The sequence below is a fragment of the Amborella trichopoda genome, chromosome 13, assembly GCF_054954075.1.
Source record: "Amborella trichopoda isolate Santa Cruz 75 chromosome 13, AtrichopodaSantaCruz75HAP2 v2.0, whole genome shotgun sequence".
Lineage (NCBI taxonomy): Eukaryota > Viridiplantae > Streptophyta > Magnoliopsida > Amborellales > Amborellaceae > Amborella > Amborella trichopoda.
The window spans coordinates 26,114,697-26,258,875 of NC_142348.1; the positions used below are offsets into that span (position 1 = coordinate 26,114,697).

General features: G+C 38.6%; 3 protein-coding genes, 1 long non-coding RNA gene and 1 other non-coding gene across 37 annotated transcripts; 4 read left to right on the forward strand and 1 right to left on the reverse strand.

Annotated features, from left to right (window-relative positions):
• The first annotated feature begins 19,154 nt into the window (after positions 1–19,154).
• Positions 19,155–19,631, forward strand: LOC105421508 (uncharacterized). The gene has a single exon (XM_011629039.2). It carries the CDS (start codon positions 19,155–19,157, stop codon positions 19,629–19,631), a length of 477 nt encoding a protein of 158 aa, XP_011627341.2.
• A 1,097-nt stretch (positions 19,632–20,728) lies between these two features.
• Positions 20,729–44,541, forward strand: LOC18445019 (RNA-binding (RRM/RBD/RNP motifs) family protein). 29 transcript variants are annotated; one of them, XR_002282788.2, is made up of 11 exons: positions 20,729–21,269; positions 22,313–22,375; positions 26,275–26,359; positions 26,659–26,733; positions 27,061–27,154; positions 27,376–27,430; positions 41,203–41,312; positions 41,405–41,474; positions 42,277–42,347; positions 44,020–44,102; positions 44,208–44,541. XR_002282788.2 is itself a non-coding variant. In XM_020673992.2 (10 exons), the coding sequence occupies exons 1-10, from the start codon at positions 20,928–20,930 to the stop codon at positions 44,251–44,253; spliced, it is 1,023 nt and encodes a 340-aa protein (XP_020529651.1). In that variant the 5' UTR covers positions 20,729–20,927; the 3' UTR covers positions 44,254–44,541. The 29 variants fall into 29 exon arrangements, 8 of the variants coding, with proteins under 8 accessions (XP_020529651.1, XP_020529652.1, XP_020529653.1 ...); XR_016048603.1 differs by having other exon boundaries at positions 42,293–42,347; XR_016048594.1 differs by having other exon boundaries at positions 27,061–27,136.
• LOC148779135 (U4 spliceosomal RNA) lies at positions 23,125–23,260 on the forward strand. Its single transcript, XR_016048707.1, has one exon. It is a non-coding gene; the product is annotated as a U4 spliceosomal RNA (small nuclear RNA).
• A 14,677-nt stretch (positions 44,542–59,218) lies between the features above and the next one.
• Positions 59,219–78,032, reverse strand: LOC18445018 (protein RER1A). Of its 2 annotated transcripts, none has more exons than XM_006855164.4 (4): positions 77,368–78,032; positions 59,888–60,068; positions 59,760–59,795; positions 59,219–59,638 (listed from the first exon to the last, which is right to left on the reverse strand). In XM_006855164.4, exons 1-4 carry the CDS (start codon positions 77,712–77,714, stop codon positions 59,594–59,596), a joined length of 609 nt encoding a protein of 202 aa, XP_006855226.1. In that variant the 5' UTR covers positions 77,715–78,032; the 3' UTR covers positions 59,219–59,593. The 2 variants fall into 2 exon arrangements, with proteins under 2 accessions (XP_006855226.1, XP_011627328.1); XM_011629026.3 differs by having other exon boundaries at positions 59,719–59,795.
• A 2,615-nt stretch (positions 78,033–80,647) lies between these two features.
• Positions 80,648–88,293, forward strand: LOC110008181 (uncharacterized). Of its 4 annotated transcripts, none has more exons than XR_016048617.1 (4): positions 80,664–81,250; positions 85,614–85,740; positions 86,703–86,823; positions 87,879–88,293. It is a non-coding gene; the product is annotated as an uncharacterized LOC110008181 (long non-coding RNA). The 4 variants fall into 4 exon arrangements; XR_016048620.1 differs by having other exon boundaries at positions 85,651–85,740; XR_016048619.1 differs by lacking the exon at positions 85,614–85,740 and having other exon boundaries at positions 80,704–81,250.
• The last annotated feature ends 55,886 nt before the right edge of the window (positions 88,294–144,179 follow it).

The window sequence follows — 144,179 nt, forward strand, 5'->3', positions numbered from 1 at the left end:
ATTGTTTTTTTTATACATAAAGAAGTTTCACTATTTTTATATTATTTTTTATTTCATTGGTGTATGCAACATAGTATTTTTGATGGACTACTATTTTATATAAGTGGGTCTTTGTGCTTCTTTTAGGGAAATTATCGCAAATATACCCTGATTTAAGCTTAATTTGAAAAAAAAAACTCAAACTTTCATTTATCTCGACGACACCCATTTTCCTCATTTTCGATTTTTTTTTATCAAAATGACCTTCACAGTAGTCGTATTATCGTAATCGTAAGTGCATGTTATACGGTACTTTAAGCACCGTAATATTTAGAGAATTTTATACGATACTCGAACTACTATAATTCTGAGGGCATTTTATACAGTACTTTGAGTACCGTAAACTTACACTAACCCTTATACGGCATTTTAAGTACCGTAAACACTAATCATGTTATGCGACACTTAAAATGTCGTAAACCCTTTTTTCATTTACGTTTATATATTCTTTCTTTCTCTAATTCTTTTTAATATTTATCTCTTCTTTCTCTCTCTAATTCCTTTTTATCTCTTTTTTCTCTCTCTACAATCTCTACAATGTCGAGAAATGTGGTTTCAATGCTTGAAATCTTAAAGCACCATCTCTCTCTCTCAAATCACCTTCTCTCTCTCAACACTCCATCTCTCTCTCTCTCTCTATTACCCAAAGTTATAGAGAAGTTCCCCTCTTTACATCGTCTCTCTCCTCTCTCTCTAAAAATTATCTAACCCATTTTGCGGCCCTCATAAACCGCGAACTCTCTAAAAAGACCCAAAGCATCATATCTCTCTCTCAAACCTCCATCTCTCTCTCTGTATTACCCAAAATTGTAGAGAAGTTCCTCTCTCTCTAAAAATTATCTAACCCATTTTGCAGCCATAATAAACCGCGAACTCTCTAAAATACCCAAAGCATCATCTCTCTCTCTCTCTCAAACCTCCATCTCTCTCTCTAGTACCCAAAATTGCAAAAACCCTCTCTACATTGTCTCTCTCTCCTCTCTTTCTGTCTCAAAAAATTTTCTAGCCCTTTTTGCAGCTTCAATATACCACAAACTCTTTAAAAAAAACCCATAGATCTAAAGCCCTATTCACAACAAAACCATAAAAAAGGATGCCTAAATTTTCCACTATACTAAATAGCAGAAACGGGATGACTGAAAAACCATGAGCAGTAAGAGTTTGACTTCATTAGTATTGAAGGTTGCAGCGTCATCTTCTTTAGCATCACTTAAAGAGCCCTCTAAATGTTTTGAACAAGCAATGCAAGTCAACATTTTCAACAGATTTCTTATCAGATCTAAGCTGTAAAATATCAAAAAGAAAAGAAAAGAAGAGGATATGAAAATAGTTAATTACAACACCATGAAATGAAAGACATTGCAACCAGAGCAAACTGTGAGCATATGCAAACCCGATATATAGAAATTCAAATGTTTCCTCTTATTTTTTTCTAAGATCCAGAGACTCACTGTGGAAAATGGAAGAAAAACTGAAGATTTCGACTGAAAGCCAAAAAAAAACATCCAAAGTATTCATGATCTTTAACAATTCGAAGAATTACAAAGCAGAAGCAGAGTGTAAAAGTGTTGAAATATTTAGGGAAGACATGGACCCACCAAATTCCTAGGAGTTGAAGCCAATGTCGTGAAACTGCGGATCGCAAAGATCAGGTTTTTCAAAACAATGAGAACTCAAAAATTAATTCTCTGTATGTGCCTCTCCATGGCTATGAAATGCCTAGTTATAAATGGATGGGAGGAGGTTGTTCTCCAACGTTCGGCTTCCTCTTGGAATCTCTAAGAAACGTGGCCCACAATTCCTAGTAGGTTAGTAGTTATCATCCACCGGTTAGATAACGACCTCTTCTCTCTCTAAAAAACCTTTTTTTTTATGATAAATATTAAATCATTAAGATAAATAATAAGAGGGAGAAATATGAGACATGTTAGGCTCCATGGTCACTCATACATACCAACATCTCTCGCTTGGCCATGAGGACCAGATACATTAAGATATCATAATGTTTATACCACTTAGTTGATTTAATATTTATAAGTGTATCCTTGTCATGAGGCTTTTCACGCTTGTGAGGTTATGTATCTCATAACAAAAACAAAAAGTCCAAAGTCATGTCGTGGGGATTTTTATGCTAATACGGCTTTTCCTCTCATGATCAAGACATCAAAGAAAATTATCCTATTTGAGAGTTTCTAACTTAAATATTCCTAAGTTCCATCAAAGCTACATGCTTTGATAATATTTTTGTACTTAATCCCTTTGTTAAAAGGTCTGTAATCATATATGATCTAATTGATGAGATGACAGCCTGATTATCACAAAAAAATTAACAGGTCCATCAGCTATATCCAGTTTCATATCATTTATGAAGCGTTTAATCAAGATGGCATAAGTTGTAGCAATGCTACAATCAATATACTTGGTTTCCATAGTATACGGTGCTACACAACCATGTTTCTTGCTAGACTAAGAAGCACGTCCACATCTAAAGAGGAATACAAATCCTGAGGTTGATTTTCTATCATCTAGGTCTCCTGCAAAGTCTTCATCAGAATACCCAATAACTTCTAAGTTATCAGCTTGGAAGCACAACTTTTAAGTTTTCGTTTTCTGAATATATATGAGTATCCTTTTTATAGCTTGCCAATGAGACATCCCAGGATTACTCTGAAATCTACTTACAAGATCATATGCATGGCTCAAATCAAGTCTTGTACACAACATGACATAATTTATACATTCTACAGCTTGAGCATATGAAATTATTTCCATTTCAGCTTTATCATGATCATTTAATAGACACATTTTCTTTGACAATTTCAAGCTTTTACAAACCGGTGTATCTATGGGCTTACAATTTTTCATCTTAAATCTCTTTAAAATAAATTTTAAATAATTTTCTTGAGATAAACATAGAAGTATCAAATTTCTATCTCTTATTATTTTAATGCCCAATACATATGAGGCTTCTCCCATATCTTTCATCTCAAAATGGGAACTTAGCCATGATTTCGTATGGCTAATCATGCCAATATCATTTACATACAGTGATAATATAACAAAATTGCTCCTACTATTCCAGACATGTACACAATGTTCTAACCTATTGGTTACATAATCAATTTCAGTGATTGAATTATGAAAAATAATGTATCAGTGCCTAGAATATTGTTTTAGACCATATAAAGATTTCTTAAGTTGATGTACTTTGTTTTCTTGGCTTTTAATTACACATATATTTTATTAATTCTCCATTTAAGAAAGTTATTTTGACATCCATTTGAAATAATTCTATATCATAATATGATGATCCTAATAGATGAAAATTTTGCTACTGGAGAACAAGCCTCTACATAATCTATGCCCTTCCTTTGGGTGAATCTTTTTGCTACCAACCTAACTTTATATTTATCAATGAATCCATTTACATTAAGATTTTTCTTTAAGATACATTTGCAACCAATGACTTTTCTATCTTTAGGAAGATCAACCAACTCCCAAACTTGATTTCTTTCAATAGAATCAAATTCATCATCTATGGCTTAAGTTCACTCAGTTGAGTTATGTGAGCTACTAGCTTTACTGTAGCTTCGAGGTTCATCTATTGAATCCTCATTCATTAAAGAATAATTATCTTCATTTATAAATACATAAAATTCTTCTAAAGATTGTAGGTGGTGCTCTAGTTCTTTTAGGCCTATCTGGTATACTTGATTCAATTGAATCATTCTCACAAAATATAGAGGGAGACTGAGAAATAGGGTCTTAGATACCCTTATCTTTATCAATTTTGTATAAGTCTATAGGCTTACTTAAAATATTTTCATCATCTATATTTTTTAAGAAATGAGCATCACGACTCTCTACTAAGGATCTAGTCTTATAGTTATAGAATCTATAGCCCTTAGAAATTTTTGAATAACTTATAAATGATCATTTTATAGTTTTACTTTGTAATTTATCTCTATTTTGTGGTGGTATATGTACATGTGCCCAAGAAACCTTTCAATATAGTAAGGTCGTGTTTTCTATCTGTCCATAATTCATATGGGGTTAAGTCTATAGATTTAGTTGGAAGATGATTAATAATATATATTGCAGTATTGAGAGTCTCACCCCAAAAATGAGGTGATAAATTTGAATGGCTCATCATAGACCTAACCATGTCCATTAGAGTTCTATTTCTTCTTTCAGCTACATCATTTTGTTGTGGTGTATATGACATGGTTGTTTGGTGAATTATACCATGCTCTTTACAGAATTTGGTAAATAAGGTGGAGCAATATTCACCTCCCCTATCTATTCGAAGAATTTTAATATATCTGCCTAACTCATTTTCTACCTCAGCTTTATATTCTTTAAATGTTTCTAAAGCGTCTGATTTTTTACTAATTATGTATATATATCCATAACCTAAATAATCATCTATAAATGTTATGAAATATTTCATATCTCTATGTGCTTTTACATTTAATGGGCCACATATATTAGAGTGAACAATACTAAGTAGTTCACTAGACCGTTTCCCTTTAGGGAAAGGATTCTTAGTTAATTTACCAAAAATACATGGCTCGCATGTTTTGAACATAATTTCTCCTAAATTGGGGAGCAAACTTCTTTTAACCATGTGTGACTCATTTTATCATTATTTATATGTCATAATCTTAAGTGCTATAAATATGAATCATCCACACACACAAAAGCATCAAAAGAGGCATCAAAGTAGCCAGAAAAATATGAACGTTCATTAATATTCAATCGGTACAAATTGTCAATTTTAGTACCATACACCAATACTCTAAAATGCTTCCCAATGGTGACCCGACCAGACCTGAACTTTATTTCATAATCCTTGTCTCCTAGCTTAAGGACAGAAATCAAATTGTGCTTTATATTGAGCGCATACAATGTATCAGTCAATAAGCGATTTGTTCCTCCAAGTAAACACAACTTGAAAGTATCGACACCTAGTACATCGCAATAGGTGTCGTTTCCCATATAAATCCGTTGGTTACCGAATGCAATCTCCTTCAACTCTGTGAATCTATCATTGATCCTCGAGACATGTCGAGTGGAGGCTGAGTCAACCCACTAATTTCTTAGGTCATGTTCGGCAACTATTGGTTCTAGGACTATGCATATCAAGTCATTTCTTTTATTTTGATTATTTCAATAGGGTTGTTATTCTGGTTTCTATTTTTGTTTTTCAGCTTAAGACAATTAAACTTGATGTGCCCAATTTCCTTACAATAAAAACATATTTTATCAATCTTATTATTTTGATTTTTAAAATTTCTCCCGTTTCCCTTATACCTATTATTTTTTTGATTATTGTAAGGTTTATTGGGGATCAGAGAAAATGAACTCTGAGCAAAGTGGAGCTCATTAGATTTCTTGTTAATTCTTCTATCAGCTTCAATACTGAGGTACATGAGAAGATTAAACATAGTTATCTATCGTGCAGAGTGGTTCAATGCAATTATAACATGCTCTCAAGATGGAGGATGATTATTAAGAACAATGGATACTTGCATACGGTCGGGGACTGGATTCCCAGCTGTAACAAGGTCCTTTGCAAGCATTGTCATTTTATTGACATGCCTGGTCACTAAGTTTAATTCTTTGATTCTGCAAGAATTGTATTTTTCGAATGACAATTGTACAAAGGTCTCAAAAGTAGTCTCATACTTTTTAAATAGGTCACCCATCATACTTTGAGCTGTGGTATAATCCTCAAAGACTCTCTTTAAATCATCTTTCATAAAACTCAACATAGTAGTCCTAGCTACTTTGTCATTTTCTAACCATTTTTTAAATCTCTTTCTGGTTAGACTACTGGCATTAGGCTCTAAAATTGGTGGTTCTGTATCTAGAATATAATCCACTATATATTGGACGAGAATATATCCAATTTTTCTTTTCCTTGGTTCCATTGAGTTTTTTAAGTTTTGATAGTTCTGACATGACTAGCCTAGATGTCATTTTAAATTTTAGGTAATACCTAAAGGTTCAAAAAATCTAATTATATTTAAGAATAGGGTCGTCTGCTAGTCAAATCAATAAGTTGCCAACTCTCAGTGAGCTGCAACCTCAAAGAAAAATTTCTTGAACAATTTATATTCTCACTACTATGATGAAACAAAAAACTAATAAAGTAATGTAACAAACTACTTTATGTCAATTCTTACATGAGAATAATTTTCATAAATATATGAATATGTTTTAGCACAGGAGAGAGAGTCCATAATGATATTTAATATTTTGCAACTAAAATATAGCATAACATAATCACAAAAAATTGAGTTCACTAAATCAAGATTATGAAATTTTCTCATTTAAAGAGACCAAAGCGTATGATAATTATGTAAGGCAGTGGCAATTATGATGCAAATAAAATATGTAGAAAATTCATAAATTATAAGCCACAAATAATACATGCAATTGATATGTCGACCTTTACTTAAATAGTTGTTGGGTGCATAACAATTTTCAATAATTCAAGAAAAATATGCACTAATTTTCAGCAACAAAAAAAAAATGGAAGAAGGAAGATGCAAGCCAACTGATTTTCAGCAGTTATATGTCTCCTTCTTCTTCTTCTTCTTCTTCTTTTTTTGTCTCTCCCTAAAATTTAAGCAACATCTTTATTTCTCTCTTTAAAAATTACAGCAACATATTTTAATTTTATTATTATTATTATTAAGTTCACTGAAATTTCAGTGAATTTCACTGATATTCATTGAATTAGAGAGAAAGAGTAAATAATAAGAACTTAGAGTTATGGATTGGTTCAAAGTTTTCTTTCTCTGTTCAATACTGATGATTTCTTAAAAGCGATAATCAGAGAATATCTGAAAGACAGAAAGGATAAGCAGTGAATATCTTAAAAGGGATAAGTAGAGAATATCTTAAAAAAGGGATAAGCAATCTTGAAAAGGGATAAGCAATCTTGAAAAGGGATAAGTAGAGAATATCTTAAAAAAGGGATAAGCAGAAAATATCTCAGAGAGCAAATAATATCTTAAAAGGGATAAGCAGAGAATATCTTATAAAGAGAATAGGGTTTATTTGATAAACGTGTTCACCTATTGGGTTCAAAAAAAAAAAGGTCAACAGAAGAAAGGATATGAACGAGAAAAGGTGAATGGAGTTAAAAAAAAAATTCAGACTATTAAATTTAAAGTTAGAAAAAATTTACAGCAACATATATGTGAATGCCTAAGCACAATATCAAAGTAACTGTAAATTAAATTTAGGAAAAAAAAAGATATAAAACACCAATAAAAACGAAAGATAGAACCTAAGACATGTAAGTTATGAGCCCACTACGCTTCCACAACCTCGTTCTGATACCAATGGTGCAATCTTTAGGGAAGAGATGGACCCATCAAATTCCCAGGAGTCGAAGCCAATGTTGTGAGACAGTGGATCGCAGAGGTCAGGTTTTTCAAAACAATGAGAACTCACAAATTAATTCTCTCTGTGTACCTCTCCATGGCCATGAAAAGCCTAGTTATAGACGGATGAGAGTAGGTTATTCTCCAACTTTCGACTTCCTCTTGGAATCTCTGAGAAACATGGCCCACAATTTCTGGGAGGTAGGTAGTTATCACGTTAGATGATGACATCTTCTCTCTCTAATATGCCCTTATTTTTAGTGATAACTATTAAATCATTAAGATAAATAATAAAATAGAGAAATATGGTACATGTTACGCCCCATGACCACTCATACATGTCAATATAAAGCACAAAGTGAAGTGATTACCATAAATTAAATCATTTTCTTTCAATTTTTTCTTTGTTTTGGAGCCTTGAGATCTTTAGACTCACAAAGAATAGGTAAAAACAATAAATTGAAGTCCTTTTTTAATCAAAGTTCCATTTTTGAGATCACTGGACTCTAAAAAAGAGTTAGCAAAAACAAGAAAATGAAGTTCTTTCAATAAAAAATAATGAACTTTTAAAGGTGCTAGATAATATTTAGAGACAGATAGGAGAGAGAGATAGGAGAGAGAGATGATGTAGAAAGGGTATTTGCAACTTTGGGTACTAGAGAGAAAGAGAGATGGAAGTTTGAGAGAGAGAGAGATAGAGAGATGGTGCTTTGGGGTTTTTTTTAGATAGTTTGTGGTTTATTGGGGCTGCAAAAGGGGCTAGATAATTTTTAGAGAGATAGAGAGAGGAGAGAGAGAGATGATTTATAGAGGGAAACTTTTCTACAACTTTGGGTGTTAGAGAGAGAGATGAAGTGTTGAGAGAGAGACGATGATTTGAGACAGAAAGAGAGAGATGGTGCTTTGAGAGATATATGTCATTTTAGTATTTCTTTGGGTAAAAAATTAATGGTCAAAGAAGTTCAGAGGGTTGTAAGATAGAAAAGATAGAGAATCTTTAAGTCTCATGAGAAATAGAAGTTAAAAATAGGGGATAAAGAGATATTTTCCCTATACACACACAATAACTGCAAATCATAGTCTATATTGTGTCATCTTTACATATTCAATTTTTTCATTACGTTTTTTTTAACCAAATCTGAAATATTCACGATTATTTAACTTACCTTATATTTTAGTGATCTGTATTTTTTACCTGATTTTTTCTTTCGAATTTTTGAAATAAAACCGATTTATTACTGATATTTTGGTATGCTAATATTTTACTATTCCTCGACTTGCTAACTATGTTTCAAATACAAAATAACAAAACAATGGTTATACCATGTCTCTTGCTGATACCCTGGCTAAAGGCGGGGTTTCTTTATCTTCCCTCTTATTCTCTTCTGATGTAATCTCTTTTGATTAATGCTCTAATAAAATTTTGGAACCTTTGTCAAAAAAAAAAAATGGTCATACCATGTTTATCTCTATCACATGCCAAATATGAGTATGAATTGTGAATGGGCCGAGTCCAGGTCAAGCTGGGTTAGGTGCCAGGTCAAGTAGATTTGGACACGACCTATGGGCCCAGTCCAGGTCACATGAGTGAAGGTTCATATTCAAACTGATGTACGTGTATGTGCTTAGAAATTTTTCAATTACTCTTATGTAAAATTTCGAGTTAAACAAATCCTGATAGATGGGCGTTTTTCTGAGGGAATAGGTACGATATTTGCACGAAGGGATTCACGCTTGAGGTAAAGGTGGACAATAAAGAGCCGGATGAGGACCTTGCAGGACTGAGGGCATTTGAACAAAATGGGTTTTTCACCATTAAGGTAAAAAACTATCCCTTGGGGAGAGAGAGAAAAGGGCAAGGGATTTTCTTTAAAGTTGTGCAACTCCTAACCACCCCGACTCTAGGAGCTAGGTGCCCCTCACAACTTTAATATCGATTTTGGGGATTTTAAAAAAATTGGAATGGTTTTACAAATAAAAGCAGTCTGTGTGTTCAAGAGGCTTGGGGAAAAAGCATTTTGTGAATGGGTACAAATTTGTGGCAAGCACACAATAATCAAGCAAATATCATGCCAGAATAAGATTTTACAAGTGGAGAACTTCAAGCTACTCAGAACCTAAGAAGTGGAAGGAGCACGGGGACCTGAACTGAGCCAGTGATGTGCTACGTGGAGTGGTTTGCCCTAGCGACATAGTGTGTGTCGCTGGAAGCAACTAGGCTCATGCAGAGCCAGGTCCTCCTAGTAAGTTCTAGGGTCTCTGATCGCCTACTTGGGCACCTTTGAGTTAGGTGTTAGAGCTATTCTAAAGAGGAATGGTGAAGGTCTAAGCTTTCACACAAACTTAGAAGCAACAATAAAGGGCAGTCTAGTGGTGAAAGCTTTCGGCTTGACCCTATCATGAGGTACCGGTGATTGAAAATGAAAACACTAAGTGGCAACAGAGGCCTAACTAGATAAAGAAGATATCCAAAAATAGTAAAGAAAAGCTCTCTGAACATAAGATTTAATCTAGATATGACTCTATACTAGAGAACAAGGGAATCTAGAATGGGAAAACTGTTAAAAATTGGTGCGTGAAATGGGGGCAAAAAATGGTATGATTTTGAAAAATTATAATCTAGAACTCTTCACACGTAGGAGAGCTATCTCACAACAATATTTGCCCCCTTTCGATACTGAATTTGATGTGCATAAGAAGGGCAATTCATCCTTGAGATACAGGACAACATAAAGGTATCTTTGATGTTCCTAAGTTCTATACTTCCGAGCTTGGCATACACACACTAGAAACTAGAGTCTCGATAGTTTAGATAGAGAAAGAGACAAAAGCGAGTAGAGAGAGGTTATCCCACTGGTTTTTCTGCCTCGAATTGTAGAGAATGGTGTTTTGAAAGAGATGCAAATGGCTTGTAAAAACTTATCTTGTATGGAAAAAAACCATCTTATAGAGCCACAAGGAGGCTACGCATTTACTGTAGTGGTGGTTACATGCACTACCAATAGCTACAAGTTATATAAACCTCTGTGACTCCCTTGATAGAGGTTGTTATAGCCTCATTTTACCTCCATTTCATCAATGGCTAGATGACTGATGCAAAGTACACCATCAAACGCCCTCGCCCTGACATATGCATGTGCACGTATGCGTCGCACGCTTCACGTGCTCTGTACATGCATCATCTCTCCCACTTTTGTACTAAGAGTATAATGCATGGGAATATGTGCTTTTAAAACAGCTCAATAAACTCTCTCCTCTTCAATGTGGGACTCAAACCCACAACTTTTTCTCTCTGCAAAAACAATTTAGTGAAGACCTATTAAAACATGTTGTTGTTTTGAAATACACACAAGTATTTTACAAAACAAAACCCTCTAGCAATGCGTTACACATCATGAGGATTTATAGATCCAGTGGTGCACAAAGCGTTATGTACTCTCCTGTATATTGCTTTTCATGTTACATAACTATAAAAAACAACCCCTTGGAGTGCAGTCTACGAGTTGTTTTTTTATCAGATTTTCCACTAATCTAAGCTCGACGGGCCCCATGGTGGGCACCAAATTATTTACACCTAGTTCCGCAATAGATTAGACAATCAAAGTCTGATTTGTTTGATATTGTATCCGAACTTAATATTTTAAAAGTCAATAGATGTTAGTACTGTCAAATTCAGATCTACAAAGAAACCAGTTTGAAAAGGCGTATTCCTCACAAATCTACGACCAAACTGGCCTAGAATTGTATAATTTCGAAAAGGTCATAGAAAAATAAAAGGAAAACAAGAACTAAAAGAGTTACCATGAAAATAAAAATAAATAATATGATGATAAAGATAAATAACAACAAAAATAAAAAAAAGGAAATAAAAAATGAAATAATTTGGAAGCCTAGCCCTCATGCCTAGCATTGGGAGTTGGGCCTGATCAGACAACAGAGATTGAGTCCTTACTTCTTGATCTTTAAGATTGATGATCCTGAATAACCGATTGCAGTTTGGGGAAGAGAGATGACTAGGAATTTGCTTCTAGGGCTTTAGTTTGAATGTAAAGGATTGTCTTGATCATTGAAATATGGCTGAATTGGGGTTTCTAGATCTATGGTATTAATGGCCGAAGTTTGAGATTAGTTTTTTATGAATTAGGATTAGCATTAGGGTTTTGAGTAGGCTTTTTCTAACTGTGGATTGTTGAAAAGGGTCAAAAAAATGTCTGTTTATAGGCAGAATACACCCCAAAACAGGAAGTTGATCTTTGGAGCCAATCTAATGTTGACACATGTTAGTGACACGTTGTGTATCGGGGAGGATTTTAGTTTCAACGACGCGCCCCTAGTCAACAACCTATTAGTTCTAACTGAAAAATTTATTGAGAATTTTTGTTATGAAATATTTTCTTGACTATTCTATAGTGTTTGACAGATATTGAAATAGTTTCCCTTTAATTTACATTGGGACCTGCTTATTTTAGGTGACTTAGGATCTGTGGCATATTTAGGGAATATTCTAGATTGACTATGATCTGGATATGACTATGGCTCAATATGTCAAGTGGTATATTTGGATAGTGTGCTCTAGGGAGTTTAGAATTTATGAATAAACTTAAAATTCATAGGACTCCCAAACCTCATGCTTTGCCTATCCATACGTTCTCTCATCCTCCATTCTCATCATCGTCATCATCATTGTCGTTGTCGGTGGCATCATTATCATCCTCACGCATACGCATAGGGGATCCTAGTTCTAAAAACTCATCCCACGTTATATAAAAAACCTGAAATTCTTATAAAATTTTAAGACCAAAATACCCCAAACCCTATACCCTTCTATCTAGTCTTTGATAAAGAGTCCTTGAACCCTTAGATTTCAATCTTAGGGCCTTGGTTTTTCAGCCATAGAGCCAATTATATATTTCTCAGCTTCCCTGGCTAGACCCAATGAAATCTATTTGTTTGAAGTCTGATCAAGTCAGATTTGAATTTTAGACCCCTAGATCAGCCGCCTAGATCCACTTTACATCAACCCAAAAAGCCCGATTTCGATTTTATAGTAGTTGATTTATCTTCCTTATGCTATCCAATGTGTAAACTTTGATCTTGGGGATCCACCACTACATTGCATTTGATCTTGGGGATCCACCACTACATTGCAATTGAATCTCTTTGAAGATATATCCACATATGATTCATTGATCAATATTCTAGGTAGTATCTTTGTCTAGGTGGTGCGTCAAATGCCATTGAATAAACACGCTTCGATTTCTTTTACTTCATTCACTTCCCAAGGTTCCCCTAATCTAGGGTGGGTGGGGTGGATAAACATAATCTAAAGGGTCAATTCAATATTATCTTTCTTAAAACTCTAATCAACAACTTGTGTGATGCACATGTGAACCAATCAAATTACAAAGTATTTTATGAATAGCATATTTTACTTTGGAAGAAGTTTCTATAGAGAATTATAAAAAAATTACAAAGTATCATATTCCTTACTTTGCTAGAAAATAAGAAAGTTAAAGGACCTTGGAATTTAATAATCTAAATTCATTATATAGAATTTAAATTTATTTATTCAGACCGTGTTGCATAATTATAGCTTGTTTTTTGAATCTCTACTTTCAATATTTGTTAAACAAAAAAATTTATGAGTAGAAAAACTAAACCAAACCATTTCTTATTCACTTAAAAATAAACATTATCTAACTAATAGAACATTATTGCAATTCCCTGCATGTAAGGAAGCCATATTTCATAGTGAGATTCCTATTTGGGATATGCAATAAAACCTTATTCATTAGGGCTTTAACAATGTTATTAGGTTCATTTTGGAACTTTTTTCGGTTTGGTCAGAAAAATGAAGCAATTCGGTGCTTCGGCTAATTTGGGGAAAAACTTCATACTTTTTTTTAAAAAAAACTTAATTCAAATACAAGATATATATATTTGCATATAAAATATATTAAAATAATCAAAAAAATAAAGAAAAAAATCACTCAATTTATTTTCTTACGTGAGGAAATGAAGATATATTTATTTTATCACGTGAGGATATTTTCCTTTGAGGAAGGGATGACTTGAAAATCAATTAAGTATTTTAATAAAAATAAAGGCCACCACTCAACATATGAAACAAAAGTGCGGTTTGTATAGAGCCTAGGCTCTAAATACTCAAATTAGAGCCTACCTTCAACCAGTGTTGAGAAATGAGGTTTCAATATTGGAAGTCTTTGTGATAGCCTTAAAATATATTTTTATATTTATTTATAACGTTTAAAGCTTTAAAAATAGTGTGATTGACATATTTATGAAAAATTGAAAATCTTAAAAATTGATGGTTCAAAAAATGCATTACAAAATACACTACGTTCAAAACTTACAAATCCATTTTTTGCTCATGTCAGTGCTTCTTGATGTCGAGACGATCAATTTGAAGCTATTTGAACATCAAAACAACCTCTTATAGTGAAATTTTTGAGGTAGACTCAAATTTGATTGTTTAGATTCTTGGCTCTACATAAACTTTTCTCTTAATAAAAAAAAAAAAAGTGAAGGACACGACAAAAAAAATGGATATTCGTTGGTACTTGTTTAACCCAATAATGCGGATGGGCCACGTGGGAGTTGTGAAGTCTTGGTAAACGTTATTTGAATTTGGGGTTTCCCTCTCTCTCTACTTGAAGAGGTCATTTTGGACAACCGTTGTATAGTAATACGATGTAATAAACTTGAAAATCATTTTATGGCAATTTGTTTAATCTAAATTTTGAAGGGCAAGCTTTCTATGCTCTCTCTATAGCATAGAAGTTCTATCCTACCCTTTTCATCCAACCATCTAATTTTGATCAAGAGAGTTACTCATCGTTTGATCTCAGACCCGAGGTCTCAAAGTATTTTATTTTTAGTTTTTTTTATACAAATTGTATGAATATGAAATTTGGTACGTGTCATCTTCTCATTGGGGCACACCTATAAAAAATATTAAAAATAATTTTTCGATAAAATATAATGATCAAAATATCCCTTGAAAATTTCAGGTTATTTTATTTTATTAAAAATAGTTTTTTATATTTTTCGCTAGTGCGAGTTTAATAGAGGAATGGATGTCCAAAATTTGGTGTCAAAACAATTTATAGAAAACAAATTAGAAGAAAATAGTATAGAGACGTGACATTGTGATTAGGGCAATCTTAGCCCTCCATTCAAAATGGACGGTTGGATAAGGGAGAGGATAGAGCTTCTATGCTATAGGGGAAGCATATAAGCCTTTCTCAATGTTGGAAATATACACTCTTTTCATTTTAATAAACAATTACAAAAAAAAAAAAATGGAAAACACAAACCTAGAAAGTATTTTTTTAGCCCAATTAACATATGCCATTCATTTTGGTGAGGTGCTTAGATCTAGGCCTTAGAAGGATTTTTTTTTTATTTCCAATTTTTTTGATGGCTTATTCTCAATAGATGAACAATGTTAAAAAAGAAAAAGAAAAAGATTTTGAGTTTATAAATGCTAAGATATTGAAATTCACAAAATGAATGTAGATTCATTTTTGGAGGAACTCATTTTGACCATACCTAGGGTTCAAATTGAACTTTTTTTTTTTTGGGATTGATTATTGAGATGAAGAGAGTGTGTGTGTAAAATTTGGGGTCATACAAATACCACAAACATGGTTTTCTAAAAGTATCGTTGCATTATACTATAATACATCCGTTACATTGGATCATTGCTCATTAATAATACCGAGCTTTACTATGCAACAAGAGTTTTGGACAGTATCAGGAGAGAGAAAATATTTATGGACTTTGGGTCAATCGAACAAAATAAGGGCTTTATTGCATGGCAATTACATCCTAAGAAATACATCACATTAAAAAAACTAAAAAAACGAAAATATCAATAAAATGCTAAGAGAACCTCAAAAAAACCAATGACGTAGCTAAATCAACTAATTTCATAACAAGGGGGTTGCTTTTAAGATTCATTTCAGTTGAGTATCTCTTAGATCATCTTGGCTCTTTTAGATTTGAAACCTTGAACATAATTTTAAGACCAATTTAGATGTATCCAAAATTGTAATATTTTCAAATGACAAAAAAAAAATAAGATTGAGATAGCAATTGAAAACGGATAACCACATTATATTACAATATTCTCAAATGACAAAAAAAAAAAATTTGAGATAGCAATCGAGAACGGATAACCCCATTAGATTTTATTCTCCATCGAAACAAATTATGACGCGAGACCAAATTTGACGCGTAAAAAAGCGTTCAAAATTTCTGAGAGACACTTACAAATGCCTCAAAACACAGGAAGGTTTTGTAAAGGATGTCTTACCTCACCTCTTTGCCAAGGGTACTCTCTCTCATCGTAATATTGAACTTCTCAATCCTTCCTCTTGTTTCATAGCTGCCAACTCAAAACAGAAATAATTCCCTCTGAAAACCCAAATTAGGGTTTTTGAACCCAAAAGGGAATAAACCGTGTAGAACCCATTTCCTCAATGGTTGCACCTAATTTTCGTAACCAATTTATGTCTGTTTTATGGCCACATATCCAGTTTTCTCACTCTAGATTGTAATTTCTCTCTCTAGGATTTTTTTTTGGACCTGTTTCTTTTTTACAAGGTTCCATGGTTTTCTCTTCCTTTTAACTCGTGCTATATAATATAGACCTAATATTTGTTTTTAATGATGAGATTATGACTTGATTTGTCTCTTTAGAGCTTTCATCCCTGCTCCTGTTTTTTAGGTTCTTTTCATTCTCTTGTACATGGCCATTAAAGGCCTTACGAGTGATTGTAATAAAAACATTTGATATAGTGGAATATAAACTCAGTGAGAGTGTAGTCCCTCGTGAACTATATTATGCAAACAATGTTCACAGATACCGATATGTGTTTGACGGTCTAGGTTAGTCGGTTGAAAAAAACCCATGTTACCTGGGCATTGAGTATAAACTGATAAGGGTTCTAATGGGTCATTCCTTGATGAGGTCGGAGTATACCCGGATGAATGTGCCGAGGGACTGTGTGACCTTTGTGTGTGATGGTGGCCTACAGAGACGAGGGTCAAGGCCTCATCCATGTACCATCACACGACATGCATATTGATAGACCGTTTCAGGAAAGTAAGCCACCTTCGGGGTGAAGCGTATGCCTGTGCAAGAGATACCCCTATGCATCATAAGAGCTGTAGTCGCATCAGGTCTAGATGACCTTGACTCGTCTTTAGGGAAGAACCTGTAATCTACATACCGAGATTGCGACCCCTTGGTTTATCAGTCAGATTTTGGTGATCCGCTAATGAGCCCCTACGTGAACTGTGGGTCATGGGAAACACTAAGTCGGTTTGATAAAGCAAATATAATCTGTAGTCGGCAATTGAAGGTAGAGTGCCCAATGATCATTGATTCAATTTCTAAACCATATAGATCATTTTCCCATCAAATTACTTTAATTAAGTTTGTTTTATGATAGAAACTTTTGGATTTATAAAATTAAAGACATTGATTTTACAATATTTTAAATATTCAAATAATATTCTTAAATTTATTTTATTAATTTTAAATATATAAAATTTCATGGGGGCCCATTCTGCATATGAGCCCACCATGTTCTAAAAAGTGGGGCCCATGAGTGCCTCCTCATGGGTGGCACGTCCCACCCTCTTAGGATGCTCTTTTATTTTTGGTAATGTCAATTACAACATGTGGTCAAATAGAATCTTGAGGTTGGAAAATATATGGACCATATATTCCCTTGATATATCTTTGAAATATTTTGTGGAAAGATTGACTAGACTTGTGCTAAATTTATAGTATGCATAATATTTGATTAGATTTAATTTATTTAATTTTTATTGATGGAAAAGTAGTTTAGGAAAGGGGGATAAGGGTTCATGCACCTTCCATAACGTTGATGGCTCATTTATGAAATAGATGGCTCAGATCTCTCAACTCACAAGTCACCCTTGATCGACGGTCTATGTTCAATCTCACTTAAGAGGCAAACTATGAGAAACCTTAAAAAACCCTAAATCTAATTTTTCACTATAAATAGATGTGTACCCAACTATTCTCTACACATCTCTCTTCTCTCTTGTCTCTCTCTCTAAGGGGTACGAACGACTCTCTCTCCTCCCTCTTTAGCCCCTCTCTCTCTCTTAGTCCTTCTCTATCCTAGCCCATAGAAGGGACCATGCCCCAACCCTAAGGTTTACCCTACTCTCTCTCTCATCTCAAGAATCCTAAGGGTTGAGTGGTATGGGATATGTCAAAATAAGTCTTGGGGTTAGGATTTAGATATGATGAGTTCTAAGAGGGTTCTATAATACATTTTGGCCTCAAAATTCCTTTCCCGGTTTGAGATTGAAGCTAGATGATCGATCCCATGCCATCGGATGGTGGTGATTCGGTGTAGGGTGTAATAAGCCCGATTGAAGTAATTTTCGATACGCTTCACTTTTATTTCTTACAATCTTATCTTCTCAAGCATAATGCATAGTTATTTCAATGACATCAAGTTTCAAGAACTTGATTTTATTGTTTTATTGATTTTACTTTGAAGTATATGTTATTGTAATAAGACCACTTGTAAGTGAACTTTTGCCAAAACAAAAAGGGGTAAAAAAAAAAATATTCTCCTGTAAAAGATCACATAGGACTTACTTTCAAGAATTGGCCAAACGACATGAGAAGCAACAACGTAAGCAGCGGTTAATTCGTGCACTTGCTCTTTGCGGTTAATGATATTTATGTAAACAAGATTCCTCTTCTTAATTCATCTCTATTTGGCTATGCATAAGTGGAAGAAATATTTAAAGATCATAGGAAACGATGCCTTCAAGTTTGTCGTATGGAGTTAAATGTATTTCAAAACTTTTGTGAGAATCTTCAGTAGACATCTTCTGAATGATGCTCGAGGTATAAAGGTTGAAGAGCAGTTGTCAATGTTATTATACATCCTGAGGAAAGAGCTCAAGGAATCGCACAATCCAAGACCGGTTCCAACACTCTGGTGAAGCCGTCAATCGCCATTTTGAGAGAGTTCTCACTGCAATATATAAACTATTATTCGATTATGTTCATGTACCTTCAAGTAACACACCTTCAAAAATTTACAAAAAAAAGCATGTATTATCCTTTTTTCTAGGTATTTATTTTAAATTTACAAGTAACACACCTTCAAAAATTTACAAAAAAAAGCATGTATTATCCTTTTTTCTAGGTATTTATTTTAAATTTATGTATCTTTCGATAATTTTGGGAAACTGATGATTGATTTTAATTGAAGTTTTTTTGCTTTGCTTTTTAAATAATTGCATTGGGGCAATAGATGGTACCCATATTCATGTGAGTATTGGTATTGGAGACCAAGCTCCATATCAGAATAAGAAAGGCTTTTTATCACAAAATGTAATGGCAGCTTGTTCTTTTGACCTTCGCTTTATATATGTACTAGCTGGGTGGGAGGGATCATCATCAAATTCTTCTATGTTAAAAGCTGCACTAAAAGCTGGTTCCAAGGTTCCCAGAGGTTATGGTTATTTTTCTTACGTTCAAAATTTTTATATTTGGTGGAATATTTAAATTTCATTTCAAGGTTGCTAATAATTGTTATAATCCTCATCCACTTCCTACAAAAGTATTGTTATCTTTAATATATATATATATATATATATATATATATATATATATATAAAACTTGTGTCATTCATATGCATTCAGATATATATTATCTCGTTGATGCGGATTATGCGAACACACGAAACTTCATAGCTCCATTTAGGGGTGTGAGGTATCATTTGAAGGCTTATGGTTGGGGAATTTTAGCCCCACAAAATGCGAAGGAGCTCTTCAATCTTCGGCATTCATCTCTTTGGAATGTTATTGAACGTGTATTTAGTGTGTTGAAGAAAAGATTCCCTCTCTTGAAAGTGGCAACACCATATCCTTATGAAACACAAGTTAAGATAGTCGTTGCTGCTTGTACTGTACATAATCATATCCAAACTATAACAGGTGGTGATGATTGGCTCTATGAGGAGTACGATAGGGATCTTGCATGTGGATCAGTTGAAAGAACAAATATTGAATATAATGATGTAAACCCTCAGGCTGATAAAAATGATGACAATGAATTGCGAGATCGTATTGCTAAAGTACTTTGGGATGGATATTGTGCTCACTGTTGAGCATAATATGGCACACCGATATAATTGGTTGTAAACATGCTTTCCATTATTCTCTTTCGTGGCAAAATTTTCAATACTTTGGATTATAATATTAAGAAGCATGGGATCTAGATCAAATGGTCAGTGGCTTACTTGATTTAAATTGAATGATTGGATGAGAGGAAGTATATATTTTCTATGTAGTAGGGGAAGTAAAGAAACTTTTCCCATATAGGGAAGTATATCCAACATTCAAGAAATTTTATTTTAAGACTTTGTTCTTAAGTAACCATCCATCCTCAATTACCTAATTTTAAAATCCAACCATCAATATTGCTTGTTACCTCCTTATTGTAACTCCGTTGTATAAAAAATATATGGTATGAGGAAAAGAGCTCGGGCCTAACTGGTTAGCACTTGACGGTTCACAATGCTAGGCTCAATTCCTACAAAGGGTAGGGACCCTCTCCCCCATTGACTCAACAAAAAATAAATAAAAATAAAAATAAAGTAAGCGATTATATATAATGAGACCACTTACCTTTGGTACAGGGAGGTCACAATTACTTATAACCATCCAATGTGAAATTTGATAGCTTGGGTGTGTCACGAAGCTTGAGAATTTTTTTTTAAACTTTAAGCTTGGTCAACGAAATAAATACAACTACCCAATTTCACATCCAATGGTCAAGATTAATTGTGACCATCTTGTACCCATAAAGTAAAAGGTACAGTTGGCATACGGATGCATTCGTAGCCATAGAGGTAAGGTGCAGCTTCCAATTTTATCATGATATAATTTTGATATAAAATGTTCTTATGATTATTTCAAAAATCTATTTTGATATCTAATTATAAAATTTTAAATTTAAAAAATAATTAAAATCAAATAGATCTATAAATATATGAAAATATTAAAAATAGATAGTGTAAATAATATGTTGGAAGATGTTAAAACTTAAAATCTTTTTATTTTTCATGGTCAAACATCTCGAGATGTCGAGATGATTTTCAACATTAAAACTACCATTTCCGTTTTTTTGAGGGGCATCCGTAGTTCTACGTTATAAGGTTGCATCCTTCTATAAACTTTTTCCTAAAGTAAATGGTCTCGTTCTATCGCTGTGTGACTCGCAAGTCATTGTTTTTCGTTTTGATTCGGAGTGGTTGATGAGGGCGGTGCAGAGAAGCTGTAGCGGGAGCATCCTGGTCCGAAGGTAAAAAAACCTCTGTTACTAGCAAAAAGGCTCCGCTCCACCTGTGGCCAACTCTCTAGCCGAGGGTTTTGAGAAGAGGAGAGAAGAGAGAGTGTCGACAATGGCCGCATACCCTCCTCCTCAGCCCCTCCACAACTCCACCCATCCCCTCTATCCGTACCCTCCCCTTCCCACTCCCCCTCCTCCTCCCCTTCCCCCTCAACCTCACTTTCAACACCCTCAGCCTCAACCTCCTCTTCTTCCCTCTCATCATCATCTCGTGGCGATGCAACAACATCAGCCTCTCCCTTTCCATCTGCAATCTTCTTCAGTTGATGAGGTTCGCACCCTATTCATTGCCGGCCTTCCTGGTGATGTCAAGCTCCGTGAGATTCACAACCTCTTCCGCGATTTCCCTGGCTTCCAGTCATGCCAGTTGAAGAGCTCTGGTAACTCCAACCAGGTAATTCTAATGCCTCCCTCTCTTGCAATATTTCTTCTCTTTTTTTTTTTTTTGGCGTGGTTTTATGTAGTTTCCATCTATGATACCTAGTTTCATGCTGAGTTTCCATCTATAATGTCTATATTTCGTGCTGAATTCAATTTGAGACTTGTGTGGAAATTTCCTGAATTTTATTCAAGGTTGGATTTCATTGGTATTTGGCACTCTCGCTATTGTCAATGCTAATGATAGATATGGTTGCTTTAGTATTGTGCAGCTGTGAAAAAAAATATGAAGTTTTTAGTTGGTAGGCTCTGAAATCTATGTTGGAGTTGTTCATTCTTGATGCCTTTCCTATCCTTTTGTCTTCATGGACATTGGAGGATTGAAATTCTGCTTTCCTTACCTGCAAGCACAGACCATGGCTGTGGTGGTGCTGCTACCTTTCCCATTACTTTAAATTTGGATATTAAGTAGGTCCCTCGGAAAGTTGCATAAATGAGAATTGGCTTTTGCTTTATTCTATCAACATGTTCCCCTCATTATCCTACTCATATTGACCATCAAAGTACGGTATTTTGACTTGACTTGACCATCACATTGAATGTACATTATTGTTTCCACTTGCTATGAAGATTCAGCAGAATCACTTGAATGGAAATTTCTTTTCATATCTATATATGTAACATCTTACAGAAAGAACAATCCTATGATAGATTTTGTCTTGTAAGTTTTGGTAAATGCACGTATATGTGTGTTGCAATATAACTATGTATGTGTATATATGCATTTTTTTGTAATGAAATTAAAGCTCATATTCCTAAAGCCCAACACCTGTTGGACTCCTCAATTTGCCCATTACTAGAGGTCCCTGATAATCAACTTCTAATGCATATTTGCATATACGCAACCAACTTGTAGAGATAGTTCTTGATGCTTGTCTTGCTTACATGGTTGAGCTCTAGATCTTCTATCTCAATTGCACCACTCCAGGTTCTAAAATACAATAAAAAGGAAAAAAAAAATTGCAAGATTCTTACTTCATCTTATTCTTCATTATGCAGGCATTTGCATTTGCTGTCTTCTCAGATCAACAGTCTGCCGTCTCTGCCATGCATACTTTGAATGTAAGAATGTTACTCAAATACATGTCATATCCCAGTATTGGATGATAGTGGCTCGTAAGTTTTAACGAATCATAATCTTGGTTATTGTTTCTATGAATGTTTCAAAACCCCAATCAGGTGGCTGATTCGGTCACTGGTTGAACTAATTTGGATTGCCATTCCAGGAAGTATCGGATTGATTTCCCAGTGTGGGAAAAGGTCAAAAGAACAGAAATTGAGGAAAAAATGATTTTAAAACTGGTTTAGTCATTTTAAAATGATGTTAAATCTAATCAATGTTTTGAAACTCGGCTCGGGCCTTGGACTCAACCCTAGCTCAAGCGTAGTTACTCAGGCGAGTCCACTTGGACTTACCGAGTCGTTTACATTCTTAAAAAAAAGGCTATAAATTTGAAAAAGAAAACCAAACAAATTATTAAAACAAAAAACAGAAAAAACACTAAAGGTCCAAAAATGATGAGACAAAGTTTAAGGTGGAATTATGTATAGCTGGAAATAATTTAGAAATTTCCACAAAGGGGAAATATGAAAACAGAGCAAATGACAAAAAAAGTCCATAAAGCATTATTAAAAATCATCAAAACAATATAGGATCATGTTTATATGTTGATTTACTAAAGAAATATAACTTTCATTGTTGGAAATGGGAGGGTGAAAGGGGCAAAATAAAAAAGAAAAGATATTGCAATCTTTCTGACCCTAGGCACAATGTAGCGCTTTCTCAGGACAACATCTACCCCCTTACTGATATCTTTGCGCTTGGGGCAATGACGCAACTAGTGAGGTAAAACCGAGGCACGTCAATTGTTGGTCGAAAACTATTTCCAAACATTTACCCCTTACTGATAAGTAGTGTTCGAAAATTCGGCTGCCCAACTGTCTTGGCGGCCAATTGCCTAAAAGGCCTAGGAGGAACCTAGGCGGGGCACCTAGGAGCTGCCTCGATGCAGGTTGCTGAGGGTGGAAAAATGCCTTCGGCTATGGTCCAAATAGTAATCCCCCCCCTCCCCAAAAAGCGGGAAAATGGGTTTTGGGGGACATTCTAAACCCCCAAAACCTAATCCGTGCCGGCTAGAGTTTTTGTGACTCCCCAAAAACATCTATTTTGTGATTTGTCGAAAGATCAATAAATTTTCAATTTTTCGATTTCTTTCACAATCAAAGGCCACTCTTTGTGGTAGTTTTTGGAGCTTTTAGTGGTCAATAGTGAGGACTTTTGGGGATCGAATAGACGAGGTTTGGGCCAACATCGTTTCCATTTTGATATTTTTAGAGCATTATGCCATTATGATATTTGAATAAGGATTTTGATTTTTTTTTGCTATAACGTATTATGTTTTGAGCCATTTATTTTTATTTTTTAACTTTTTTTTAATGGTATATTTACATGTTTGTAGTTGAAAGTTTGATTTTTTTATTTTTTTATTTTTTTGTGATTAATTGATTATTAACTCATTTAGACGATGAAATTGTTCCTATATCAAATTCTTTTATGAATAATTGGTTCTTATTTTGTACAATGTGTGATGTTTTGATACCTATTAGTTTTGTTTTGCTTTTTTGATATTTACATATCTGTAGATGAAACATTTACCTATTTGGACTTATATTTTGTGAATAGTCATAAACTTTGGATGAAATTGATGTTTTGTGAATATTTGATATCCAAAACCAAATCTTATGTATATTAATTAGTAAATAATAATTACATGATAACTTATATCTTAACTCTTATGTGAATAGTCCCTACTTGTCCCTGTTCTTGGGCCCCCGCCTAGGCGACCAGGCCCCCAAAACGCCTAGCGCCAGCTCGTGTTTTCTTGAACACTGCTGATAAGAATCAGTGTGCATATAAGTTTCTACTAGGAAAATTTGTTCTCGGGATACATGGGAGCAGAGGAAATTGAAAACTCTCTCGCCATTACAAATGCACATGTACTGCGAGATCAAGAGCACTAGAGTTGCCTCTTTTTAGAGAGAAAATTATGACAAAAACACTTTGGAAAGAACAAAACTTCATATGTTAAATTTATGCACAAACCAGAGGAGACATGTCTCTATTCGTAGAGAGATAAAGTGCTTTTTCACTACTCCACATTACTAAATAAGTCAAGAATTGTGCCTCTTGAAGTCTCAATTGTTAGTGTGGTGCATATATTGTGACTTGACATCCAACAGTCACGCGGTAATTTTTTAGGTTTCGTGAAAGCAGCTGTCCCTCTTTTTACTTGTGATTCAAAAGTCACGTGATGTCTCTTCAGGTTCTGGAAAACTAATCGACACGCTTTTCTACCGGCGGGGCACAAATCACTAGAACACACCAAACCACCGGAGTGCACACTTCATATGCGCGCATAGGGCATATTTCAACGGAGTGCACCTAACCACTGGAGCCAAATTACCGGAATGCCCTTGATCACCAATCCACTAGACAGCTCAATCTAGTGCAAAGTGCGCCAACTAGTGCCCTTGCACCCATGCCCTCACGCACATGCTCCATTTGGTTATTAGAACATAAGTGAAGAGGATATCCATATATTTAAGGAATGTTTTTCTCATCCACATCTTCAACATGGGATAAATAACCCATTATTTTTTTCTCTACCAATTAGGCAAAACACCCTTAACAATAGATTATACTTTCCAAAACACTATGAAACAAAAGAGGTATTATTTTGAAATAACACTGAGTATTTTCTAAAGAAAAATATAAAATTTATGAATATGTTTTTATTTTTGGTTTTTTTTACTTTATCGAGTTTGTATACTACTACTCAGCTCGGCAAGGCGTTGAGTCCTAGTTACTCGGCCGAGTCCCTTAACACTGAATCTGATTTAATCATTTTGAAATGATGTTAAATTTGTTCAATATGGTTTAAACGATTTAAAATATTTTGTTTTAAGTCATTTAAACCAGATTTACGTGGTTTTAATATATATTTAAAATCATTTATTTTAAATATCGTTTAGAAGTTTCAAAAAATAAATCTATTGTAAACATGGTTAAAAACTTAAATGATAGAAAACTAAGAAGAGGTTTTAAAATTCAAAATACGATTTAAACTAGATTTAGATCACTTGTTCAAAATAAATCTAGAGAAACAAATCAATTGTTTAAACTCTAAAATAGATTTTGGAAAACAATTTAAACTTGTTCAAAATAGATTGCAGAAAACAAACAATTTAAATCAGATTAGGCGGATTTAAATCTGATTTGACATTATTTAAATGTGAATTTAAACAAATGATTTAGAAGATTTTAAATTACACTTAAGCATATCAGGGCTGAAAAAAATGGAGAAAACCCTAAATTCAGCTTCTCTAATAAACCCTCAAATATTGGGCACTTGATTTCTAAGAAAAGTGGGTTCGATTCGAAAAAAATTATGTAGATCTTGTGGAGGGCTCAAATACGATGATTGTGGGACAAATATCAGGAAAAAAAGGTGAAGAAATGATTAAAAACACCAAACAATAACAGAAAAAGGGAAAAACTATTGCTAGAAAGAGGTTTTAGGGTTGGATCATGCCGATATCTGATTCTGTAAGGGAATCAGCACGGTTAGTGACCATATCTGATCTGGATTGGCGATTCCTGATCCTGATCAATGAGTTTTAAAACACAGGTTTGGACTAATTTTTTTTTTTTTTTTCTTACTTCCTTATTCTTTTAGTTTTTTTAGTAAAGGTAACAAGAATTTCCGTTTTAGCAAGTCTACGAATTATTCATAACAAGTAAAAACAAACATAGATACAAAGATGCAAGTGCTTATGAGTACATGCCTTAAGCTTGGTGTAGGTATGATGGTGCTATAGTTGTTCAGATCATTGAAATGAACTTATATCAATCTTGATTGTTTGTTGCCTTATGCTCCATAAATGTTATTGATCATGCACAGGGACTAGAGTTTGACCTTGAGTTTGAATCAACTCTTCACATTGATCTTGCGAAGTCCAACTCTAGGACAAAGAGATCACGAACAGGTATGCATGGACGGCTTGGATTCCTAGTTTGCACCATATTGTTGATTATTTTTTTCTTCTTTTTTTGGCAGTGAATTTCCCTCTACTTTCCTTTCATTTGATTAGCTTATTTGGGTTTTTGCAATACTGTATACGCATCAGACTGTTTTGGTTCTATGGTTGTTCTTGTTTATTTCCTACTTTGAAAAAAGAAATGCTCGACTTTGGTAATCTGCCAAAGTTTCATTGCTCATAGTTTAGGCCAAAGTAGATACTGTCCATGACTCTTGGAATGTAGCTAAAGCTCTCAGTTTTATCAGATAATGATGGGTCTGGTTCTTTCGATAAAAAAGTACGAGGATTTGCCACAGGATTGAGAGGCCCTCTGGATTCTGGTAAGTAATGTACTCCTAATTATGACTAATATTTGTTTTAATGTCTGGCTTAAACTTAACATCCAGACCAATGCTACAGCACTCTCTGTTTTGCAAAAGTTTCAGCAGTAAGTGAAATAGTATGCCTTACCATGTACATTTTCCTATTCATTTCTTGCTCTGGCCTTTGGAGCGAACTTCACCACTGCAGAGTTTGTGCATGTGGTTTGTTATTTTCTTCTTATTTTCAGTGGTTTTTAGCTACCTCATGATCATCGATGGAAATTCTTTCAATTTGATAATTAGTGAAGACATAAAGGACCACATCAACATCACATTCCTTAACAGCTCATTTTGCACATGTTTGTCCCAATCGCACACTAACAGGGCTTGGCAGCAATACGCTCTACAACGGCATGAATGGGTACTCTTCCACTCAGAGGTCAAAGCATGCTTCTTAAAATGCAATCCCTAAATTTTCCTGACACTTCAAGCTTACATTTCACAATTTTCTTTCTTGTCTTCGAATTATTCTGCAGAGAGGGATTTGGCTTGTTAGATACAACTCATATTTGATGATTTCTAGACTTCAGTAGATAAATGTTGCATATTTTCTACTTTGGATGTTTCAGTCTATTGATTGGTCATGCCTGATGTTTTCAGCCACGGGAACTTGGATGGCCTTGGTATCCATGACTTGAACTCTGGAATATCATTGGTGAGTTTTATGTGAATATTTTGGCTAGACTTGATGGTTATTTTTCATTATTGTTGATGCTATATGTCTTTGGTTATGCTCAATACTGAGTGATCATCGATTTGAAAGATTTTTTCACACAAAGCCTTGATGAAGCTATATGCATCTGTTCCCAATTAATGTTCTGCATTGAACATACATTCTCCTGCGATAATTGTTTCTTCCTGAGGGAAAATCAATCTAAGTAGTTGTTTTATCTGTGGAAGTTTGTTCATGCATTTTGTGGTGCCAACACTCGTAATATCTTGAATCCCAAATGCTGAGAAGGCTTCCAAGATGCACTAGTGTCACATCCAGGCAGTTAAGATGGACTGAACTGACTGTTATGTTCTTCCTTGTGATCCTTTTTTGCACCATTTCTTTCTACTGTAATAGGTTTCTACTTTGAACACACTTTGGTTTTCTTCAAATCTTTTCTGCTTATGTATTTCTCATAAAATAAGTAGACTTGCTTTCTCCCTGGGATAAGCCTTGACTGAAAGCTGCTAGTCAGTAACCCTCCCAACTAGACCACCAACTGCAACCTTATCCCTATAGGTATAGTTGCTGCTCTTACGATGGATCACACCCCCCCCGACCCAGCTTTGATTTCGAACCTGCTCGCTCCCCACCTCTCTTTTACCCCTCACCTTGTACACATTCGCAGTGTTCGCATTCTGCATGTTGCCTGGCCCCCCTCTTCCCCATTCCTGTACTCCACCTACTCCTCGATTCAGACGCACCACGTTCTCACTTTCATCCCCTCCCTGTCTTTTGCTTACCCACCCCCCCCCCCCCCCCCCAACCTCCCTTCCTCCCTCTTGAAACCCCTCTTAGCTACTTTCCCTATGACCCAACCCCTACTTTTGACCCGAACCCCAACATCTTAACCTTTTGCCCCCTGCGTCTTCCCCCCCTACACTGGATACTCCTCCAGATACTGCCCCTCCCCTTCCTTTCCTCCCCCTTGACCTCTACCCCACCAACAACCCCCCCCCCCCTCCCCCCCCCTACTTGGCAGATTATGTTACAGAGTGACCCAAGACTCCAACCTTGGCTAAACCCTTGTCTGAGCCCCCAGAGATAGCTTCGGAACCCATCTCTCCCTCCTAGGTTGGCGACGATACAACGGAGGTCGACAGGGATGGGACTAATAGGCAAGAAGATAGAATGAGAGAGATGTACAGATTGATGGGATTCGAATATGACAGACCTGAATGATTGGCTCACAAATTCTTTACGGCGGACGCACAAAGCAGGATGCAGGTGAGATTCAGAGGTCAGAAAGAGCTATGCAACCTCTTTTCCTCCCTAAACTTTGTAGGTAATTCTGTAGAGAGTCGACCCTCTCCTCTCACCACGGACTGCCCAAGGAGGTCTCCCAGATTGGCTTCTTCCTTCTCACTCATTCCCAAAAAATGAAGCTGCTTGTTTGGAATGTTAGAGGACTAGGACAGTCCTCAAAAAAGGATGTTGTCAAGGACCTTACCTCCAGACTCTCCCCTACGATTCTAGCCCTCCTTGAAACCAAACTACCAGAGCTTAACCTCCGTCTCATTTGCCGGGTTTGGTGTAGAAGACCTTGCTAATGGGTATCTTTACCTGCAAATGGGGCATCAGAAGGTATTTGGGTGATATGGACCCTTCTAACCATACTCTGAACTCCACCTTTATAGGCGAGTTTTTAGTTACTCTACTCCTTTCTAGCACATCAGATGGGATCCCATGGAAATTTTCGGCTGTTTTTGGTCCAAAATTCCTCCACCCTCAAAATTGGATAACGTTGCGTCCCTACCACACCCCATCTGGTGTCTAGGAGGTGACTTTAACGTCATCCGCTGGTCTTACAAGAGAAATTCCTCTACTACTATCTCTTGGGATATGAGGGAAATCTCTGATTTTATCAGTCGAAATGAACAACTTGATTTCCCCCTCCAAGGCTGTAGATTTGGTCCAACCATGCTTCTCAACCCATCTGCTCAAAATTAGACAGATTCCTCCTCTCTTTGAACTGGGAGGAACACTATCTTGGATCCTCTTCTTTGGCCCTTCCTAAGCCCACGTCAGACCACCGTCCCATTTTGCTTGATTCTAATGCAGTTAAGAGGGGCCCCAAACCCTTCAGATTTGAACTACACTGGCTTCAAGAGGAGTCTTTACATACCCTCGTCCAAACCTGGTGGAACTCCTTTTCCCCAAAGGTCACTGGCAGAGCAGGATACATTCTTCAGACTAAAATCCAACTCCTCAAATCCTCTCTCAAAACCTGGAGTCGGTCCATGCATAGGAACTTCTCTCAGATCAAGTCTTCACTTTTAGAGAACATCAATAAGATTGATCTTCTTGAGGAATTCAGAGCTCTCGATGCCTCAGAGCTGGACTTCAGGTCCAAGTCAAAACAAGACTACCTGTCCTGCCTTAAAAAAGAAGAGATCTATTGGTTCTAGAGGTCCAGAATTACCTGGTTGAAAGCAGGAGACCAAACCACCGCCTTTTTTCATCGGATAGCTAATTGTCGTAGGAGAGACAATACAATCTTGATAATCAAAGTAAACAACGACTACCTCTCTCAACCAGAAGACATTGAGCAGGCTATTATAGAGTTCTTCCAGACTCTATACACTGCTCAACCCCGGCCCAGACCAAGGATGTCATCACTTGACTTCTTGACCCTCACAGAAGATCAAGTTGTTTGGCTAGAGAGACCCTTTCAGAAGAAGAAATTAAACAAGCTATCAATACTCTAGCCAAAGATAAGGCCCCTAGCCTCGACGGCTTCCCAATTGCTCCTTTTAAGGCCTACTGGGATACCTTCCATCCGGATTTCGTCAAATTCTTTGAGGAATTCTTCTTACGGGGTACACTTCACAAAGCCTTGAACGCCACCTTCCTTGCACTCGTCCCCAAAGTAGAAGGGGCTGAGGAAATCAAAGACTTCCGGCCTATCAGTCTTCTCAATTCCTCTTACAAGATTTTGGCAAAAGTTCTCGCTTCTAGGCTACAATCTGTCCTCCCTTCCATCATTTCATCGTCACAATCCCCCTTCATCAAAGATAGGCAGATTCTTGACGGGGCTCTGGTGGCCCACGAGTGCATCCACTCGAGGCACCTAGAGAAAAAACCAGGGCTTATCTTCAAAATAGATTGGGAAAAAGCCTATGACCATGTCGACTGGTTAATCCTGGAAGAGTCAATGGCCAGAATGGGGTTTCGGGGACACATGGAGGAAGTGGATGAGAGGCTGTCACTCTCACCTACATTTCTCCATTCTTATAAACGGAGCCCCAAAAGGACTTTCCGTCCTCTAGGGGAATTCGCCAAGGTGACCCCCTCTCCCCCTTCCTGTTTGCTATAGCGGCGGAAGTCTTTAGTCACTCTATTTCCCGGTTATATCAGGCAAGAATCTTTTTGGATTCAGGAGCAACAGACAAGGCCCAACGGTGTCTTATTTGTAATATGTAGATGGCACTTTGGTGTTCTTAAACACGTCCAATGAAGTGGACACCCTAAAACTTTTCCTGAGTTGCTTCCAAACAGTAACTAGGTTCAAAGTCAATATGGACAAATAAAAAATGCTGAGTGTAGCAATTACAAAAGCAGAAGTTAGATCATTGATTCCGAATTGGGAGTGTAAAGTGGAGGATCTCCCAACTACCTATCTAGGCCTTCCCTTGGGTATGGGGAAACCCAAAAAGAGGCAATGGTTTCATGTCTTAGATAAGGTAGACAGACATCTGGCAGGGTGGAAAGGCAGATACCTCTCAATGGCCAGTAGATCGACTTTGATTAAAGCTACTTTAGCAAACTCCCCGGTGTTCCTCATGTCCCTCTTCCATTTGCCAGCCCAAGTGGCTAACCGCCTGGACCAACTCATGGGGAACTTCCTTTGGTCGGGACAGGCTGACAAGAAGAAGTTTCATCTTATAGCATGGGACAATATCTGCCTACCCAAACATTAGGGAGGTCTAGGAATCAGAGTTCTTCAGAAGCATAACTTGGCACTTCTAGGAAAATGGTGGTGGCGTCTAGCCACCCAGCCCAATACTCTGTGGGCTCAGGTACTTAGGAAAAAGTATAAAATCCCAGAAGGACCTGACTGCTAGATAAAAGCCAGTCGCGTAACGCCTCCGGAGCTTGGAAATCCTTTTCCTTGGTCTTTACTCTGTTCAAAAGGTCTGTAAGGTTCCATCCTAGGGAAGGTTCTAGGGTGAGATTCTGGTCAGACCTATGGTTGGGAAACTCCACTCTGCGTGAGGTATTCCCTACTCTCTATTCGCTTGCACTAAACAAAGAATCTACAGTTGCCGAGGAAATGATCTTGTCTGGAGGCCGTAGAGTTTGGAATCCATCACTCTGAAGGGACCTGACAGAAGCGGAAACCAGTCAATTCATGTTGCTCTCCTCAACCCTGTACTCTCTTTTCATCTCTCCTTGTGGCAATGATGCAATAGTTTGAACCAATGGTTTAAAAACCGGATCGGTGACCCGGATCGGGCTTTTCAAAAACCGATCCGGATCGGCGAATCGGCGATCCGGATCGGAATCGGGTGAATCGGTCAGAATAATGCTTCAAAAAAATCCGAAAAAATTATTAAAATTCATTATAAATATTGGTTTTTAGGAATTCAATAAAAAATGAGGGTACTCCATTAAGAATTTTCATGTTTTTGAATGAATATGCGAATATTGATATGTTCTTTCCCTGCATGAACCGCCATTCAGCATTTAATTGACAGTATTTCGTGCTCATCCCTACACTGTTGCTGTTGGGACTCGATATGTGAATAATATGGCTGGGATAGGGTGGCCTCAGAATCATCATCTCTCTCATTTTCTCTTTGAATAATATGGATTAAAAAAAAAAAAAAACAAATTTTCAAAAAAATCTATCATGGATTAAAAAAAAAATCACAAATTTTCAAAAAATTCTATCATGGATTACAAAAAAAAATTCGATCATGGATTAAACAAAAAAAATCACAAGTTTTCAAAAAATTCAATCATGGATTACTTAAAATTCGATCATGGATTACATAAAATTCGATCATGGATTACATAAAATTCGATCATGGATTACATAAAATTCGATCATGGATTACAAAAAAAAACAAACAAAAAAAACAAACAAAAAAAACAAAAAATTCAATCGTGGATTACAAAAAAAGAAAAAAATAGTTCGATCATGGATTACAAAAAATTCAATCATGGATTACAAAAAACTCTATCATGGGTTACAAAAAAAGCAAAAAACAAAAAATTCAATCATGGATTAAAAAAAAACAAACAAACATTTCAATCATGGATTACAAAAAAAAAACAAACATTTCGATCATATATTACAAAACATTCGATCATGGATTACAAAAAATTCTATCATGGGTTACAAAAAAAAAAAAAAAACAAAAAAATCGATCATGGATTACAAGAAAAGAAAACAAACATTTCGATCATGGATTACAAAAAATTCTATTATGGGTTACAAAAAACCAAAAAATTCGATCATGGATTACAAAAAAAATCTATCATGGATTACCAAAAAAAAAAAAAAAAAAAAAAAAAAAAAAAAAAAAAAAAAAAAAAAAAAAAAAAAAAAAAAAAAAAAATTCTGTACAATGAATCGCCGATTCACTGTTCGGACTCGCCGATTCCGTACAGTGAATCGGCGATTCACTGTACAGAATCGTCCGGTTCTCTCTAGAACCGGACGATTTCCGATTTTTGGGCGATCCGGTTCCTTTTTCACTATTTCCGAGTCGAACCGGGCGAGTCCGGTTCGACTCGGCGTTTTTTAAAACGCTGGTTTGAACCCTTGCAGCCTCTGGCAAGTTCTCGGTAGGATCCTTTTACAAGAGCTTAACTTTACCCCCTACTTTCTCGGGGAATCGTACCTCGGTTCTGTCAAAAGTTTGGTCCACCCTAGCTCCACCCAAGGTTCAAATCTTCATCTGGCTTGCCGGCTCTCATAGAGCCTGCACGGTGGACGATCTCCAAAAGAGAGGGGTTCCAATCCCTAATAGGTGTGCTTTATGTCAATATGAGGAGGAATCCAATCCCCATCGATTCATTCTATGCGACTTTACCTATGATCTTTGGGGTCAAGTCCTGCAACTATTTGACATCAAATGGGTCACCCCTCCCTCGGTCAAGGCTTTGATATCGTGCAATCTTGGCTTATGTTGGCCAAAGGCCGGAAGAATCCTTTGGAAGGCAACAATAGCTGCAACCATTGGACAGTCTTGGTGGAAAGAAATAAAAGAATCTTTCAAGGGACAAAACCCACACAGCGGCTCTCCTTGTCGAGGTGACCTCCTTCGTAACCTTCTGGGCCTCTAATCATAAGGTTTTTTCAAGCATTCCTCGAAGCCTGTTCCTCTCTCAATGGAAAAATGTCCTCAATCATCAATCGAGGTTGGAAACTAGATCCAACAACTGGCAACCACTGCCAATAGGTTGTATCAAGTTAAATTTTGATGGTTGTTCCCTAGGGAACCCAAGCCCGACAGGGGCAGGGGGGGTCTTTAGAGACCACCAAAGCAACGTGCTTCTAACTTTTTCGGTGCACCTTGGCCATCCTCCTAGGCTTGAAAACCTTTATCAGTTCTTAGGGCCCGCACCTCATAGTGGAAGGAGACTTACAAAACGTCATCTCATGGGCCAGCAAAGCGTCTTCTCCACCATGTCACCTTATCTCTATCTTTGATGAAATTTATTACATTTGCGGGGATATGGATGTCTCCTGGAAGCATATATGGAGGATGTCCAACGACTCTGCAGATCAACTGGCGAAGGAAGGAGCTAGAAGCTAAGGACAAGCTCAAGTCGGATCGAACTCCTTTTTTGCTCTGGACTAGCATATAACTTAATACCTTTGTATACTGCCATTTATTTGGACCACTGCATTTTTTGGAAGCGTTTTTTTGGAAGCTCCATGTACATCGATGTAACCAGGCAGTTCTATAAGCCCATTTTGTACTTGATAGACTAAACGCATTTTTTGCCGAGACCCCTTGATTGGGTGTCCTCGGACTTCCTCATCCATGTAATCTTTTTCCCCAGTAATACAATGTTAACCTTTCTCAAAAAAAAAAAGTTCAAGCTTTTAACTTTGATAATAGGTATCTTCATTCAATTGCAGTTCCCATTTGGGATCTTCCTCATCGTGCGTTTGGAGAAACAGATTTTATGTTGTTCTGCTATTACTCCTTGATTGGGGTGCTTTTTTGAGTCTTGATCCTGCACCATGAGTCTGAGCAATACTCCGGCATCCTGGGTCCTTATCAAACCAACCAGAGATTGTCATCATTAAATACATGATCTTCTACTTTTTCTTATTGTTTGTTCGTTGGGCAGTTTATCTTTATCACACATCTATGAGTGGTCAGTTATGCTAAAGAAGACTCTGGTGGACTGCTGTACATTAGTAGTAGTGATGTGCAGTGTAATACCCAACGCAGTGCAATGGTGTCATTGTGGACAAGTGCCAAAAGGTTATGGGAGGCAGGGTGATGCTTCTAGCATTGCATAATCTATGTCTGCGAAGAGTTTTAATGCAAGTTCGCTTGTTGTTTGATTGGCTTCTTGGAATATCTGGTCAACATGATGTCCGACATCCTAATGTGTGTCTGCTTTTGCTTTTGGTTGTGTGTGAAACACCACTAAATAATGTAGCTTTTTTCTGGTTATTGATGATGGTAACAACATCTGTATGCTCGTGATTAGCACATAGCATTTTGTCCCTGTTCTGAGCTACATTTTGTAATTCACAAGAAGGTTTCTACATGCAGATCTGGTCCACTTCCACACCTCTCATCTCTGGAAGTGAAAAACCTCCTTCTGCTTCCAACCATTGTAGAAATAGCCTCCCTAAATCCCTTACCTGGACGGTGATGCTTTTCGACACAATAAAGGAGATATGATGTGTTCTTATGAATTTGTTCCACTTCCTAATCTCCTCGTCTGTTTGCTTTCAATGCCGTCGAAAGAGCAACTCAACTGTGAGCTATATTTTCTTTCTCCTCTGGTGTACACAATGCCATCCCAAATTAATTGAAGGCACCTCTTCCTGATCTGTTGTGCTGTTCTCTTTCTCTCATTCACACCCGCTGCCATTCTTCCCTTCTCTTCCAAATTGAGTTTCATCTTCTCAAGCTTTAACCACTTTCAGAGGTATCTTGTGCGACAACCTATCATATTGAGGCAAATCTACAGGGCTTCATAGAATCTCTCTCTCTCTCTCTCTTTCTGATTGATAGGATGCTTAATAGGATAATAACAGTAATAACTTCTCCCCCTCTCTCTCTTTCCTTATTGATAGTGGGCTTGATAGGATAATAGCAGTAATAACTCCACCCCCCCCCCCGCCCCCCCGCCCCCCCCACCAAAACAAACTCTCCTCCCCACAAAGCAAATTCATGCAGAGAGGGTGCTACCATCTCAAAAGGTTCATGTTCTGGGTTTAAACATGCATTTTTATCTGAAGTACCTCAGCCATGGGATCATAACAGTTTTTCTTTATGAGTCTTTACAATAATCCAAAACACACATTTAATGGGTCAAGTACTCAATTTATCTACATGTCAAGAGATATGAATCGAAGCACATCACCTGGGATCTTGAGACTTGAGATTTATCTGTCTGCAACTTTTTCAATTTGAGGAGTATGCTGCTTGATGTGTTCTTTAATACTTCTGGCAGTTTCTTAATTTCGTTGATGTACTATTTCTTTGCTTTCCTAATCGGCACTTAGCATGACTTTGTTTCTTTTCTTCCTTGTCACCATGTCACCCCCACTCACTTCCCTATTGCCCTCGCAGTTGGTAGACAAGTCCCTGCCTACTTCTAGTTGAACCCTCTAGCGCCCAAGCAGATCTACGAATACCTTCTGCCTTCCTTTCTAAACCTCCACTCAGCTTCCATCTATTTGCTAATACTTCCCCCCCTTAAGTTTTTTCTCTCATACTCCCTCGTGACATGGACGGTGGTGCAGGGCACTTAATCATTTCCAGTGCTCAGTTTCCACCAGATTCTGGCCACTCAAAGAAGGTTCAGACCAGCTTCAACAGATCTCTCTGTCTCGCTCCCTCTCTCTCTTTCTAAATACACAAACACACACCCATATATCTGCAATCTACCATCTGGAGGATCGCCTTCGAAGTTCTGACTATTCTTTTCTTCATTCCTCTGTGAATCCTCTATGCCAAGTCATCCACCAGGCAAAATTCCTTTCCAACTAGCACCCTGGCCCTTTACGGAGGTCCATTCCTTCTTCCACCAACCATCTGCTATTCAACGCTTGTTTTGCATTGAATCCCAATTTTTTGTGCTTGTCTTCATGGCCCTCAAGATCCTTCAACCTTAAAAACCTGGATTAGGAGATGCACTTCATTATAATGCTATGTGTGATTGGCCCATGCATCTTGCTGTTTGAGAGGGTTTTGACTCTGCAAAGGGTGATAACACTGACATCGTTTTGATGAAGGGTGAAGTTAGGGGGCTATATCAACCTGAGCGATATCCCCATGCCAGAGTTCCTCTTGAGTAGGTTGCTGTCTAGTCATCAGAGTATTTCTTACTGAAAGGCAGTTTAGTTTCACTTAATAAGAAAATATGCTTCTATTTTTATGTTCTTTTGTTTAGGTTAGTATATATGACGGAAATTCCTGCTTCTTTGTATGATGCATAGAAGTTTGCTGTACTTGTTATGCAAATGAAGATAGTTAAGAAAACAGATAAGGGGTAGTGGTCCATGCCAATACTCAATGCTGTTTCTATCTCCAAACAAACCCAACGAACAACCCCAAATGACTGTTTCTATGGAGCTAGAGCCCCTCCTCATCGAAGCTGTACATACCTTGCTTGCACCCTCCCATGCACTGAGTAGCTTCAACTGATACAATGCTCAAGTTGTAAATTTTACCTACAGTTAACACAAAATCACTCCATAAATAAAAAAGAAAAAAGTTATGAGTTTTGCTTCAATTAACTGATGCAGGAACATTGTGGAAATTAGGAAGCTATAGTGTTCATAATAATTACGGGCTCAAAGCACCGGAATTTTCTTATATATGCAATGGTGTCCTCCTAGTCAATGGACTTGAAGAGTCCTCTTTTGGTTTTCTCCTTTATATGAGGGATAGTTAGATTAGCTTGGTTTGTAATTCAAGCATCATATATGATCCCTTAGATTGATTGAAAAAATGTGTCAACATTCTGCGAATTGTGGCTTTGTATATTCCTTTTTCTTTCTGGGTACCAAAGAATCTCTGTATGCAATTATGTTTATGGCATGGAGCATTACAGGCCTCAGAGACCCTGATAAAAAGGCACACAGTGTATTGCCTTGTGCATTGGAAGCAGACTGAAATTTTGATCCTCATTGAAACAAAGATCGTGGAGCCTGGGCTAGCAGAGATAAGGTTGCTATGGGGAAGAAAGCTTGCCTCATATAGGGCATCAGGGGGCATATTGGTCATATGAGATCTGGAAATTCGTTTGGGGCGATTTATTTAGAAGGAGAACTGATTAATCATCGGGGATGGGTGGAGGAGGTGGGTCTGGGCTGTCTATCTTCAGCTAATTCCTCAGTGCTCGTTAATGTGTTCCTGAAAGTGTGGTTTCCAAAAAGGATTAGGGGAGAGCCTCTCTGTCACTTTCTCATTCACCTTGGTATTTGCTGAGGCCTTTATGGAAGAGGGCTGCTGACACCTCTCAAAGCCTTGGTCCATAAACCCATTGAAGAGAATGTTGACAACCTCTGGTTATATTTCGAGTGCTTTGAGGTGTTCACGACAATGAAGGTGAAATTGCAAATACAAAGATTTTGGGGCTGCAATACTGGTAAGAGCAACTGATACATGAGATGCCCACACCCACACCTCATGGGTTTTATATAACATGTCATATTGTCAATATATAAATTGTCACATATTTTAAAAAAAGAAGAAGAAGGGATTTTGGGGTTGCAGATTAAGAAAACAATCACTATGCTTTAGCCTGGACAATGGGATGAGGGATTGATGGCCTTACCAGTACATATTTGCGTTTATCTCTATGCTAAGGTAAACCCCAAAATCCTCTTATGTAAGGTTGATAGTTAGAGTGGGTAGGAAACCTCGTGGAAAGTCCGTTATCGGAGGGAATTACCTTGATAAAGTCATGTATGGTTTCCTATATAGGCTAATATCCTTGTTCCCAATTCCCATATCAGTAGTAAAGACCATAGAAAAATAAATGAATCACTGTCTACGGAATGGGGTAGGAGAGAATAAAAAACTCCGTTTTGTGAGGTGGGAGTCAGTATGTCACATGTGTAGATTCAATATGCCACACGTGCAAAGTCCTTACCACATGTGTGGCCTGGGGATAAGAAAAATCAAGGAAACAAATCAAGCTCTACTTGTTAAGTGGTGGTGGAGGCTTTGGGAACCTTCACTCAGGCTATGGAAGAAAGTGTTGAGGATTGATGTCTTGTATTATGATGAAATAGATCTGCTAAGGTGGAGTAAAAAAGATGACTCCGTACATGGGATTTGATATATCTTGGACTTAATATATATATGTATAAGGGTATTTCGGTAATTTGGACCATCTATCTGAGACTCGATAGATATTGTTGCGATTGGGGGTTTATCTAGGGTTATGGGAAAAACGCAGATTGATTTGTAATCAGAGAGGCGTGAGGAAGAGAGCTTTTGTAACCCTATTGTCCATTGCCAGTAAAGTAGTTCTCATCTCCCGTGGACATAGGCACGTTGCCGAACCACGTATATTATTGTGTTGTGGTTGGTTGTCTCTTTCTTTTGTGTTCGTTTCTTCTTTCTAGTTTTCATGGATTGTCTTTCGTTTCTACAGAAAGTGGTAGAAGTGAAGTACGATTTGATGTTAATGGGTGGTTTATCAAACATCACCTGAACACTAAGCTACTTTCTAGGATTAGAAAGGAGTTAATAGCATCAATCCACATTTATATGACAAACCGGAATCTAGTTTGGAAATTGGAAGATAAGGTTTAAGGGGCGTCTGACTGAATGATAGGGCTGTTAAGGAGGACACTTGAGCCTATTCACAGTAGCAGCTACACCACTGGAGATGGTGCAAGAAGTCAACTAGGGTGAAGGAGGGCTGTTTGGACCCCGAAACTGAGAAGAAGTCTCAAGGATGAGGAAATGAGGCTTTAAGGGGATTACTTGGTGTCTTCATCAGGAAAAAAAATTTAAAATTATTTTTGTAACTTCATCAAAGAAAAAGGGATTACTTGGTGCATTTTAGGAGTTCTTTTTCGTTCCTTGCAGAGAGAATACTATAGTCAAGTGAGGAGAATGAAGGTATGTACTCAGTTAAAATGTTGTAATCGGAAACTTAGTGACCATCTCCAAGAACCTCCAGTTACATCCCAGGTGTAGGGGATACCTGCTCCACCAAAAATGCAAGTTTCTAGATGGTTGGTGATGTTTTCTAAAGTTCTAGCAATCAGTCATTTGGTGAGCCGAGGGCTGATAATGCCTAATAGGTGCATTGTGTGCAAAAAGGAGGTTGAGGACGTAAAGCACATGTATATTATTCATGCACTGTGAAACCACAGCCTAGATATGGGAATACTTCCTTTGACTATTCATTTTCAGTGGCCAATCCTACAATCAATCCATGCCTTATTGAACCAATGGTTTACTTCAGCTATTTACAAAAGAGGGCTGCTTCTATGAATAATGTGCATTCTAGCAATCCTAAGGTTAAATCAGACCAAAAGAAACTCTCACACATTCGACTCAAGATATTACAGGTTTACTTGGTTAATGGACAAGATCAACATCAGGGTTATACCTTGGCCGCGGGCACAAAAGGCGTTCCAGGGAATCTCAATAGATGTCTTCGAGAATCAATGGTATACAATACCAATATCAGCCCTCTATCTGAAAAGGAGTTAAGGGTTATGGATGCTACTTAATGAAGGAACCGTAAATTTTTTATGGCAGCTCCCAAAGAAACTCGGAGCAATTGGGGTGGGGAAGTGCTTAGGGATCATTGCGGAAGTGTTATAATGGCCTTTGCAGGCTCACTGCTCAGATGTGATGCTAATGGGGTCGTGAGGTGGAAGCAGGAGCACTGCTAACAGGGCTTCGAAATTTAAAACCAGAATGGAAGGATCTTGTAAGAGAAGGGGGCTCTAAAAATGCTATTTCAAGGGCTAAGAAGGAAAGAAACCATCCATGGAGAGTAGGAATTGTCAATGAGATTTTTACAGAATTTGTCAACCACTTTGTTGCACTTCATCTCTTTTGGAGCTGAACAAATGACATAGTTGACCAATTGGCCAGGGATGGAGGTAGGAGGTCCTCCTTATGTGTATCCTTTTTGTAGTCTTCTAGTGCCATTGTAATCACGACAAATTTTGTGAATACATACTTGTAAAGCTTAACCATACTGATGAAAACTTCGGTCAACTATAAGAAAAAGAAAACAATACATTATAATAGGAGGCGTAACACACATGCTTGCCTGTGCATGTAAGCCCCTGTGGCTAGCCTATTACGTTCCAAATTTGTGCTCAAGTTTCTCACTTATAATCCTGGTATTTAACATAATCTTAAGTCGTGCCTTTTTGAGTTGTATTATTTCCCCACAATTTCGAGCACACGCATTGTCAAATATTTACCTTAACAAAGGGAACATATTTGTTTGAAATTTGGCATGCATATGTTTCAAGTCCTGCTTTCTGTTGCCCCAAATTTGAGCCTGGGTTCTATATGTTTGTTCAGGGGCAGCCTGCAATCCCACCATCTGCAAACAATAATGCTTGCCCAACTCTTTTTGTTGCAAATCTTGGCCCAAACTGCACTGAAGACGAGCTGCTTCAAGTCTTTTCGAGGTTTTCGCTGGATTCAATTGCTATTTTGCTTGCAGGGAAATGCATAATTCCCTACAGCTATAATTCTTCTCTGGCCTTTTTTGTGTAATTAGATTTCCGGGATTTTTGAAGCTGAAGATGCAAATGAAACATGGAGCACCTGTTGCATTTGTTGACTTTCAGGTATTTGGTTTGTTTTTTGTTTTTTTATATATCAGGTTCGAGCAATGTGAAAGCTGAACTTAGTTAATAATCAACAAGTAATGTACCATTCAAACTACCTAGTTATAACTGATTGAAAACTACAAGCTAGTGCGAGAGATGTATGTCTTTGCAGACCATGACACCACAAAATATTTAATATTACTTTTCTTTTTCTCTGGTATGAGCAGTAGTTAAAGTTGTCTTTGGTAAATACTGCAATTAATAATCTCAAGTAATGGACATTTTTAGACATACTGCTTAGAAAGACTGCCAAGGAGAAGCCGTGTAATTGTCACATGAGAGACAAATGTCCTGAAAAAGGGTTAAGCTAGACCAAAATCAAGGATCAGAAATAACATCATTGCTATGGATGCAGGAGTTCTGGAAACTGTGATTGTCTTCAAAGATTTCATGTGACGTCTTGTTTTTCCATTTCATCTTCTTCTGCTTAAATACATAGAAAGTGAGAATATTGGTATTTTACTGTATGCTACATCTCTGATTTCCTTTCTGTATTACACAATGCTAATTATAAATGTGATATTTGTCTTAGCACGTCCTATTTTACAGACTTCGTGATTTTTTCTTGAAGGCAGTTGTGTCTAGCCAATAAATGGGATCTTAATTTGACTGTTGTTCATCAGGTTTTTCCTTTTTTATTTAATTATTTGTATTGTTTTTTAGGATCGTGTTTGTTTCCATTGTAGTGAATTTGTAAACATGCTCTCTTTTTTGCAATTATAGTTAGATATTGAATGATGTTGTCATAAGTTTGGGTTAGCTTTTTGCCATCGTAGGGAAACTGCTGCTGGTGATAGTGTGGATATGTTTTTTGTCTACTGCTTTTTTAAGGTTCATGGCTCAAGCCTCAAATCTTTTAAATGATAAAGATGTTGTTCTTCCTTTATGCTTTGAATAATTCTTACTTCTTACAAACTAGTGTGTGGATACAGCATTGCATGGGTACCTTCCTTTCGGAGATAGCTTGTTTCATCATAATATCTAGCTTTCCTATGCATTGGTACTATATAGTTGTTTTACAAATAATATGTAACCAAAAGGTGTAATAAATTGCAGCTGTGGCAACATTGTCAATGTTATTGATATTGAGATGCTTCTAGGGATGGCCATGTACTTGTGTGGTCTTTCAAAATTCGTTTGCATATGGAAGTCTAGCTTTGTTATACTGTTTCTTCTTTTCCAATTTATTTTATGTAGGCACGCTGATGTTATTTAGTCATTTAACATGTAACTCACTTGTGTACTACTTGAGATGCTGTTGCGTATTGTTGTGAAGAGTTTCCCTTTCTATGCATTTATGTCCCAGATTATGGCTCATGCACATGTTATGAGAAAATATTTTAAGCTATGCCTTTTGGTAATTCATTGTTGATCACGACGAAAGGAGGCTAGGAGTTTTAGAGAATATGTGGTTTTAGAAGAAAGGGGGCAATTATGAAAAACATTGATAAAGAAATTGTGGATACTACAGACTCTAGGGATTCGGGATCGCTTGGAAATTTCTTTGATTTCTTATTTTGCTTCATCACCTATTCTTTCACTTTTCTTATTTTTCCACACCAATTTAAAAGTGAGTGAAGCCATTTCTTGTTTTGTGTTTTATTCTAAGCTAATTAACATCCATCTGTGATCTATTCTTTTTAATGTTTCCACCTCCCTTTCCACTTGAGTGCCTGTGATTCCTCTCTAGCTTATATCATACTACCAATCAGAGATTGTTACCGGTGAGGACAATGTCGTCAACATGGACAAGAAGAACAGCGAGACCATGAGAGCTGCGATGAACAAATAAGGAGTTATCAGCCGGGCACTGGTGAAAACCAAGATTGAGAAGAGCATGAGTGAATTTGGTGGCGTTCCTCTCTAGCTTATAATCCCTGCGAATGATGCTGCTTTGTTCTCTAGCTTGCTTGAATTTGCTATATGCACTTATTACTTTTGGTGGTTTAGTCCTCGTTCATGTACTATCCAACATGTATGTGGGTTCTTGCCATCCTCAAGTTAAGAGGTTGCATTTTTATTTATTTATTTTTTATTTTTGACAAGTGTACATAGGAATGGATCTTGAGACGTAGCGCTATGAAAACCCAGCTGGATATATGATAAATTTGATCTCGTCTAAGGTCGTATTTCAAATCTCTAATAAACAAATCCATCAATTTTCTGATCATTCTCCAATCTACAGCATAATCCTCATATTTGAGTGCTTCATGTCTTAGTGTGCAATAGTTGTGCTCCAAGAACATTTTCTTTGGTGCTAATATGTTCATTATTCATGAATCATGCTCTAGCAAGAATGTATTGTCTTGTGTATCCAAAGAAAACGATACTAGCTAGCCCTGATGCGAACACCGTTTGAGTTTGATAACTTCCCAACAGAAAAGGACTCAACTCTGCAAAGTGCTACTGTGTAGGAATTTGTGCAAATGTTGGAGAACTCTTGTTTTTGATGAGCTTTGGTGCATATGCATGAATTCTACCCTACTGATATTGAGCAATGCAGGACTCCACATGCTCGACCCAAGCCCTAAATCTCCTACAAGGTAGCATCCTCTACTCATCTGGTCATAAGGGGATGCGCTTGGAGTATCCTTTTTGAAGATCTGTCGATTTTAATGTTGCATTTCCACTAGTTTTCTTCACATGTTTCTATGTATGGAGCAATCAGGATTCCTTTACCAATATGCTCAGGTACGCGAAGACAAGAATGGGACTTCCGAAGCGAGAGAGAGGGTAGCCACAACAGTCCAATTTGGATATTGTTTTTTAAGTGTTAACTAGTTATTACTGTTGATCCGAAGGGAACTGTTCTGTGAATGCCTTAGGTTTTCCTTTGGACTGACATGCTACCCACTTTTGATGAAGACAACCTGAAAATGCTAGTGGGCATCGAGGTTATGCGCGTTTCTTGATGCTACAGTCTATTTTGACTTGCTTATTGTAGCGAATGTGAATACAAGAATTTACTGCTGCGCCTGTCCTGCTACCACTTGTAATAATAGAAAATCATCATCTTGGTCATCCACATCTATTAGTATTATGCACTTCTCGAAAGAAATTAAGTCATTACTTACCATTTTGGGGTTGGTTTGTTTAAAAGTTGATGTAATTTACAAGTTTTTTCTAGGTAGTTTTATTCAGATGCTTGGCCAATACAGACTGTTCAAGCCCATTTCCCTCTTGACCAATTTGAAGGCCAATTGATGTCTGATAATGCTTCATTGTATTTATAATGTTAGTATGTCCATACAAACCCCACACCTCTAATTTTAGAGACTCCATACAAACCCCACGCCTCTAGGATATTTATTTCCCCCCAACATTCCCTCCAGATTGTTTTAAGATTTGAAAACTCTGCTCCGCAACTCGGCCAGGTTGCTCGCATAATGCATGGAGCCAAAAAAAGCGGAAAATTTTCGAGTTCTAGTGAAAGCAAACTAAAACTAAAAACGAACTTGAAAGGTCCAAATAAGATGGAAAAAGAAAATCTATAATATAGATTTAGAAAAGGGAATTTGTTTTTGTGTATGGGTTTTTTTATCTTTTGTATGTGGAGATCACAGTCATTCTTGTTCTTTAAATTTTAAAATGGGTGGTTGTGAAAGTGTCATTGAATAGATGCAAAGTTTCAAACAAAAATTTTGGATTTCGAGATTCACTCCAAGCCATTCAATTTGACATTTAATTTAATGAGTGAGAATAAATGTGATCATTATGAACAAAAGATAAATAGTCTTCTTGTAAACAATTTTTTTAGAAAAATGATTTATGATTGGAGGTATTTTAGAAAAATATAAAAATAAGGAAAATGTAAAAGACGAATTTATAAAAGAGCATGAAATATCAAAAATTATATGTAAGAATTTTATACATTGGCTTTTACAAATTAATATAACTTTTATATTGTCAAATTTTTAGTTTCCTCTAGTTTAACCTGAGTATCTGACTCGACAAGGGCCAAGTCTCAATAACTTGCCCCAATCCGATTGGAGTGGGCGAAGTTTTCCAGCCGTGGTTTTTAATTTCTCTAGGTCAGGACTTTGTTGAAACTTTTTCTCCTCGTCAAAGCTAAGGGCACGGTTGGTTCGCATAAAAATGATTTTTTGGAAATCATATTTTTAGAAAATTACTAATTTTTCACGTTTGGTTTTCTTTGAAATTATTTTCTTAGAAAAGTACCACTTTTTCACGTTTGGCTCTTAAAATGATTAAGAAATTATTTTACCTCTGAAATTAAATTTCATAAAAAGTGTTCAAAATTTAAGAAACTAGAATCATAACCACAGGTATGATTCCAATTTCTTTCAAAATAATCAGGTTGGGGGTGTAAGTAGGGTTGCCACCGGGCTGCCCCGGGCCTAGCAAAGCTTGAAAATACTTTGGCCCGGCGAGGTAAGGCCCAGCCTGAAAACCGTACAAAAACCCGTCTTACCTCGAACGTGCAATACTAAAGCCTGGCCCGCAAAGAATCTATTGGGCCTTGGCCTACTTAGCCCAATAAGACACCCTTCTTTCTCTCTCTGTTTGCTTTTCTATTTATTTCTCTTCAAACTTTCTTTGTTTGTAATAAGCCTATATATATATATATATATATATATATATATATATATATATATATATATATATATATATATATATATATATATATATATATATAATTTGTTTCATGTGGGCTGGACTGCATGATTTCACATACAGTCCAAAAATCTTAAAGATGGATGCAAGTAGGTGTTTCATATAAAAACAATAGCAACTAACAGTCCAAATATTTTCTTACTGAAATTATTATTTCTAGTTTTTAACACTTACTTCTTTTTCATATTCATGATATCCATGTTAGAGATTACATGTTCTTAAAAATTAAGTCCAAAAATCCATCTCAAAAATAGATTTATTAATAGGTCCGTATTTCTACGTAAGCGGGGGCTTGGCTGCAGAGAAATTGGGTTATATATATATATATATATATATATATATATATAAATAATTTTTAAAAAAGTTAAAAATAATATTGAATTTCTAGAGAGAAAGAGATTGGGTTTTTAGAGTGAGAAAGAGAGATTGGATCTCTAAAGAGATAGAATGGGTTTTTAGAAAGAGGGAGAGATTTTCTAGAGAGAATTAGTTTTTAGAGAGAGAAAGAGAGATTGGTTCTTAGAGAGAGAATGGATTTTTAAAGAGATAAAATGGTTTTTAGAGAGAGAAAGAGAGATTGGGTTTTTAGAGAGAGAGTTTGGATTTCTAGAGAGAGAATAGATTTTTAGATAGAGATTGGATTTCTAGAGAGAGAGAGAATGGGTTCCTAGAGAGAGAGATTGGATCTCTAGAGGGTGATTGGATTTTTAGAAAAAAAGAAAGATTGGGTTTTTAGAGAGAGAATACGTTAGAGAATGAATTTTGGAATTCTAGAGAGAGAGATTAGGCTTCTAAAACGAGAGAATGGGTTTTTAGAGAAAGAGAGATTGAGTTTATAGAAAGAGGTAATGGTTTTTAGAGAGCGAGAAAGAGAGATTGGGTTTTTAGATATAGATTGGGTTTTTAAAGAGAAAGAGAAAGAGAAAGAAAAAGAGTGGGTGTATAGAAAGAGAAAAAGAGATTGGGTTTCTAGAGAGTGATAATGGTTTTAGAGAGAGAAAGAGGATATGTTTCTAGAGAGATGGATTGAGTTTTTAGAGAGAGATTGGATTTTTAGAGAGAGATAGGGTGTTTAGAGAGAGAAAGAGAGGTTGGGTTTTGAGAGAGAGAAATTGAGTTTTTAGAGAGAAAAAGAGAACGGATTTTTAAAAAGAGAAAGATATTGAGTTCTTAAGGAGAGAATAGGTTCTTAGAGAGAGAAAGAGATAGTAGGTTTTTATAAAGAGAAATGGGTTTTGAGAAAGAAAAGGGGAGATTGAGTTTCTAAAAAGAGAGAGAGATTGGATTTTTGGAGAGAGAGTGGGTTTTAGAGAGAGATTGAGATGTTAGAGAAAGAAAGATTGAGTTTCTAGAGAAAGAATAAGTTTTTAGAGAAATTTTTTATACACTATTTTACTCCTTTAAGCCAAATTTACACTAAGAAAATATTTTTATGTATCCCAAATTTTGGGGATGTGATCTCGAGAGCCCGGCAACCAACCTCAACGGAGAAAGAGAAAATTAACTCACCCTTTATGATTGCATTGTACCATTCAATTTTTGGAGGGAACGACGAAGATGTTCAAGAGTTCAAAATACAAGTTTTTTTTTTGAAAAAATTACGTACGTATCCGTTATAGTTTCCGTTATTATAAAACTACCTAATAGTTTTCGTTATCCCCATATGTAACCGTTCTTTTTACGTCAAAACGAAATATTTTAAAATTTTTTTTTACCCTTTTTCCGTTATTAAACCATTAAATTTATAAAATTTTCAATTGCTCAACAACACAATAAGCCAATTTGGATTCTCCAATAAGTTCAAATTTTACTTTTTGTGGTCATGCCTGGACAACACTTTGTCTCTTTCTCTCTACATGCCCTCTAGCACTCTCTCTCTAACAGCCCCCTCTCTCTCTCGTCCTCTAACAGCCCCCTCTCTCTCCTCTTGCCATCTCTCGCTAATCGCCCTCTCTCCTCCACCCGCCGTCTCTGTTTCTCTCAATCTACCGTCATCCCTCCTCTCTTCCTGCAGAGAAAAATAATTAGATTTGAGGAGAGAGAGATAGAGGTTTCTCAATTTCAATCCAGCAACCTTTAATCTCTCGTGAGAGAGAGAACGATCGATCTCAATCTTGGAAAAAAATCCAGCAACCTTAAATATTTGTACAAATAGAGAAGACCCCCATCGCCCATCATGCTCGAATTTAATTTCCCGGCCCTACCATCCTTGGCCTTCTTTCTCCTTGCTTATCTCTCTGCCTACTTTGTTGCTTTCCCCTGCCATCGCCTGAATTTTGAAAGGAAGCAGAAAGCAGCCTCATCTCTCTAGCCCATGGCACCGCAGTTGCTGTAATGACCATTCTCTCTCTATCGTCCAAGCCACCAATTCACAAAAGCTGCTCTCTCTCTATACAAACCCCAAGACCCTCCCCGAGAGTTTCCCCGTTGCATATGCGATCATTGTTGCAGGTGACCCCTTCAAGGTAATAGGTGACGCCATTACAGGGAGAGGCTAAATCCTTCTTGGTCCAACGAGCGAGCGTTCCTTTTGGGTCTTGAAAGCGTTGTTTCAGGCTTGATAAGCAGGCTTCGTGGTCTGGGTCTGAAATGGCGGACCCACCAGGAGGAGGACAAACAAGAAGGCGAAGGTCGCCATTAATAGGGGGTTTTCTGGAGAATTATTGGGGTTCCCGACGATATCAAACATAATTTTTTGATAAAATATAATGATTAGAATATTCTTTGAAAATTTTAAAAATATTTTGGTCATTTTATTTGATTGAAAATATTTTTTTTATATTTTCACTAATACAAGTTTAATAAAAAATTTGTCGTCCAAAATTTGGTGTCGGAATTATTTATAACATTATGATGGAGACAATGTTAGCTCTCAATTCAAAATGGTGGGGAAGTACATAAGTTTTATACCTTGTGGGGGTGTTATGGTAAATAAAGGTTATTTTATTCCTTAAGAAGACGGCGTGTTTGAATGTTTGGTATGATCATGGAATAATGATTTTGGGGGCTACATAGGAAGAGACGTGTTGCATATTTGGTATGATCATGAAATATTATTTTGGGGGCCCACATCACATCGGAAGAGACGTGTCTTAATGAAATATGCATTAGGAAGTGGCATTTGGTGTGAAGATGCCCGCTTACTGAAATCTTGGTAAAGCCTCTTTCATTTCACAGATTGTGATTTCCTTTGCTGTTTGCAGTAATGGTACAAGGTTGTTACCAACTGTTTCCAATGGCCGTGAAAAGGTCAAAAATTGGTGGAAATATTGTTAGGGATATGCTTGGAATTATTATTATCGGTGATGATCGCTCCACCATTATTCTGAGTACTCCCATTAGCAAACCTTCGAGCATTGATCCGGGCCAAAGACCGAATAGGCTTAGAAGCGACTGTAGCTTTCCCTTTTCCCTTGGGATTTTTTCCAACTTCAATGTCCATATTCACCTGCATATTCTTTTTGACCTTCTCCTCCACCTTTCATTTCTGGATGTTCTTTTTAATGTCTTGGTACTAAACAACCAACGGGGTAAAAAAAGAAACCACCATTTCATTCAGCATTTTGCTAATTGATTCCTGGCTGCATTCCTTCAAGATCGTTGTCCGGTAGTGTTCTTTGATGCTATTATGGAGTATCTACGGCAAACAAAGCTGAGTTGAGTGCTTTTCTTATGTGTCATTGACGGAGATTTCCTCAATGTCGTTAATGGGTGAAACAAGAGTTGGAAACCCGAATGATCTTTATGGCTATAGATGATGGTTGAAGTTGGTTTTTTGCCATGTCTAAAGCGAATGAGATTATATTGATACTCCGGTAAAGAAATGTGTAAATGCTAATGAGTTTGTAATTGGCTATATATTGCCTATATAATCGTGATGCATTGTCGAATCATCAATAAAAGTTTACAACCTTATCCAAAATAAGAAAAGTATGTGGTGCTCTCTCTCTCTCTCATCGTCGAGGTACTCTCTCTTTTCCACTTTCAAGTTTTTGGTGTCAGTTGACTTGAAAGTGTAAAATACAGCCATTACTCTCTTAATTGTCAAGGTATCGGTTTCTTTAGACGTTGTGAAAAATGCAAACATGGCTCTCTTTAATCATCAATGTACTCTCTATTTTCCACTTTCATGTGCTCTATATCAAATTTGGTTCACGGTCTTAATTATTAAATACTTTTGAAGTACCTGATTTGTGATCTTATGGTTGCTAATAATTTTCATGTTCCACATATATTTATGGTTCTCTCCCTGCATTTTTTGGTGAATTTCTTGCTGCAAGTATTATTTTCTCTCTCTCCCTAAACTAAGTATAGCCCATGAAGTGTTATACAATTTCGTTCTCTTTCTCTGCTAAATCTGGTCTTCCCTCTCTTTGCATTTCTTTGTGAATTTCTTCCTGCTAGCGGCACTTCCTCACTCTCTCTCTAAGATGTCTGGCTTTGGGTTCCTTTTCTGGTTTTGGCCTCTTCTTCCAAAGCATTTTACCCTATATCCCATCGTTTTGTCATCTTCTTCAAAGGCATTTTACATATCCTATTGCTTGGTCCTCTTCTTCAAAAGCTTTACTTTGTCCTCATCTCTTTGGTGTTTTCTTCACTCTTAAAAGTTTTTCTCAAAGATCCCATCGTTTAGATCTTTATCTGTTGGTATTTTAACCCCAAAGTTATAACCTCGGCAAATGTTGCACTGAACTATTTTACTTGAGTTCGACAAACTGTGTCCAACCACTTTCTGTTAAGTCGAACCAAAGTTCAGAAGTATTCGTCTTCTAGTGATTCTAGTGAGTACATTATTTCCAAAATTTGAAGTAGTCTTTTTTTTTTTTAAACTATGGCCTCGTTATGTTTTCCATCATTCATTTTTGTTAAACTTAGTAGAAACAACTACTTCAAATAGAAAGCCCAAGTTTTAAATTGTATTGAAGACTTGAATATTGAAAGTCACCTTGATGGTTCTAGTCGGGCACAACATGAATATGTCTTTGAAAAACCAAAAGAAAATCAATGCATCATTTCAGAACTATCAAAAAACCCTAAATTTTTGGAATGGCGAATGAAGAGTAAAACACTATGAAGTTGATTACTTTTTACTCTCACTGATTATTTGTTTACCGAAGTGATGCACCTAAAGACAACTCAAGAAGTGTCGGAGACACTTTACAGTTTATATAAAAAAGAAACATTTGCCAATGTTCTCCAACTTAAAACATAATTGATCAATTTACAAATGAGCTCTCAATCAGTTACACTCTCAAAGGTCTTGGTCCAAATTTTAATTCCTTTGAAATCTCTTTAACGAACAAAGCTCCATTTCCATCATTTTCAGAGCTTTGATCCTCTCTCCTCACATATAAAGCTTGGTTTGTTTCTTCATCGATGGTTGAAAGTAATCCTCAAGCTTTGGTGAACACATCCTCAGGGCACAGATGGGGATATGGTTGAGGGCGTGACCGTTATGGAGGTAGAAGATCCATCTTTATCGTCAACCTCCTCAGCCAATAATAGGTATGTCACCTCGAGTAATTTTCCAATATTGTGGGAGACATAAACACATTGCTAAAAATTGCTGGGATATTGAAAATGCATCATCATCCCACAATGTGCTAATGCATGATTTCAGCAATCTATCGGTCACTGCCCCAACTGATAGTTCCTGGGTTCTGGACTCCGGTGTAATTGCTCATATTACAGATGATAATTCTCAACTTCGAGGTATGATTCCTTACCACGGCCCTTACATGGTACTTATTGGAGATAGTATTGCCTTATCTATAACCCATATTAGAATTGTGTCTATTTTCAGTACCTTTGGTCTTTTAAATATCACTAATGTATTACTTGTTCCTTGTAAACAACTCATGTCTCTATCTCAATATCCTAAAGATTTTGAGTGTTGTTTTGAATTTACTCCTACTGGTTGTGTTGTGAAGGATCTACAAAGTGGGAAGGTGATTGCTGAGGGGATGCTAAGAGAATGTTTGTATATGCTTCAAAATGATCAAGTCTACAGTCTTGTTACAACTATCTCCAAAGTTAGAGGAGGAGATTTTATTTTGTGGCATGAGTGCCTAGGTCATCCTAGTTTCACTACTGTCAATTGCCTTGGAAGAGAGTTATCTCTACCTGATTTTGTTAGTGACCTATCTTCTGGTTCATTGTATTCTTCTTGTCATTAGAAAAACAATATGAGTCTACACTTGACTCAACTAACAAAAAGTCTAATGATCATCTTGATTTAATTCACAGTAATGTTTGGGGTCTAGCCCTAATTACTTCTTTATCTGATTCTAGATTTTATGTTATTTTTGTGGATGATTATACTCGATATACGTGGATATATTTTTTGAAGAAAAAATCTAATGTATTTAATTGTGTTATTAAATTTCACACCTTTGTTGAGCATCAATTTGTTTGCAAACTCAAAGCCTTTATGTCTGATGGTGGAGGTGAATTCACCTCTGATGTTTTTAAATAATATTTGAGTTTGCATGGAATCCATCATCAATACTCATGTCCATACACTCTAGCATATAACAATGTTGTTGAGTGCAAGCATTGTCATATTATTGAGAGTAGCCTTTCCATGATGTATACAAGTGACCTACTACAATTTCTTTAGCCATAAGTTTTTTTCACTGTTGTATATGTCATTAATAGATTGCCAAGCTCTACATTATTTTTCATATGTCCCTTCCAAAAGCTTTTGATAATCAAATTGTATGTTTTCCACATATTCGTTCTTCTCAAAGAAATAAATTTTCTTTTAAGGGCTCATAAGTGTGGATTTGTTGGCTACAACTCAGAACATAAATGTTATGACAAAGTGTCAAGATGGTTTTTTATTGCAAGGCATGTAACATTTGATGAAGTATGTTCTACTTTAAAAACCAGTGTTCGCAACTAACACACGCTATGACATTCCAAACAATGTGTCTGTACATATTTCACTGCATTTTCAATTGCAGAAAAAAGCACACTCGCAAGCATCTATCTCTTTTGAGGTTACAGATGAACCATCTCAGCAGCATCAGTCGTCTCCTCACTCTGACATGTCTAATCGACAACTTACTTCCACAGCAGACTTTTCACCACCACCTTCCCTCTCTTCTACTCCAGACTTAGATGCATCTCCCACAACACCACATGATTTATCTGAAAGGCGTTTAGAAGTTCACCTATACCCTCATGTCATCCCTATCGCTCAAATAACTTCCTAAGCATCTATCAGACTACCAGTTTTACTCTATAGTCATTCCTCCTGACACTGCATCTAAGCTCATAAAAACAAAAGGGCAAACTTTCTAGGCATCCCTTACAACATAAAACTTGCATGCTTCCCCTTATCCAATCGTCCATTCTAAATTGATGGTTGAGATGACCCCAATCACAATGTCACATCTCTACACTATTTTATTTTTAATTTTTTTAAAAAAATTTATTTTGACACCAAATTTTGGGCATCTACTCCTCTTTTAAACTCGCACTTGTAAAAATTCAAGGTATATTTTGGTCATTATATTGTATTAAAAATTCAAGGTATATTTTGGTCATTATATTGTATTAAAAATTTCTTTTTAATATTTTTTGTAGGTGGGCCCTATTGATAATATGACACGCACTGAATTTCATATTCATATAATTTGTAAAAACAAAACTAAAAATAAAATACTATGCGGCATCAGATCTAGATCAAACGGTGAGTGGCTCGCTTGATCTAAATTGGACGGCTAGATGGGAGGGGAAACATATATCTTTTATGCTATAGGGGTAGTATAGAAACATTTCCCAAAACAAAATACCATATTGAAAACTTTACCTCAGGGAGACTGTCTCTCAACCAGCAAGCATTTGCAACACAAGTGTTTCAAATTCCAGAACCAATCACCTATGCTGAAGCTGCCTCTGACACCTGGTGGTGAAAGAAGAGATCTATGCACTTAAAAGGAATTATACCTGGGAGTTAGTGCCATTACCTCCTGACAAAAATGTTATGGGTTCAAAATAGGTGTACAAAGTTAAGGTCTCATGAGATGGCTCAGTTGAAAGGTTGAAGTCTAGACTAAATGGCTAAAGGGTTTAGTTAAGAATATGGCTTTGATCATGATGAAACCTTCAGTCCAGTTGTAAAACACCAACTATTTGATGTATCTTGGCTCTGTCATCAATATTTAATTGAAAACTCTATCAACCTGACGTAAAAAATGCATTCATTCATGGTGATTTGAAAGAAGAAGTGTACATGCAACAACCCAAAGGATTAGAAAATCCCTTACGACCGCATTATGTCTGCAAATTAAAAAGGGCTATTTATGGACTCAAGAAAGCTCATCGATCATGATTTGAAAAATTTCATTGTCAACTCCAAAATATTGGTTTTCAATGAAGCAATGTTTACTACTCCCTACTTTTAAAAGGAACATCATCAGATATTATCTTTCTTCTTATCTATGTGGATGACATTATTGTTACTGGAAATAATATTCAAGGCATTGAGCATATTAAGAAAGAATTGAAATGAACTTTGAGAAGAAAGATCTTAGAGAACTGAAATATTTTTTGGGCATTGAAATTCATCGAACAGAAAAAGGCATTGTTCTCACCCAACATAAGTATATTATTGACTTACTATCTAAAACAAGGATGTGGGGATGCAAGCCTATTTCAACTCTAGCTGAAGTAAATAGAAAGTCAAGGACTGAAGAAGGGCAATTGTTATCTAATCCTTCCTTGTACCGAAGTATATTTGGTAGCTTTCAATATCTTACATTCACACTCACTTATGCATTGAATACAATATGTCAGTTCACGCAGGCACCTCGACAATCTCATTGGGTATTTGAGGTATTCGAAGAGTTTTATACATGACGGTTTATTCTATGTTTTCTTTAGTTCACCTGACTTCAAAGCATACTATGATGGGGATTGGACAAGATGCCCTAATGATCGTAGATCCATTAAAGGATTTTGTATCTTTTTGGAAAAGAGTCTAATTTATTAGAGTAGCAAAAAGCATGCATCAATATCAAAATCCAGTACATTGTCAAAATATAGAGCAATGAGTATTGTCACAACAAAAATTACTTAGCTACATATACTCCTCATGGAAATTGGTGTTTCCACAATTAAGCTCACCATTATAGCTTGTGATAATCAACGTGTTATGCGACTAGCCACCAATCTTATCTTTCATGTTCGCGCTAAACACATAGAAGTTGACTATCATTTCATTAGAGAAAAGGTTATCTGGTGCTATTTTCATAACCTTTGTCCCTTCGTTTCATCAGTTGGCAAACATGTTACCAAACCTCTCACAAGGCTAAGATACCATGAGTCTATAAACAAGCTCTCAATGCACAAGGTATGCTCGGCTTGAGGGGGGGTTAGGAGAGATTGAAATTGTCTTTCGTAACATTGTGTAGGGCATTTTTTCATGAATTACCCTCAAGGTTAATTCTGACTATTTTATATATACACTAACTTGTAAATAATGTGTATATGGAATGAATGAAACATGGGAGATATTTTCTACTCTCTCTATTCTCTCTAGGGTTTCCAGATTTTGACAGATACAAGGTGGTCTCAATTACTTATAACCATCCAATGTGAAATATGATAGGGGAAAAGTTTATATAGAGCCTAGGTTCTAAACAATCAAATTGGAGCCTACCCCAAAACTTTCATTTGATCATCTCGGCATCAAGATACATTGACACGAAAAAATGGATTTTAAGTTTAGAAAATAGTGTATCTTGTAACGCATTTTTGGACCGTCAATTTTCAACATTTTCAAGTTTTCATAGATCTGCTTGATCTACACTATATTTTTTAAGCTTTAAATTTTATAACTAGATAAAAATATAATTGAAGGCTATCACAAAACTTTTCAATATTGAAACGATATTTCTCGACACTATTTAAAGTTGGGCTCTAATTTGATTGTTAGAGCCTCAGCTCTATATAAACCGCACCCATTTGATAGTTTGGGTGCGTCACAAAGTTTGAGAATTTTTTTTTTGAAGTTTGAGCTCGGTCATTGGAATAAATACTGCCACCCAATTTCACATCCAATGGTAAAGATTAATTGTTACCATCTTATATCAAACGTAAATGATCTCATTCTACATGTTTTTTATATTTATTTGTTCATATTTATTTTTAAAATGAGAAAAAATTTGTGCCTTTTACTTGATGTTTAATATTGCTAGGCACATGTGCAAATGTGTAAAAACACTGATGTTCATTGAACAACGGGTGTGATTTGGTCCGTTATTTGTTCCTTAAAGTTGTCTTTTTAATAACAAATGCCACTTGTTTAAACTAGCAATTTGTATTGTAATTTATTTATTTTATTTTTATTTTTATTGATAACAAAAAATTCAAAATAGAGAACAGCTTTCTTTATTTTTTATTAGGAATATTTTTGCTCCCTAATATAATTTTAACTATTTTAAATTATTTCTTACTACTTCTAATATCTGAATTAATCTGAAATTTTTATGTTGTCTTAACAAGAAAACCGACTACTAAGGTTTTTACTTTTAAATTTAAAAAAATTTTGCTCCCTAAAAGATTGTTGACTAACTTTTTATTTTTCTCTTACAATTTCTTCAACATTTGGAAATAAGAAAAAACAAAATAGTCTTAACTCACACCAAATAGGCAAGTGGCTTTATTTCTTTTCTTTTTCTAATTTATATAATTCACAATTCTGAATGTAAGTTTTCATGCTTCAAGAATAGTTGATGAGGAATTTTTTATTTTTATTTACAGATTTTAGAATATTTTTAAAAAATTACAACCATTATATTTTTCTTTTCCAATATTTTAACCCTTCCTAATTATAATTTTAACGTAGAAACATTACGTTTAAAACTTGGCTGGTTTGGGTTTCAATCTATTTTTTCCTTATTTAGTAAACAATTAATTCACTATTACAAATGCCCAATTATTCAATTTTTTATCCATAAACGATATCACGATTAAGGAATCCAACTCTGCTCATGAGTCACGTTATGGTCCATAAGGCCACTACTTATCCCTCGCTCAAAACCCAACAAGGCCGTTCAAAAATGGCTCCAAAGCGGGTTAAAATCATATATTACCGCAAAATATCCATGGTCGGTCATAACCCGTGCAGGAAAAATTAACCTGGAACGGTTAACCAAGGGCCGGAAGCAGTGTAACTGGTTTAACCAAACAAGTCCCAAGCCGTCAAAAAAGTGTTAAAATAATAATAATAATAACAACAAAAATCTTAAAAAAAAAAATGAAAAATATATTTAAAACATTACAAAATACATCCAAATAAAGTTGAAAATTAATGGAAAAAAATAGATTTTAAAGAGCAATTTGTGCCCAAAAGTATTTTTGAAATTTTCCAAAAAAAGATGGAAAAATATAAAACTAAATATTAATGAGAAAGGTTTCCATACTTCTCCTAAAGCATAGAAAATCTATACTTCTCCTACCATCCAGCTGTCCAATTTTGATAAAGAGAGCCACTCACCGTTTGATCTTAAATCCGATGTCTTAAAGTATTTTATTTTTATTTATTTTTATAAAAATTGTATGAATATAAAATTTGATACTGTACCATCTTCTCATTGGGGCGCACCGATAAAAAAAAAAATTAAAAATTAATTTTTGATAAAATATAATAACCAAAATACCCTTTGAAACTTTCTGAAGTATTTTGATCATTTTATTTTATTAGAAATATTGATTTTATATTTTTCGCTGGTGCGAGTTTAATAAAAGATTATACATACAAAATTTGATGTCAAAATTGTTTATAGAAAAAAAAATGAAAAATAAAATAGTATAGAGACGTGACATTGTGATTGAGACAATCTTAACCCCCCATTTAGAATGGAGACCTGAATAAAATGAAACATATAAGTTTTATGATGTAGTGAGAGCATAGAAAGCTTGCCCAATATTAATGGCCAAAACAATTTCCATTCTTTGCTAAAATGATAAAAAACATTAAAAAAATGTATTACAAACAAAATCCCTTATTTTTTAGATTTCATATAATTTTTTGATTTGTTTTTTGAAATACCCGACCAATTCACCAAAACCATCCGAAACTTAAACCAGCCAGTTCCAATCTAACCGGGCAGTTAGAATTTGCCGCTCAAGTTTTCCTATACCGGTCATAATTGACCAATCCATAGATGGAAAATGGATTAAGAACGACCACTTGGGTTATGCCCTGGTGGATCCATCACCATTCATTCCAAGATCGGATGGTGATGAAGATTATAACATCGAGAATCTCCAGTCACATAAGCACACTTTTTTAGTGTATTCACTAGATTGGCTCCAACATTTTGCAGAATAAGTTCCATTTTCTCCAATCTAAGGACCTAACAAAGTTGATAAGTGAGGTGAACCTTATTTTTTTTGAAAAATTATCCATGGATTCACTGTTTGAAAGCTGTTCAGTCCTTCCAATGAGATATCAACCTGAAGAGAATTTCCTCCAATACATTCTCTCTCTCTCTCTCTCTCAGACACAGACCCCTGAAATTAACTATGAAAAAAACCTCACAAGCAATCAACCTTATGAAATGAGTGCACACTGCAAATGGCATTCAGAAATAGCTCATCATTCTTGGTTGATGATAGCTGTCAAGCTTGCACGTGTGTGAGCACAGAAATACCGTTGTAGGTGAGTCAATGGGGCATGGTTTGGAGATGACATCAGCCTCTCATACCAATTAGATGAGAGCTGATAATATGAGGTGGACAAGTTAAGGTTTGAACCACATCCTTGAAAGATGCGGGCATTTTCATCAATAACAAGTTCTTATTTGGAAGAACGAGTGAAGAGTTCAGTTGGCTCACATTTGACATACATTCGGTCACAAAAAGGGACATCCCAAGGCAAGTAGTCTAGCGTTTGCACTCAACTGTAACAGTTAAGAAGTTAACCCCATTGAGGGGCTTTTATATAGCAAGCCAGGTCTGATAAGCATGGTGCAAAAGGCTACCCTGGCTGAATCGGCAAGTTCCAACCACTTAAAATGATAAGCAGTTTTGTAACTGCTGATGAATGCTGAGTCTATCATAATAACTGCCTGCTTGATCTGATAAATAGAAATTTGGTGTTTTTGTTCTCAAACAGAGCTTTAAGGACAATAATATATAAGAACCTCTGAATGAGAATGGCTGCTTGGCCCCTTCTTGACATCCCTAAATAATTGTAAAAGCGTGCTAAACAAACATGTATATGAAAGATAATCCCGACAATCTCTTTTCTTCAAATTGCAGTCTCATTACCACTGCTTGGACTATCATTTCTATATTTAAGCAGGAAAGCTAATACAATAGAATGGAAAAAAGGGTAAGAAAATAACCCACTGCAAATTCACCTGCTCCATTCCAACTTGTTAAGCTGCACTGCTTCGCAGGACTTCAATGCTCACCACAAGCATGCCTTAGGCAGAAGACTCGTTGCTATCATCCAAATCCTCAGCGAGCTCCTGCACAGACCACAAACAGACTTACTCTTGTATGCATTGTCTGTATAACTTCATGTTACTTGTTGTTCCAAAGAACATACATGACATGACTCGATAGATATCAGTCTCTGGGAACGCTTGCCTTGTCATTAGATGCTACGTTCTTTCCCGTATAACGCTGTAGTGGGCACACAATTGAACCACATTAAGTTCAATTGATTTAGCACATGAATTCAAAAGATAAAACAAACAAAACGAAGGGAGTTTTACCTGTTTACCAAAGGAGAAAGGTACATATCTGTACTTAATCATGTGGCGTATCTGTCGTTTCATTGTGAGAACAAATAACACCAGCCAGTAGAAGAGCAGTATTGGCCAAAACACCGGCACATCAAACACTTCAAAGAATGTCATTACAAAAGCTATGCAGAAGGCTTTTGTGATAGCGTACCTGCAGCCAAAAAAGGAAGGCTACTCATTATTCAAGATACTAATGGTCTCACTTTTTAGTCCTATTCAGGGTCTGCTTAATCACTTTTAATGGAAAACATTGTATACATCATGCAATTAGGATAGGTTTAACTCATAGTGTTGAAATTGAAAGGTAGAGAAACTTTTAGACGACATCACGCACATTCTACATTGCTACATATGCCCCAGCTATACTTCACGTAGCTTGGTAGGCCATCACAGTTGAACAGTTTAAGAACATCATAGGTCATCATAGCCATTGCCTTCTCTCTTCACTATATTGTTTAGTTACATATGCGTTACATACACTTGTATCAGCCCTATCAATTATTTCATATGCATTTATGTTTTGTAATTACTATCATTAGTGTTCATATACAAACCTAAAGGGTTGTGCGTAAATCTCATAATTTTTAAGAAATTGGAGACCCAAACAATGCAGCATAGATTTGATCACCTCCTGCACTGTGTTCCCAGCATCAGGAGCTGACATTTTGCAGTTGAGGAAAAAGATTTGAACAAGCTAAGATGCTCCCATATGGATACAGATATGGGGAAGAACTCGGTAGCAAGGTACATACATACATGCATGCACACATATATGTACGTTTGTGTGTATGCTTATTCTAGAGTGCACCATTCTAATGGTGAATTTAGAAGGCACTATCAAATTTTTGACAATAAGTTGCCTTTGTATTAATTAAAATTAAATTAAATCTTTCATTTTATCACATTAATGGAGAGTATTGAGTGTTATTGTAAATGAGTATAAATCTCAAATTTCAAAACTCATATTGGATGGTTGGAATCGTGTGATTTCTATGTTTACTTTTTTTCTATAAATCAGATTCATCATACTTTTTTTCTATAAATCAGATTCATCTGAAACCATTGTTTTGAAATGCGGCCATCACCGCAAATGTGGCTGCATAATATGCTATGCGCCCCGAAGCGTATTGCATAGGGGCGCATATGCGCTTTGGTGGGACGTGCCCACATAGCGCATATGCACCACATAGCTCGTGGAAGAAAATAGTGCCTACGAGCATGGGTGTTTTGGTCATTCCAACAGCCACATTCATGGATCAAACAAAGAGAAAAAGAAGATTAAGGCAGAAATTTTATTTTGCCAAAAATTTGTCGATACGATCTCGACGTTGATTGGGTTGTCGACTGGGATTGGCTTGGGTTTGAAGAAGCTTGAGCATAGATTCATCAAAATAGATTCATCAACATATTGAGGGTTTCAATGGCTGAGTTTGCAATTCCGATTATGGTTTTTGGATGTTTATGAATTATAATAGTATGATGTCTAACAGGGGATTCAAAGTGTCTCAGAGCAACTGATAATAATGGAGTTAATGAATAAATTAAATACATATTATCACATAAATCACCTCTATATATTTTTCATGAATTAACCTATTTTTTTTAGATTTTTCAGAATTTTTTATATTTATTGACTGCATCTAGGTGATGCGCCCGCATCTATACTGCATCAGCCCCCCGACGGCATCAAGACCGCATCCCACATTTTAAAACATTGTCTAAAAGTTAGGGCATGTGTACATCTCACTATAACGAACCCAAAAAATGTAAACAAAACAATTATCAGAAAATAAAATTACATAAATAACCCTGATATATTTGTAAGAATATTTCGGTCATTTTACCGGTTTGAATTAGTTTTTATGTTTTTTAGATGTGCTAAGTAAGGCTCACACAACCTCAAAATTTCAAGCAAATCCGATATGTGAAACCAAAAAAACAAAAATTGCATTTTAAAATTTTGAAGCATCCAAGATTATATACTCAATGGCCTTAAAAGTAAAACGATACAATAAACATATGGACAAGGCTTTACAATAAAAAGTAAAATGCACCACAAAGCCTTGTTGCAAACGCACGTCTAGTATCAGAAAGCCCTCAAATTGACCATCGTAACCTCAAAAATCATGGATCTAACAAGAAACATGGAATTCAAGCCCTAAAAATATTGCATCTTGTAACTCATTATCTAGATCGTCCATTCTTAAGTATTTACAAATCCGCCAGATCTGTATCATTTTGAAAATTCAAATTTCGTAATCTCAAGGGAGAATAGATTTTCAGGCCATCATAAAGGTTTCCGGCATAAGAATTTTATTTTAATTTTTCATGTAAAGCCCAGGCTTTTATGATAAATGCACCCATATATATATAGATATGTACGTGCGTGGTTGCATGTGTGTGTGTGTGCATGTGTGTGTGCATGTGTTATCATTAGAAAGAGTATTGTTCATATTTTCATTAAGAGACGAGTAATTATAGAGTAAAGTTCCATGTACTTTATTAATATGTCCTTGTCTTTTAGTGAATATTTCAAATATGTCATTCTCGAGATGACATAAGTACCCTTGTCTTTTAGTGCAAATACCAAAAGCCGAAGTTTTTAGTGCAAATATCAAAAGCAAAAGCATGGGCTGATATGGCAATTACTTGTCCCAAAAGCATGTGAGAACATACCACTTTCGAGGCACAATCAAGACAACATTGATTTTTATGGTTCTTGAACGAATTCCCAATAACATGCCATGGAAAATTTTTAAACAATAACCACAGCTAGGACAGACCCAATCTCCAATAGACTGATCCCACCCTAGGAAAGTACTGCATGAGCAAAGTGTAAGCATCACATTTTCAAACAATAATGACAGCTCATATCTAAACGCACACTTAACTCTTTTGGTTGTAATGGCAGTATCATATCACCTATTATAAGTGCCTTGTTGTGATTTCCCATCCTAAAGTGGTAAGGGCTACTCTAGGGACAATCATCCTCTCCCCATCGTGTTTACACCATCACGAGTGCATGTTCATGGCAGTACCATATCACCTATTATAAGTGTCTCGTTGTGATTTCCCACCCTAAAGTAGTTAGGGCTTCCATTCACAGAAGCCAAAGATTTGGGACTTTTTTGCTCAACAGCTAAAAGATCAAAACACCCCCACATGCAACTTGCCCAACCCTGCTGCCTCCGGTAGCCACCTCACACCCCAGGCCCTAGAACCTGCAACCAGGCATCCCTTTCTCCCCCTCTCTCTCTCTACCCTACCTCCCTCGGACCTTCTATCTCCCCCTTGTGATCGAAAAATCAATATGCCATACCTAATGGTACAAATTCTCCCAGCTCTTGCTGCCTATGGAACTCTCCTCCCTCTCTCAAAACTAAGTTCTCTCTTCTCTGCTCTTCTTGTTTTTGATATTGTGAGGCCTAATTTTGATTGGAGTTCAGTGAGATACATGGAAAGGATCTTTTGTGTTCTGACTTGTTTTTCTTGAAAATGTTGGGTAAATGAATGGGTACTTGTGTTCAAAGTTCATGAATTAAAATGACACATTAAAATCAATATTTCCTAAAAGCAACGAAATCAATGAAGAATTTAGCGATGAAGGTTCCGGTTCACATAAAATTAATGAAATCATTTTGAGAATTGCAGTCCTCATATTCTATGCCCATTCTCAAAAAAAAATAAATTCTATGACCTTTATGAATAATCAAGAATTTCTGGTCTCTGTTTGAAATTGGGGATCATGTGATTTTTTTTATGTTAGTGTTCATAGCAATATGCTATGAAAGATACATTGGGAAATGCAATATTCAGTGGTGGAAGATGTGGTACACAGGTCAAGTGTAGGAAACCTTTTATATGAATTTCCCTTGTCACAAATTTAGGTGTGAATTGATCATTTATGCTAAATGGTCAGTACATATGTTGAAAATTTGTGCAGTTTTTAAAGTTTTTGTGCTTATATAATGAATTAAAAATTGGCATGTAGCTGGTTGTTCTTGAACTGTTAGATCATTTGTTTGAATGGTCTTAGAAAGACTAGTGGTTTTTTGTTTGCTCAGCGAATGATCAATTCTAGCTTGTGCTTGGTAGAATCTCAAGTTTGTAGTTTGTAGTTTGTAGTTTTTCTTTTTTTGGTCCAAAACATTTTAATGGAAGTTATTTGTTATTTTGCAGTTTTACTAAGCTATCTCATTTCTAAGTTGTTGTTTTCTATTTAATAAGGATGGTTTGGAACAGTCATTTATTTTTTGGAACATTTCATTGCCAAAATCTATTGATTGTTTGTATGAACAAACTCAGTTGAGGTACAATGATTGGTACTTCGATTGCTTGTTATTGACTTTGAATTATCTCTTTCTAACAATTGGAGAGTGAGAGGTTGGAGCTCTTTCCTTGGCTCATTATCTCTCGCTCACAACTCTTAGCTATTATTTATATATTAATATACTTGTGTTGTTAATGTCCAAAAGAATGGAACCCCACCCCTCAGACATGGCCTCATATCAATCAAAAAATGAACCACTATTATAATTGCTTATTTACGTATCTCCACATTTGCAGACTTCCAGGTTCAATCAAGCACAGGTTCCCAAGCTTCCTTTAAATTCTAGATACATTATCAAACATAGCAATTGCTAGTTCCAGAAAGTCAATGTTCCCTTTCCCAGGAGAGAAGAACTTCCAATTTCCAAGGAATGTTTGCCCTCTAGAACATGCAAGCACAAATAACAGTATGGCCACTTTAAAAGATTAATGACTAGTTTGTGAACAGACAAAGGATATTAAAAGAGCATCTGCGATTATATTGTAGGATGTTAGACATCAGAACACCAATTTGTTGGGAAGTGATCTTTGAGGATTCTTGTCTTTTTTTCTCTTTTATTTGCCCTCATGCCTTCTAATATTTTTTGGCAAAGGGTGACAACACATTTATTACTTATATTGGATACAAAAGTTCCACAAGGAGATAGGTTTTAGGCCACCCGCCTTGAACAAGTATATACCAAAAGAGGAAGCACAAAAGTAAAAGGGTCATGAGGCCGGTTTTAAAAAAATCTATCTCCACTAGAACAAGTTCAAGCCAAAACAGGAGACAAAAAGTAAAAGGTCCAAAAACTGGCCAGGTGGATGGAATTCTAACTCCATATTTGTATGAGAGAGCACGTAACCCACCAGTCGGGCGCTCAACAGTGGTTAATAGGTAGAATGGGAGAAGACAAAAATACTTGTATGAAAGAGCAGGTAACCCATCAGTCGGGCGCTCAACAGTGGTTAATAGGTAAGGTAGAATGGGAGAAGACAAGAGCAAGGAGGAGAAAGCAAGTAATAAAAAGGGGTATAGAGAGAATGACAGATCAAGAGTAAGAAAATGAAAGTGAGAGAGAGAACAACCAATTGAGAGTACAAGAAAGAATACGAGAGGGGAATAGAATTCGAGAGGAGGAGAAAGAGTGAAGAGGGGATAGTAACTGATTGATCGTAAGAGAGTCAAAAAGAGTAATAGACTGAGGGATGGAGAGAGAGAAAGAATAGAAAGAGTAATAGATTGGAAGAGAAGAAAACATAGAGAGAGAGAGAGGAGTATCAGTTTAAGAGAGAAATGGAGAGAGAGTAATGGAGTAACTGTTTGAAAGGAGGGACTCAAAACAGAAATGGGTGCCCAGGCAGTTGGGGTGCCCAACCGCTTGGGTGCATATATATTATAAATTTGGCATTATAGTTTATAGACATAACATAGAGTACTATTTTCAAACACAGCCATACATAAGAGTAATATTGTCAAACCTAGTCAAATATATAGTAAAAATTTATGATTTTGCATTAGAAATTATAAATACATAGAGTAATATTTTCAAACATAGCCCTAAATGTAGCCAAACATAGCCAACCAAATATATTCATCCATCATCATTTTAGCCTTTTCCCAATTAATTGGGATCGGCTAAATGATTCCTGGTTCTCCATTCTGCTCTATTAAAAGCCACATCCTCAGTGAGGCCATAAGTCCCCGTATCATTTCGGATTACTACCAATCACGTCCTCTTGGGCCTACTGCCTGCCCTTTTCAGTCCTTCCATTTGAACTAACTCGCACCTTCTAACAGGTGTTGTACTTGGTCGGCGCCATACATGGCCAGCCCACCTAAGTCTACTCTCTCTCATTTTATCGCCTATTGGTGTCACGCCTAAATTCTCTCGAATAGATTCATTTCGAATTCTATCCCTTCTTGTCTTGCTACTCATCCATCTCAACATCCTCATCTCGGCTACACTCATTTTATGGGTATATTGTTCTTTGTCCACTCAATATTTCACCCCATAGAGCAAAGCTAGTCTCACCGCTGTCCTATAGGACTTGCGCTTCAGCCTCATTGGTATGCGGCAATCACATAAAATTTCAGTTGCACGTCTCCACTTCGCTCACTCAGCTCTAATTCTGTGTACGAGATTTTCCTCGATCTCTCTATTTTCCTGGATTATCCACCTAAGATATCGAAAGTGCGGTCTTTTTTGTACTTCCTGGCCGTCAATCTTAACTACTTCCTCGTCTCTACTCTTATTATTACTAAACTTGCACTCCATATACTCTATCTTAGTTTGACTAATTTTAAAACCTTTGGATTCTAAAGCATCCCTCCAAAATTCTAACTTTGTGTTGACGCCGTTTCGGGTCTCATCAATCAAAACTATGTCATCTGCAAACAACATGCACCACGGTACTTCATCCTGTAGGTGCCTAGTTAAGTCGTCCATAACTAGGACAAAGAGGTACAGGCTCAATGCTGACCCTTGATGTAGACCTATCGCCACTGAAAACTCACTCGTTTCTCTACTAAATGTTCGTATACTAGTTCGCGCTCCATCCTACATATCCCTCACCAAGTTGATGTAGTGTCTAGAGATGCCTTTGTCTTCCAACACCCGCCAAATCAAATCTCGAGGTACTCTGTCATAAGCTTTCTCTAGATCAATAAAGACCATGTGGAGGTCTCTTCCCTTCGCCCTAAATTTCTCAATCAGTTGCCTATGTAAGAAAATAGCCTCAGTAGTTGACCTTCCTGGCATAAAATCAAATTGGTTTTCAGATACACTCGTTTCATGCCTTAGTCGTTGCTCAATGACTCTCTCTCAAAGCTTCATAGTATGGCTCATAAGCTTGATCCCTCGATAGCTATAAATATATTATAATCACAAAAAATAGCAAACTACGAAAAAAAAAAAACCACTCATAGAGGTTCATCGTAATGTAAAGCCAAACTTCAAAAATAAACACATGAAAATGGAAAACACAATTAAAATAATAATATAACACCATACAATAAATATGAAATCCTAAACATAAACAATGGAATTTACTAACCTTAAAAAAAAAACAATGGAAGTAGGCTTAAATCGATCACTTTTCTTTGCCAAAAGCTCCTTTTTGCAACCTCTTCAATCACTAAAAAATTTCCGATCGAATGCTTTCGATTCTGCAAGAAATCAAAAGCTACAGATTCGGATGCGATCCTTTAACTTTTTTTTGTTTTTGACCAAAAAAGTTGGTTTTGGCGAGCATACGATTTAGGGCTTTTTAGGGTGTGCCAAAATACCACCCAAATACAATTTCCCCCCTTGAAGGACAATTTTTCCCTTTTGCGAGGCCCATATTTTGGGCCTCGCCAAAAGGGCCCTAGGTGGGTGCCTAGGGGCTGGGTGCTTGGCGCCCGCCCAAGCGAAGCCTTGGGTATCTAGTTAGCCGCCCAAGGCCACCGTCCTGTGGTAGGCCCAATAGTCCTAGTGCGGGGCAGTGAGAGGCTAGGTTTTTCCCTTTCGAATCTTCTAGACCAATCCCCATAATCTTAGCCTTGTTCATGTTAACCTTCATGCCGTAGAGATCTCGAAACTTGTGAGGAAAAGCTAGATGGCATCCATTCGTTCCAAGGCAGTGTCACAGAAGATAATGATATCAACTGTGTGCCAAAGATGGGACACTTCAGGACCCCTCCTAGAGGTTTTAAACCCTAAAAGCATATGCCTATGGAACAAGCACAATAGGGAATAGGAGAAGATTTCAGGTACAATGGCAAATAAAAGAGGGAGAGAGGATCACCTTGGCACAACCCTCAACACACTTGGAAAACCCCTTCAGGTGACCCATTGATTAGGGTGGAAAAAACAATGGCTGAGATGCAGCCATGGATCCAGGAGTGGCATCATTGTCCAAAAGCCATTTTGGTTGGAGCTTCATCTAACAGAAAGTAATCCATGTGGTTATCCCCATTTCCCACTCTAACTTGATTCCCGCTCACTTGAAAGAATTGTCTATTGGATACGAAGGCCGACTAGGACTACAAGATGACAAAGGACAGCCATATAAACTATTCAGGAGACCAATGGGGCGGAAGACTCTCAAATGCTTAGCTCCTGCTTTTGGGACGAGGATAAAAAAAGTGGCATTCATTGCCCTTTGAACACAAGATCCTTGGAAGAATTCATTGAAGAAAGCTAACAAGTAAGGTTCGAAAGTCTCCCAATGTTTGTAAAAGATGGTCACCAAAAACCCATTAGGTTCCGTTGCCTTGTGTTGACCTAATTCAAACACAGAATTCCTAATTTCTTCTTCAAAGAAAGGCCCCTCAAGCCAACTTGCCTCCTTTGGGGACAGAGATTTAAAGCTCAAGTCCATCAATGAGGGTCTAAGATGGAGGGTTTGGAGAACATCGACCTAAAATACCTTATCACCATCCTTTTTACATGGAGGGGCTCATCAAAGGATTGGCTACCCACTGTGATGTGGAGGTTCAAATTTGTCTTGTACAATGGCTAGCTATTTTATGGGAAAAGGAGGCATTCCTATTGCCCATAAGCCATTTTACTCTGGATCTTTGGTACCAGAAAATATCCTGCCTGAAGGTGGTCTAAATATTGGCTTGGGATTCCCTATGTAGGGAACGTCTCATGAGGAGAGAGGGCTCCAGACTCCTCAAGGTCATGAAGATTACTAATAACCTGGGATAGGGAATCTATCCTAACCCCATAGTTCCAAGGAAGTTGTTTGCTCCACCATTTTAACCTTTAAGCATTTGAAGTTTCTTGGATAAACAAAACCCTGCCCATCCCTAGACATGGAAGGCCAACTACTCCTTAAGGAGAAGGGAGCTTAAATCTGGTTCTTCAACCGAATTAAGCTCAAACCTGAAGGATTTTCTCTATCAATGAAGCGGTGAAGTGTCTAGGCAGATTAGTTTGTGTTCTGAGGTGGTTTTGGTAAGGCAATATGACAAGGTTCCTGTGAAGGTTGACCTCCAAAGGATACTACGAATCTATCAATTTTGGTGATGATGGGATCCTTGGGCCTGGTTAGACCATGGGAAGTTTGTCCCATTGTGGGGAATGCCTACCAGATTATTGCACTGAATAAAGCCCGAGAAGGCCCACATATTTGTTGCCATTCTACTGTTCCTATTTTTCTCATGAGCACACCTGATTACATTAAAATCATCTCATATCAATTGGAGGGACAAGGGTTAGGGGCAGCATCTTCAAGTTCTAGCCAGAGTGATTGTCTAGTTCTAGGGCAGTCCGATCCATAAATTATGATTTAGGCTAATGGAAACCATAGAAAAATCTAGCGAAGCGGCACAAGAAGCTGAAGGACGTTGAGGAGCTACTGTGGAGGTCATGAATGGTTGCGTCCCAGATAACCTAGATACCTTGTAAAGCCCCAAGGCCTCGAGGTGGTACATTGACAAGGTTTTCTCCCCCAAATAGACTCAGGATAAGGCGAGGGAGGGCAACTTCGTATCTATGAGAGCCAATAGGTAAGGACTGTGCTTATGGGACAAGATCTTCTTGTCTGGGTGACCTAGACCCATAAGAACAACCTAATAGTGGTGGGATTTAGGGGTAGACCTACAAAGTTGTCTATCTAATTGGGAGGCACTTTCTAGGGGGCAATGCTGCAGGTCTGAGGCCTGGTTTATCTCATAGTTAATGTCACATGAGAGTTTGACTGGTTCCTTATTACCCTTAACCTTTAGTGGTGATTTACCTTTGGTGGAAAGCCAGCAGTCTCTCTAAAGGCCGCACTCAGATCAGTAGCTTGACCTTTATAGACAACCCATTGATTTAAACATAACATCGATGTGTAGTTCTTCTCTCTCCACCCTTATGAACTCTGTCGAGTCTAATGAGAAGAAGGATTCAACATCTGTATTAAAATCCTCATCTCAGTTGCCAGGATGGAGAAGGACACCATTGCCATGGCGATCATGAAGGCGTAGTACATTTCTGGATCATATGCAGTGCATAAAGACATCCCCAATTATAGCTAAATCATTCTTTAATAAGATTATGTAACATTTCTTTCTGCCAGTTTAGCCAAATGTAACGTCACAAACTCTATATCCAAGGAAACAAATCTAGAGGGTAAAGAGATCAACCTTATCTTTCCCTTTGACCAGAAACGAGGAAGTATAGTTGTCTTTTAGAAAGTAAGTAGACACACTTGAATCTAGACACAAGAGCTTCCCAGGTCTTGTGGCATGCTTTGAATAGGTGTGCCCAAGGGGGGCGGGCCCACCTGCTAGGTGAAAGATGTTGAGAGCTGAGTTCAGATAAGGAAGAAGAGGGATCAATGCATCTAGGTCCAACTGTCTAGTATTCTCTGGCAGTATTGTGGGCAATAGAGTAGCGAAGTAGGGCTAGCTTGGGGTGGAGGGAATTAAGGTCTCTACGAAGTAAGAAGAAGAAGAGGAGGGGGTAGTGATATAGGGGAGGTAAGAGAAGGAAATGGAGGCCTTAGAGTCTGGGTGTATGGGTTAAGGGAAAGACGTTAGGATTGGGCATGGAAGAGGAGATAGTAGTGGAGTGGGTGGAGGTAGGCAAAGAAGTGGGTAGGGGAAGGGTCAGCGCATTGTAGGGGAGACTGGAGGAGGGCGGAAGAATGGAGGGTTCGACTGTTGGACTGAGGGGGTAAGGCAGAGAGGATGGGTTAGAGAGAGAATTGACACTAGGAGTAGGGTTGGAGGGGTGTTTGGATAAGGTCAGATCTGCATGGGTGGGAGGGGGTTAAACGATATGTACGCGGCATATGTGGATGTATGTCAACTCAGTCCTATTGGGCAGATGTTTGTGACGTTTTGCCACTCATCAGGACCATCTATGGCAGACTGTCATTTCAAATTGCTACACATCCAAACAACTTGGTTGGCTTCCCAACACTCTCTCCCAATGATAGATTGTCTAGTAAATAGAGCCATCAGCCAATTCAAAGACCATTTGTTAAGAACTTTGGTTTCTAACTGGAAATGGGAAACACATTGGATTCCGATAGATCTCTAGATGTGTTCTCTACTCTTCCAAGTGCATTCCCAAGACTAGGCAGCATCCCTACAAACAAAATACCTCTATCCCTAGAGTCTTTGAGATGCTTGATGACCTTGTGCTTTAGACCCCTCGGATTACTTTTACTCATAGAGGCCCTAAATCCAATTATCATCCACAGGCAAAGGCTGGATAGAACAATTTGGTGCCCCAATTCCTCAGGTATCTTCTCTTTATTTTCCTTCTTCAACAATCTTACCCCATCGAGCACCCAACAAGACCTAATCACCAGAGTATGATGTGTCCAAGCCACCACCAAAAATCCTTTGGATGGTTGGTAGACTTGAGCACAGTACTCACTATGGACCTTCTACAAAGGTGAAGTACTACCACCTAGCCCAGCCAATATTGCATGTGCAAAGAAGTGGAGGAAATAGCGAGTCACCTCTTCCTACATTGCAAGGTTTACTTTCCAGATCTCAACCTTCTTCCTGACTCTATCTGAATCCAACAGATCACCCAAGCTACCATCAATAGCTTGTACCAAATGGGCTATACCCTCTTTTCCCAAAGTCTGGCCTACTTATTTGGCAATTTAATATCCTATACATCTTTTATACATGTGGTTAGAGCCAAAATATCACATATTCCAAATTGTCAAGCTTAGAACCAGCTATGCTCTATGGGGCGGAATGTTGGGCAGACAAAGAACAATATACCCATAGAATGAGTGTAGCGGAGATGAGGACGTTGAGATGGATGAGTGGCAAGACAAGAAATGATAGAATTCGAAATGAATCCATTCGGGAGAATTTAGGTGTGGCACCAATGGGTGATAAGATGAGAGAGTAGACTTAGGTGGGCTGGCCATGTGTAGCACCGACCAAGTACAACACCTGTTAGGAGGTGCGAGTTAGTTCAAGTAGAAAGACTGAAAGGGCAAGGTGTAGGCCCAAAAGGACGTGGTTGGAACTAGTCCAAAAAGATATGGCTTCACTGAGGGAATGGCCTTTAATAGAGCCAAATGGTGGACCATGATTCGTGTAGCCAACCCCAATTAATTGGGAAAAGGCTATGATGATGATGACGAGAACCTTCATCTTCATTGATTGCAACAAAGCATCTAACACTGGCTAGGCACTCTCCCCTAAACAATTCTCGGGTGTAAATGGGTTGGGTCGAGTCGGATAAAATGGAACTAGACCCGACTGGATCCAAGGGGCCCCCCTACTTGGACCCCTTGAAAGGTTGGCCTGAAAGACACATTCCAACTGGCCCTTGACCCAGGTCAGTCTATATTATAGCAATATTATATACATAACTATATAATTATTGTATTATACATAACATGCATATACATAACATGCACACATCTAGTATAATTATCACATCATATTTAATATAATATGTTATATATATCCACATTAGCATCATCCAAGCCTTATCCCAACTATTTGGGGTCAGCTACATGAATCCTCTTCTGGGAATCCACTCTATCAAGAGCTATACCCTCAGTCCGACCATAAGTCACCATATCTCAAGAATATTAAAATATATATATATATACACACACACACACACACATATATACATATATGTATCATAATAACTTTGCAATAAGATCTCTTAAGAACAAAGTTGCTCTCTCTCTAACCACTCTCAATTTATAGCCTAATCCACCCATCACATTTCACTACTTAACCAATGTGGGACTAAGAGTTTCATTCTAAAACTTTATTCATTTATACAATTACATGTACCCATTCTTCTTTCTTATAAATTATAGAAATCTCTCTCTCTCTCTCTCTCCCCTTCATTTTCTGTAGGTTATATACTCACACTCTCTGTCCATCTCATAGGTCATTCATTCATGAGAAACACATTTAAAACTCGACTCAAATTTTGTACATACGAGGTGCCATTATAACATTATGAATATTACGAAGTACAAGAAAAATTAGATCTAATTAAATGAAAATCTTGGCTAATTTGGAATTTTAGACAGCGACCTATATAATAAAGGACCTTTGAAATATGAAATTGCAAACATTTCTTAAAATGAAATTGCAAACTTGAGGTTGACCATTGACTTGTGAGTTTGATGTCAGTTGTTGAAAAGATCATCATCATCATAATTGCTAAATCTATTGGAGAAATTTTAGAAGCACAGTGGCATCTATTGAGCAAAGTTGGGGAAGGCACAAGGTTAGAGAGTGATGCATCCCTAAATCTAGAAGAAAGATTTGTGAAGATTCCAAAGAAACCTAGAACAAAATTAAATAATTATCCTAAGAAGTTTCCTAGAAACTTCTCTGAAATTTCCAACAATAAATCATTGTTTAAAGAAGTATCTAGGAACTTTCTCTAGAAATTTCTTGATAATCTCTCTATAAATGACTTCCTTAGCTTATAAATACAGCCCAAAGGGGTCCATTCCAACAACTTGAAATTGAGAATTGTCTTGAGCTTTCTTTGAGAATTTGAGAATGAGTGATTCCCACGTGAGGTGGAGTAATTCCCTCTTAGTTTCTTCCCTTCTTATAAAAAACAATTGTATTCTATCTTTCTATTGAAATAACAAGTGAAATTCCATTTTATTGTTCCCTATTTCTTAATCCTCTTGCCTTAGAATACATCATACAATGTTTCCATGTGTTAGCCTTAGCTCGTTCATCTGGAATTTTAGTTCTATTAGTGCACCAGTCATTGATTGCATGAAACAAGGGGAGTTTAAATGGACTCAAGCAGCTGAAGAAAGTTTTAAACTCCTAAAACAAAAAATGACTGAGGCTCCAGTACTAGCTCTACCAGACTTTTCGAAGGTTTTCGTGGTGGAATCCTACGCTTCACACAATGGCATTGGCGCAATCCTTAGCTAAGAAAGGTAACATGTATCCTTCTTTAGTGAAAAACTCAACGCAGCCAAGGTACGATACTCAACTTATGATATTGAACTTTATGCGATTGTCCAGCACTTCATTATTGGAGGCATTATTTGATTCAAAGGGAATTTATCTTATACTCGGATCACAAAGTTTTACGTTATTTAAATTCACAAAAGAAGTTGAACTCCCAACATGCAACATGGACTCATATCTTCAAGACTTTACCTTCACTATCTATCATAAGTCGGGAGCTATGAACAAGGCCGCTGATGCACTTAGTTGAAGGGCCTATCTTCTTCAGACTCTCACATATGAGGTGGTTGGATTTGAGAATTTACTTCAAAATTATGAAAATGACCACTATTTTCAATAGATCCTGAAGAAATGCCGAACTCAAGGAACCTATATGGATTTCATCCTCCATGAAGATTTTTTTTTTTGTATACTTTTTTTCTATTTTTAACACCCTTTAAAATCTTTAGGTTACATTTAGAACGGGTGTGAACTATTAAAATTACCATAGTTGCCCTTTAATTAGTCAATGTTAAAAAAATTCCATGCAAGCTTTCTATTCAAAGGAAATCGTCTTTGTATACCTGAGTGCCCTTAAACTTAAAAATCATTTATGAGTTGCACAGAGGTGGTCAAAACAAGACCCAAGCTCTTGAAAAGAAAGGTACTTTTTGCCTAGATTAAAAAGGGATGTTGGAAGATTTGTTGAAAGATGTGGGATCTGTCAGCGTGCAAAAGGATGCACACAAAATACTAGTTTAGACACCCCAGATGTTAGCCTAGACTTTGTGGTGGGACTTCTAAGAACAAGGCAAGCGCTGGATTCTATATTAGTTGTTGTTGATCGGTTTTCCAAGATGGCCCATTTCGTACCTTGTAAAAATACTACAAATGTGACTCGGACTGCAATCTTATTATTTTGAGAGGTTGTGAGGTTTCATGGGTGCCTAAAACCATAACTTCAAATCGGGACACAAAGTTTATTAGCCACTTTTGGAGAACATTATGGCGACTCATGGACACTCAATTACAATTCAGTAGTGCCTATCACCCACAAATTGATGGGTAGATAGAGGTCGTCAATAGAACCTTAGGCAATCTTCTTCGAAGTCTTGCAGGAGATCGACCGGGGTCATGGGATTTTGTGCTTGCACGTGCTAAGTTCGCCTATAACAGTTCAAAGAATCTTTCAACATGCAAAACACCACTTGAAATATGGGCGAACGCCATTGCACAATTCGGATGTGCCGCCGATAACGAAGCCTGGACATTTTAGTGCAAATGTTGTTGATCTGACTGATCATTGAAAGAAGTCCATGGCAATGTTCAACATATGTTAGCCGAGGCATATAAACAATATAAGGCTGTTGTTGACAAAAGTCGCCATGCAAAGGAGTTTAATGAAGGGGATATGGTTATGGTGTACCTCCTTCAAGAAAGGTTCCCAACAAAAAAATATCATAAACTCAAACACTGGAAGATAGGACGGTGTCGAATCTTGAAACGCATTGGAGCAAATGCCTATTACCTCGAGTTACCTAAAGGAATAGGGATCAGCCCAGGTTTCAACATTTCAGATTTATTCAAATCAGTGTTTTAAAAAGTAGACTGCCCAACGCCTAGGCGGTCCAAAAGGCCTGGGCGCCTCACCCAGGTCTAGGCGGCCAAATTAGGCTAACTGTCCCTAGGCGCCTATTTAGGCGCCAAGGAACCCGTATAGTCAGGGGCGCCTAGTGCCAGCTCTGGGCGGTCGCCCAGGGCCTACGCCCTGCCCAAGGGCGGAAATGCCTTTCGTTTAGGGCATTTTTTGGTCTTTTTTTACTACTAAATGAGTAAAATCATGGGTTTTAGGTTCATTTGAAACCTAAACCCCATTTGAACCTATTTTAGAGAGAAAAAACTAGTTTTTAGTGATTTCTATAGAATCGAAGGGCAAAGTTACAAAAAATTGATCTAAGCATCACGCATTGATGTTAAATTTAGTGGACTATCAGACTATGGACTTATGGAGTATGGAGGAGTGCATGCTATGTGGACTTGTGTACTATACATTTGATGTGCCCTAAATCCCTAACTCTTATGTGTTATACAATTATACTTATATTATTAGACTATGACATTTTTCTTTCTACTAGGACGCCCAGGTTTTGGCGCCTGCCTAGGTGCTGGATGGCCTGGACCACCCCAGCCGCCTAGGTGCTGCCTAATGGTTTTCTAAACACTAATTCAAATATCATGGAGAAGCTGCAGCTATCAATTAGGACGAGATCCAAGACAATTTACCTATGCAAGAGAGTGAGTGCATTCTTGACATCATTGATATCTGAAATATGATGACTAATAAAAAACAACTCGCTCAATACCTAGAGAGGTGCAAAGACAAACCTGAATCTGAAGACACTTGGCTAACAGAGGAGCAATTGAAGGAGATCGATTTGGAAATATGGAGGTCCGTGGTTGATAACTAGAGGACGAGTTCTTTTGACGCAGGGGTGACTGATGCATCCTTAAATAAGAAAGATTCTTGAAGATTCCAAAGAAACCTAGAACAAAATTAAATCATTATCCTAGAAAGTTTCCTAGAAACTTCTCTGAAAATTTCCAGCAATAAATCATTGTTTAAAGAAGTATCTAAGAACCTCCTCTAGAAATTTCTTGATGATCTCTCAAAATATATCTCCTTGGGCCTATAAATAACCTAAAAGCGGTCCATTCCAACAACTTGGAAATGAAAATTGTCTTGAGTGAGTGATTCCTATTCAAGTGGCGAGTGATTCTCATGTGATTCCCTCCTAGTTTCTTCCCTTCTTATAAAAAGGGTTGTATTCTATCTTTCTATTGAAAAAAAGTGTGAAGTTCCATTTTATTGTGCCCTATTTCTTTATCCTCTTGCCTTAGAATACATCAGAGAGAGTGAGGAAGATATGCATACGAGAGGATGCAAACTTTACAATATAGACAAATTACTTGGCCAGTTTCAAAAAATTGTAACTGAAAGAGATGCAAAAGGCAAAATAGAAAGAACTTGAGTAACAAACAGGACATGAGAACAAGATCACAGTCCCATTTCCAATTCTTTGAAATCGTATAATTAAGCCTCAGCTTATATCCTACATTCCAAGATATCCAAAAACAAAGGGAAGAATCCAATAACACAATAAAGCTCACAAATTTCATCATTAAGAAAGCAGTATTTTCATCATTAAGAAAGCAGTAGATAGAAAGAGATTGGAGCACAAACCAGAACTTGAATTCAGGGAGGCGACGGATGAAAGGCCTGAACTCATCAGAGCCCTTTGTCGGCAGAGTCGGGCCATCAGAGCCATCAATCTCGGGATCAGTCTGGGGAGACAGAAACCCGATGAGGAGGTTGAGTATATAGATTCCCAACCCATAAGACACGATGTAGAACCCCTGAACCAGATACACACGCACAACATATGCCATGGCCACACATAGGAAGGCGAACCATCTCGCCGGAGGGTGGGGCGCCAATTTGTCGAGATAATACTGGAATCGACGAGAAACGGCACTCACCCACTGAGCAGTGGCAGGAGAAGGACCCTCGCCAGCATCGCTAAAATCCATTGGATTATCTGGTTTTAGAGGGAGAAAACCCTAGAATCAAAAGGAAGAGAAAATTTTCAACTTAGTTGCGTGGTCGTTTGTTTTTCTCTCTAGGGTTGGTGGGTCGATGCCATGGAAGCAGCGGAGGAATGCAGACCAAGGAGCTAGTGGTGGAGGCCTAAATAACAGAGCCGAGCCGAGCCGAGCCGAGCCGAGCCGAGCGGACCTTCTCTCTCTCCTCTCTGTCTATATGGATCCCTCGCCCTCGAACAAGGAAGTCCCCACGGATCAAGAGAGAGAGAGTGGCCAACGTTCAGACTTGGTTCACTTGGGGTCCACGTAAAATCCACCGTTTCACGCGGCTATGTAGGGGTGGCAACGGGTTGGGTACGGGTCTCGTTCAGACCGGAATAGTATTTGGGTCCAAATATTTGGCCAAGATGGAACCCGTTGGGTTTAAAAATTTGACTAATATATGTACTTATTGGGTCCTAGGTTTGGTCCAATCTATTGCCATCCGTATTATCTTTTTTTTTTTTTTATCAGATGACTATAAGTTGTTATTGTATATAAAGTACACCAAAACGAATAAAGCTTAAAGTATTTTATCTCAAATATTTTACGGGTCGGGTCCAGCCGAACTTGGCCTCGAATAAGGTTCAGATCCAAGTTTTAGACCCAGACCCGACCCATGGGGTCCAAATATTGGATTCATACCCAAACCCGTGTTGGGTATAATCAGCGGGGCTTGGGTCGGGTTCAGGTCCATTGCCACCCCTACAGCTATGATATATTTTCATTTGTGAATATATTTAGCAAGTCAGGGAATAATAAAATATTGATATACAAAAATATCGCTAATAAATCAGTTTTATTTCAAAAAGGCGAAAGAAAAAAAATCATGTAAAACTTACATATCGCCAAAATTAAGATAAGTTATAGATTCATGAATAGTTTGGATTTGGTTCAACAAAATATAGTGAAAATATATATATAAATGACACAGTATAGGATTCTGATTTGCAGTTATTATATATATGTATTAAAGACATAAACAATAATTTTATAGTCTTACTAGTATCAGGCTAATACTTGGCACTTTTTTGTTGAAACTTTCAATAAATTCAGCAACAATGCTTGCTACAATGTTACAACACAAGATGTATTGTAGATTTATTGAGAGCATAAAATGAAACAACAATAACAATATCAAGCACAACTAATTAGCAAATAACAAAAACTGTAAACCAAAGTCTAGGATTATTTTTCAAAGAAAAAAATAAAAAACATCTTCAATATAAGATTACAATTGATTAAAAGAAAACGCAAAGATCCAAATATGTAAAATAGTGGTACATCCATGAAGCTATGTTGTAATCACCAATGAAAAAAGATATAAAAATAAAAAATAAAATATACAAACTTCTCTATGCATAAAAAAAACAACAAAATACTTAAGCAAATTTGAATCTCGCACTGAATTCCTAGCTACCGAAATCTTTAGCATCATTGAATCTTTCTCCTGCTCTTTATAATAACAATATAGGTTTTACAGAAAAAAACAAAAAAGGATGCTATGGATTTAAAAAAAAAAAAACACTTTTTTTTCATTGGGTTACTCTTTTTCTAATTCTACCTATTATTTGGAGATATAGGATTGCTTTACTTTTTTTTGGGAATATATTGCTTGTATGTTTTCGTACACTTTTTTCTTAAGGGAAATCAATGGTGAAATTTTTGTTGAAATTTTTTGTTAAATCAAGATTCTTAATTTACTCCCACTGTCAATGTACTTATCTTTAAATTAAAACTCATTAATATTAAGTTAATCAATAAATAAAGTTATAGGGAATAAGTTTTTTTTGAGAAAAGATGAAATATCGATTTATATTTTATTTGTTTTTTCTTTTGTTTTTTTTGCTTTTATTCGGTAATAGGCTAGAGCTGAGTCTCGGCATGGGCTTTTTGGCTTAATCAAGGCCAAGCTCGTTGCAAAGCTGCTTGAGTAGGATTGGGAGCCCATACTTGGCAAAGACTAGGATTAGGGCCGAGAATTCACCCAATCTTGATCCGAATGCTATTAGGATATGCGTATGGATCCAAGATTTGGATTCTAAATTCTGATCCAACCTAAAATCGGATCGGATCTGGGTGCATGTGGATACGATCTAGATACGACCCAATTTTAAAAATAATATAAATTATATTATATATATAGTGAGAAATAACACTATGAGACCCTCCCACATCTATGTGAGTAGGACCCCAATGATAACCATTAAATTTTAACATAGTTCTCTAAAAACGTTATGACATGAGTGTAGGAATTGGGTGAATGAGCTTTATAGAGATATGTATCAAAATTTAATAGTGATCTTTTGAGGTTCTACTCACATGAGTGCGGGAGGGTTTCATAGTGTCATTACTCTGTATTATATGAGTAATGATCCTATGAGACCCTCCTGACACCCATGTGTGTAGGACTCCAAAATATCACTATTAAATTTAGCACAGATCTCTAGAAAAGTTATCACATGGGTGTGAGACTTGACTTTTCTAAAGATCTGTGCCAAATTTAATGGTGATCCTTTGGGGTCCTACACACATAAGTGTGGGAGGGTCACAAGATCATTTCCCATATCATATTCAAGTAAAGATACTATGAGACCCTCCCACACGCATGTGAATAGGACCCCAAAGATCACCATTAAATTTTGACACAGATCTCTAGAGAAGTTATTACATTGGGTTTATTGATAACTTTTTTAGAGATCTGTATCAAAAGTTTATTGATAACTTTTTTAAAGATTTATGTCAAAATTTAATGGTGATGGTTTGGGGTCCTACTCTCATGGATGTGGGAAGGTCTTGTAGTATCATTATTTTATAATATATATAATTATTTTAACTTTTAGAAAAAGTAATCCGCACTGTAGATTTATAAAAGATGATCGGTGGGGATTTATCCTTACTTCTCTCTCTCAACAAAATACGGTACCCCATCGTTAGGGTTTCTTCTCTAAACAAAGGACATTATCATTAAGGGTTTCTTCTCTATAACATCCGTCGCCATTTCTCTGTCACAAAACCCTCCCACAAGCTTGCTTAACTAGCAAAACTATTCTCTATAACATCCTTCACCATTCTCTATGTCACAAAAACCCCCACAATTTCGAACTTAACAAGCAAAAGTATTCTCTACAACATCCGTCGCTATTTCTCTATGTCACAAAACCCCCACAAACGCGAAATTAGGTGGCAAAACCAGAGCAAATAAATTCGAGTCATTCCTCGCCATTTCTCTGTGCCACAAAAACCCAACAAACTCAGCACAAAAACCCGACAAACTCCAACTTAGCTAGCACAACCTATCACAGAGGAATCAAATTGATGACTATAAGAAGGAGTAGCATTGATGACTATAAGTTCGGTGAAATATCCTTTCGAATAAACCAAGGGCCGCACCATTACATTAGGAGTCGCCCAAAGAGTCTACCAAGCAACCTCGCCTATCTCTCTCTAAACAAGTGTAATTGAAGCACAATCGCTCCAAACAGGTACGCCCATTCCATTCCCTGCTTTTTAGGCTTTTTGCGAGCATATTTTTTTTTTGGCCAAAGCCTAGATTTCTCTCTCATCTCTCAATTATTTTTTTTATGATTTTTTAGTCTTGTCGAAGTTCTTCGAATCCCATATAGAAACCCTAAATTTATCTTTAGTTTTCTTGCTCAAATCTATGCATTTTCATGGCTTAACAGAGGGACCTGTGAAGAACCTATAAAATCGGCCAAATTTGAGATATCTCTCTCATTTCTTAGTTTATTTATTTATTTTTGGTGGTTGTTGAAGATCTTTGAAGCCCCATAAAAACCTTAAATTTTTTTTTTCTCTGTCTCATCTTTCTGTTATGCTTTTTGATTTTTTACTCTTTCTTTAAATTGTGATTTTTTATTTATTGTTATCACTGTTTTATTTATCTCTCTGTTATCAATGTTTCTTTTTGTTGAATAACATTTGTAGTTTCTAAGAAGTACAATGTTGATTATTTATTATTTATATACTCCCGTGTTTTTCATTTTTGGTGGTTTATGAAAGAAGGTGTTCCCATAGAATGCGTTTTGGAATGTTAATTTTATGATATTACTCTGCTCATGTAGTCAACTATTGGCTACTAGATTGTAGTTTTTCTCCACCATTTATTGTGTCTCTGCCAAATGTTACTCATTTATTTCTTAAAATCAGCTGTTAAAAAGATTTTCTTGTAACCTATCTGTACCATGCTTCCAGCAACATATGAGTAACTTGGTATTAATATATAACATCTTGGAAGCTATTTGTACCATACTATGGAGTTGCTCAATTTACCTTTCAAAAATTTTGTTGCAAAGAATCCGTTGGTAGTGCAGATGGTTTGGTTTAGGTTGTTGGTATGTGTCAAATGTTATTTTTGATGTGAAAGATGGATGTAAATGGCTTATCTCTAATTTACGTGGCCCTAATGCAACATCTGAATGGAGTGAATTTTGGAATGCACTTTCACATGCTTATAATGAGTTTTGGAATGAGCTTTGTACATCTCTCTATTATGTTTTTTGAGAATTTTGGATTGAATTCTTTGGGCTCAGAATTGTGCTCTTAGATGCGAAGGTATGATTGTATTTCTCTTTTATGCTACTGTTGTGGTGTATTTTTATTGCTTTTTTTTTTTTGATACTGTTGTGTTCTTTTTGGTTAGCAAAATGTCTAATGTTAAAGAAAATTCTAAGCAAATTACCACTGTAGAAGACATTTCATCTAGAATCTCCAAACGTAAAAATGTTTCTTCTGTTTGGGAAGGATTTGATAAAATCACTAAAGAAGATAGTTCTGTAAAAGCAAGGTGTATGCATTGTTGAATTCAACTAACAAGAGGTAGTTCAAGTGAGATAAGTCATTCACATAACCATTTAAGATGTCCAAGGAGAATGCATGCAACTTTAGGCCAACAATTATTAGCAACATCATTTAAGAAAGGGGAGGGGGTTTAGCAAATTTTAAATTTGATCAAGAAAGAAGTAGGAATGATATTGCAAAAATGATCATCCTACATAAATACCAATTCTCAATTGTGCAACCCACAAGATTTAGAAATTTTGTGAAAAATCTTCTACCATTGTTTAAGATGGTTTCTCACTCCACAATAAAATCAAGTATTATGGGAATTTACAAGAGTGAGAAAAGAAACTTGCGGAGTTAAAGAAAATTCCAATTTGAGTGAGTCTCACCATGGACATGCAATCTTCATGTTGGAATCAGGGGTATTTGTGCTTAACTGCACATTATATCAATGAATCATGAAAATTATAGAAATGAAGCCTTAGTTTCGTATATGTACCATCTTCTCATACAGGGGAGGTCATTGCTACAACGCTTTTGGATCTTTTAATGCATTGGAAGCTTGAAAAAAAGTTGTTTACAGTTACTCTTGATAATGCAACATATAACGGTGTTGCAACATCATCCCTCAAGAGACAATTGTCTCGAAATTTGTAACTTGTCCTCGACGGTAAGATGTTTCATGTGCAATGTTGTGCACATATTTTGAACCTTATTGTGCAAGATGGGTTATAAACAATAGCTTTGAGAGGGTATCAAGTTTATCAAGGCCTCACAAGCTAGGCATGAAAGGTTTAATGAAACAATTAGCCTACTCCGAATAGAAAGTAAAAAAAAATATATGCCTTGATGTTCCACCTCGGTGGAATTCGACTTATAAAATGTTAGATGTGGTCCTAGCATTAAAGGAGGCATTTCATCGTTTTTGTACAATATGAATTTTCGCCCAATTTGGTACCATTTGATCGTGAATAGGAGAGTGCAAAAGAAATATGTGATTGTCTGAAACTTTTTTATGATGTAACATGTAGATTTTAATGAAATGGAGCATGAGCTCTAAGGAACATATAGGTTCTATGACAATCAAAATGAAAGGTAAAATTTGATAAGTATTGGAAGATTTGTTCTTTGGTTTTGGCTTATAACAGTTGTGGTTTATCCTTGATATAAACTCCTGCTTGTGAAGTTCTACTACTTAAAAATTTATGCAGAGCACCAGGTAAGTATAGTTCGGATTGGGATTTATGATCTATATGCAAACTAGGAAAGTAATAATGCATTACCTGGTAGCTCTGGGAGTACTTTGGATAGTGGAGTGAGAGAGAGAAAGAAATTGGACTCTATTGCTAAGTTGATAGGGGGATTTTTAAACTTGCATTGATGAGAACTCAGGCAATTTATCTAGAAAGTATGAGTTGGACATGTACTTAGAGGAAACTGTTTTCCAATTTGATCAAAACTTCAACATCCTAAATTGGTGGCACTGTATGATGTGTTTTTAATTTGATGGAAGTAATTTCTTTTAGTTGAGAATGATGAAATTCTGTGGATGTTTATTTTTAATTTGATGGAGGTAAGGATATGGGTTTATTTTATTTGAGAATGATGAAATTCTATGGATATTTATTTTTAATTTGATGGATGTAAGGATATGGGGTTTCTTTTATTTGAGAATGATGTATATATAGTTATTTGAATTCTAAAGATGTTTATTTTTAATTTGATGAAATGTTAGAGGGTTCAACATTTTAAGATTTATGTAATAAGGGCTTCCCTTTTTTATTCAAATCATATATTCATATGAGCTTTTTTTTTTATTCATCGCTTTTTCTTACCATAATTACATACTATTATTCCCTAATTTTGATTGCTGCGGGTCTCCAAAAAATCAATACTACCCTTGCCGATAAAAAAAAGTAACACTAAAACCGAAATGAACTCAAATAGATGTTTAACACTGAAAATAAGGGGAATCCATATGTTGACTATGGTAGTCTCATGTGACCACCAAATGTTTTGCTTTTTAAAAGAGGGCGTGGAAAATTTAAGATTAGAATTCAAATGGAAGTAAATCCAGATCTAGATCCAGATCCTATATAAAATTTCGAATTCAGATATGAATCCAGATCCAAAGTATACTATGGATCTAGATCCGGATCTGGGTGGATCCGAAACGGATCCAAAAAATTCTCACCCCCTTAACTAGGACAGGGTTGACCAAGTCTGTTGCAAGCCTATTTGAGCAGGTTCCTAACAGCCAGCACCACTTTTATTTTTATCATGTGAAACATGTACGGTAGGGTAGTGCTTACCAGAGAAAATTTTATGCTCCTACAAGAGCAAACTGTCTCTTTGTTCAATCAGCCAAAGCACAAGCTAGGGATGTTTTTCTGCTCTCAACTTTTTGGGATGTAATCTATAGAACCTAGGGACCAATCTCAAAGAAAACAAAAATTAATTCACCCTCTATTTCTCTAAATAAGGTGATATCCTAAGATTGAACAAGAACTGACTAATTTTTTGAGGGAAAGTTCTAGATGTTCTAGAACTCAAAAAAAACTTTTGTTTTGTTCTTGAAAATAACGATCTAATGATACTTAATAGATCCCAAAATTATGGATCAATAAATTCTCCTAGGAATCTGTTTTGTGGTTTGCTTCAAGTACAATATACTCCCATAGAAGCATGCTATATGCGTTCAACATTTAACATGTACAAGAGGCTAGTGCTTACTATGTTAACCATCCAATACGTGCAAGAGAGTAGCACTTACTATGTAAACATTCAATATATTTGTTCAGGCCTTGTATATACATATAACCCTCACTATGTACACTTTAAAAAATGGTGGCAAGTTATATCTCAGATAAATGATATTTTAAGTTTTATTTGTTGGAGGTGGAATCATTATCCATAATGTTATTTCCGATCTTCCAAATGATTTTAATTAGCACCAATGTACTGGTTTTTTATCTCCTTTGATTCTTTTCATGTCGAATTACCCATTTGATGGTGGTGAGGGAGACTTTCCACATCTTGTTGTAGGTACTTGTGAGTTTCATCTTCAACAACTTTGTTGCAGACTAGGGCTTGACCCAACCAATATTTTAAAACCCGACGATTTTGCTGATTCGAATGTGGAATCCATCAGGACCGAATCGGTTTCTGAATGGTATGGGTCCGTGCCCTGTTCCCCCTAAAACCCCCATTTTTAATTTTTAATTTTTAATTTTATTTTTCTCTAAGCTTATCTAATGTTTTCAACGGTCCCCCTGAATCCCCACATCATAAACCTCTATTTTAATTATTATTTTACGTCATTTATTTTTAGTTTTTTTTGAATCATCGATTATGACGATTCAAGAGCGAACTATAGAAAATCACCAAATGATAGTTTGCGATTTTCTTTGTACAAACTAGCAAGTATTAAAACCCATGAAGCCATAGGGTAGATAGGTTTCTTCTATATGGCCATTAGTGCATTGTTTTTATTCGCTACTCTATAATTACTTCATTGGCACTAAGTAAGGTAAGTTTTCCATTATTATTGGGCTCCAAATGAGAACATCCGCCTTTCCCATTACTAAGAACCCAGAGGCTATGTCTTTTAATAAATAGAACAATTTTCTTAATACACTTTCAAGTGATGTTTCTAAAGGTATTTTTTTCCTAATGAGATCTAAACCCATGCTATATTTCACTTACCAAATCCTATCCAAATTTGGCAAGAAGAGACTTATTGACCTCCTTGTCTTTTTCCTTCTTAAAAAACTTCTCAAACTATTTTCAACAATATTAAAATGGATGAAAACTTTTTAAAACCAAATTTGAAATGACAATATCAGACGATAATAGCAGGCTCAAAGGAATTCAGACTTATGATTAACAGGGCGTGCTTGATAAAAAACAGTAAGGTAAATAAAGAACTTACCTATTACTGTCCATGTTCCCAACTTTGTGTGTAAAAAACTTCCCCCCCCCTATCGATCAAAAGCTTTGTGCCCTAAACTTCTGCGCACTCAGCCGCTCAGCCACCCCTCTCTTCGCACTCAGCCGCTCAGCCAGACCCGTCTCTTCTCTGTGAACCCTAAGCCGCTTCCTCTCTGACAAAGCTCTCTCTCTCTTCTTTGGAAGATTTGCCAGACCCCTCTCTTCTCTGTTAACCCTAGCTGCTTCCTCTGCGAGCAAAAGCTTGAGGAACCAGTGCGAGCAAGAGGAACCAGTGCGAGCAAGAGCAGCAACCTCTCAATCATCAGTGAGTTCTATGAAGATTTTCTTATTTTTTATGTTTTTTTTAGTAATTTAGGTTTTTGGATCCTTTCAGAGTTTTTTTTAGGAATCCCTGTAAAAAGATTTAGGGATTTCCTTATTTTTCTCTGTTATAAATCTGCTGTAAAAAAATTGGGGCTTTCCCAATATTTCTCTGTTGTAAATCTCTTGGAATTTATTCCGTCTTCTGATTTCTTGTTCCATTTCTTTTCATACACAAGTGAACAGGATACTTTGATATATTTCATTGATTCATGATATTTAATGCACCAAATGCATGTAAAAAATCTGCAACCTTGATTCATATATTTATGTATTGGTGATTCGAGTTTATTCATTCTAGAGAGCTACAATAGTTTCTTTATTTTATGGCTTGAAATGGGAGCCAAGCTAATCTGATTTATTTCATTGATTCATGATATTTGATGCCCCCAAATGCATGTAAAAAATCAGCAAACTGGATTCATACATTTATGTATTGGTGATTTGAGTTTACTGATTTAGAGAACTATTGTAGTTCTTTATTTGGTGGCTTGAAATGGGAGCCAAGATAATCTGATTTATTTTATTGATTCATGATATTTGATGCCCCACATGCATGTAAAAAATCAGCAACCTTGATTCATATATTTATGTATTGGTGATTCGAGTTTATTGATTCTAAAGAACTGCAATAGTTCCTTATTTTGTGGCTTGAAATGGGAGCCACAAAATTTCAGTTTACAGTATGGAACTTTTATCTCTTGTTATTATCCCTCGATAAAGAATTTTTTTCCCCTATTGTGTTTTGGATTTCCTCTGTTTATTTAGTGGTTTTGGTGATGTTCTGTACATAACAAAGCTGAGAATGTTCCTGTATAATCTGATTTATTTCCTTGATTCATAGTGGAATGGATGAAAATGTTCTTCAAAATGGAATTGATTTTCTTCAAAATGGAATGGATGAAAATTTTATTCCCCATTCTCTCTCCTCTATACTTTTTCTTCCATTCTTTCTCTGTCTCTACCCTAACCTACTCCAACATTTTTTCCTATTTCCAGGTCTCTCTCAAACCTTTTCTTCATTTGCAACAAGAGATAAATGGGGAAAAGGCTAAGCAAGGGCAAAGTATACAAGGAGCAATTATAGAGAGAAAGGCATGTTGTTTGAACTTTTCATGGAGAGAAAGAATTGGGATCAATTTTGATTTTATGGGTTTTTTAGATTGATTGAAGTGTTGACCGTGAGAAAGACCTTGCTTATAAATATATTCTGGTGTGGCAGTAATATGTTTTTCTCTCGCTAGGACTTAGTTAATTGTAGATTGATGTGTGACTTTGTCGCAGTAGAAAGAGAAAATCAAGGACTTGTTTACTTTGACAATTGAAGAGAACCGTTGTCGTAGGGGAGGGTTAGACAGAAATTCATGACCTTTTTAAATAGATGATTGAAGAGAAGAGTGTTGGAGTTTAAAAAGACTATGGTTGGTTTGCTAATTTGAAGTTGAGAGCATAGAGATTATTTTTCTCTTTGTAGGGTTTTCAAAAAGAAAAAAAAAAAGGGAGAGAAAATGTTAAGAGGTAAATTGTTCTCTCTCTGGTTTTTCTCTCTCCCTTACGAGGCCTCTTCACAAAGGTATATCTCAGTTTTTTTTCTCGCTAGTTTTTCTCTCTCCCCTGATTTTTTTTCTCTCTGTAGCTTTTTTTCCCTCTTCAAGTGATAACTTATATATAAAAAAAGAAGCTGATGATGTTTCTTTAGCCTCCTTTCACCCTGTGAAGAAGAATGCATGAAAAATCCTATTTCACTAGTTCGTGATAAAACATTGACACATTAACACCAAAAATTTAATGAGCACGAAAAGACCTAAGTTTGCATATATGAACAAATAACCTATGCTTAAAGTGTGGTATACTTTGAACCATATTAAAAAAAGTGTGCTACATTATGGCTGTTTTTTAATACCAACTAATTAGAAATTGTGACCCGTACTGTTGATTGTTAGATTTTGAACATTATGTCCTTGGTTATGGAATTTAGCATATTGATTTTATAGAAAATGATGTTGACGGTGCTAACCATGTAAGCTCTTTGCTAGAACGGCCCATGATATGTGCGTCAATTATTTCTTTGATTACGAGAAGCTTAACCTTTATAGACATGCTTATGTGATTCATTATGATGTAATTGGGTGCACATTATGATATACACATACCTATGTGATTCAATGAAAAGTCTAATCAGTTAACTGGAATGTGTTTACCAGAATGACTTCCAAAATAATGCTTTCCTGTAGTTTGTAATTTCAGGCTTTGGATGCGGCAATTGATTTAGATGAATCCATTTTTGGATTTATGGCTTAGATAATTACAACACGCATTATTTTTAGGACTCAGAATTTTCTTTCTTTATATCCGTATATCTCGAGCTCCGGATGATCAATTGGAATGTTTTCCAACTCCAGAACATTTTTTTCTATTGAATATTTGAGGTGGACCTTTTTTTTATGGTAAAAGGTGGCAATCTTATTTTTCTTATGAGTAATTTAGATTGACATATTTTTTCTTGCTATTAGTTTAATTTGATGAAATTTCAAATTTATTTAGTGGGTGTGGTTTGCATAGGCTTATAACAATAAACAATCAAAATAAGGCGCACATCCAAACTTTGTTGTAAGATGTAATTTTGGCCTAACAAATCCTTAGGATGACCCAAGAATCTATTTTTATATCAAATTGTAAAATTTTAAAACAAAAATTATTTTCAAATCCAATATATCTATAAGTACATAATTTTTTTGAAAATGACCAATTCTGATTATATATTGCAAGATGTATTATTTTTACGACTTTAATTTCTTATTTTTTCTGAGTATTTATTAAACTCTCGAATATGATGATCAATTAGGTTGTTTTCTAACGTCAAAAGTACATTTTTTCAATGGATTAGCAAGGTGCACCTCTAATAAAGCCTGATGGAGAACCAGATTTATGCAGCCGATCGTAATTAATTGGAAAAAAGCTAACAGATGATGGTGATGAGTGAGGTGCATCTTAGCTCAATAGCAAGGATCAGAGCTCAAGAAAGAGATCCCTCTTCTTGGAGGTGTAAACCTTAGTGAGCGACTGAGTGCAAAGAGAGGAGTTTGGCTGAGCGGCTGAGTGTGAAGAGAGGGATGGCTTAGCGCTGAGTGTGAAGAGAGGGATGGCTTAGCGCTGAGTGTGAATAGAACTCTTTTAGGGTGCAAATTTATCGGGGGAAGTTTTGATATAAACTTCCTTTTTCAAGTTCCATCCTTTTGGTCGGAACTTTTTTTACATACAAAGCTAGGAACATGAATAGTAAAGTGGAAGTTCCTTACTTACCTTACTGTCTTTTATCAAACACGAAAGATGAATAGTAATAGGTAAGTATTAAGTTCCAGGAAGCAACTTCATGTTATTAAACACGCCTTTAAATTCCTCTTTGCTGGGAATTTACTGGAAGCAAGTTCATGAACTGTAAATTGGAAGTTCCTCCTTGCTGGGAAGATGGAAGTTACTGTAAGAAGTTCATGGTTTTTGTGTATGATAACCTCATGGGAAGTTAATGCTTAAATTCCACTTTTTCAGTTATATCTCTCTCTCAATATTGGATTCTTCAACCATTTTCTGAACTCAAATTTCACAACAAACTCAACAAATTTCCTATTGATTTCTTTGAGAAATGTTGTTATTTGCAAAAAAACTCCAATCAATCTATAACAAGTTTTTTTTTTTTTGTTCACTGTTCTATAACTACATTCTCAATGGTAAGATAAAACCCTATGGATGCTAAATAAGTATGAAAAGTGTTCCCATATTCATATATGAAGAACACAGAATAAAAGCTCAATGGCAAGGATTAGAGCTCAAGAAAGAGATCCAGGGGAAAGAGAGAGAAAGATGAAGAAAAATTTCATCTTGAAAACCTTGAAATATCAAAACAGGAAAACCCAATTGTGAAATATCAAAACAGAAAAACCCAATTCTTACAAGTTCCCAAAATATTCAAATTAAAAAAAAATATTCAAATTAAAAAATAATATTCAATAAAAATTGCAGAAGATAAAGGTTCTACAAACTGAAAATACTCAAAAATAAGTACCAACAAAACCACCTATACACAGGATAAATTGATAAAAAACGAAAGAAAAATAAAACCTAAATCTAGCAAAATTCAAAAATATATAAAAGAGGCATAGAAAAGCATCATTAAAAACTTGTACTCAAACCAAACCATGTACTCCAACCAAACCATTGTTTACATGAACAAGAATTGCCCTTCACTCAACTATAACCAGTAAAACAAGAGGAAAACATTCGACACCAACTGGGAAAACCCTAATCATCAAAAATTCCTTCAAAAACTCAAACACAAGGGCAGGAATTGATGAGCAATTCGATATGTGGTACACGCCGTGACGACGCCCGAGCAAAGAGAAAATTCAGCAGCAGCACGCCTCATTCAAGCAGCCAGATCACGACGCTCGGATACCCGATTGGCATGAAACTAATTGCGATATGTGCGTGAGGTCCGAGGCTATCTTTGGCCCGAACCTTGCATACGATGAACGGTTGGATTTCACACACAAAGGCATCAAAGCTGCTGTAAATTCCGACCACCAGATTTCAAGATTCCAATCAAAAACTCAATACAACAAAATCTTCATCCGTACACGAAATCAAGCTGCATTTGTTGCAACATGATCGTGACGGCATGCTCAGTGTGATTCAATGAAGAAATCACGAAGGAACATCAAGGAACAAGAACACAATCGATTTGAAGTTTTCAAGATTCATACAAATTCAAGTCTCATGATCATGGCTCGAAGTTAGTATCAAAATGATCGCCATGCCGCGCCCTACAAGAAAAAAATAATCTTTCGATCAAACGAGCATCAGAACACCCCCGGGTCAGCCAGGGAAGATCACGCAAGTTCTCGGGCAGTAGCAGGGACTGTTCTGGAATTCAACATATTGTTAGGCTGGGGCAAAACAATCCTTTTGCACCCATTTTTAGAATTTATTTAAATTCAATTAAATTGTAATTATCTTCAGCTCTAGGAAGTTTTTGGTCGTTTTAGTCTAATTCTATATAAACAGGTAATGCCTCACTGTACAAAAGAAGAATCCATTCTTCTTGGATCAATCAATAAAATTTTGAATTTTTCCTAAGCTTGTGGGTATGTATTGGAGAGAGAGAGAGGAGAGAGAAGAAAATAGTTGGTACCCTTCAGGCAGGTAACTTTCTCTCTCCTTCCCCTCTATTTCATCTCTATCGCTTTCTCTCTCCTCCCCTATTTCTCATTTCTATCTCTATCTCTCTTCTTCTCGTCTCTATCTTCTCCTCTTTTGAAACCAGTTAGAGAAGCCTCTCTGACTGGTTTTCTCTCCCTACTCCTCTTCTGAAACCAGTTTGTGAAGCCTAGTACCGGCTGGATTTATCTCTCTTCTCCTCTTTTATCACAGTCGGCGAAGCTTAGTGTCGGTTGGATTTCTCTCGCTTCTCCTCTTTTGAAGCCAGTCAGTGAAGCCTAGCGCTAACTCGATTAATATCTCTTCTCCTCTTTTGAAACCAGTCAGCGAAGCCTAGCGTCGATTGCATTTCTCTCTCCTTCTCTTCTGTCATAATGGCTGAAGCCTAGCACTGGTTGAATTTCTCTCTCCTTCTCTTCTGTCACAATCAGCGAAGCTTAGCTCCGGTTGTATTTCTCTCTCCTTCTCTTCTGTCACAGTCAGTGAAGTCTAACGCTGGTTGGATTTCACTCTCCTTCTCTTCTGTCACAGTCGGCGAAGCCTAGCACCGACTCAATCTCTCTCTCTCTCGCTTCTTTTTCATCACAATCGGCGCAAGCCTAGCGCCGGCTGGGTCTCTACTTTTCTTCTCTTCCATCACAGTTGGCGAAGCCTAATGTGGACTGTGTTTTCTCTCTCTTCTTCAGGCACAGTTGGCGAAGCCTATCAACGAGTGCGTCTTCCCTCTCCTCTCCTCTGCATAAACACAGTCGGTGAAGCCTAACGCCGCTCTCATTGTCTCTCTCTTCCTTGTAACACAATCGACAGTGCTTAACGCCGACTGCATCTTCTTTCCCTCTCTCTCTTTTATTCTCCCGCCTTTCACAATCTTCTTTTCCTTTCTTCTCCCTCCCTGCTTCTATTCCCTTCTTCACTTACTTTATTCTTTCCTCATAACCATCATCGTGTTACTCTTTCATTCGACTAAGAGGGATCAAGGTTAGCCTCACATGGTAGTCCTTTCGTCTAGCCGTAATGTTGCTGTGTCAAGATTACTTGGCCTGCTTTAATGCCACGACAGAGTGCCTAGCTAGTTGGTATTGGTAATGACATCTAGTAGTAATCATGTGAGCCGGTCTTAGGTACCGAGCCCATTTTACTACCACGTTAGGCCAATTATTCACTAGCTTGGTCACCGTTCTGATCTTCCCGCTCAGTCAAATTCTTCTCCCCCCCCATCTTTCTTTTCTTATTTTTTTTTTTGAATCCGCATTCTTATGTATGTTTATCAAAGAGGAAAAGGGTGAGGTCTGACCCACCGGTCATATAACCTTTGTCATTTGTGTGTGATTGTAGAAAACAAGAAGAATACAAGCCAATGGAGGTGATTCCGAACCAATTTTATTATTGGGGGGCTTTCTTCAGGATCTAAGAGGCCGCCCATGCAAGCCAGCCCGAGTAAGTCCCGAACCCACCTTAAATTCCTCTCTCACCAGTTCGTAACCCTGCCCCCGTTCTCGAACGAGGTTCTCGAGAGAGCGATCGCAAAAATGTTCCGGGTCTTCCCTCAAAACCTGAGACGTGTGTTGCCCGATCCCCAAAGGATCCGGATTGCGAGATCGAGGCATCTAACCAGCTTAACGACTCCACTGGGGACTTACTACCCCTTAGTCGGATTGTTCTTATTTGGCTAGTTTCTTCTTTTATTATCTTCTTTCATTATCTTTTCACATTTTATTTATGGCTTGTGGGTTCTATAACCCATTTATCTAGATCAGGGATTTTCTTATCCCCACATTCGAGATTGTCCCTATGGAACAAGTTCCTTCGACTTTGTTCCTGACCATCCTCTTGAGCAAAGACCCATTGTCTAGCTCCCAGTTCTTAACCTGGGCCGGTGTGAGGTGGGACTTAAAGGCCCCTCACTCCCCATCTCTTTGCTCTGGTGGAAGCTCCACCAAGACGCCCTGCATCATCAACACTTATGTTGCCCCACATAGCATGCACCTAGCCACCGGCAAGTCTCTTGAGCCATTCCACCATCCATACTTACTGTCAGCTAGTGGGTCACCATTATCCATGTTCCATTCAAACATAATCCATCATTCGCAAACAGTCTCGTGCTATCACCCCAAATTGAGTTAAAACCACCTCCATACTTACTCCATGGCCTCCACAAACCGTCATCCATCACTATTACGGTCCAGTTGTATGACCCTAAATTATAGTGCACGTCCTAGCTGCATCACGTTAAACTGCATTGCTCAGGTCCTAGAGGCATAACCTTAAACTCGTCCTCATGAAAATAAATGGCCATGGTGTAAACCCAAGAAGGGGAACGTCATGAGTAAAACTGACGAATAGGCATGGTCACAAAACCATGAGTAAGAGTGTTTCGTAAAAGAAAAACCAGGCATGGTGAAAACAGGCAAAGGGCACCGTGAGCAAAAATGGAAAAAAAAGCAGACATGACCGACAGGTTATGGGAAAAAGAGCCCAATAAAAAGGAGGTTGGTGAAAACCGTCTCTACGGCACCGCTTCTCCCAGTCCAAGTGAAAACCCGAAAGGACGCTAGAACCAATAAGCAGGTTGATGCAGTTCTCACCTCCATAGGCGGCTTCAGCCAACATTTCAAGGAAATTCGTCAGTAGTAGAGTACCCTGTTATTGGGACCCATAAACAAGATCATTCACAGGCAAGAAGCTGTCAAACCAGGCTAAGCAAATGAGGTGAGACTGCAAACAAAACCGCTCATGCGTCCAACAGGATGTAGATATTAAAATCATCCCTTAAGATCCATCATAAGACAAGAAATTGTCAAATCAGTTAAATACCAGCCCACAGCAACCAAGGTGAAGCCCCCAGTGACCGCCACGCCAAAACCCCTCCCTAGCCGGACCAGACATTCGGGTCAGCTAAAACAAGGCCCCCGATTGGGCTCGACAGGATGGGGCCCATAGAGGTATCCTGCTTGTCAAAGCAAACCTGGTGTAGCAGCAAACAAAGCCGCCAAAAGTCTGACAAGGGTGAGGACTTTAAACACATCCCCCAAAATGTCTCCACATCTGGGTCCGTAACAAGGCCCCCAGTGGTCAGAGAGCCTTGGTCAGCCCTCCAAGAAGTAGCTTTGCACGAGTGTCCCTTTAACGTTCGTGTGATTCAGTGGCCAGGAAGAAAACTAAAGTCGAAGGAACAATTTCTTTTTCTGAATGTTGTACTTCTCTCTTCTCTAGAAGCACAAAATTTGGCAGGATAAGAAGTTTGAGGTCATTTTCCATCACTTGTATCCCTGGTGCAAATAAGGAGAGAGCACTTCATGACTTAGATCTGCAGGTACCAAAATACTTGTGGACTACGGAAGCCATAGATCAATAAGCCTCGATCTAGAAGTGAAATTTTTGACAGTCTCAAAATGGCCTAAGAAGGTTCAAGATCATTCCTAAAGGTATCCTAAGAACACCTGCCAATTTTCGTCACAATTTGATAAGTTTAAGGCAGTGCAGACGACAAAACCATTTTGGAAATCCTACCTCTATCATGCTGAAAATGGAATCTGAACTACAATACTATTATCAAAGTGTCAAATGGTCTCTAGATCATTTCCTTTTGATTTAGATTGTTTGAAAACCCTCAGGTATCAATTTTCGACGTATTCTGACCCTTCTGGAGCAAGTTATGGCCATATTACCCAAAATGGGTAGGTCATACACTATTATGGTGCACCCTCAACGAACTAGTTTCCATTAATGTAAATTGTGGTTCTCAATTTTGAGGGCAAACTTCACATGGCTGTATATTCCTCATCCCGGGTGGATCGAGCCCATATCACAATGCTTGCGCGTCGGATCGACATTTAATTAGACCCATTACGAGCATAAGGTTAGAGGCTTCATCTGAGCCGAACCTCACATGTGATGGATGGTCAGAGTTGGCGCACGAAGAGTCCAAATTTTTTGTAATTCCAGCCATCAGAATCCAAACTCCAGCCAAAGTTTCCCAGTTTGGAAAATGGTCTTCTTGGCACCAAATGGAGCCATTATTTTTTGGCAGAATGATCGTGGAAACTTGCTCGTTATGCTGTAGTGAAGAAATCGGTGAAAAACACTGAGAAACACGTTGGATCTTAAATCTAAGGTTGCACGTTTTCTCATGTATTTGTTATGTCATGATCATGGCCCAAGAGTCTGATCTATGGCTCAAAATGGGTATAAAAAAGATCACCTTTTCGAGCTGATCAAGAAAAGAATAATCTTTTGGCCAGATAAAGGCTAGAAGGAACCCAAACGGATCTCGAAAGATCGTGAAGATTGCATGGCCATTACAGGGACCTGTTTGGAATTTCACATATTGTTGGCATAGGAGCAAAATCATCATTTTGCCCCTATTTTCTTAATTTTCATCAATTAGGTTAGAAATTAATGATCCACCCATGTTTGGGCCCCACTTTTATATTAGGACATACTCTCTACATGTAAAAGGACCCTTCTTTCATCAATAAAAAATTCCTTTTTGCTTGAGTTTTGGATCACAGCTTGGAGAGATAGAGAGAGGAGAGAGAAATTTAGACAGGTACCCCTAAGCCTCAAAGGTAACTTTCTCTCCTCTCTCTTTCTCTCTCTCTTCTCTTTCTCTCTTCTCTTTCTCTCTCTTCTCTTTCTTTCTCTTCTCTTCTCTCTTATCTTTCTCTCTTCTCCTTCTCTCTTCTCTTTCTCTCTCTTCTCTTTCTCTCTTTATTTTTTTTTTCTCTATCCTCTCTTCTTTCCTTTCTAACTCTCTTCTTTCCTTTCTCTCTCTTCTTATTTCCTTCCTCTCTCTTCTTCTATCCTTTCTTTTTCTCTCTTCTCTATTCTCTCTCTGTCTCTCCCTCTTCATAGGGGTAGCGATGTGGGCTTATCCTTTTTGGTGGGTTATCTCATGGTCTCTGCATTCTCTCTCTATCTCTCTCCTCTCACAGGGGCAACGATGTGGGCCTACCCTTTTTGACAAGCCTCATTGTCATCCCTGTATTCTCTCTCTTTCTTCATAAAAAAACAGGTAAGCCACCGTCTGTGTGCCCCTCTTCTCCTTTCTCTCTCTTTCTTTTCCCCTCTCTCTCTTTTCACAGACGGCAGCTAACCACCATCTGTGTTCTCTTATTTTCTGTATCTCTTTTTACAGACAACAATCAAGCCACTGTCTATGTTCTCTTCTCTTCCCTTTCTGTTTTCACAAACGATAGTCAAGCCACCATCTATGTTCTCTCTCTCCCCTCCTTCTTCACAGATGACACTCAAGTTGTCGTCTGTGTTTTCCCTCTCCCCTCCTTTTATTTTCTCTTTAATCATTCATATTCTGAAGGATTAGTTGAATGACATATTAGCCCTTTGTTCCTTCATTCTACCCTTCTCTTTACTATCTTTTTGAAGGACTAGTTGAAAGACATACTAGCCCTTCCTTTCGCTTCTCCTATTTTCTCTCTGAAGGACTAGTTGAAAGACATTCTGGCCTTCGTTCCTTTTTTTCTCAAGAAAATACATTTTATCTCTGAAGTACTGGGTGAAAAGCAGACCAGCCTTCAATTCCTTCTTTTCTTTATTTCTTTAAAGTACTGGGTGAAAAGCAGACCATCCTTCAAACTCTTCTTTTTTTCTTCTTTCTCCTGTCTCGTTCACTCTCTTTATCCCACCCCTTTTCTTCCTTTTCTTTACTGTAAGATATGTATTAAGAGTCCTTTGTCAAGGAAACATCCTGAGGTTGTCGAATTGACATGGATTCCATTGTGTTATTTTTTTATTTTTCTTCGAGTACACACACACGTGTGAGCTCACCCTATGACAAGGTGGGGTCCTCAGTGTCTATATTCTAATGTGTGTGCATGTTTGCAAGAAGGAAGAAATAAGCCCAAAGAGATGATTCCGAACCCGGATCCAAGCCACCAGGTCATGCCGACCCAAGGGTGAGATCGAGGCATCTAACTAGCGGTAGCATGTCCCCAGTGGAGTCGCTAAGCAGGTTAGGTGCCTCGATCTCGCCCTCTGAGTCGGGTTGACCTGGTGGCATGATTTCAGGTTCGAGATGGTCTCGAGATCTGAGATCGTTCTCTCGAGAACCTAGTAAAGAGGATGCGAGCAGGAATACCAACCGGTGTGAGTGGAATTTGGGTCGTGATGTGGGACTTACCTCACGTGGGTCTGTGACATGCTGGGGCTAACTCGTATGGGCACCCTCTTAGATCACGTGGAATGCCCCCGGGCCTGTGGCCTGTTTGGAATCGCCACCCTTGACCTGTTTCTTCTTGCCTGTGACCACACACACACATTATAATAAAGACAAGTAGGTCTAAAGACCCCACCTTGTCATAGGGTGAGCCTACACATGCATGTGTACTCAAAGGAAAATGGAAGAACTAACACCATGGAATCCATGTCAATTCATCAGCCTTACGATGTCTTCTTGACGAGGATTCTTGGTGCATATTTTACTGTAAAAGGAAAAGGAAAAGGGGTTAGATAGAGAAAATACATTCGTGAGAAGAGAATTTTAGGGAGGAGAGAAAAAAAGAGAAGATGATGGAGCGAGAAAAAGGGACGAAGGTTGGTTTGGCCTTCACCCAGCTCTTCAGAGGAAGAAGAAGAAAAGTAGGGAAAGAAAAGAGAGACGAAGACTGCTTTGTCTTTCACCCAGCTCTTCAGAGAAAGAGGAAAAAGAGAGACAAAGACTGGTCCTTTTTTCACCCAGATCCTTCAGAGATAAAATGTATTTTTGTGAAGAAAGAGAGAAAATAAGAATGAAGGTTAGTTTGGCTTTCACTCAAATCCTTCATACATGAAGAAAGAAAGTATTTGCTTAGAGAGAGGAGGAAGACAAGGGATAAGAGAGGGTGAAGGTCAGCTTGCCTCTCGCTAAATCTTCCAAAAGGGAGAATAGAAGAAAAGAATGAGAGAAGAAGAGAATAAAGGTTTAACATGGTAGCTAAACCAATACGACACTTGGTCTGGCACGACAGCTGATCTGGCACGGCAACTAGATGGGGACGATGATTGGACCAACACGACGGCTAGACTACTCAGAGACATAACTGGCACGTCAGCAAGACTGACATGGCGGCTGGTCTAGTGCGATGGATGCTCTGGCATGGTAGCTAGACATACACGGTGACTAGACCAGCACGGCGGCTTGATTACTCGACAGCATGATTGATGTGTTGGCAAGACTGGCATGACGGTTGGTCTGATGCAGTGGCTGGTATGACGCGGCAACTAGACAGGATCGGTAACTAGACCGGGATGGTGGCTTGGCTGCTCGGTGACAAGACTCGCACATCAGCACAAGGCTTAGCCTGCTCTCTGATCAAGCAAGCAAAGGAGAGAAAGAGGAGAGGAGACAAAAAGAGGCACACGGCAATAAACACTGACGTGTGAGACAAGAGGAAAAATAAAAAAAGAATAGTTGCGCTCAGCAGTGTGTGCTACCATGAGAGGCAAAAAGAGAGAGAGAGACAAAAGAAACGTCGTGTTAGGCAGTGTGCGCTGTCGTGTGCAACAAACGAAGAGAGAGGATAAAGAAACATCACGCTCAGCAGTGTGCGCTGTCATGCGCAACAGACAGAGAGGGAAGAGAGAAGTCACGCTCAGCAGTGTGCGTTGCCCTGCACTACAGACGAAGAGAGATGAGAGAAACATCGCACTCAATAGTGTGCAATGCCGTGTGCGATAGACAAAGAGAGAAGAGAGAGAAACACCATGCTCGACAGTATGTGCTATTGTGCTTGACAGACAAAGAGAGAGAAGAGGGAATGTCATGCTCGACAGTGTGTCCTGTCGTGCAAGACAAACAAAGAGAGAAGAGAGAGAAACATCGTGCTTGGCAGTATGTGCTACCGTGCCTGACAGACAAGGTAAGCATGAGAAAGAAAAGAAACAGAGAGAGAAAATGAAAGAGAGAGAGAGAGAGAGAAAGGAAAGAAGAAGAGAGAGAAAGCAAAGAAGAATAGAGAGAAAGGAAAGAAGAAGAGAAAAAAAGGAAGGAAGGGAGAGAAAGGAAAGAAGGAGAGAGAGAAAGAAGAGAAGGAAAGAAGAGAGAAAGAAGAGAGAGAAGAGAGAGAAAGAGAGAAAGAAAGAAAGAAAGAGAGAAAAAGAGAGAAAGAGAAGAGAGAGAGAGAAGAGAAAGAGAAGAGACCTGGGATGAGGAAGATATGTCCATGGAAAGTTTGCCCTCGAAATGGTAAAGCACAGTTTCCAATCATGGAAACTGGTTCGCTGAGGGTGCACTGTAATAGCGTATGACATACTCATTTTGGGTAATTTGGCCATAACTTGCTCTAGAAGCATACAAATGCGTCGAAAATTGGTACCCGAGAGTTTTAGGACATTTTGAATTCAACAACAATGGTCTAGAGATCTTTTGATGATCCAATAATGGTGTTGTAGTTCAAGGTCCATTTTCAGCATGATGATGTGGGATTTCCCAAAACTGTTTTGTCGTCTTCACTGCCTTAAACTTGTCAGATTGCGACGAAACTTAGCAGGTAATTCTAGGAGAACCTTTGTTACATTCTTGGGCCATTATGAGACTGTCAGAAATTTCACTTATGGATCAGGGCTTATTGTCTTACGACTTCTGTAGTCCACAGGCATTTTGGTACCTACAAACCTAAGTCATGAACTGCTCTCTCTTTATTCATACCAGGGATAGAAGTGATGGAAAATACCCTCAAACACCAAGACCTAGTGAAGGAAATTTTAAGGTCACGCCTTCGAGACCATGCATGATGCAGTTTAACATCATGCCACTAGGATGTGTGCTGTAGTTTAGAGTCGTGTAGCTTGGACTATTGTCACATAGTTTAGGGTCGTGCGGCTTGGAATACCAACATGCAGTTTAAGTTCATGCGGCTTAGACCGTTGCCACATAGTTTACGGTTGTGCGGCTTGGACCGATGTCTACAAATAATACTTTTTCAAGTATCTCCCAATAATTGGGGCATAGCTTCTTGACCTTCGGCATTAACCAATACATAAGCTACATTAAGAAAGGCCTTTTTCACCACAAATGGTCCTTCCCATTTGGTTTGAAGTTCTCCTTTGTTCGACCATGTGTAATGATTAGTCTTCTTACTGTCAGAACCAATTCTTCCTTAACGAATGACCGTATTCGAATTAATTTATCAAAGGATCGCGACATACGGTTTTTGTGAATCTCAAGGCTTTGATATGCCTACAATCTCTTTTCATTGATGGAATTTCGCACTTGACAACGAATAGTAGCTCGTTCTTCATTTGTCATCTCATAATGGATGTCTATTCTGACTGAAGGCAACACAACCTCTCCCCCATGTACCTAAGTATAGGGCGTCGACTAGGTTGGATCTCCAGCTATAATACGATAGGCCCATAGGACTTCAAGATCATTCATGAAAATCTGTTTATCGTGCAAATCAGAGAGATCTTCAAAGGAAGATCACTCAGATTTGAACTCCAAAAACTGATATTAAAAAATTTTTGAGAGTGGGGAAAATCAAATTCTGATTTGAGGCCAGATCTACTCAGAAATGAGTAGATCCGCTGTCAGATCAATGGCAGAGCCAGCATCGATCCTAAAAGCACGAAAAAATAAAATAAATATAAAATCCTAGATCTAACAAAATAACTAAAAAACAAAGTAAAAAATAATGAGAAAAATACCTGGCTATGCCAGTTGGCTTGGCAAACCCGAGGCTTTGAGGCCTCACTCGTATCAGGACCGGCTGAGTTTATATCGTGCATCCTCTTTTGTCTATCTTTAGGTTTTGATCAAACCTTGGCTTGATTGGATTTCTTGATCTAAGGGTGACCTAAAGCTAGGGTTTTTCTAGGTCTAGGGTTTGCTAACCAGGTTTTTTCTCTCTTTAGGATCTCTCTATCTTTCTCTCTCTTTCTCTCTCTAGCCTCCCACGTCCCACCTCCCCTTAGGCATGCTAGTTTTTTTCTCGTAAAGACCTAATAGGGGTGTAGAATAGAAACTATGGGATTTGTTAGGTGTAGAATAGATAACTGCTAAAACCATAGGTGTGGAATGGATAACTACTAAAAACTATAAGATTTGCTAGGTGTAAAATGGAGAACTACGAAAGGTAGGGAATTTGCTTGATGTAGAATGGATAACTACTAAAAACTAGAAGATTTGCTAGCTATAGATTATAGGATGGGACCATGGATTATGGTGGTCTATGGTTTAGGGGTCTACTGAAATAGTGTGGTCCTACGAGTTTTTTAAGGTTAGGAAAATCATGGAATTTGCCAGTTTTAAAAATGGGGTGTCTACAGTTGCCCCTCTTTGGAACTCCCTGTCCCTCAAGGGCAGGTGAGTGGCAAAGATAATGTAGACATTGTAAATATCATCCTGACATTTTGTGATCAGACGGCACACCAACTATCCCTCCAAGACATTGCACTCCCCGCTCACCCACCTAGGGCATTTTCATCCTAGAGTTTTTGTCATGAGATATCAGTGAGTTACACGAGCTTGAAACTCGAATTGGACTTTCTGGCCATGCCACTTAACTTCAGGGGTTTTCACAATTTCGAATTCTTAAACCTGAAATTTTCTTTAGGGTTTCCTAAGGTCTTCTATAGGTTTTAATTGTTTTAGGGAAATATTTGCCTAGTCAATTTTGAAGAGAGAGATGAGCTGGCAACGCGGTAATCATCATATACGAGTATCCAAGCTCCTTCATTTTTTTTAAAGTCTTTTTAGAAATTTTGAAAGTAGGAAGAGATTTGCAATAAAACTCAGAACATGATCAGGTTACGATTTTAACAAAGAAATTAAAGTTTTTTAAAACACAAGACATAAATGAGAAAGATATTTTGGAAAACAAATTTTTAGTTAGCAGTTTTAGCTCCTGCAACCATAGAGCCCTCTAAGAAATTTAACGTCATGCAACGATGGACGGGGTAGTTGGCAGTTATACCCATACAACCATGGAGTGTTTTTATTTTTATTTTTATTTTAAAGAAAATCTTTGAAATGAAATTTTTAAGATTTTTTTTTTTTTTTTAATGTGGGTCTTACAGTTTAACCACTTGTGACCCATTTGGTGAAAGAAATTGAAAAAAAAATCAAAAAATTAGACACAAATGACTAAAATGTCCCTGTGATGCCCAAATGACAAGACCATCCCTACATGCAGGCTGCTCCACAATGGGAAGACCATGGAAGCTAGTTCTGCAACTTGTAGCAGCTGTTCAGCTTTTTCAGCAACATATCTTCGTTCTTTTCTCGATTGTGAGCATTTTGATGCCCTTTAATCGTGTTGTGGTGGCCTTCCTCCCCAGGATGAATGTCCGCCCAGTTTTGCGAACTTTGTTTTCTAATGCATCTTCGAGCTGTGTCGTTTTAGCTCGTGGCGCTACTTGCAAGTTAGAGAGGAGGTCGTTGCATTTTTTTGCACCAAGTTGGGGCTGATTTGGTGCAGATTTACGTTTTGGACTAATTTGGAGCGTTGCTAGGGAAAGGGATTCCGGCTACCTGCTGGATTTACTTCTGCGGTGACCTGAGGACTTGCATCCATTGAGCAGGGGATTGAATGCAAGAGTTATACCAGAATGTAGCACTGTGTGAGGTGGTTCTTTTGCACTCATCCTCGCATCAATCCATGGCTTGGATGTTGAGCTATGCTTCACCGAATCTGGAACTCGCTAAACCCTATTTTCTCCTTGATTTCTTCAGCCACCTTTCTTCTTAGAGCAATAGAGGCTGCTGGTCACGCCACAGTGAGTCCCCTATGTCAAAATGACGGGGCTGGCGTGATCTAAAACATGTCAACATTTGATCTATGTCTGATTTCAGAGAAAGGCGTCGTGGGTTAGAGAAGTTGCGGCCGAAAAACGTTGTCGCAATCCCCATTTCTGAGACTGGTTTGGTTAAGCCACATCGTTCTATGATAAAACTCATGAGTTGCGAGGCCAAATGAGCATAGACCCTTCTAGAGGAACCAAATTTGGTCCTCGGGGATTTTTCGACGTTCTGAGTACAATGATGATGGTTTGGTGTCTTGTTGCAGCCACTATCATAGGGCTACAGTGAAGGGTCCTTCTTTGGTGCAAGGGCAGCGCACCCAGGTCACTAGGCTGGAGGCTTTATTTCTCGACACAATCCTGGCCTGCAGATGTTTCGTGAACCCGCGAGACCAGATTGTCACTGGCTCTCTCCTTATTCACATGGGCTTATTGAGGTACATCAAAAATGATGTACAACACATCTAGACTAGATGGGTACGAATCTTAGCTCGGACCAAGAGGGGGCCTAGGTTCGGACCAGAGTGTGAACCTGGTTCGATCCTGGACTGAGCTGGGTACAAGCTTGGGCTTGGACCTAGAGGGTTTTGAATATCAAACCAAGTGTGGACCTAGACTGGATCAAGGTTGGGTTAGGCACGAGCCCTAACTCGGACTAAAAGGGGGCCTAGGTTTGGACCAAGGTGTGAACCTAGTTCGGACGCTAGGCTAGGTACAAGACTAGACTTAGACCAAAAAGGTTTAAAATAGACCGAATGTGGACCCGGACTAAGGTTTAGGTGAGCTTTGGCTCACACCAAGAGGAAGCCTAGGTTCGGACCTGGTGGTGAACTTGGTTTAGACCTAGGCTGGGCTGGGTATGAGCCTGGACTAGGACCCAATAGGGTTCAAATCGGACCTGAATAGTCTAGACTGAGATCTAAGACTAATTAACTGTAATAAGCAAACAATACACTCGAAAACTTTTACCCTAAACTGTGGGTAGGCTAGGTCTGAGTGTATTCCTAACTGCAGAAATGCGGCTAGGCTGAGTAGGTCACCACGTAGGTCCTGAGCTCATGTTATATGATTTTCATCAGGTCCTACTATGTGTGGAGTTGCTTTGACGATCAGGATTACGAAGGGGCACTTACAATTAAAGTTATGCGAATCCCAACTGCCTCGGCTCTCCATGCTAGATTCCCCTCACGACAATTATTATCGGATTTTGGGGGTTTTAGAAAAATTTTGTTGCTTTCCCGGGCTTCCCCGGTTCGTTGTGTGTAAAGAAGCATGCAAATGGAAAGGAAAATAGCAAGCAGGCAAACACACAATTCAAAAAAAAAAAAAAAATGTGAACACTTAGCACAAATCGTTCCAAGTGAGGTGTGATTCAGGTCGAGTTTTTGACCGACCAAAAGCACAGTTCAGATGTTGGGTAAGCAACCCCTAAGAAGGTATACAGTAAATAAAAGTGGAACTAGGTACAACCCGTGCCTAGTTGAGTGCACCTCGAGTCGAGGGTGGTTCGATCATGGCACAATTAGAGAGAGAGAGAGTGCAGGTGACCCTCGAAAAAAAAAAAATTTACCTTTTTTTTTTTAATGAAAATAGAAAGGAATGGCAACTACCGAATTACAAGCAAATAAATGAATGAGATTTTTTTTTTGACAATTTTTTTTCTTTCTTGCTTTTGTAAAGAGGGTAAAGGCTTGAGAGGTGATTTTTTTTAAAATACAAAGTGAATATACTTTTTTCGTTTTCTTAGAAAATGAAGTGGCTTTAAAAAGAAATTTTTGTAGCAAAAGTGATTCTTTTTTTGAAACAAAATAAGCCCTTTTTTTTTTTGCTTGCAAAGAAACTTTTCCTTTTGAAAATGAAAAGGTCCTTAAAAGTCTTTTTTTTTTTTAAAAAAAAGAAGCAAGATGGCCTTTAAAGAAATTTTATTTTTCGGAAAAATAATTTTTAGGATTGTTTTTTAAAAAAATGACAATGGCTAAAATTTTGTTTCTTTTTTTTTTTTTGGATAAGGAAGATTTTTCTTTTTTTTTTGCTAACAAAACCATTAAAGAAAACAATTTTTAGCAAAAGAAATTTTTTTTTTCTTTTAATTCTTAGGGAATTGTTAAATTACAAGAAAATAAATTAAAAAATGCAAAAATGCCTTAGAATGAAATTTTTATTTTGCAGAAAAATAGATATTTTTTGCTTTTTCTTTTTCTTTCTAGAAGAGGGTAAACAAATGGACCAAAAATTTCTATTTCTAAAACCAAAGTACTTTTTTCTTTTTAAAGCAAGAAAGGTAAATCCAAATTGCGCAAACAAAATGTTACAGGAACAAGGATCTGTAGTAGACGGTCGACCAAACCATCAGGTTTTGAGCTCCCATAAAAGCATCGTTAAGAGAACCTTTCTGTTTTAATAACTATGCGATACTTCAATCACCCCAAGACCAATTGAAATAAATAAACAAAATGTGCCAAAAATATGCTCCATATCAGTCCCTCTAAAAAAAAAAATTCAAAATCCACCATAAGAGGACGAAATAGATATCGTTTAAGCATCAATATCACATGCTAATAATATGGGGGTCCATCAAGTTAGGGCGTTGTGACAAAACGTCCTTTCTAATACAGGTTTCCAAAGCCGTGGGTTTGGAAACAATGACGAACATGCACACCCGTCTACACCTTCACAGGAACAGAAAAGCAAAGGTTGCAGAGAAAATGAAAGAAGCTAAATTAAAGAGAGAAGAAGCAAAAGTTTTTCCAAGGAAAAAGCTACCTTTTTTTTTTTTTTTCTTCAAAACATGGCCCTCACAAGGAGATCTTGGGCTGTTTTTTTTTTTTTTCGTGCATGGATCTAGTTCGAAATGCCCCACGGTGGGCGCCAAACTATTTACCGTGCAAATCAGGGAGATCTTCAGAGGAAGATCCTTCAGATTTGAACACCAGATCTTCAGAGGAAGATCCCTCAGATTTGAACACCAGATCTTCAGAGGAAGATCCCTCAGATTTGAACACCAAATCAGAGAGATCTTCAGAGGAAGATCCCTCAGAGGAAGATCCCTTAGATAGAGAGTGGGGAAAATCAAATTCTGATTTAAGGCCAGTTCTGCTCAGAAATGAGTAAATTCACTCTCATATCAGTGGCAAAGCCAGTATCGATCCAAAAAGCACAAAAAATAAAATAAATATAAAATCCTAGATCTAACAAAATAACTAAAAAATAAAAAAAAAAAGAATGAGAAAAATACCTGGTTAGGCCAGTTGGCCCGGCAAACTTGAGGATTCAAGACTTCAGCAGTATCAAGACTGACTGAGTTTATACCGTGTGTCCTCTTTTGTCTCTCTTCAGGTTTTGACCAAACCTTGGCTTGGTTGGATTTTTTGATCTAAGGGTGACCTAAAGCTAGGGTTTTCCTAGGTCTATGTTTTGCTAACTGAGTTTTTTCTCTCTCTGGGCTCTCTCTCTCTAGCCTCCCATGTCCCACCTTCTCTCTCTTTCTTCCTTGGCCTACACGTCCCACCTCCCCTTAGGCACGCTAGTTTTTTTTCTCTTAAAGACCTAATAGGGGTATAGAATAGAAACTATGGGATTTTCTAGGTGTAGAATGGATAGTTACTAAAACTATACGTATAGAATTGATAACTACTAAAAACTATGAGATTTGCTAAGTGTAAAATGGATAACTACTAAAGGCTGGGGATTTGCTAGATGTAGAATTAATAACTACTACAAGCTAGAAGATTTGCTAGGTGTGGATCATAGGATGGGACCATGGATTATGGTGGTCTATGGTTTAGGGGTCTATTGAAATAGTGTGGTCTTATGGGTTTTCTAAGGTTAGAAAAATCATGGAATTTGCCAGTTTTTAAAAATAGGGTATCGGCACAATCCCTCTTTGTGTTAGAAATAGACTTTCTTAAGGCATCACAAAGGGTCTTATTAAAAGCTTCGGCCAGACCATTAGCTCTTGGATGATACACGGTTGAATATTTCCATTTAAACCCAAATTGATTAACTAAACGGTTAATGTGATGGCTTCAAGATTAAGGGCCATTATATGAAGTGATCCAATCAGGCACACCGAATCTATATATGATATGTTGGCGCCAAAGTTGGCCACTATAAGTCCTGAGACTTTCTTGAGCGGGATAGCTTCAACCCACTTAGAGAAGTAGTCGGTAGCATCAAGTATAAAGACATGCCCTAAAGAAGATGGTGGATCGATAGGAACTATAATATTCATACCCCATTGAGCAAAATGCCATGATGTTATTGTCAGGTGAAGAAGTTCAGGAGCTTGATGAAAAAAGCTTGAATGAATCTGGCATACCGGGTAGTTTCTTGCAAACATAAGTGAATCAACGCTCATGGTAGGCCAGTAATAACCTATCCTAATGATTCCATTGTTCAACTTAGGGCCAGACTGATGCATCCCACAAACTCCATCATGAACTTCCTTGAGCACATGGTTTATATCTTTCTGATCAATTCACCTAAGCAGCATTTCATTGTAAGAGATTCGGAACAAGATACCATCACGACACACATATCATGTGGCTGACCTTCGGATCTTGTTACGTTCAATAGGGTTTTCAGGAAGCTGTTATGCTACAAATAATCCTTTATAGGGGTGCGCTAGTATGTGACTGGCTCCAGTTCTGCACACAAAGGATCTTGAGATTCTGACCCTTCATAGTTTTCTTTCTCTTCAATCAAGGGAGGTTTCTGAGAACAACTCGAGGTTTGCATGGCCTTTCTAGCTATGATGAGTGCTTGATATTATGCTTCATTATGTGACTCTATCTCGAGGAGAGAGAATGATAGTGGGACAATGTAATCACGAGGGTGGAAAACACTACTCTGGCACCACCACTATCAAACTGAAAGGCCTCATCAAAGTGCTTCTTCCAATCATATGAAGTTTTAGCATAAAATACTTCTTCATCTGGTAAATCATCAGATAAGGGAGAATCAGCTGGGAGAGGGTGTGCAGGCTAGAAATTTGTAAGGACTTGACCTTAACAGCTTTTTGCGGCACATATGTAATATCAAACTCCATGAGAAGTAATGATCATTTCGCAAGTCGTCCCAACAGACAAGGGCACGACAAGAGGCATTTAATGGGCTCACCTTGAGAGATGAGTGTTATATGTTATTTTTGACATCCTTGTATCTTCGGAACGAATAAGGAGAGTATCAGTAGCAACCTGGTCCTGTCGGTACCCAATACACCGCTAGACCACGGGAATACTGCAAGAATAAGTCAGAAACTGAGCAGCCTCTAAAGAATTATTGGAATTTCTTCAAAATGCATGAAAATGGTAGTTTGAGATTGTTGGAAGACATTTTTCATCATCATGGGTCCCCAATGCGGAATAAAATGGAGAAGCCGGTCAATAAAGCCTAACATACATGGAAATTTTGATAGTCTCATAATGACCCTAGAACTAGTCTAAATCTTCACTTCAAAAGGCTACCTGTCAAGTTTTGTCACAATCCGACATGTCTAAGGTAGTGCAGACTTAAAGATAGTTTCGGCAGAATCAGCCTCTAACACCCTCAAACAGACCCCTATAACTAGAGCTCCATTTTTGGTGTGTCAAATTGCTATAGGACCACCGTCATTAGATCCAGCATGCTTGAAAACCCCCAAGGGTCAAATTTCAGCTTAAGCGGACACTCCAGGAAGACATTATAAACGAAAGACCAAAACAGGAGGAGCCGCACACTATTCTCGTGAGGCTACCCTGCAACTAAACTCCATTAAAGGGACAGCCACGAACAGTGACTTGCAACTCTTATATCTCCCTTGTCTGAAATTGGATCATGCTCAAACTTGTAGGAGTGTGTTCCTCTCATTGAGACGAATGTTTCGATATGTGGCACGCCCAGTGACGACGCCTGAGCACGAAGAAAAGCTAGAAAGAAGTTGTCGATTTGTGAAGGAAGTTGCAAGAAAATCAGTAGCGACACGCCTTGCTTGAGCAGCCAAATCACGGCCCTCGTGAGTCCACTCGATGTGAAACTAGTTGTATCGTGTGCATAAGATCCATGATTATCACTGGTCTAAACCTCATGCATGATAAACGGTCAGATCTCGCACACGAAACCGATGAAGTGACTGCAAATTCCGGCTTCGAAATTCTAAATTCCTACCAAAACTCAAAAGTTGTGAAATCTTCGTCCAAGCACAAAATCAAGCTGTGTTTGTTGCCACGTAATATTGACGGCATGCTCAGTGTGATCCAGCGAAGAAACCACGGAAAAACATCAAGAAACAAGCACACTATCGATCCGAAGTTTGCAAGATTGATTCAAAATTCAAGTCACATGATCGTGGCCTAAAAACACGATCCATGGCTTGAAGTTGGTATCAAATCGATCGCCATGTCGAGCCCTATAAGAAAACAATCATCTTTCGATTAAACGGGCACTAGACCAACCCCGGATCATCCATGAAAGATCACGCAAGTTCTAGGGCAGCAGCAGGGACTGTTTTGAAATTTTCATAATTGTTAGAAAGGGACAAATCAGTCATTTTATACCCTATTTTCTTATTTCTTTTAATTCAGTTAAATCTTAATTTTCAGTAATTAGGTTTAATTTTGATGAATCCACCTATGTTTGGGAAAAACTTTATATATTAAACGTACTACCATTGTATGTAAACCCTTAGCCAAGGAAACTTTTGCTTAATAAAATCTCTATTTCTTCTTACTGTTGGGTCATGTTCTGAGAGAGAGAGGAAGGAGAGACTTTTGGATCAGTACCACTAGGCTCAAGGTAAATCTTTTTCTCTCTTCTCTTCCTTTCTTTCTTCTTCTCTCTCTTCTTCTCGTTCTTCTTCTTCGTCTGGGCTTTTCTCATAAGCCATGCACAACAATGGGAGTTCCGTGCATGCCTCTTTCTTTCTTTCTTCTCTTGTGGTTTCACAAGTCGTGAATGGTGATGGTAGCACCATGCACGAGCTTCTTTCTCCTTCTTTTTATCCATCTCTATCTCTTGGCAAGGCTCGCAGGCAGCATTGCTCATCGCCGTCCGCATATGTGTCTTCGATGTCTCAGTGAGAAGTACAGACGGCGAAGCCTATTGCCGCCCACAGGGGTCTTCTCTTATTGCGTGCCTATCGCCGCCCGCGAAGGGTCACGACAACACCTATCGTCGTCTGCAAGCCTCTTTTCGTGCGCTCGATGCCCAGCGTTGTCTGCAGGTTTCTCTTGCATCCCATGCCTATCGCTGTGTGCCTCAGAAGGAACTATCACTGCACGCTTCACAAGTGGCTATCGCCGCACGCTTCACAAGAGGCTATCATCACCCCCGTAGTGGTGTGCTGCCTTCTCGTGTTGCCAACAGCGATGCCTAGTGCCACCTATAGTTCATTGCTCACCCACTAGCCGTGAGCAGTAGTGTCTAGAGTCGTCCAAGGTCCGTGACACTGCTACTCTACAGCTGTGAATGGTGATGCCTAAATGCCATCGGGACCCGTCTCACGCTTCCTCCTCATTCTCTTCCCTTCTCACTTGACTGAGGGTAGACTCGGCCTAGCATTGCCATAGCTGTATGGCTGTTGAGTAGTATTGTTATCGTACTGGTCCTGATTACCATGCTCGTCTTGCTGCCACACAGGATTAAGACAGTCATATTGGCCTCAGTTTCGAGTAGTACTTCCATCGTGCTGGTCCTGAGTACTATGCCCGTCTTACTACCACTCCAAGTCGATCACTGGTCCAGCTATCACGCTAGTCTTATCCCCTTATCAAGTTCCCTTCTCTACATTTATTCGAACCTTCCACTTGATCACCCTCACTTATGAATGTGCATTGCCCTAAGACAAGGGTGGGTCCTTTGGCCCACTTGTCTTGTAAGTTAACCATGAAAATATTGTGCAGAAAACAAGGAGATTGTAAGTCAAGAGAGGTGATTCCAAACCAGCTGAAGCAGTTGGGGGGGTTTCCATAGTGATCTAAGAGGGCGCCCACATGAGTCAGCCCAAGTAAGTCACGGACCCAGGTGAGGTTGGTCCCCCACCTCACATTAAAATTTATCTCTCAATAATTGGACACCTGCCCTTGTTCCATGAATGAGGTTCCCAAGAGAGCGATATCAAGTCCCGGGTCTCCCAAACCAAAGACACTTGCCACCCGATCACCTAGATCAAGTGGGGACATGATCGAGGCACCTAACCAGCTTGGCGACTCTACTGGGGACTTATTACCCCTTTGTCGGTTCTATCTTGCTTGATTAGTATCTCCTTTTACTTTATGCATTACATTCTATGGCATCTGGGTTATTCAACCCATTCAGATTTTCTCATCCCCGCACTCGTGACCATCCCAGGGAAGTGAATTGCTCAAGCTTCCTTCCCTGCACTCCTTCTGAGTCAGGACTCATAGTCCGGCTCCTAGGTTCTCTCCTGGATTGGTATGAGAATGGACTTAAAGGTCTCTGACTCCCCGCTTCCTCTCCTTGGTGGACCCTCCACTAAAGCCCCTTTCTTTGGTAGTACATCTGCTACCGCACACAGCACGCACCCTGCTACTGACAAGTCCCTTATTGGTCATATTATTGACGTACGCCGAAAGGCTGCCCCGATTGCTTTCATGAAAGGCAAGCAAGTTGCCACCGCTCTTGAGGGCCGCGGCAAGGCCAGCCCCTGAACTCCTTCACTACCTTGAACCTCTACACCTGGAGGCTCGGCACACAGAGGTAGAAATCCTTGGGTCTCCACCCCAAGCACACACCTAAAGGCATGTCGTCCATCCACTCGAGCCACACCTCGGGGCAACTTCCATGCTGCCTTGAGCTCATGTTTAGGGATAGGCCTTCTCGGGCCGAACCCTGTGTGTACCATACATCTGAATCCTATCGCTCAGGGCAGCGTCGGTTCTGTGTCAGCTCGAGAACACGAGGATCCACCGCTCCCCACTCCTTCTCAACATAGACGGCTTCACCTTGTGAGAGATAGGTTCCTACTCGATCCCTCACAGACACAAGTTCGTAGGTCTCGGCCTCCTAAGGTCTAACCAGCTTACCAAGTCCGAGCTGACCCCCAAGTCACCAGGACGGCTAACCCTAAAGGTGCACACACACCAGCTTTGCAGGTTCCTCCCCGATCCCAACTTAGGCGGAGTCATGAACCCGTTCCTTCTTTTGTCACTCTTCCTCACTAAGCAAGCACCTCGAGACCTGGTACTCAAAGGTCTTCCCTAAGATTACCATCTTGAGTCAGCTGCTTAAGCCAGGCATGCACGCGGGCCTCACAAGGGAATTTGGGGTAACGGCCTGATGTTAGACACAAGCCTGCAGCCTCCAAGACAGAAACCCAGATTGTCCTCTGTCCTTGGACCCCACTCTCTGCTCCAGCTAATAGACACAGCACTGACATGCTCAAGAAAGACGGGGCAGTTAATCTCAAGCTCGGTTCTGGAGTGAAGTCCACAGCAGCCTCAGGATTAAGTAAAAGAGAGGCTTGCATATCCTGACTAAAGAGGCCCCAAAGGTAGTTAAGGTTACCACCCTTGGTAACCTCTTGCCACACAATCCCTTCTTCCCTCTTCGAACTCCAGAACCTGAGCAAGTCCAAGAATATTGCTCGGTGATTACTGCTTAGAGGCCACGGTCCCAAGACCGTCGAGAACCGGCCCTCACGCGGTAGGCATATAAGGCTCGAGTCCAATCGGGGCATGTTGAGCCCCTGCAGATCGACTTGCCCCGTACGACTCAACGACCCTTGCCGTCCATTACTCCACCTAGCTCTGACCTTCCAGAAGAAACGGTCAGCGTTATGGTGATCAATGAGCCAGACGACGCCCAAGAGGATCGGATGAACAGGTTCGAGGTAATGATCCAGTCCGAAAAGATGGATCGTCTAGAAGCCTCCAGGTCCCCTTCTTTACATCATGAGGCCGATCCCCCGTCTAGTGAAGACACAATCCTCAATCAAACTCCCCCACCAGTCTCCCAAGATAACTCTGCTTCCTGCCTGGTTTCACAAGCTGACATAGATGCTATGGTGACCCACAGTCTCAATAACAAGGTCCCGGGCATGCAAGAGGTGCCGATTTTCTAAAATCCGTACCCCTCATACATCGACTAGGTGTTGTTTCTCCAAAACTACTAAAAAGGGAAGCTCACCCTATTAAACGGTACTACATCCCATCACCAGCATACTGCTCACTTCCAAGCGGCTTGTCGAGAGACGGCGACTGACAAGAGACTCCTCCTCCATCAATTCGTCGAGACTCTCAAAGGGCCAGCCTTCCAGTGGTATGCTCAGCTACCTCCAAACTTGGTACACACATGGCAAGAAATGGAGCAGTTATTTTACCAACGCTTCTACGAGGTCCAAAGAAACGTGGAAACCATCAAGCTCCTCACTTTGACCCAAGACCCTAGAGAACCAGTTGACAAGTTCATCCCCCGATGGAGAGAGTTAGCAACCTTTCATGCCACGTCCATGACTGAAAAAGAAGCAGTTCAGACCTATATACGAAATATGCTGCCCAAGATCACCCTGCATGTCGAGGCCATCAATCCACCTTCCATGTCAGAGCTCATCTCTAAAGCAGTTCGTATAGAAGGTCTGTTCAGGCACCATGGTGGACCTCATCAGCAACCCCCTGGCTCGAATTCCTGCTCTAACAGTTCGGGCAACCAGCAAAAAGCGATGATTAGTGCAGCTGTCTACAAACGTTGCCCCTCAAACCTTGGACCTCTCCAAGTCATAGACACCTCAGGCCGGGGCTAAGCAATAGTCCTACAACAGGGTCCCGCCCACTAAGAATATAAACCAAAATGACTTCTTGATCCAGCACCAGAACAAGGTGTACCCCTTCGAGAGGGAGTGGGTTCCTGCACTTATTTGATTATTGCTAGAGCAGAACATGATCCAGCTGCCAGAGGTCAAAACCTTAGAGCTGGTTGGGCAAACAAGAGGTACTGCGCCTATCACCGAGGAGTAGGTCACCCCACTCAAGACTGTTATATGCTCAAAGGCATTATCGAAGCCCTCATTATCAAGGGTTAGATAAATCACGAAGAGTTAAATAAAGCATTTGGGGCAATTGAGGCTGCCCACATAGTGACAATCCAAGAGGATGACGAAACACCCGCTATCCTCCGTGCACTATTCTCCATAATGCTTGAGGAAGGAATCGTCACGCCAAAGCCGACAAGGTAGCCCAAGTTCCTTCCCCTTGGAACTGAGAATCTCTGGTACTCTTATCACCTGATACGAGGTCACGACCTGAGCGAATGCACTGGCTTCCATGAGCTCTTGGCAAAGAAGCTGCATCAAGGCCAGGAAGTTCATGGTAACCCAGAAGGACACCCCCAAGTCCCTCTTCCACTAGTGCAAGAAGAACTCTCGACACAAGCCCAAGGAGGCGCTGAGCCAAATCCTCTGCGAGCCCTCTTCCAGGTCTTGTCACTCTCAAGCCCGCTAGGCAGCCTAAGCGTCTTGCCTAGGGTAAGAAAAACCTCTGGTACTCATATCATTAATTACAGGGCCATGAGTTGAAAGAATGCTCTGGGTTCGAAGCTATAGTCGTGGAGAAAGTCTATAAAGGCCACATTGTTTGTGTTGTCCTTCCAGAACGCTGCCAAGCCATCGTTCCCGTTCAAGAGGAAGCCCACTACAGGCTCCCTATGAGCATACACTGGACCCTTCAGAGCCCTCAACTTCTCAGCCCTGGGAAGTCTACCATGGGCGAAGTAGGCTCAAGTCCCTGAAGAGTGAGGCAGTCCACCAAGTTAGGACTACTCACCAGCCCGATAGGACAGGCCAAACACCTCCTCAGGAATCCAAAAGGAGACGAGCACCCAGGTTAGCCCGCCGAAGGAACCACATTCCTCAGCCACCAGTCGAGGAAGAATTTCACTGGCCTCTTCCCCCACTGCCTACCTTGCGGGACTTCATCCCAAGCGCAGCTTGCCTCATCCCATCGTCCGATCACGTGGACATCCCTGAGTCATCAACTGCTTGATATTTGTCCAATACGGGTGACGACACTAAAACCCTCCCGCCCCCCTACCAACGGTCAAAGCCGAGGCAAGACCTAAAATACCCCCTACACACGTCCAATTCTGGCGACGATATAAAAAGCTGCCCAGAACATACTAACTCTTCTTCTCCTCCTGCCTCTTCTATTTCTTCCACAAGTGCGGTTTGGCAATCCCTAGACTTCGACGCTCTAAACAAAGAGCTCGGAGGCACCAGCCTCAGCAGGTCACAGTGGAAGCACCTAAGAAAGATGCTAACCTAAGCGACTGGATTCTTGACAGTCGTCGACGCCTTGGCGGCCTGAGCCAAGGCCGAGCCATCTTCAAGCTTCTATTCTAAAGAGGCCTCCCATATGGTGCAGATCTTGGAAGTACCATCCAGCTCGAGGCAAATGAGCCTAAGATCTGGGAAGAAGCTACCACACCTCAAAAGCTCAAGGTCCTCAAATTTCCTAATCCTTCACTTTTCCCTAGGACTCAACCTCAAACCTCTACATCCCTAATACAAATCCCTATTACTTCCCCATCAACCCATATCACACCGACTGAACAACAAACTCAGTCAGTGTCACAAACTAAAACCTGCTCCTAAACCTACCCCTACCACCTACACCAGTGATTGGATCAGGAACACAGAAGACTAATGACGATAGGGTGAAATATGACATAATTGGGCATTTGAGAAAGCTTCCAGGCCTTCTAAGTATCTATGATGCCCTTCTGTTGTCTACAGACTATCATATGGCCTTGGTTCAAGCTCTTTCTAACTCAGAGGTCTACGAGACTGAAGTGGAGCCTATTGAGGTTGATCCAGCCATCTTGAGTGGATGCTTGGCAATCTCCTGTTTTGACGATGACCTTCAGTTGGGAGGCAAATTTCACAATCCCCCCCTCTTCGTGAATGGAGAACTAGACACCTGCCCTATCAACCAAATCCCAAGAAGGATCCTCACCCTGTTGGGATTAGGATCTGACGACCTCACTCCTACCCACATCACCATGCAAGGGTTCAACTAATCAGGAGAGAAGCCAACTGAGATAGTTCGTCTTCGTCTCAAGATCGGTGACCTCAATGATTATGCCCAGTTTCAAGGGGTGGTTCCTTCCACCCTCCACCAATGCTTCAAATACAGCTGCGATGGGAGATAGCTTACGGTCTATGCTGATAAGAGACGTTTCTTATAGTCAAGACTCACTATGTTGACGCTAAGCACTATTTCACAGACCTTCCAACACCAGAAAAGTCAAAGGATGATGATTGGAAGCCTATGAGAGCGACAGGACCCTCATCTCATGATGATGTTGAAGATCTGAGGTGAATGCTTATGAACATGTTCAAAGAGGAGGAAAGACAAGGCAAGATCCTCCCTTTGACTCTTATCTACCCAAGTATACCTTGCCACCTCCTTGAGGTCATGGCCCCCCCTCCTGAAGATGAAGCTTCCCCCTCTACTTCTAGTTCACCAGAACAAAATGATGAGCTAGAAGCAACTCCTGAGACTGAAGAAGCCCTAGAGGTGGACCTTCCAACACCGTGTATCACCTATACGCCAGACCAACAAAAGGTTCTGCATGTTCCCATTGCTCTTCTAGAAGCAGAACTGGAATGCCAACCACCAAGGAAGGTACTTCAAATCCCGTCCTCCTTGAGCAAGGAGATCACCAGCAGCCAAACAGATGTCTTACACCTCATAGAGGCTCTCAAAGAAGTACAAATAGACAAGAGTCAGTCCTCTGGCTCTCAGGAACAAGACCCCATGGTAGAGTTGAGAGGTGAGGTTCACAACCTCCAGAATCAATTGGAGGTTATGCACGTCGCTTTGAGGCACTTGAAGGAATTCGTCCCTGAGACTAAGACCTATGACGAGCTCAAAAGCAATGCACCTCAAATCGAAGCCAAGGCTCCCCCAGATTGGAGTATTTACAGCAAACAAGCTCACCAAATCATGAGAACCATGAATTATGAGCCCCTGTACAATCAAATGCTAAGGGGTGAGGAAGCAACTGCTCCCCCGTTCGAGGCCATTAGAGCTAAGGCAAGCTATCAAAAGATAAACATTGAGTGGGCTATCCTTCTTCGTCTCACACTGTGAAAGGGAAAAAGCAATAAAGCAGAAAGAAAAGGAGGAATAAAAGATCCACGCACCATACTAAAGCAAAAGAAAGAATTTTATTCATAAAGTAAGAGAATATCACAAATAACGGCATACAAAGAAAGTAAAAGGTAAAGAGGGGCATTTTATTTCTATTGTCAAACATTTGTGTACAACGAATGAAGAATATCACTCAGTTCTCAAGACTAAGCCGATAGTAGTTCTATTGTATCCATTTGATTCCATCCTTCATACTCGCTACCTGGAGAAGGGCAAAATTTCTAACCAAGGGAGGATATTCTCCACGTATCAACTGAGGTGAAAATGGGTCTTTTTCTACCTCCCGGGCTATAGTAAGCAAGCCTTCCAAATTATTGATGTTGCGTTCAAGAATCGTCATGTCATCCTCATTTTCAAAACATGCGGTCTCTTTAAATTCAAAGGAATCTTTAAAGGAAAAATCTCAAAATACAGGTGGAGAAACTGACGCATAAGCAAGTTGGTTTTAAGATTACCCAAGTGTGTTGTCGCATAATCTATGACAGTCAAAGGCCTAGGGAAGAACTTAAGTAAAGGCTTGATAGAGGTATATTTCTCAATAGAAGCTGATTCTTATAAATCCAAAACCGCCCTAGCCTGTTGTGCTATTTCAGTCACCTTCGTTTTGAACAAGTCTGCATTGGGGACATTGAAGTCTAGGAGGTTGCCTATCAACCCCTTTGCCAAAAATGGGAACATGACCAGCTCGAAGAAAGAAGCCCTATCGAAAAGTTGACAAGCAGCCCTAAGAAGATCACATCCATTGTCTGTAGAAACATTACGATGATTGAGCGTGGTAACTTGTGCAGGGAAAGGCATCACGGCCTGTGCTACGACAAAGCGTCCACGAATGCGCCAGACGAGAGGATGAATAACCTGTCCCGAAAAGGAGGAGACTATAAAATTCGAACCTATGATGGATTCTCTTTGGGCAGAAAGTGCAAGGCTCCCTCTCAAAGTTGCTAGAGGAATCGCCCCATTGCCCATTACTATCAGGTCGTACGAACCGAAATTATCTTGATAAGACAATAACTCACCCTTGCCCTCAGATACAAGAGGTTGAGGAGAGGGATACAGTCCGTTCTCAATAATTAGAGGCTCTTCGTCCTCAACGACAATGGGACCCCAGTTTGAGGAAACCTCTATTCTAGGAGCTTTAGAGGTCTTAGCTGACCGTCGAGAAGACATCCGTTGAAGGGTTTTATCCAACCACTGTCTATGCATAAGCAAAAACCAAAAGCACTAGCTATTGCCATGCGCAAAGGCAGGAATATCGTCGTCTCACTGCCAAATATGGGTTATCGTCGTCTCACGACCAAGGGGCTACCGTCGTCTGCCAAAGTAAAGAAGAAATGTTTGTGCTCTAGTTGTTCTCACGTGTCACACGTACGGGCACACCACTACCCTTGAAATCTAGGCACGCCGCCTGACACTCACAGCGTGACTTGTCACCGCACATGCGGAAGGGTGACCATTCGCCGTCCCCGGCCCTTCACCTCCTCGACCGTTACGGCCTCGCAACGCCTTTGGTTCTCGCCGGTGTTTCTCCTCTTCATCGAGAACTCATTCTTACTCACCAGGAAACCTTTCCACTGATGACCAAAGTTAGTAGAAAACTGCCCAGAGTTCCTCGAAAGCTCCCCTGTAACCCGGTGAGTTTCCCTTCTCCCTTCTTCACACTTCTACAATTCGCCAAAACTCACCGAAATTTCATTATGTTTCTGGTGAGTCCATTGCTGCTCCTCCTTCTTCTCTCTTGATATTCAGAAGGCCGTCATAACCCCCTGAGCCTTCTGCAACTTGTCAGCAACTGCGGAACTATCGAAAAAGCATTGGAACTTAGGTAGAGCACCACTGCAACTCTTGCAGTTTCACTAGAAAAGTCTCGGCAAAACTTTGAGTGGCCTATGTTCCTTGCTCAGAAAGCCTTGGCACTCTCCAAAAACACTCGCGAGCACGATGCAAAGGCCAACGACCTGCTCAAGCTCGCCAGAAAACTCTTGAGGGCCTGAATGCTGTGAGTATTGGCCGGGAAACTCTTGTCAAAAGTCTCTCTATGGAAGCTCTGTCTCTCTATCTCTCTAAAAACTCTCTTAGAATGTTTTACCTTTCGGTGAAATAGTAAAATGGGATTTGTCCCCCTTTATACCCAGCGGTGCCACAAAATGCCCCTCACAGATTCAAATGACACTCCAGTCCTCGTCTTCACATGGCAATAATACTAGGCCGAGGAAGGTCAAGCCCGAGACCCGGAAGGGTTATCACCGCGCTGTTCTCCAAGGAGCTATCGTCGCACGCTTCATGAGGACTTAACATCAAACGCACCTCACCAAGCATGCGCCTCACTAAAGGCTAACACCATGTGCATTATTCACAAGGGCCTAACGTCGAATGCGCTTCATCAGGGCACAACGCAGTACCATCCAAGATGTAGTGCCGTGCGCATGCCATGGCACTCCCATCTGGACCATTGTCCTGCATCCCCAGGGAGTTCATTTCCTGCACCCGAGTCTCACTCCGAACGAGTTGAGTCTCCAGTTATGGCTTTGTTCCCAAGGGAGTCACATTCCCTTACCACATGGTCTAGACGCAGGACCCTAAACTGCATGGTCCAAACTATACGACCTTAAACTGTAGCAAAGGTCTAGTTACACAACCTTAAACTACATGGTCTTAGCCGCATGACTTTAAACTGCATAGCCATGGTCCGAGCTACAAGACGTTAAAACTATAATGCACAGCACGATAAATAGTCCATATGCATGACCTTAACGGTGAAATGGGCGCACCGCTTCGCTAAGTGTATTCCATCAACATCCCCAATGGAGTTAGGTGTATTCCATGAACATCCCCAATAGAGTTAGGTGTATGCAAAGAAAAAGAGGGTCACCTTACCCCTTCAATCCCGGATGGGTCTATTTGATACCAACATCCCCATTAGGATTCACATCTTATTACGGCCCACTATCCACAGGGAGTTAGGGTCATTCTTATCCTTTCAACCCCCAGTGGGGTTGCATCGGTGCTCTGGCCTGTCATTCTCAACAGAGTTAAATGCATACCATTACTCATCATCCTTGGGGAGTCACACTTGCCCTCTTAATCCCCAGTGAAGTTCGCGTTCATTTGCCACTCCTCGTAGGACCACCATCTTCACCTAAAAGCTCTCTGCTTGTGTATAGCCTTGGCTATTTATATCCACAGGGAGTCAAATTACTATCCACAGGCCTATGCAGCTTCACCTACATGGCGACGCACACCATGGTCTGTGCTGCATAACCTTAAACTACACAACCTTTGTCTAGATACACGACCCTAAACTACATGGTCCAAACTATATGACCTTAAACTGTAGCGGAGGTCTAGTTGCACGACCTTAAACTACCTAGTCCTAGCTGCATGACTTTAAACTGCATAGCCAAGGTCCAAACTATATGACTATAAACCATAGTCTACGTCCTAGCTGTATGACATTAAAAGGCGTAGCACCATGGTCCAAACTATATGACCTTAAACTGTAGTGGAGGTCCAGTTGCATGACCTTTAACTGCCTAGTTCTAGCTGCATGACTTAAAACTTCATAGCCATGGTCCAAATTATATGACCATAAACCATAGTCTACGTCCTAACAGCATGACATTAAAAGGCTTAGTACTATAGTCCAAACTATATGACCTTAAACTGTAGCAGAGGTTTAGTTGCACAACCTTAAACTGCATGGTCCTAGTTCCATGACTTTAAACTACATAACCACTGTCTAAGCCATATGACCTTAAACCATAGTGCACATCCTGGCTACATGACGTTAAACTGCTTTGCCCAGGTCATGGAGGCATGACATTAAACTCGCCCTCCCACATATGTACACACCCGCAGGATTTCCCTAACCGATTCACGTGCGCTCACCACCTTCATCATTCCCCAATGAGTCCACTCACTTCATTACTACCATTCATCATTCCCTAGTGAGTCTATTCACTTCATTACTATCATCCATCATTCCCCAGTGAGTCTCACCCGTACTCATAAAACAGGGAACCATTCCACTATCCATACTCGACATCAGCTAGTGGGTCACCACTTTTCACTCACAATTCATACAACATCCATCTTTCATATGTAGCCTCGTCCCATCTCCCCAAAGTGAGTCAGATCACTACCATACTCACTCCATGGCCTCCACAAACTGTCATTCATCTCCACTATGGTCCATTTGTATGACCCTAAAATATAGTACATGTCATGGTCGCATGACGATAAAAGGCTTCGCACAGGTCCCGAAAGCATGACCCTAAACACGTCTTCACAAAAAATAATAATGAGCATGGTGTATACCTGGACAAGGGAATGCCAAGACTAAAAATGACGGACGTGCATGGTCACAAAACCATGAGGAAAAGAGTTCCACAAAAATAAAAAGCCGAGCACGATGAAAACCCCAAAAGGGTACCGTGAGAAAAAATGGATGAAATGGGTGGATATGTCTGAAAGGTCACGGGTAAAGAGCCCGAAAATCAAGGAAGATGGTAAAAACCGTCTCTACGGCGCCATGTCCCCAGTCCAGGTGAAAACTTTTAAAGGGCGCTTTGACCAACAAAAAGCAGGCTGACGCAACATCACAGCCTCAGCCGGCACTTAATTGACAAACATGCACAATTTTGGCTAATGAGGTCCACATAAAATCCTCGACTGCCAGCATCCAATCACAACACAAAATGGCTCACCCGGGAGTGAAAGCCTCATAAGATCTCCTGCACTTCAACTCCAAAAACAAAGAGAGTCCTTGAGGGTGAGGATGATGACTGAAAGATTCCTCCAGAATGCTAAAGACCCCTACGAAGGCAAAAAACTGACAAAGTTAAGACCCAACCTACCAGAGATTTCAAGGTGATGACTCGTCGTGAGATCGCCTCGCCGAAAACCTTCCTCAGCCGACAAACCCAAACCTTCAAGACAAGCCAATAAAAATCCTCCAACTAGACTTGGCAGGATGGGGCCCATGAGGCCGCCTCCCCAAAATTCCCCTAGCCGACAGGCCCAGACCTTCAGGACAGGCCAACAAAAAGACCCCGACTAAACCCCACTAGATGGGACCTACAGAGGTACTCTGATCATCAAAAGCAAACCTGGTGTAGCAGCAAGCAATGTCGACCAAAGGTTCATAGCACTTGGCCGCCAGATAGGCTGGATTCTGACCAATGAGGTCCACACAAAATCCTCAGCTGTCAAAATCACAAATAGTCCATTGAGGGTGAGGACTTCGACAAATCCCTCAAAAGTCTCTTCTCCCCTTAAAGTCTCCACATATGGATCTCTACATTGCATCCAAACGTCTGAGCATTACAGCATTGCGTGAATCTCCTCATCGTTAACATAGTCCTATGGCAAGGAAGAAAAAAAGAAATAAAGCTAGAGGAAATTTTCCAAATGATTATCCTTCTCGCTTCTCTCGAAGCACAACATTCGACAGGGCATGCTGTTTGAAGACATTTTTCATCATCATGGGTCCCCGATGCGGAATAAAAGGGAGATGCCGGTCAATAAAGCTTAACATATATGAAAATTTCAACAGTCTAAGAATGGACCCAGAACTGGTTTAAATCTTCATAAGAACTTCAAAAAGCCGCCTACTAAGTTTCGTAGCAATCCAACATGTCTAAGGCAGTGCAAACTGAGAGACAAATTCGGTAGAATCATCCTCCGACACCCTGAAACGGACCCTTATAACTAGAGATCTATTTTTGGTACGTCAAATTGTTGTGTGACCATCGCCATTGGATCCGACATGGTTGAAATCCCCAGGAGTCAAATTTCAGCTTAAACAAGCACTCCAGGAAGAAGTTATAGGCGAAAGATCGAAACAGAAGGAGTCACACACTATTCCCATGCGGCCACCTGCAACTAAAATCCATCAAAGGGACAGTCACGAAGAGTGACTTGCAACGCTTATATCTCCCTCGTCTGAAATTGGATCGCACTCAAACTTATTGAAGCGCGTTTATCTCATTGAGATGAGTGTTTCGATATGTGGCACACCCCATGACGACGCCTGAGCATGAAGAAAATCTAGACAGAAGTTTTCGATCCGTGAAGGAAGTTGCAAGAAAATCAGTAGCCACACGCCTTTCTTGAATGGCCAAATCACAACGTTCGCGAGCCCGATCGATGAAAACTAGTTGTATTGCATGCATAAGGTCCATGACTATCACTAGTTCGAACCTCATGCATGATAAATGGTCAGATCTCACACACGAAGCCGATGTATTGACTGCAAATTCTGGTGCCAGAATTCCAGATTCCGGCCAAAACTCAAAAGTTGTGAAATCTTCCTCCAGGCACGAAATCGAGCTGTGTTTGTTGCCACGTGATCATGACGACATGCTCAGTGTGATCCAGTAAAGAAACCACAAAAAAAATCAAGAAACAAGCACACTATCAATCTGAAGTTTGCAAGATTCATCCAAAATTCAAGTTATATAATCGTGGCCTAAAAATATGATCCATGGCTCGAAGTTGGTATCAAATCGATCGTCATGCTGAGCCCTACAAGAAAACAATCATCTTTTGATCAAATGGGCACCAGAGCAACCCTTGATCATTAATGAAAGATCACACAAGTTCTAGGGCGGCAACAGGGACTGTTCTGAAATTTCCACAATTATTATAAAGGGGCAAATCAGTCATTCTGTACCCTATTTTCTAATTCTTTTAATTCAATTAATTCTTAATTTTCAGCAATTAGGTTTAATTTTGATCAATCCACCCATGTTTGGGCAAAACTCTATATATACCACGTACTACCATTGTACACAGACCCTTGGCCAAGGAGACTTTTTCTTAACAAAATCTCTATTTCTTCTTACTGTTTGGTCATGTTCTGAGAGAAAGAGAGAGAGGAAGGAGAGAGAAACTTTTGGATTGGTACCCCTAGGCTCAAGGTAAATCTTTCTCTCTTCTCTTCCTTTCTTTCTTCTTCTCTCTCTTCTTCTCATTCTTCTTCTTCATCTGGGCTTTTCTCAGAGGCCATGCACAACAGTGGCAGTGTCGTGCATGCCTCTTTCTTTCTTTCTTCTCTTGTGGTGTCACAGGTCGCGTATGGCTATGGCAGCACCATGCGCGAGCTTCTTTCTCCTTCTTTTTGTCCATCTCTTTCTCTCGACAAGGCTTACAGACAACACTGCTCATCGTCGTCCGTAGATATATCTTCGACGTCTCAGCGAGAAGCACAAACGGCGAAGCCTATTGCCGCCAGCAGGGGTCTTCCCTTATTGCGCGTCTATCACAGACGACGATGCCTATCGCCGCCAGCGAAGGGTCGTGACAACACCTATCGCAATCTGCAAGCCTCTTTTTGTACTCTTGGTGCCCATCGCCATCCGCAGGTTTCTCTTGCATCCCACGCTTGTCGTTGTGTGCCTTAGAAGGAACTCTCGTCGTGCGCTTCACAAGTGGCTATCACCGTGCGTATTACAAGAGGCTATCGCTGCCTGCGAAGGGGTGCGCTACCTTCTCGTGTTGCCAACGGCGATGCCTAGCGCCGCCTATAGCTCACTGCTCACCCTCCAACCGTGAGCAGTAGTGTCTAGCGTCGTCCAAGGGTCGTGACACTGCTACTCCATGGTTGTGAATGGCGATGCCTAAACGCCGTCGGGACCCCGTCTCGCGCTTCCTTGTCAATCTCTTCTCTTCTCACTTGACTGAGGGTAGACTCGTCCTAGCATTGCCATAGCAGTCTGGCTGTCGAGCAGAATTACTGTCATGCTGGTCTTGAGTATCATGCCCATCTTGCTGCCACACTAGATTAAGACATCATATCGACCTCGGTTTCGAGTAGTATTATCGTCGTGCTGGTCCTGAGTACCATGCCCCATCTTACTACCACTCCGAGTCAGTCACTAGTCCAGCTATCATGCTAGTCTCATCCCCTTATCAAGTTCTCTTCTCTGCATTTATTCGAACCTTCCACTTCATCACCCTCACTTATGAATGTGCATTGCCCTAAGACAAGGGTGGGTCCTTCGGCCCACTTGTCTTGCAAGTTAATCATGATAATGTTGTGTAGAAAGCAAGGAGATTGCATGTCCAGGGAGGCGATTCCGAACCAGCTGAAGCAGCTTGGGGGCTTTCCCTTAAGATCTAAGAGGGCACCTGCATGAGTCAACCAGAGTAAGTCACGGACCCAAGTGAGGTTGGTCCCCACGTCACGTTAAAATTCCTCTCTCACTAGTTGGACACCTACCCTTTTTTCGTGAACGAGGTTCCTAAGAGAGTGATCTCAAATCTCGGGTCTCCCAAACCCGAGACACTGCTACCCGATCACCTAGATCCGAGGGGGGGGGCAGCGAGATCAAGGCACCTAACCAAAGATACCTTAAGGACATTCACAAACTTTCGTCATATTTTGATAAGTTTTGATATGATCAGAACGAAAATCGGTTTTTAAGTCTAACTGTTCTCATGCTGAAAGTAGACCCTATAACTACAACCCTATTTTCTAAGTCTCAAAATAGTACCAAGCCCCCGGAACATTGAGAAACCCCTAGGTGCCAAATTTTGGCTCAATCAAACCCTCCGGGACCATTATGAGCCTAACTTACCATAAAAAGGTAAGTTTTACACTATGCCGGTGCGGCCTTAGCGAACCAGTTTCCATTTATGGAAACATTGTCTTCTCATTTTGAGTGAATTTTCAAATGACCATCTCATGCTCGTTTTTAGTCTGATGAAGCTTAAATTTGGACACGAGCTAGATCATGATGAACCGATCATTTTGGTATAAGGCACGCATCTTGTTGTGATCAAAAGTGAGATAATTTATAGAGAGAAGATGTGCTCAGAAATGTGCGAACATCCAACGCTTTAGAAGGTCATAGCTTAAAATTCTGATGACAGATCATCATAAAAATGAGTCTGTTGCGACCTTGTGTTGAAAAGCTACAATTTGGTGCAAGTTTTAAACATTATTTTCCAGTTGCCAAAAACCCATTTTTTGGCAATCTCCCGAAATTGGAAAAAGCTCAATTCTAGACCAAAACGGATGAAAATTACTGCAAAATGATTGTGACAGTCTCCTCGACAATTAAGTTATATTGATGGTTAAAGATTTGATGAACTTGGTCGGATTTCATGTTCTTCTTGAAAATTATGTTTCAAGGCAATTAAAGGGTATAAAAACATTCACAAGAATGTAAGAATCGATTGTACGACATTTGATCACCTAAATTACCATCATAGGTGTCCGAAAAAGATCCCGAAGACTAGCCATGGCAAGAGGCCCCTCATGGAGGGATGGTTTTGTCATTTGCTGAAATGTGCTTAGGGGCAGGTCAGTTGGTCCAATTTTGGGATGATTCTCTCTCATCTTCCTCCAAAGATCAATTCTCCATTGTTCTATTGTATTTCTTTAGTACTTTTACAATCCTTTTTTTTATACCAAAGATCAAATTTTTTGTAAAGGATACTTTGGAGCTCTTTGTAGTCAGTATAAAATCACCGTCTAGGTACTACAAGTGTTAGGGCACTCAGAATTTATCTTAAGGTTGGTCTAATATTTGTGGTTTTGAGTGAATTCCACAATCCCCGCTTAATTTTAATTTGTATTATGAATATGCAAGTTTATTGACTTGCATAACCATAAGTATAGGTCCCTTGACCTCCTCCAAGTGTGGCGATATCATTTTTAGTACTATTTTTATCTTATACCAGTTTGTAGAGTTTCTAATAGGTGTCGGGGTGGTCACGAACGTCTCGGCTCTCATTCGAGGTGCCACAGGTCTATAGCTAAGGTAGTATGAGCCTATGGTCTATGGTTGAGGTTTTGGTGGTCCAAAGGTATATACTTTCACAAAAATAAGATTTCTCTCTTCTCTTGGTTGGACACAATTGAATTGATCTCTTTGAGAGGATATTATATGTTTGTAGCAATTTGATTGATTACTGAAGATATAGTATCTTGTCAGAAGAAAGAAGAAAAAAAAAAAAACCAAGAATACTATGGCATCTATTAATGCTTGCAACCTTGCAGTCCGAATGAATGGAATATGAAGGCCCCCAAAGGGAGGGAATCGAAGTGTATATGGGCTTTACGGTCATGTCTCCCTATGATTTCCTCGGCCTTGATTAAGAAGAAGTTCCAAAACTATAAGCCAACTTCAAATAAATAGCCAAATCAACCACTCCAATGCTACCAAACCCAATATATGGTCATATGGATCCCCCCTCTTGTATACTCAATACTCACATCCGGCTGGGAGGAAGCTTGTAAGGTGCTAGGGTGGCCGATTTGCTGAGACCATGGGCCAACTTTTTCCTATTCCAGTGCCACCCATGCCCGGATGCTCCTGGTGGCAATTTGTTTCCGCTTTGGTGATGTGGAGTAGAGGCTAATATTTGGGTTTTTTTTTTTTTTTTTCATTTTCTTTATTCTATGGTTACATTGGCCTATACTCATAATTTGTACAATGAAATCATCGCTATTCATCAAAAGAAATTGTTTTTTTATTTTGTCATTTTTTTTATTCTATCGTTACATTGTCCTATACTCATAATTTGTGCAATGCAATCATCGCTACATATCAAAAGAAATTTGATTTTTTTTTTTTTTTCCATTTTTTTTATTCTATGGTTACATTGGCCTATACTCAAATTTGTGCAATGAAATCATCGCTACCCATCAAAAGAAAATGTCCCCATCACAGGGAGAGGAACTTTTCTTAAGACACATATTTCATTGTATATGTGATATGCACAATTCCAAAATTGTCCCCATCTACACATTAAGAGTGATAAAAAATCAGCACATAATTGAATGAATGCAATATTCAGCTAAGATTTCTCTAATTTTATTGGCTGTATCTATTACATTTAAGATAGGGTGGGCCACGATATATGGCATTCCACTAGAATAGGACCTCAACAAGAGGAAAGACTTTGACGTAGGGCGTCTATCAAGAGAATACCAACAAAAGGGTTGGAAAGTCCAACTCAATGTCTACCCCTTCCTAAAATAAATACTTCTTTAGTAATTCAATTAGAATATATAACAAGAAAGGGTATGGTTTGTATAAAGCTGAGGCTCTAAATGATCAAAATAAGTGACACCTTTAAATAGTCCCAAGATATGTTGTTTTAATATCAAAAGTCTTTGTGATAGTCTTAAAATTTATTTTCATCTTGAATTATAAAATTTGAAGATTAAAAAAAATAGTGTAGATCAAGAAGATCTATGAACACTTGAAAATATTGAAAATCTTGAAAATTGACGGTCTTAATAACACATTGCAAGGTGCACTGTTTTCAAAACATGTAATATGTTTTTTCTCATGGCCATACATCTAGAGGTCGAGATGATCGAATCAAGGGTTTTCAACATCAAAATAATCTCTTTTAGTGAATTTTGATGTGCGCTCTTATTTAGTTATTTAGGTCCTCACTCTTATATAAAAAGTTTTTCAATATGAAACGCACCCCGTTTTGCTAATGCTTTTTTACTCCACTGGGAATATACTCCCTTTTCATCCCTCAGGTAAAACCCAACACAATAGTAATTTTAGGACCCCAAATTTTAGAAATATAACCTCTTCGATCCTCATAGACTAACCTCAATAATAATAAAAAAATGGACAAAAATCTAAATTAAATTCTCCATTTACTACAAAAAAATTATATCTCAAAACTAAACAGAAACCATTGAATTTTTGAAGATCAAGAAGAAAATAATCATCCCATGAATCTTAGGTAGTTTCCAAAATTTCAAGCTAGGTTTTTTAACTAATGGAGTATATGTACAACATGCTCTCGCAGCACCATAATATACATAATATTAGTAATAAATACTGTGCGGACATGGATAAAGAGAAATTCTCTCCTCTTTGGAGAATTAATAATTCTAGTACAATCCCCTAATTATTAGGGATTTATTTTCAAAAAAATAATTATACATTTTTATCATATTATTGTGACCCCGAATTATAGAAACGTGCATCATGCCGCCTCTCGTTAGTCTTAACCATAGTTAGCAAATAGGGAAGTGATATATCAACGAACCAAAACATTATTAATAAATCAATTTTATTTCAAAAAGTTTGAGGAAAATATCATATAAAAAATATGGATCTTCAAAAAATAAGGCAAGTTATATGATCGTAGATATTTCAAATTTGGCTCAAAAAACCAGAGTGAAATAATCAGATAAGTAAACATGACATAATATATGATTATGATTTGCAATTATTGTATATATATACATTAAATCCATTGGACAATAATTTGGGAATGGTTTCTATGCTCCCCTACAGCATAAAAGATGGATACTTCCCCCTTCATCCCGTCGTCCAAGCCATTTAATTTTGATCAGACGCCTCATAGTATTTTATTTTTAATTTTCTTCTACTAAATATATGACTATAAAATTTGGTACATGCCATCACTTCAATGGGGCTCACCTAAATAAACTATTAAAACAATAATTTTTTGATAAACTATAATAACCAAAATACCCTTAAATTTTTCAGGGGTATTTTAGTCATTTTATTTAATTGGAAAAAAATATTTATATTTTTTATAAGTGCAAGTTCAAGAGAGGATTGGAACCCAAATTTTGGTGTGAAAATATTTTGTATTAAAAAATTAAAAATAAAATGGTATAGAGGGTGACAATGTGATTGGGGCTATCTAAGCTGTCCATTTAGAATAGACGGTTGGATATGGGGAAGCATAAAAGTTTTATGCTGCAGGGGAAGTATAGAAAGTTTGCCCCAATCATTTTATGCCCTTACACAATATTATTAGAGTGATACTTGATAATTTATTAACTAAACTTTCAATAAATCTAACAACAATGCTTATTTTATTGCCACAACACAAAACATATCACAAATTTATTGGGAGTGTAAAACGAAATAACAACAATATTGATGAACACAAGATTTACATTAGTAAGCAACACCAACTGTACACCAAGGTATACGATCATTGTTCAAAGAAGAAAAAAAAGCACCCTCAATATAGGACTCCTGTTAAATTAAACAAAACACAAAGACTCAAAGATATAAAATAGGGACCATTAAAAATGCTATGTTGCATACACCAAATAAATATAAAATATAAAATATAAAATTAAACAAACTTTGTTTTATAAGAAAAAATTGATCAAACTTCTCTATACATAAAAAAGCAACAAAATACTTAAAGCAAATTCAAATCTCACACTGAATCCCTAACTGCTTAAAAATCCTTAAGGGCTTGTTTTGTTCGGATGAAAATGATTTTTTAGATGTTATTTTATTAGAAAATAACTAATTTCTTACATTTGGTTTGTAACAAAAGTAATAAATATTTTTACCTTGGAAATTAATTTCCATAAAAAGTGTCCAAAATATAAGAAATTGGAATCATACCTATTTATATGAAAATAATCGAAGGTAAGGGGCTTCCATCGGGCAGGGCTGGCCCAAGGCCCAGCAAAGCCAAAAATACTTTGACTCGGCCCTGTAAGGCCAGGCAAAAAAATGCACCCGAAAGCCCGCCCCGCCTGAATATGTAATATTAAAGCTCGGCCCGTGGCCCTTTAAGAAAATTTAAGACAATTTATTTCAGAAAATTTTAAAAACTATTGGGTGTCTAGATAGAGAAAAGAGATTGGAATTTTAGAGAGAGAAATACAGATTGGGTTTCTAAAGAGAGAATGGTTTTTTAGATAGAGAATGTATTTTTAGATAGAGAATGTATTTTTAGACAAAAAAAAAAGAGATGATTTCTAGAGAGAGAAAAAGAGCTTGGGTTCCTAGAGAGAAATAGAAACTAGATTTTTAGAGAGAGAAAGAAATATTAGGTTTCTAGAGAGAGAAAGATGGATTGGGTAGAAACAAATAGACATTGGATTTTTAGAGAGACAAAAAGTATTTTTAGAGAGAGTTTGGATTTTTAGAAGAAAATAAGTTTTAGAAAGAAAAAGAGATATTGGGTTTCTAGAGTGAGAATGTATTTTTAGAGGGAGAGAGATTAGGTTTATAGAGAGATCAAAGTTTTAGAGAGAGATTGGGTTTCCAAAGAGAGAAAAAAGGTTTTTAGAGAGAGCAAGAGAGATTGGATTTCTAGATAGAGAATGGATTTTTAGAGAGAGAGATTGGGTTTCCAAAGAGAGAATATGTTTTTAGAAAGAGAAAGAGAGATTGGATTTGTAGAGAGAGAATGGGTTTTTAAGAGAGAAAGAGATATCATGTTTCTAGAGAGAATGAGTTTTTAGAGAGAGAGAGAGATTACGTTGTTACTAAGAGTGGATTTTTAGAAAGAGAGAGATTGAGTTTTTAGAGTGAAAGATAGACCGGGTTTCTAGAGAGAGAATATGGATTTTTAAAGAGAGAAAAAAGATTGAATTTCTAGAGAGAGAGTGTTAGTTTATAGGGAGAAAGAGAGAATGGGTTTTAGAGAAAAAAATGGGCTTTTAGAGAGAGAAAGAGATAATGGATTTCTAGAAAGAGAGATTGAGTTTCTAAAGAGAGTGAGTGAATGGGTTTTCAAAGAGAGAAAGAGAGATGGGTTTTTTATAGAGGGGTGCAGTTGGCATACGAATGCATCCGTAGCTGTAGAGGTAAGGTGAACTTTCAAATTTTATCATGGTATATAATTTCAATGTAAAATGTTCTTATAATTATCTCAAAATCTATTTTTACATCTAATTATAAAATTTTAAATTTCAAAAATGGTTGAAATCAAGTAGATCTATAAATATATGAAAATCTTGAAAGTGGACAGTGTAGATAATATGTTGTAAAATGCATTATTTATGAGACTTAAAATCTTTTTATTTTTTATTGTCATACATCTCGATGATCAATCAAAGGGTTTTTCAATATTAAAATTACCTTTTCCGATGGATTTTTGAGGTGCATCTGTAGTTCTATATTATAAGGTTGCATCTTTATATAAACTTTTCCTTTATAGAGAGGATAGGATTTTACAGAGAAAGATAGATTGCGTTCCTAGAGAGAATGAGTTTATAAAGAGAGAGATCGGGTTTCTAGATAGAGAGATTGAGTTTTTAGAGAGAGAATGAGAGATTGGGTCTCTAGAGAGATTGGATTTTTAGAGAGAAAGAGATAATGGATTTTTAGAAAGAGAAAGAGAGATTGAATTTCTAGAGAGCGAGAAAATAGGTTTTTAGAGAGAGAAAACGAGTTTCTAAAAAGAGTAGGTTTTTAGAGAGAGAATGGATTTTTAGAGAGAGAAAGAGAGATTGGATTTCTAAAGCAAGAGAACGGGTTTCTTGAGTGAGAGATTGAGTTTCTAGAGTGAGAGACAACATGTTTTTAGATATAGACGTTGGGATTTTATAGAGAGAGAAAGGGTTTTTAGAAAGAAAATGAGAATAGTTTTTTTAAAAAGAGAAAGAGCGATTGGGTTTCTAGAAAGAGACTTAGATTTTATGGAGAGAGAAAGAGAGAATGTTTCAGAGAGAGAAAAATTAGATTTTTAGAGATAAAATGGGTTTTTAGAGAGAGAATGAGCTATTTGATTTTTAGAGAGATCATGGGTTTTCAGAGAGTAAAAGAGATATTGGATTTTTAGAGAGAGAATGTGTTTTAGAGAGAAAAAGAGAGATTAGATTTTTAGAGAGAATGTATTTTTAGAGAGAATGAGAGAATAAGTTTTTAGAAAGAGAAAGAGAGCGAATGAGATATTGGATTTCTATAGAGAGAATATATTTTAGAGAGAAAGAGAGATTGGATTTTTAAATAGAGAATGGGTTTTTAGAGAGAGAATGTGAGAATAAGTTTTTAGAAAGAGAAAGAGAGATTGGGTTTCTAGAGAGAGAATGAGTTTTTAGAGAGAGAAAGAGATAATGAGTTTTTAGAAATAGAGAGAGAGGGAGATTTGGTTTATAGAGAAAGAAGGAGCTTTTTGAGAGAGAGAGAGAGAGAGAGAGAGAGAGAGGAATGAGTTTTAGAGAAAGAGAGTTATTGGATTTTTAATGAGATTGGTTCTTAGTAATCATCTTATAATAGGTAATTTTTAAGATATTGTATTCATCAGATAATTATCAATGCCTTCTCAATAATATCTGTAATAATTAAAAGTTCAAAATAGCTTACATTCCAGATTCCAGATGGTAGATTCCCAAATAATTTACGTAAAATTACAAATAACCCCAAAGACTAGACTTTCTATGCAAGTTACCCCTAACCAAACTTTTTTTCTCACTTTTTACCCCAAAATATACCTTCTTAACAAATACTCCTAGCCCAAAATAAAAATAAAAAAATTCTAAATGTAAGGGCCACAATTTTCTCCCAGTTCAGTGATGCGCACGACGAGGGAAAGTGAGGCAGAGGCCTAGCACCCATTGGAGCAACGCCGGTTAAGTAAGAGAAGAGATATCGCTAGCTGTGTAAAGGAAACTCAGTACCGGCTGTGTAAAGGAAACTCAGCCTTGGCTGTGTAAAAGAAACTCAGCGTCGGCTGTGTAAAAGAAACCCAACGCCAGTTGTGTAAGAGAGGACACAGCGCCGGCTGTGTAATGAGACCCATCGTCGTCTGTGAATTCAAGACCTTGCGCTGCCTGAGTAGAGAGAGAAAGAGAAGAGCAATACCACGCGTGAGAAGGCAGCGCCGCGTGTGGAGGGCCAGCAACGGCTATGTAAGTGAGCATCGTCGGCTGTGTGAGCGAGCAGCGCTGACTGGGGGCATCGCCGTGTGTGTTTGGTCAATCATATAGCACCTCCCCGTACTTATCAAAGCCATGTGCGATTGCATCAGCCACAGTGTTTTCCAACCACCCTCTCCTTTTTAAGCCCTTCCCTCCCATGGGCAGCACCATCTCTCCCATTTTCTCAACTTTTCTCCCTCTCTCTAGAAGTTCACTCTTGCCCCTTCAAGACAGCCCACTAATGGAGCTAGGGAGAGCCCATGAAGGCCGTGAGTATGGATTTGAGATACCGTGGGAGTCAAGGTAAATAGGTTTAGCTTCTATGCATCCATAGTTTATGTAAAGAACAAATATTTAGAATGAGTAAGATGATTGAATGAAGAATGTGAAGCATGAATGGGTTAACATGAGGTTAAAATTTCTGTTTGTGTGCTTCTCGATGCAATGACTATTTTTACCACATTTATGATCGTTTTAATTTATGGAAACTCATGAAATGGCTCATAGGGAGGCTTGCTAACATGAACAAGGTTCCACGCCCAAAGTGTACCTTGGCCATGAAATATTAAGTGTTCTTTAAAAGCATGTTAATTTGAGAATAAAAATTTCTATAACTGTGGCTGTGTGGCATCAAAGTATTTGATGGCTAAATGGCGTCCAAATGGGACCAAATCAGCCTCAAATGAAAGGTATGTAAACCTACTTTAAGTCTACTTTTTATGGCATGATAAAATTTCGCATGGATGAAAAGATATGGCCTAAAATGTCGAGGCATGACACTGCTCACAGTCGCTGCTATTTTCAGCAACTGTAGCCCTCTTTGGGCAATACTTCTGACCTAGCAAATGCTGTCCAAAAACCTTAAAGTTAATGTCATTGGAAAGATCTGTGAATGTACTCAAAGTTGCATGCTTTGAGGTTTTTGAAACTCCCCACGGATTTTTAATTATGACCCAAAATACGGGAATACGTCGTTGCGCACTGTTGCAGGGAAGATTTCCAGCAACTAATGCTCACTTTGTACTGAACTATTGACCCATCAAACGGCACCCAAATTCCTTCCAATCACTATTTTTGTAAAGGTCTGTGTATTAGCTCAAAGTTTCATGTTTGAGGCATCCTGAAAATCCCCCTAAATTGGGAGCCACGGCCTTGCAAAGAGAGGCATGTCATTGTTACTTGTCACTGCAATAATTGTATGCCTATACGACACTAAGTTGTCTTGATATATAATAAATACGAATGCCATATGATAAATATCATACGAATGCTATAAATATATGTGAATGATGCCATATGACTGCATTGTGTGAGGAAAAAGGGACCACGAGCGCAATATTGATTAAATGAGTCATAACGAACGCCAAATGCTACTGAAAAGACTTATGTGTAAATGCCCTGTAAAAGCTTATGAAATAAATATCTTTTGCTAAATGCTATGATGTTATGATGAAATATGATTCATCTATATGAAACATTGACTGATGAGAATGTGATTCATTAGTTACGAGGCATTGAATGGCCACTGCTTATATTGATATTGGCCACTATGCGGTAGGACACTCACCGATAGTGGATACTGTTATGATAATATGATGAATTCCCATTGCTTATGTTCATATTGGCCACTACGAGGTGGGACACTCACCGGTAGTGGATACTATTATGATATTGTGATGAATAGCCACTGCTTATATTGATATTGGCCACTGCGCAGTAGGACACTCACCGATAGTGGATACTGTTATGATACTGTGATGAATGGCCATTGCTTATATTGATATTGGCCACTACGTTTTGGGACACTCATACTGTTATGATATTGTGATGAATGGCCACTGCTTATATTGATATTGGCCACTAGGTGGTAGGACACTCACTGGTAGTGGATACTGCTACTACACGATAGGACACTCATCGGTAGTAAGAAAAGTGATGTCGGCATATCACCAAACCTGTATAATGATTGGAACGGGTTGAGGGAGAGGATAGAGGGTCGCACCTTAAATTCATGAAATGAAATAAAATGATTGATGCCTTGCAAGGTAAGGGCTTATCGAACCCCCAATGCGAGTTGGGAACTGTGTGAATGTGTTGAGAGTATTGCGAAGTGGATTAACCCACTTGTCACTGTCCTCCCTCCTGTATGATGGTGGAGGTCTTAAGCAATGGGATTGGCATAGCCTGATGGATAGGGCCTCTACTGCGGGAGGAGGTTATTTAGAGAGTGCGTGGGTAATATTTGAATTTTTTGTATAAGGAATGCTTGGTATCGTAATGATTGAATAATTAATGAATTTACTGATCGAATGCTTGTGATCTCATTAATTTAAATGATAACTGTCGTTTAAATGAAATGTTCACACTCGATGTCTTGACTTGATATTCACATATGTCAAACTTTGACTTCATATTGATGGATTGAAATATTATCACACAAGATAGAATCACGATAGATGCATAACACTAGACCTGCTTACTGGGTTGTATAGTTCATTCCATTATTTCTCCTCTCCTTGTAGATTGATAGCGACAGGTTTAGGGTTTGGAGTTCGTGTTCTGCGGCGGGAAGTCGAAGCTAGATTTCTCGAAGAAGGTGCTTAAATTTTGTTTGTATATCTGGGCTGTTGGCCATGGGTTTTTGTTCTTTGTGGATATGTGTAATTTTGGGCCTAGATGCCCTGAACTGAATGTAATATTTTTGAAGAATTTTATATAATGGATTTTTGGTGTTGGGAATTTCTTTACTCTTCTGCTAGTTAAGTTTTTGCTTTAGTAATTTTCCATGATTTGCTCAATTACCGAAATAAAGGCGTTGAGTCAACTCCTATTTGAGTGACAAACGTTACATTGAATCACGGAACTGTGCTCGATCGCCCAACGCCGCATTAGGTATGGTGGTCGGGGGCGGAGTCGTGACAAATATGGTATCAGAGCGGCCAAGATAGGATTCTTAGCTTAGGAAGTTTAGGAGAGTCCTTAGATTAGTTTTGGGGTGGACAAGTGACTGGGTGTTCTTGTGACTAGGTTAAGGATGTCGAGAGCTCGTACCCACAACACGAGTTCCAGTAATGACAACACTGAGGCACTCTGCGAGTGTTATAAGACTCTGGAGGCTCTGACTCAAATGATGAAAGAATCGATGTCAGCCCAGTCTACTCCTGCACCTGAGCAGAATGACAGTAGCCTCGTGGAGAGGTTTAGGAGAATGGCACCCCCAACCTTTTTGGGGCATGGAGGAATGGAGAAGACTGAGAGGTGAAAGAAATAGATATAAAAGATCTTAAAGGTGCTATACTGCTCGGATGAGCAAAAAGTTAAGCTAGGGGCCTTTATGCTGGAAGGGGAGGCAGAGTACTGGTGGGACTCAGTGAAGCAGACTTGGAGGGAGTTAGCGACCGAGGTCACCTAGGAAAACTTCTTGGCAGCATTTGACAAGAAGTACTTCCCCGATTCGGTCAAGGAAAGGAAAGTAGTCGAATTTATCGAACTCCATCAAGGGAGTATGACTGTTGAACAGTACGCCGCCCGGTTTGCAGAACTCTCTAAGTATGCACCCCACATCAATACCGAGGCATGAATGGCGGCTAAATTTGAAAGGGGCTTACGATCAGATATCAGGAGTAGAGTAATGTCAGCCAATATAAATTCGTACACCCTGATGGTAGACCATGCTCTGAAGATGGAAAAAGATTGCGAGGATCGTAGGTTAAGGAAGGAAGGAAAAATGAAAGCAGTGCCATGGGGAAGGTTTGGGAAGAAACCACAATAGTTTTCGAGGAGAAACACCAGAGGGAAGCCATACCCACCTAACCCGAGAATCCCGAAGAGTCTTTCGGGCAATATGGACACTGACCGACGCCTGATTTGTATTTATTGTGGGAGAAGCAATCACACTGCCGTGAAATGCTACCAGAAGAAGAATGTATGTCTAAAATGCAGCAAACCTGGCCATTGGGCGAGGGACTGCCCTATGATGAAGGCTGAGGATCACCCGAAGACCCAAGGACGAGTGTTCACACTCACTAAACAAGAGGCCAAGGCATTCACCTCGGTGATCAGAGGTATGCTCTCAATTTGTGATAGTAATGTTAAAGTCTTAATTGACTCTAGATCCTTTCACTCTTTTGTTGCACCCCACCATTTTACCCCTTACATGAATGTTGCACTAGCATGTCTCAATTATACTTTAGTAGTATGTATAGATGTGGGAGGCTTTATAGAAACTGATAGAGTATATAGGCAGTGTAACCTTAAGATTGATGGATACGACCTACCTGTGGATCTAATCCACCTAGATATTCAAGACTTTGATGTGATTCTAGTCATGGATTGGTTGTTTACACACCATGCCACCGTCAATTGCCATGAGAAGACGGTAACCTTTAAATGTCCCGATCAAGCAGAAATACACTTCAGGAGAATTAGGGACAACTCCCCACTGCACCTCATCTCTGCCCTCCGGGCCTGTCGCCTTCTGACTAAGAAGTGTGAAGGGTACCTAGCTTATGTGGTTGAGAATCGGGGTGTTCAGTCCTAGTTAGAAGGGATACCAGTAGTAAAAGAATACCCTGAGGTGTTTCTAAAGGAACTGTCATCTCTACCTCCAGAAAGAGAAATCAAATTTAAGATAGATGTAGTACCTGACGCTGCTCCCGTCTCCAAAGCCCCATATACAATGGCTCCAAAAGAATTAAAAGAGTTAAAAGAGCAGTTGCACGAATTATTGAATAAGGGGTTCATCCGACCTAGTGTGTCACCCTGGGGAATACCAGTCTTGTTTGTGAAGAAAAAGGATGGGTCCTTAAGATTATGCATTAACTATAGGTAGTTGAACCAAGTGACCGTGAAAAATAAGACCCTCTCCCTAGAATTGATGACCTCTTTGACCAGCTCCAAGGGGCCCAAGTATTTTCGAAGATTAACCTCAGATCGGGTTATCATCAATTGCAGGTCAAGGGGGGACACATTCCAAAAACCGCTTTCAAAACTTGATATGGTCACTATGAATTTCTAATATTGTCGTTTGAGTTAACCAACACCCCATAGTGTTCATGGATTTGATCAATAGGGTGTTTAGAGACCCTTCCTAGATGACTTTGTAGTGGTTTTCATCAATGATATCTTGGTATATTCAAAGAGTCGGGAATTACATGAGCAACATTTAAGGATTGTCTTGCAAACTTTGAAACCAGAAAGATTATATGCTAAGTTGAGCAAGAGTGGGTTTTGGCTCTCCAGTGTGGCTTTCCTTGGGCATGTTATTTCTAAGGATGGAATCACGGTCGACCCCTCTAAGATCGAAGTTGTACTTCAGTGGGAAAGGCCAAAAAATGTGACAAAGGTTCGTAGCTTCCTGGGACTGACAGGGTACTATAGGCGCTTTGTAGAAGGATTCTCAAATATAGCACTTCCCCTGACTCAACTGACCCAGAAGAACGCAAAATTTATATGGTCAAAGGAGTGTGAGAGGAGTTTCTAGGAATTTAAGAAGAGACTAATCACAGCCCCAATACTAGCCTTGCCCGAGGGGTAAAGTTATTTCTTATGCCTCCAAGCAGCTAAAGCCACATGAACAGAACTATCCCACTCACGACTTGGAGCTCGTGGCAATAGTCTTCGCGTTAAAAATCTGGAGGCATTATCTTTATAAGGAGCCAGTTTAAGGTGTTCACTGACAACAAGAGCCTCAAGTACCTTTTTTTCCAGAAAGAGCTGAACATGAGGCAAAGAAGATAGATGGACTTATTGAATGATTATGATTGTACAATTGATTTCCAACCAGGCAAGACTAATGTAGTAGCCAATGCCTTGAGTCAAAAAGTTGTGATCACTATGACACATTTGTTGGTTCGAAAAATGAAGCTATTAGAGGCTGTGGTGGAGTGGCACCCATCTCAGCCCCATAGTGAGGGGGAAGGAATGTTATCGTGTTTAAGGATGGAACCCCAACTCCTTCAACGAATCCGAGTGGCCTGAAAAGGAGATCCCCAGCTGATAAAAATCCTTGAAGAATAGAAAATGGAAGGAAATGATGATTTTTATATGAACAATGATGACTTGTTAAGGTTTAAGGACCAAGTGTGTGTTCCTAATGACGAGAATATAAAAAGGGTTGTCCTAGAGGAAGCACACCACTCCCGCTGCACGGTACACCCAGGGAGTACAAAGATGTACCAGGACTTGAAAAAGACCTTCTGGTGAAACAACATGAAGCATGATGTGGCATAGTTCGTCGCTAATCGTTTGACGTGTCAGCAAGTGAAGGCAGAACATCAAAAACCTACTGGACTACTGCCACCCCTACACATACCAGAGTGGAAATGGGAACACATAACGATTGACTTTGTTTCTGGATTACCAAAATCAAGTGCAAGGCATGACAACATCTAGGTCGTGGTGGACCGATTAACCAAAGCTACTCACTTCTTACCAATCCGCATGACCTATACTCTAGATAAGCTAGCTCAGTTGTACATCAGAGAAATTGTGAGATTGCACAGGGTGCCCATCAGTATTGTGTCAGACATGGACACTAGATTCACCTCCAGATTTTGGGCAAGTCTGCAATCAGCTTTGGGGACCAGAATTACATTTAGCACCGTCTTTCACCCCCAAACAAATGGATAGTTAGAGATAATGATTCAAGCCTTGGAGGACATGTTAAGGGCGTGTGTTACTAACTTTAAGGGAAGTAGGTAAGACCATCTACCTCTGATAGAATTTTTTTACAACAACAGTTTCCAAGCCAGTATTTAGATGGCACCTTATGAGGCCATGTATGGAAGAAAATGTAGGTCGCCCATCTGTTGGGATGAAGTGAGCGAAAGAATATTATTAGGGCCCGAAGTAGTTCAGATGACTTCCGAGAAGATTTCCTTAATCAGTGAGCGGCTCAATACAACCCAAAGTCGGCAAAAGAGTTACACCGATAATCGCCGGAGAAACCTCGAGTATGAAGTGGGGGATCCGGTCTTCTTGAAGGTATCACGAACCAAGGGTGTTATGAGATTTGGTAAAAAGGGAAAATTGAGCCCACGATTCATTGGACCTTTTGAAGTCCTGGAAGGAATGGGAAGCATGGCTTACCGACTTGCTCTGCCACCTGAACTGGCCAACGTCCACAATGTCTTCCATATATCACTACTGAGAAAATATCAGCTTGACCCATCCCATGTCTTGGAGTATGAACCAATCCCGCTCAGGGAAGCTTTGACCTACGTTGAACAACCAATTGGGATTTTAGACAGGAGAGTACAAGTGTTGCGCAATAAAGAAATATTCCCCTAGTCCGAGTACAATGACAATATCATTCAAGGGAAGAATCAACATGGGAACGCGAGGATGAGATTAGGGAGAAATACCCCCACCTTTTTGGTTAATATTGATATAATTTTGAGGATAAAATTCTTTTTAAGGGGGGGATGATGTAAGGGCCACAATTTTCTCCCAGTTCAGTGATGCGCATGACAAGTGAAAGTGAGGCAGAGGCCTAACACCGATTGAAGCAACGCTGACTGAGTAAGAGAAGAGGTATCACCGGCTGTGTAAAGGAAACTCAATGCCGACTATGTAAAGGAAACTCAGCGCCGGCTGTGTAAAGGAAGCCCAGCACCGGCTGTGTAAAGGAAACTCAATGCCGACTATGTAAAGGAAACTCAGCGCCGGCTGTGTAAAGGAAGCCCAGCACCGGCTGTGTAATGAGACCCATCGCTGTCTGTGAATTCAAGACCACCTATCACGGCTTTAGTAGCGAGAGAGAGACAGAGAGAGAGAGAGAGAAGAGCAATACCACGCGTGAGAAGGCAGCGGAGCGTGTGGAGGGCCAGTGCCGACTGTGTAAGCGAGCATCATCGACAGTGTGAGCGAACAACGCTGGCTGGGGGCATCGCCGTGTGTGTTTGGTCAATCGTACAGCACCGTCCCGTACGTGTTAGAGCCGTGTGCGATTGTGTCAGCCACAATGTTTTCCAACCACCCTCTCATTTTTAAGCCTTTCCCTCCCTTGGGCAGTACCATCTCTCCCATTTTCTCAACTTTTCTCCCTCTCTCTTGAAGTTCACTGTTGCCCCTTGAAGACAGCCCACTGGAGCTAAGGAGAGCCCATGATGGTCGTGAGTATGCATTTGAGATACCATCGGAGTCAAGGTAAGTGGATTTAGCTTCTATGCATCCATAGTTTATGTAAAGAACAAATATTTAGAATGAGTAAGATAATAGAATGAAGAATGTGAAGCATGAATGGGTTAGCATGAGGTTGAAATTTCAGTTTTTGTGCTTTTCAATGCCATGACTGTTTTTACCACATTTATGATCCTTTTTATTTATGGAAACTCATGACATGGCTCATTGGGAGGCTTGCTAACATGAATAAGGTTCCACGCCCAAAGTGTACCTTGGCCATGAAATATTAAGTGTTCTTTAAAAGCATGTTAATTTATGAATAAAAATTTTCAGAACTGTGACTGTCTTGCAACAAAGTGTTTGATGGCTCAATGGCGTCTAAATGGGGCCAAATCAGCCTCAAACGAAAGGCATATATGCCTACTTTAAGTCTACTTTTTATGTCATGATAAAATTTTGCATGGATGACAAGATGTGGCCTAAAATTTTGAGGTATGACACTGCTCAAAGTCGATGTTATTTTCAGCAACTGTGGCCCTCTTTGGGCACTGCATTTGACCTAGGAAATTGTGTCCAAAAACCTTGAAATTACGGCCATTGGAAAGGTATGTGAATGTACTAAAGTTGCATGTTTTGAAGTTTTTGAAACTCCCCACGGATTTTTAATTATGACCTGAAATGCGTAAATACATTGGTGCACACTGTTGCAGGTAAAATTTCCAGCAACTAATGCTTACTTTGTACTGAGCTATTGACCCATCAAACGGTACCCAAATTCCTTCAAATAACAGTTTTTGTAAAGGTCTGTGTATTAGCTCAAAGTTTCATGTTTGAGGCATCCTGAAACTCCCCCTAAATCAAGAGCTACGCCCTCGCAAAGACAGGTATGTCACTGTTACATGTCACTACATCAATTGTATGCCCATACGATACTAAGTTGTCTTGATATATGATAAATGCGAATGCCATATGATAAATCTCATGCGAATGCCATAAAGATATGCGAATGATGCCATATGACTGCATTGTGTGAGGAGAAAGGGGCCACAAGCGTAATATTGATGAAATGAGTTCATAATGAAGCCAAATGCGATTGAAAAGACTTATGCGTAAATGCCCTGTAAATGCTTATGAAATAAATATCTTTTGCTAAATGCTATGATGTTATGATGAAATATTATTCATTTGTATGAAGCATTGACTGATGAGAATGTGATTCATTCGTAACGAGGCATTGAATGGCCACTGCTTATATTGATATTGGCCATTACGCAGTGGGACACTCATCCGTAGTGGATACTATTATGATATTGTGATGAATGGCCACTGCTTATATTGATATTGGCCACTACGTGGCGGGACACTCACCAGTAGTGGATACTGTTATGATAATGTGATAAATGGCTACTACTTATATTGGTATTGGCCACTACACGGTAGGACACTCACCGATAGTGGATA

Excerpts from the sequence above, each read along its gene's own strand:
- LOC105421508 (XM_011629039.2), top strand. The coding sequence starts at position 19,155 with ATGCATTCAGATATATATTATCTCGTTGATGCGGATTATGCGAACACA.
- LOC18445019 (XM_020673992.2), top strand. The coding sequence starts at position 20,928 with ATGGCCGCATACCCTCCTCCTCAGCCCCTCCACAACTCCACCCATCCC. Across the intron at positions 22,376-26,274 it reads CTGCCATGCATACTTTGAAT|GGACTAGAGTTTGACCTTGA; the intron begins GTAAGAATGTTA and ends GATCATGCACAG. Across the intron at positions 41,313-41,404 it reads CTGCTTCAAGTCTTTTCGAG|ATTTCCGGGATTTTTGAAGC; the intron begins GTTTTCGCTGGA and ends TTGTGTAATTAG.
- LOC18445018 (XM_006855164.4), bottom strand. The coding sequence starts at position 77,714 with ATGGATTTTAGCGATGCTGGCGAGGGTCCTTCTCCTGCCACTGCTCAG. Across the intron at positions 60,069-77,367 it reads CTCCCTGAATTCAAGTTCTG|GTACGCTATCACAAAAGCCT; the intron begins GTTTGTGCTCCA and ends TTTTGGCTGCAG. Across the intron at positions 59,796-59,887 it reads CTTTCTCCTTTGGTAAACAG|CGTTATACGGGAAAGAACGT; the intron begins GTAAAACTCCCT and ends TGCCCACTACAG.